This window comes from Cebidichthys violaceus, unplaced genomic scaffold (assembly GCF_023349555.1).
Source record: "Cebidichthys violaceus isolate CVI_PGR_0920_01 unplaced genomic scaffold, fCebVio1.0.p SCAF_19, whole genome shotgun sequence".
Taxonomy (NCBI): domain Eukaryota; kingdom Metazoa; phylum Chordata; class Actinopteri; order Perciformes; family Stichaeidae; genus Cebidichthys; species Cebidichthys violaceus.
The window spans coordinates 1,920,065-2,032,564 of NW_027176361.1; the positions used below are offsets into that span (position 1 = coordinate 1,920,065).

Genomic DNA, 112,500 nt, shown 5'->3' on the forward strand with positions numbered 1-112,500 from the left:
ATGAAGTGAATGAAGTGATAGATGAAGTGCTTTTTACGTTTGATACTTCAACACGTTGGTTCCTCGGTGACGTCGTTGATGCAGCATCTTAACACTGTGATGTTTAAAGACGTCTTCCTGCGGTGGGTCGTTCATTACATCTCTTCATAAAATGACATCAAAGTTGCTCAAACAACAAAGAAGTTTACATCATTTTCCTGCATTTCAGAAACTATTACTAATATATTAGCATCACATGGCAGTAAATCATGAATAAATCATGAGTAAATCAATAAATCAAAAGCTCCATTAGTGTCATACGACATCACTAGAATAAACACACCAGAAACACTAGAATTAAAGAGACTTTATCATCGTGTGTGTGTGTGTGTGTGTGTGTGTGTGTGTGTGTGTGTGTGTGTGTGTGTGTGTGTGTGTTATTTGAGTGCTTTTCACTCGTCAAGGTAATCCTCCGATTATCGCATAGCAACGAGTTGCTGAGGGGGATTTTTGGTCCACGGCCGTGACCTCGATCGTGTGTGTGTGTGTGTGTGTGTGTGTGTGTGTGTGTGTGTGTGTGTCAGACAGAACGGGACATTTATTAATGAATTAATGTTGCATCTCTTTACATAACGTGATATAATTTAGGTTGTTGAGTCAACCGAATTGTTTCGCAATATCCTGACAGGTGTCTCTATTATTTTGTCCACCGCAGTCATACTAAATAACATAAATAACCTCAATAAAAAACACTAAACACAAGTATTGAACCAGTGCAACTGGCTCTGATTGAGCTCAAATGATGAAACAATGAGGATGTACTTCTACTTTCTTGTATTTTAACAGTAGTATTATGTATAAACATAGTATTTATTGTTGCAGCCGATGTGAAAACCCTTCATGAAGTAGATAAAGGACATGTCCCACTTTAATGTGACATAAAGTCTTTGTCCATCTGTTTCTCTCTCAGAGGAGCTTTCTGGGTTTCACCTCCTTCTCCATCGGAGATGTGCTCAGGTCCAAAGAGCCTCACGTCTCCCTGAGTCTCAGGTAAACACTCACTCTGTTGTTATAAACAATAATAATAATAATAATAATAATAAACACCTCCTTCACGAACAGCTCGGTTATAGTAGCGTCACTGTCCACGTCTTTACCTTTCAAAAGACGCTTTAACTCCTCAAAGAGCCTCCTGTAATCTCACCTCAAGGCTTCTTTCTGTCAGCGAGATGAGTGTCTCTTCACTGAGGTGTCAGAGACGTCACCCGATTGGCCGTTGCTTGGATACCTGTAGTCAGATGAGGAAGTGAGAGGGGTAGCGTGTGTGTGTGTGTGTGTGTGTGTGTGTGTGTGTGTGTGTGTGTGTGTGTGTGTGTGTGTGTGTGTGTGTGTGTGGCTCCGCCTCCGCCGACTTCCTGTTTTAATATCGCAACACGTTCAGAGAGCGTGAGTCGTCAGGTGTGTGTGCAGCAGGTAGGTGTGTCTGCTGACTAACCCTCTACCTGCCACAGGTGGGCTGAGTCACACAGCTCTGTGCTGCAGGTGGCTGAGGAGAGCTAGCCTCCTCTCTGGCTTCTTCATGGCTCGTTCGTTAGCTTTGATGACAGCAAAGGACCGGGTTAGCTGAGGACATGTCTTCAGTGAGTTAGATTAGTCTTCAGCTTGATCATTTAGTGATCTCGTGTGAAGGTGGTTTGTCTTGTTGATGCTCTTATTTCTAGTTAACTGGGTCAGTTAACTTGTTTATAGTTAGCTTTGTTATGATAGTCATTTTATTTGTGTTTTTTTCTTTCTAGTCATCTTGTTATTTAGGAAGTTTTGTCTTGCTAGTCATCTTGTTTCTAGTTAGTTTGCTCTTGCTAGTTATTTTGTTTCTAGTTAGTTTTCTCCTACTAGTCATCTTGTTTCTAGTTAGTTTTCTCTGACTAGTTATTTTGTTACTAGTTAGCTTTGTCTTGCTAGTTGTCTTGTTGCTCGTTAGCTTTGTCTTCCTAGTCATCTTGTTTCTAGTTAGTTTTCTCTGACTAGTTATTTTGTTACTAGTTAGCTTTGTCTTGCTAGTTATCTTGTTGCTAGTTAGCTTTGTCTTGCTAGTTGTCTTGTTGCTCGTTAGCTTTGTCTTCCTAGTCATCTTGTTTCTAGTTAGTTTTCTCTGACTAGTTATTTTGTTACTAGTTAGCTTTGTCTTGCTAGTTATCGTGTTGCTAGTTAGCTTTGTCTTGCTAGTTATCTTGTTGCTCGTTAGCTTTGTCGTCCTAGTAATCTTGTTTCTAGTTAGTTTTCTCTGACTAGTTATCTTGTTACTAGTTAGTTTTGTCTTCCTAGTCATCTTGTGTCTAGTTAGTTTTCTCTGACTAGTTATCTTGTTACTAGTTAGTTTTGTCGTCCTAGTAATCTTGTTTCTAGTTAGTTTTCTCTGACTAGTTATCTTGTTACTAGTTAGTTTTGTCTTCCTAGTCATCTTGTGTCTAGTTAGTTTTCTCTGACTAGTTATCTTGTTACTAGTTAGTTTTGTCTTCCTAGTCATCTTGTTTCTAGTTAGTTTTCTCTGACTAGTTATCTTGTTGCTCGTTAGCTTTGTCTTCCTAGTAATCTTGTTTGTAGTTAGTTTTCTCTGACTAGTTATCTTGTTACTAGTTAGTTTTGTCTTACTAGTCATCTTGTTTCTAGTTAGTTTCTCTTGCTAGTTATTTTGTTGCTAGTTAGCTGTTAGCCAGTTAGGTTTCTCTAATCATTATTTCTTATTGAATAGACTTGTCAGCTTAAAATACTAGTCATGACGCTTTTTATTCATAAAGAGGATGTTTTTAATAATCCTAATGTCCTATAAACATAGTTTCACTTGGTGAATCATGTATTACTTGGTGGTATGTTGATTGTCTCTCTCATGCTTTGTGTAAAAGTATGTTCGCTCTGATAAAATATGAAACTGAGCATGTAATATTAATATATAAAGTCATTAATATTCAATAATTGTCCTGCTGAAGGTAAACATCTTCTTCCTCCTCCTCTTTAAATCAGGACGATGGACGGCGTGAACGAGGTCGGGGAGGTGAAGGTGTCCCGTCTGCAGATGGAGGGAGAAACTCCTCCTGATCACAAGGTTTTTACTCCGGTGGTTCTTGTACATAGATGTTGGTAGAGGTGTCAGCTTTATTTCTGTTGATCTTTGCTCCACGTCTCTCTCTCCAGTGTCCGGCCCTGTGTGACAGTCTTCACGGCTCATTCCACGACAAAGAAAACAGTCCGATGATGAGAGCGGGTGAGAAACAACGACTCGTAACAATTTAGGAACTGTTTTGTTTCTAGCTAGCTTTGTCTTGCTAGTTATTTTGATGCTAGTTATTCTGTTGCTAGTTAGTTTTGTTGCTAGTTATTTGGTTTCCTGTTAGCTTTGTCTTGCTAGTTGTTTTGTTTTTTGTTAGCTTTAACATGCTAGTTATTTTGATGCTAGTTAGCTTTGATATGCTAGTTATTCTGTTGCTAGTTGTTTTGTTTTTTGTTAGCTTTAACATGCTAGTTATTTTGGTGCTAGTTATTCTGTTGCTAGTTGTTTTGTTGCTAGTTATTTGGTTGCCTGTTAGCTTCGTCTTGCTAGTTGTTTTGTTTTTGTTAGCTTTGACATGCTAGTTATTTTGATGCTAGTTTATTTTGTTTTGCTCGTTATTTTGATGCTAGTTAGCTATGATATGCTAGTTATTCTGTTGCTAGTTAGTTTTGTCTTGCTAGTTATTGTGTTGCTAGTTATTTGGTAACGTTTTATGTGTTTTTGACATAGTATGTGTGTGTGTATACATATATATATATATATATATATATATATATATATATATATATATATATATATATATATATATATATATATATATATATATACACTTATATTTGTGTATGTGTGTGTGTGTGTGTGTGTGTGTGTGTGTGCGCAGTGTTGTGTGCTCAGGTGTGTAAGGTGTACCGGTTTCAGACAGAGGATCAAAGATGGCTGCTGGTCCGGGAGCAGATGTCAGAGACGCCGCTCTCTTTCTCTTTACCCAAACAGCTACTGAGCGCGCTCATACAGAGCCACACCAGCAGGTGAGTGTTTGTATTCTCTCAGTGTTCAATTTATAGATCGGCTTTAATCATTCAGAGACAACGTAATTCTTTAAGTATTATGGAGCAGAAGTGGGACGTGAGGAATCTTAAAATCTTTTACGGATCAATTCATTTGATTAATCTCAAAACAAGCCCGAGTTTATTTCCCTCCTTCAGGGTCCAGGAAGTGAAGGAGCTCGGTGACCTTTCCCCCCACTGGGACGGACTCCGCCACGACGTCGTCCACCACTGTGACCACCTGATTGGCTGTTATCGGGAAGTGCTCGCCGAGCTCGACAAACTCTCAGGTGTCCAATCAATTAAACCATCCGTTTAGAGGAATAGTTTGACATCATCAGTGGAGATGATCTCGTATTCACTTTTGTTGCTGCGAGTTAGACGATGAAGATCGACACCATTGTTTGTACGATAAATATGAAGCTGGAGCCAGCAGCCGCCTAGCTTAGCTTAGCATAAAGACTGAAAGCAGAAGCAAACAGCTAGCCTGGCTCTCTTCTAAGGAAACTACATCTGCTCCTCTAACGCTCACAGTGGTGGAAAGTAACTAAGTACATTTACTCAAGTAGAGTGCCTTTTATATGTGAAAATGATTTCATTGTTTTCTTCCTCTTTAAACAGCCTCGTCGTGTTTCAAGTCGAGCAGCAGTAAATCAGACAAACATCTTCAGTTTGTTCCAACAAACCTGCACTCACAGAGGATGGAGGTCACCGGTCCAGACAGCACAGGTCCATATTATTATTATTATTATTATTATTATTATTATTAATTGTCCAGACAGCACAGGTCCAGTCAGAGCTCATTATCCCCCCCCCCCCCTCCAGGTGTGTGGTACGAGGTCATCACAGTCGGGGCTCCAGCTGATCACCACCAGGCCTTCAAACACGGAGGACTGAAGAAGCTGCTCAGTAAACACACAAACCACACAGACAGGTGTGTGTGTGTGTGTGTGTGTGTGTGTGTGTGTGTGTGTGTGTGTGTGTGTGTGTGTGTGTGTGTGTGTGTATCCGTTTCTTTTCACTTTTTCCCATAATGCAACAGGCTTTAAAACTGAAAAAGCATCTTATGATATGAAAACACTGGATTAATTGAATACTGAATCGTGTGCGTTAGGTGGAGTAGGTAGGTGGTGTCGTCGAGTCTCACAGAGAGCAGAGGACGTTGATCATCAGGAATTTTAGCAGCAGCGACGAAAGAGTCTAGAGGAAACGGTACAAGTACCTAGTATTTGTACTGGAGTACAGTACCAGTAGCTTTGTTTGGTCTTTCTGTCTCCAGGTCCGTCTCTTACTCCCGGGACGAGAGCTCCAGAGCGAGGGAGCTGCTGGCCAGCGTGGCCCAGCTGCAGCCTCTGGTCTTCGGGCTCGCTGAGCAGCTGCTGTCCGTCTCTCTGGAGCTGAGCGCCGCGCGGCTGCAGCTGGTCCTGGACGGCCTGACTCGACAGGTGAGGAGGGACGGGGGACGGGGGGGACGGGGGGGGGCATTTAATTAACCCTCCGAACCCCAAAAGCAGAAGCTGGGAGAACCGTCGTTCCCGTCAGATTTGGGTTCAGAGGGTTAATAATCAGAGTCTCCTTCTCACTCAGACGGAGCAGTTTGTTCACGCGCTCAAAGACGAGCTGGTGAAGAGCGCCCTGCTGACGATCCACGGCGGCGGCGGAGGCGGCGGCGGCCACGTCCACAGCAACGGGCTGCTCTGTGACGACACGCCGACCAATCAGGAGGGGCGGCGGGACACGGAGTACGACGAGGAGGAATGGGCAAGTGTGTGTGTGTGTGTGTGTGTGTGTGTGTGTGTGTGTGTGTGAGAGAGATCTTCACTCGTTTGTGACGGTGTTGTGCTTGTTTTTATATCTGTGTGTGTGTGTGTGTGTGTGTGTGTGTGTGTGTGTGTGTGTGTGTAGGACAGGGCGTGGGCCAACGTCGCCATGAGCCTCAACTGCATTGTCGCCATGGTGGACCGGCTGCAGGGCCGGGAGGACCGCCCCCTGGAGGTGACGTCATCAGAGCAGCAGGAAGCCACGGGGGACACAAACTCCCAGAACACCGGTGGGACGCTTTGTTTCTGCAACAGCAGCTTTTGCTTTATTTATTAAATCAACGCTGAGAAATGTAAACGATGATCTTGTCTCTCTCCTCCAGCCTCCTCCTCCTCCTCCTCCTCCTCCTCCTCCTCCTCCTCCTCCTCCTCTGCGTCCTCCTGGCAGGAGCAGCTGCTCCCCCTGGTGGTCACTCTGAGGGACTGCGTGCGTGAGGCGGTGGGGAAGGCCCGATCCGCCATGACCTTCGTGGTCCTGCAGGGGGCGGTGGCCACGACCGTCGCCCAGGGACCGGCACACGTTGTCCAACGACGCCACGCCGTCTTCAGCCAGGCGGTGAGAGAATCACCTCTTCTGTATAGTAAAACAATGAATTCATCTTTTTTATTCTATTCCTGTTTTTAGATATACTCCGTTTTTTATCCTCGACTTGCTTGGAAGTTTTCTTTTAAGGTTTTCCAGCAGCAAGTTGTGGATAGTACCTGATACAAGAATGTGAAATGTAAAACGACTACAAGGAGACACAAAATGACTTCAAAGACTCACAAAGCAACTACAGAAAGACCAAAACAACTACAAAGAAACATAGAACAACTACAAAGAGACTACAAAGAGACACTAAGAGACTACAAAGAGACAATAAGCAGCTGCAAAGAGACACTAAGAAACTACAAAGAGACACTAAGAAACTACAAAGAGACACTAAGCAGCTGCAAAGAGACACTAAGAAACTACAAAGAGACACTAAGAAACTACAAAGAGACTCTAAGAAACTACAAAGAGACACTAAGAAACTACAAAGAGACACTAAGAAACTACAAAGAGACACTAAGCAGCTGCAAAGAGACACTAAGAAACTACAAAGAGACTCTAAGAAACTACAAAGAGACACCAAGAGACTACAAAGAGACACTAAGCAGCTGCAAAGAGGCACTAAGAGTCTACAAAGAGACACAAAGCAACTACAAAGAGACACTAAGAAACTACAAAAAGACACAAAGCAACTACTGCATCTGGCTCCTCTGGAGGAGAGGTGGTGGAACCTTGTTGTCTCGTCTCTGTCCAGAGGACCGTTGTCTCCTAATGATGCTGATGACACATTCCAGAGACAGAACTCACTGTGTTTGTGTGGCGTTCAACATGTCACGGCAGTTTTCAGGATGAACTGAGAATCACGCCTACATTCTCCAGCAGAAAACCAAACAGAGTCACCATGCAGAGGAGGTCTAGCATCTGGACCGGATTCTGTCTGTCTTGTCTTAACATATCTCACCTTAACTTGTCTCATCTTGTCTCATCAGCTCTCAGCCGTGGTGTGTGGGTTCATGTTGAAGCTCTACGGAGGTCTGGAGGATCACGACTTCCTGCTGCAGCTTCACTCTGTCGGACTCCTGGTCCAGTTTGAAAGCCTGCTCAGCACCTACGGTACTCACACACACACACACACACACACACACACACACACACACTGACCTGATGCACGTGCTGCATGCCTTCTAACACGGTGTGTGTGTGTGTGTGTGTGTGTGTGTGTGTGTGTGCGTCAGGTGACGAGGTGGGGATGCTGGAGGACATGGAGGTGGGTGTGGCCGACCTGAGCAGAGTCGCGTTCACCGTCACCGAGGCTAAAAGTGACGACCTGCTGCCGACGCTCAGCGGAGCATGGTGGGGTAACACACACACACACACACACACACACACACACACACACACAATGCACCCTCAGCTCAGTGTGTGTTCGCCTCCTATCAGGGGCGGTTTGGTCGTCGAGGTCCCGTTGCCCTCGGAGACCTTCGGGTCGCTGCCGCAGGAAGTGAGAGACGGACGTTTGATACGAGTTCATCCTGTTCTCTTTAACATCGGAATCAACCAGCAGCAGAGTCTGGCTGAGAGGTAAACACACACTTACACACACACACACACACACACACACACACACATATACATACAAGATGTTTAGCTTTCAGTTTAAAGAGCAACAGATGTTCGTTTGTTTCCTGTAATCTGCAGAAATCTTGTGAAACCAGTGAGAGTTTTCAGAGTGAAATCTGTTTTTCCTTAAACTTTGAGACGAGTTGTGGTTCAATAAACATGTTTGTTTGTTTGTTTGTTTACTTGTTTGTTTGTTTACTTGTTTGTTTGTTTGTTTGTTTGTTTGCTTGTCTCAGGTTCGGGGACAGCTCCCTGCAGGAGCGAGTGAACCAGCAGAGCTGTGAGCGTCTCAGAGCGTACTGTAACGCTCTGCCTCAGACCGGTGCGCCTCTCTTTCCTCTTCACGCGTTTTCACTGTTGATCGTGATCGTCTTTGAGACCACGATCGGGTCTGAACCAGGGTGTCTTGTCTCTCTCAGCTGGTACCCGGTCTCTGTCGGACCTGTTGTCCTCTCTGGATCACAGTGTGGAAACCAAGAAGAGGAAGAACGTGGGGGTTCTGTGGATCGCTGCTACGGTAAGACGCTCGACAGTCTGTGAGGTCAAGTCTGGACGGTTTACTTTTTAACAAGACCGAGACTAACACCAAGACTAAGAACAAGACCGAGACTAAGAACAAGACTAAGAACAAGACCGAGACTAAGAACAAGACCGAGACTAACACCAAGACTAAGAACAAGACCGAGACTAAGAACAAGACTAAGAACAAGACCGAGACTAAGAACAAGATTAAGAACAAGACCGAGACTAAGAACAAGACCGAGACTAACACCAAGACTAAGAACAAGACCGAGACTAAGAACAAGACTAAGAACAAGACCGAGACTAAGAACAAGATTAAGAACAAGACCGAGACTAAGAACAAGACCGAGACTAACACCAAGACTAAGAACAAGACCGAGACTAAGAACAAGACTAAGAACAAGACCGAGACTAAGAACAAGACCGAGACTAACACCAAGACTAAGAACAAGACCGAGACTAAGAACAAGACCGAGACTAAGAACAAGACCGAGACTAACACCAAGACTAAGAACAAGACCAAGACTAAGAACAAGACCGAGACTAACACCAAGACTAAGAACAAGACCGAGACTAAGAACAAGACCGAGATAAACCGAGACTAAGAACAAGACCGAGACTAAGAACAAAACCGAGACTAACACAGAGACTAAGAACAAGACCGAGACTAACACCAAGACTAAGAACAAGACCGAGACTAAGAACAAGACCGAAATAAACCGAGACTAAGAACAAGACCGAGACTAAGAACAAGACCAAGACTAAGAACAAGACCGAGACTAACACCAAGACTAAGAACAAGACCGAGACTAAGAACAAGACCGAGACTAACACCAAGACTAAGAACAAAACCGAGACTAAGAACAAGACCGAGACTAACACCGAGACTAACAACAAGACCGAGACTAACACCGAGACTAAGAACAAGACCGAGACTAACACCAAGACCGAGATAAACCGAGACTAAGAACAAAACCGAGACTAAGAACAAAACCGAGACTAACACAGAGACTAAGAACAAGACCGAGACTAACACCAAGACTAAGAACAAGACCGAGATTAACACCAAGACTAAGAACAAGACAGAGACTAAGAACAAGACCAAGACTAAGAACAAGACCAAGACCAAGAACAAGACCGAGACTAAGAACAAGACCGAGACAAACACCAAGACTAAGAACAAAACTGAGACTAAGAACAAGACCGAGACTAACACCGAGACTAAGAACAAGACCGAGATAAACCGAGACTAAGAACAAGACCGAGACTAAGAACAAGACTCAGACCGAGACTAAGAACAAGACTAAGACCGAGACTAAGAACAAGACTAAGACCGAGACTGAGAACAAGACTAAGAACAAGACCGAGACTAAGACCAAGGCTGAGACTAAGACCAAGACTAAGAACAAGACCGAGACTAAGACCAAGACTGAGACTAAGAACGAGACAAAGAATAAGAACGAGACCGAGACTAAGAACACCACTGAGGTCAAGACTTAAGAATGAGACTAAGACTATTAAAACCAAGATGAAGACTAAAACTAAGTCAAGATTGAAACTAATACCAGATAAAGAATAAAACCAAGACTAAAAACCAGGAATAAGACAAGATTAAGACCAAGAAAAGACAAGGTTTTGACTCTTGACTAAGACCAAAACCAAGACTAAGATTAAGACAAGATTAGGACTAAAACAAGACCAGGACCAAAGACCTTATTGTTCCCCAGAGGGAACATTGAGGTGACGTAGCGGCACAAGGAGAGAAATAAATAAGTTATCTACAACAAGAAGAAGAATAGAAGTAAAGAAGAAGAAATAGAGGTGGAGACCAAAAACAGAGCAAAAAGATGAGAGAATACTGGACTCACCTTCATCAGGAGGCTCAAACACAACCTTAAATGTATTGACAGTGTGTGTGTGTGTGTGTGTGTGTGTGTGTGTGTGTGTGTGTGTGTGTGCGTGCGTGTGGAGGTGTGTCGTGAGGTGAACGGCGTGCGCCTGACGAGCTGCAAGAGTGCGAAGGACCGCACGGCGATGTCGGTGACGCTGGAGCAGTGTGTGTTACTGAGGGAGCGACACTCACTCGGCCGGCAGCACTTCAGCGCCGCTCTGGACTGCATGAGGAGGTCCGTCTGCACCACGCAAACATCCACGTCTCCTTTCCTCCGACGTCTCCTTTCCTCTGACGTCTCCTTTACTTCCACCTTCGGTTGTCCTCTTTTGTCCCCTCTTTATTTTACGTGTTTCTTTCTTTCTTTCGGGATCTTTATCATCCGTTGTTCTTTATTTTCTTCTCTTCGTCTCCCTTCATCTCACACACACACACACACACACACACACACACACACACACACACACACACTCACACACACACACACACACACACACACGCTCCTCCAGGTCTCGTCTGTCCTGGGGGCAGATGCTCGGCTGTTACGCCCAGTCAGGAGTCACTGTCTGTGGGTTGGACCCGGGGGGGGAGCGGCCCCCCGGCCTCCAGGGCTCGTGGCTCCCGCCCTGTTTTGCGCCCGAAGCCCCCAGACGTCACCTGTACCCGGTGGCCTTCCTCCTGGTGTCCTCTCACCTCCTGGTGCTCTGGCTCATCCTCAGCCTGGTTCTACTGCTGGCCAAATACCAGTAGAGCAGCACGGACCGGCCTCTGCTGGAGGATCTGGCTCTTTACTGACGGAGGTCCTGTGTGTGTGTGTGTGTGTGTGTGTGTGTGTGTGTGTGTGTGTGTGTGTGTGTGTGTGTGTGTGTGTGTGTGCAGGGACGGGTGCAGGATGGAGAACGTGCAGAAGAACATTGGCAGCAGGAAGTTCGCCTTCAGCGGCGTTCAGCTGCTCACTTTCCCCAAACTGTACCGACCTCCAGACGGCAGCTTCGGATGAACTCACTCTGTGTACAGATTAGTGTTTTTATCATGTAAAGTTGTTCATGTTGTCATGACTGATGTTCACCGTTTCTCATATACATGAATACTTGATTTATTTCTGACAAACATCAAATGAATTAAACCAAATGAAGTGATGTCTGATTAATCCACTCATGGTCTCAGCTCTCATTTCATGTACATCAAGTACTGCACTTCAGTAGAGAGTACCTCTCACAGGGAAATGTGTACTTTCTACTCCACCACATTGATGTGACACTTAAAGTTATACTACTAATCTACCCAGTAGTACACAAAGTATCACACATTGGCTCCACATTGATGAACTACAACATTAAAATGCTCATACATGCATTTATTAGTGATAAAAAACTATAATATTCCATAACATAACACTGCATAATGAGTACTTTTACTTTTGATACTTTTAAGTACATTTAGCTCATAATACTTTTACTAAAGTAACATTTTTAATCCAAGACTTTTGCCTGTAATGGAGTATTTTTGGACTGTGGTACTTGTATTGAGTACTTGTGGTTCTCGTAGGTTTCTGACGTTTGGGCTGCAGTTTTTCTTCCGGGCCGCCAGGTGGTGCTGCTCGGCCTTACAGCGCACGCAGAGATACGTCAAGTCGGACGCATTCATAGCGGAAATACAATGCTCTTCAAAATAAAAGAGAACCGCTTTTATTTGTGGAGTTAAACTCATCGGCGTGTCTGAAATACGAAAGCTTTTATTACGCAAGCGATTGTTTTATTAAATGGTGAGTAATAATAGCTTACATTTAGCAATACAAGCTCTTCACGACAAATAAGTTTGCTTTTATTTTTTTAATCAAACAACCGGAAGTCCCGCATCGCATTAGCGCTAGCTTAGCACTTGTCCGCTCAGGCCCAGTCAAAACAATGCAGCTTAGCTGGCCTGCTGCGTTTAGCTGCTTCTACGTGAATAACCGTTAACGTCAGAGTGCAGAACATTCACCGCCGGGCGTTTTACTTCGGTAACGTGCAGTCGCGTCGTTTTAACGGTGGATTTTTGTCCGAAGCTCTCTTCCTTTCTCCCGTGGGTGTTTTTCTGTTGTTGTTGTTGTTGTTGTTGTGTTCTCGGTGACGGTTGATAATGGAGACGGCTAACGGACGAGTGAAGCTAGGTAGCTGCTGAAAACACGGAAAAAAGGTCAAAAAAATAATATATATATATATATATATATATATATATATATATATATATATATATATTTATTTACTATACAAGAGGAGGGAGAGGGCGGTACAGGAGTGGGCGTCGAAGTTAAAGATGGTGGAGTAGGGGTCTGTGCGGTGTGCACGCTACCGACCGACGGTTGGTTCATCTCTACACCGACCGACGGTTGGTTGACGGTTGGTTCCTCTTACCACCGATGTTTGGTTGAGCGTTGGTTCCTCTCTCCACTGACGGTTGGGTGACGGTGGGTTCCTCTTACCACCGACGGTTGGTTGATGGTTGGGTCCTCTCTCCACCGACGGTTGGTTGACGGTTGGTTCCTCTTACCACCGACGGTTGGTTGACGGTTGGTTCTTCTTACCACCGACGGTTGGTTGACGGTGGGTTCCTCTCTCCACCGACGGTTGGTTGACGGTTGGTTCCTCTCTCCACCGACGGTTGGTTGACGGTTGGTTCCTCTCTCCACCGACGGTTGGTTGACGGTGGGTTCCTCTCTCCACCGACAGTTGGGTGACGGTGGGTTCCTCTTACCACCGACGGTTGGTTGATGGTTGGGTCCTCTCTCCACCGACGGTTGGTTGACGGTTGGTTCCTCTTACCACCGACGGTTGGTTGACGGTTGGTTCTTCTTACCACCGACGGTTGGTTGACGGTGGGTTCCTCTCTCCACCGACGGTTGGTTGACGGTTGGTTCCTCTCTCCACCGACGGTTGGTTGACGGTTGGTTCCTCTCTCCACCGACGGTTGGTTGACGGTGGGTTCCTCTCTCCACCGACGGTTGGTTGACGGTGGGTTCCTCTCTCCACCGACGGTTGGTTGACGGTTGGTTCCTCTCTCCACCGACGGTTGGTTGACGGTGGGTTCCTCTCTCCACCGACGGTTGGTTGACGGTTGGTTCCTCTCTCCACCGACGGTTGGTTGACGGTTGGTTCCTCTCTCCACCGACGGTTGGTTGACGGGTGGTTCCTCTCTCCACTGACGGTTGGTTGACGGTTGGTTCCTCTCTCCACCGACGGTTGGTTCCTCTCTCCACCGACGGTTGGTTGACGGGTGGTTCCTCTAACCACCGACGGTTGGTTGACGGTTGGTTCCTCTAACCACCGATGGTTGGTTGACGGTTGGTTCCTCTTACCACCGACGGTTGGTTGACGGTGGGTTCCTCTCTCCACAGACGGTTGGTTGACGGTTGGTTCCTCTCTCCACCGACGGTTGGATCACCATGGCACCGGGCTCTCTGGTGGCGGCCTGCCGCAGCCTGGCCCTCTCCACGTGGCTGCTGTCCTTCTGCTTCGTCCACCTGCTGTGCCTGGACTTCACCGTGGCCGAGCGGGAGGAGTGGTACACGGCCTTCGTGAACATCACCTACGTGGACCCGGCCACGTCGGAGCTCCGCACCGAGAAGACGGAGTGCGGCCGCTACGGCGAGCACTCTCCGAAGCGCGACGCCAAGGACCTGGTGGTGGTTCTACCCAACGACCGGCAGGCCTGCGACCCCAACGCCCGGTTCGCGGTGCCGACGCAGGCCGGTGCCTGGGTGGCGCTGGTTGCGCCGGGCAACTGCACCTACAGGGATAAGATCCGCCACGCTGCAGCACACAACGCCTCGGCGGTGGTCATCTTCAACGTGGGGGCCGCTAACGTGAACGACACCCTCACGATGCCTCATCCAGGTACAGTAACACTCTAACGTCATACGAGTCTGGTTTTATAAGACCCAGACCAGACCAGGCTCAGAACAGGACAAAGAATAAGACGAGACCGAGACTAAGAACGAGACTTAGGCCAAGAACAAGTACAAGTAGAAGACAAGACAAGGAAAGACAAAATAATGAAACTTAAAACAAGATTAAGACTAAAACCAAGACTAAGATAAGATTAAGACCAAGACCCAGACCAGACTAATAACGAGACTAAGAACGCCACTGAGACTAAAACCAAGATTAAGACAAGATTGATACTACTGCCAAGACCAAAACCACGACTAAGATTAAGACAAGATTAGGACTTAAACAAGACTGAGACTAAAAACAAGACCAGATCTTTTAGTTGTTATACACTTTTCTAATTGATGTTGTGTGAATATGGTGACAGTAGTGGAGCTATGCAGATGAAAATAAATAACAAATGAATAATAATTACCTGAATGATTTCACTCTAATACACAACAATACGATGTGTGTTTGTGTGAGCCCCGCTATGTTATCACTGTATCAGGAGACAACCTACGGTTCTTTAAAGTTCTTCAGTTCTTCATGTTTTTAAAGCTGCATTCTCTCTAGTGACCACCAGGGGGCGACTCCTCTGGTTGTATAGAAGTCTAGTCTAAAATGACTCTACTTCTCTCTTGATTTATTCCCTCAGTAAACATTGTAAACATGAGTTTATGGTCTCAATCTCTAGTTTACAGTCTTCTTCAATACAGCATGATGTTCATTTAGTACATTATGCTCCATTTAGAGTCAAACAGACCATGAATATACGCAACTTTTAATAGATTTAACATGTTTTCTTGATGTTTACAGTTTTTAGATTATGTGATTTAATCAAGAGTAATGATCATAGCTGCAGCTCTGGCTGAGAAACCACTTGATAAATGAAGTGTTGAGTGTTGGTGTGTTCTGTTGTATCAGACGGAGATCTTCCGGTCTGATCGGTGGTTTTTATTCACCGTGTCGGTGAAGAAACAGACTCTCAGCTGTTTCTTCCTCAGCTGAAAAGCCTCCTTCAGACCCCCGAGACCCAGAACCTCCACACAGAGGGTTTGCTTTCACTCTACTTTCTCTGGAGCGTTTTTGGTTTTGAGTGTCGGGGTCATTTTCTGACGGGAGCTGGAGCTCATGTTCCAGATACGTTTGGGAATCTTTCTTTGGACCCATTACATGAAGTTCTGTGTTGGGCTCTAAATCTGACTCTGATACGATTATCAGCTCTTTAAATGCTGGTTGTGATACTGATGATTGTTTTCATTATCAATTAATCTGCTGGTTGCTTCCTCAAATAATTGTCTATAAAAGTCAGAAAGTAGTGAAAAGTGTGCGTTATAGTTTTAGTAATTAATCTGCTGGTTGTTTACTTCGTTAATTGTCTATGAAAAGTCAGAAAGTAGTGAAAGAATTACATTCTATTGTTTTAGGAATTCATCTTTCTCAATAAATTGTCAATGAAATCTAGTTAAAAGTGAAAAATGTCCGTTAAGTTTATTGTTAATTAATCCGCTTGTTGATTTCTCGATTCATTTTCTATAAAAATCAAAACAAGTTTAACATTTTTTTTTATTTTTTCATCAGACGATTGATCAAGAACCCAAAGATATTCATTTACTTTCATAAAAGGCAACAAAAAAACAGCAAATCTTGACTTTAAAAAGCTGAAATCAGCAAATATTTTGAGGTTTTGCTTTAAAATGAACTGAAACTGTTTAAAATGTCAGAACGGCTGAAAACCCAAATATATTCAGTTTACTACCAAACATGAAACGACAGCTGAGTTTATTAATATAAGAACCGAGTTTTCGTTGTTTCACGGTAATGTTTGACTAGGTTCGGGTTACAGGTTTGACAGAATACCACCTGAGTGTGGATAGAAGTACTACTGTGTGGGACAGAGACACATTGATCAGGGCAGTATTTTTAGACACAGACTCATTGATTTAGTTGCTTTGTGTGTTTGTTGAGGTTGGTTTGAGTTCACTGTCGGCCTCGGGGGGGAATTCACCACAACACGTGGCTGAACACACAAAAACACAAAGACACATCCAGTACATCAAGTACAAACACGTGACAGATACTCACAGTATGTTTTATATCAGTATGAGTATTTAGAGTGTGTAACCGATGACTGACGCCGAAAATGTGTCAAAAACATTTTAAACCGACTAAATACACCATGAAGTATTTATGCTACTTTAGAAATCACATCCAGTAATTGTCCTTTGTAACGTGTCCTTTGTAACGTGTCCTTTGTAACGTTTCCTTTGTAATGTTTCCATTGTAGCCTTTCCTTAGTAACCTTTCCTTTGTAACCTTTCCGTTGTAACCTTTCCTTTGTAACGTGTCCTTTGTAACGTGTCCTTTGTAACGTGTCCTTTGTAACGTGTCCTTTGTAACCTTTCCTTTGTAACCTTTCCTTTGTAACATGTCCTTTGTAACGTGTGCTTTGTAACCTTTCCTTTGTAGCGTTTCCTTTGTAGCGTTTCCTTAATAACAAGCAGCAGCTGTTTGAGGTCGAGTTACGGGTTTTTTGAGGGAAAGAATTACAAAATCATAAAGTGAAATCAAAGAGTCCTGCTCTGTAATATAAAGACCACGTTTGGATAAAGAGAGTTGGCTTTGATAACTAGCTGACCTTTGACCTCTGATCGTGGAGGGTGCAAGGGTCGTTTCTCCAAAAAAGAGACCAAAACAAACTTCTTCTGCTTTCACCTTCCTCCCCAGAAACTGTCCGTTCATCAGTTTCAGGAGAAATAAACCCTGAGGTTCCTCAGGATCTTGACGGCCGTCACCCCGGTCACTACGTGATGTGGATATGATACTTCTGTAGTAACCTCGTAGTAATGCTGCCGTCTCTTTATGTAATCCTGGTGTTTGAACGTCATGGATGTACACTCAGAAGCATGTCAGGGTTTACGGGTTATTTTTAGATTAGCTGGGTCTTGTGGGCGGAAGAGGAGCTGGTAGTCTTTGTCATCGGTGGGGGGGGGGGGGGGGGTGAATGAATGAACAAGATACAGAAGCTGAATACAATGGTGATAGAAGCATATATAGATCATTTCATATATCAATAATGTACCATATTCTCTGGTAACTCAATACATTGTCCGTATGAAATAACCACATGGGTTTTGTAGAGTCTTGTGTGATTTAAATACTTGACAGATGTAGAGTATTTGTTGACGTACAGCATGTCTTCCCCCCCCCCCCCCCCCCCCTCAGGTACAGGTGAGGTGGTCGCCATCATGATCCCGGAGCTAAAGGGCCGTGAGGTGGCGACCCTTCTGGAGCACAACGTGACGGTCCACATGACCATCACCATCGGGACCAGGAACCTGCAGAAGTACGTGAGCCGGACGTCGGTGGTGTTCGTCTCCATCTCCTTCATCGTGCTCATGATCATCTCTCTGGCCTGGCTCGTCTTCTACTACATCCAGAGGTTCAGATACGCCAACGCTCGGGACCGCAACCAGGTAAACGACAACACCTCATTTTGTCATTGACGAAAACGAGTAAATGGATTATTTGAAGTGACCTCATCTTGTGAGGAAGGGTCCTGAAAGACGTTGAAATCAGAGTAAATCATGTGAAATAACACGGTGTTGTGGTGATATGATCGTATTTACAGCATTCAAAGCCAGGTGACCTCACTGAGTCCCTGAGGGTTCAGGGTTGAAGGTCTTAGGGGGGCGTTGTGATCGAGGTCAGATAAACACAGTGAAGTAGGTCAACACGTTGACCGTTCACCTCTTCTCTGGAGCGTGAAGTAGACGCTGCTTCTTTCTCTTTACTTCATTTATTTGAAACTAGGATATCTTATAGTAACAGAACTCATACAGTACTTTCACTTGTGATACTTGAGTGCATTTAGCTGATAATACTCCTACTTTTACTTGAATAATATTTACAATTCAGGTTCCTCAGGTACAAAACTCATATAAAGCCGTTTACAAAGCTGAGAAATCAATGTTCACATTCTGTCGTTCCACAAAAAGTGGTTAACGTTTTCATTAAAGGATGAAAGTATGGAGACAAAACCCAAAATCTGAAACACTGAATGTTCTCAAACCAGCTGATTGGAAGCAGCTGCTTCAAAAAACAATAATAACGTAGAACAAATTGTGAAATTCAGTTCACAAGTCATAATTCATCACAGCTGCTTCCACAGAGTTGTTATAACATGTTGACATGATTTTGTAATCTGGAGGAAGATGAAGAGAAGAAACTCAAACAGGAAGTGGTTTTTATTTTGGATCATTTCAAAACTATTTATCTGAAGTTTGAGGAAGAAGTTTAACTTCTTAATCTGATCTCTCTCTCTCTGTCTCTCTGTTTCTCTCTCTCTCTGTCTCTGTCTCTCTGTCTCTCTGTTTCTCTCTCTGTCTCTCTCTCTCTGTCTCTCTGTCTCTGTCTCTCTGTTTCTCTCTCTCTCTGTCTCTCTGTTTCTCTCTCTCTCTGTCTCTCTCTTTCTCTCTGTCTCTGTTTCTCTGTCTCTCTCTCTCTGTCTCTCTGTTTCTCTCTCTCTCTGTCTCTCTGTTTCTCTCTCTCTGTCTCTCTGTTTCTCTCTCTCTCTGTCTCTGTCTCTCTGTTTCTCTCTCTCTCTGTCTCTCTCTCTCTCTGTCTCTGTCTCTCTCTCTCTTTCTCTCTCTCTCTGTCTCTCTCTCTCTGTCTCTCTCTCTGTCTTTCTCTCTGTCTCTCTGTTTCTCTCTCTCTCTGTCTCTCTCTTTCTCTCTGTCTCTGTCTCTGTTTCTCTGTCTCTCTGTCTCTCTGTTTCTCTCTCTCTCTGTCTCTCTCTTTCTCTCTGTTTCTCTGTCTCTCTGTCTCTCTGTTTCTCTCTCTCTCTTTCTCTCTGTCTCTCTCTCTCTGTCTTTCTCTCTGTGTCTCTGTCTCTCTCTCTCTGTTTCTCTCTCTCTCTCTGTCTCTCTCTCTCTGTCTCTCTGTTTCTCTCTCTCCCCCCCCCCCAGCGTCGTCTTGGTGATGCAGCTAAGAAGGCCATCAGTAAGCTTCAGGTTCGTACCATCAGGAAAGGCGACCAGGAGACGGAGGTCGACTTCGACAACTGCGCCGTCTGCATCGAGGGCTACAAACCCAACGACGTGGTCCGCATCCTGCCCTGCAGGTAAGACCACACCGGGTCCTGAGACAGGGTTGATAGGAAGCTGCGTCAGTCCTCTGTTGATCCCTGAAGGCTCCTCAGGCGGACAGGAGTGTGAGCTCACTGACGGTTGCAACACTTCTTCAGTAGAAGCTTTGGAGAGATATAGTTTAGAGTTCAGCTGAGGAGAGAAATGTCTCAGGGGTGAGACGACAATGACTCGTCGTTGTTGTTGTTGTTGTCGTCTGCAGACACTTGTTCCATAAGAGCTGTGTGGACCCGTGGCTGCTGGACCACCGCACATGTCCCATGTGTAAGATGAACATCCTCAAAGCCCTCGGCATCGCTGTGAGTCCTCCGCTACTTTACCTCCTGTTGAGTTCAATGTTTGCTGACGGTACATGTCGGTGCAGCTTCAGAGTTCTGACTAGAAGCCAGTTTAATTAACTCAAAGCCACAGTTAATCATTCATTTTGACCGTGTCTCTGACTCCTCCCCCTCCAGCTGAACGCAGACTGCCTGGACGACCTGCCGCTGGACTACGACCTGGCCCTGGGCGGCGTGGGGGGGGTGGGGGCGGGCGGAGTCGGGGCCCTGGCCCTGGAGGCCGTGGTGTCCGGGGCCTCCAGCGACGGCACGCTGAGCGAGGGGGGCGGAGCCTCCGTGGTGCTGGACCCCGGGGTGAGGAGGGTGGGGCTCCCTCAGGACTACCAGGATCCAGACACCCTGAGAGACAGCCCACTGACAGCCACCACAGACACACACACAGGTAACACACACACACACACACACACACACACACACACACACGGCTACTATAAGTGTTATTCTGACACCCAGGGGTGATTCTGAGGCAGTTAGAGTCACGTTAAACTTTTCTTTCATGTGATGTGTTTTTCCTGCTGAAAGTGATTTTCTTTTTCTCTCCTTCCCTCCTCCCTCCTTCCCTCCTCTCTCCTTCCCTCCTCCCTCCCTCCTTCTCTCCTCTATCCTTCCCTCCTCCAGGTGAACTACAGCCGATGGTGAGCAGCGCCTCGGTGGCGTCCTTGGTCATCACCGTTGAAACGGGTCTCTCAGACGAGGAGGGGTCCGTGGATCAGTGTCAACTGGGGGACAAGTCCTGAGAGGAGCCCACCAGAACCAGACCAGAACCCCCACCTAAACCGGGCCAATACAGTCTCCAATCAGGTTCACATTTTTTACAGACTTGAGTGGACCTGAAGCTCCGGAGAACGACCCAACTGAAGCCAGATCCAGGACCTGGTTCTGGTTTGTTTTTTGTTTCTCTTTGGACCTGTGTGGTACAGAACTTAGCTGAACCAAACCGACTTGTCTGGATCCCATCGGGGGGACTCGAGACCAGCCAAATGCAGGGTCTAGACTCTGGTGGGTTTGCACATTACAGTTACTTTAAGGTGTGTTGGTTTTGGCTTCTCTGTAGTCCACTGGACTCTTGGCGAGGTTGGAACCAGGATCCGGCCTGGTGTGGTGACCCTGGTCTTAACCAGTTAAACTGGGATGTAACTTAGTCCACCTGTCTGGTTCTAGAACCAGACTCCCCCATCGGTCACTGAACCACAGTGACAGAAACCTGAACTCCAAACATGGTGGACATTTTGATGGTCTGATGGATTCAAACCGAGTCTCCAGAAGAACATTGATCTCTGGAGACCACGAGGATCATCTCAAACTCTCCGGGTCGAAACGGAGGAAGTCGGCTGCCAAAGCAGGATTTTAAAGATCTCCCTGCGTATTACTTCCTGTTCTTCAGGACCTTCAGGCTCTCGGACCTTTTGTGGAATATTGTGTTCGGGGCCCAACAACTAGAACGAGACCTGATGGTGACTCACTTCCTGTCCTGGTCTGGATTCTCTGGAGATTTTACCCTCCGGTTGAAGTGACCTGCCAACATGCCCGGTGCCGTTTCTGGACGTGTGCGATGACCGACTTTTCATTTCTGGAAAGGAACTCTTTTATTTCATTTTATTTTGAAAGGACACGCCAGCTGCTCTGCTTCGGTTTGTGTCTTCTTCTTCTTCTAGTGTTTCTCTTAAACCGGTGTTTCACAGCTCCAGTGTGACTGCAGTATTCAATAGCAACTACAGTGTTTTACTTCCTAGTCAGTATAACTCAAAGCTCCTTTATCCCTACAGTACAGTAGTACTATATATATATATATATATATATATATATATATATATATATATATATATATATATATATATATATATATATATATAGTAGTACTCGCAGTATTTGGTTTGGATGCTTTCTGTCTTCAGTCGTGGATCCAAACTGGTGACGCAAAGAAATGTTTGGATTGGTTTTATAATGTATGAGGTTGATGAAATGTGTTTTAATACCGAAAAATAATTGTGAGCCTTCTGAGACGATGGTGAGGAGAGAAGAGCGTTCAGCTGCGCCGCCATGTGGTCTCTGCTCACGCCATCGAGAGGTTTCTACTTACGTCCTACATCTCTTAATCATGTTCGCGCTGTACAAAACAATCGCTTACCACACCGAGCTCCCAGAGGTAGAGACGACGTCCAATAAAGTTAGTTCAATCGCGATTATGTCCTCAACGGCGTTGACAAAGAGAGACAGAGACAGCGTCACTTAGAAAGTAAGAAGCTGCTCTGTTCTAACAAGCGTTTAACAGGAGTTTTAGTCAAGACTACAGTTTGAGCCTCAACGTGTACAAAAAAGACTTCGTAATAAAACGAGCTCGGTACGGTTCTTAGCGGACCGTTTGACAGCAGCTATGTTGGGAAATCGTAACGTGAAACTGCTCAAGAGACAGCCGACCACCATTCTGGACGTACCAGAAATCCTTCTGAACGTCTGACGGACCAGATTGACAGATCGTGCGCCGTAATCGGTCGTCGTAATCCGACATCATAAATCGTAATCGGGAGCCTTAATCCGTCATAATCGGGTGTTGTAATTCAGCATCATAGTCAGACGGCATAATCTGTTATAGTTATCGAGCGTCAGAATTGGGTGTCGGAATCGGACTTCGTAATTTGGCGCCGTAATGCAGCGTAGTTGGGCATTTTCATCAGGCTTCGGAAATGTGCGTAATGTGGGGATCTAGCAGAACGTGTTGGTGGTGACCGGTTTGGTTTTGATCCCTTCGTGTCTGCCTGAAGGTAACAGGACGGACAGACGTTCATCGGTCTTCCACGGTGTCCGTCTGTCCCAAGTCGTAACGTTCGGCGATCGTTAAATCGCGACGTGGGATTGGTCTTCGGTGTCGTTGAGTTTTCCTGTCTGTCTGCCTGACCACCACGGCCTCATGCTGCCATTTTTAAACACACCTTTAACCCCGACAATCAAGGATCGACTCTCCGACTCGCTAGTCCGGCATCTTCTCTCCGAAGATGTGTCGTTCAAACCCGCCTCCACGATAAGAGTCGGCCGCCGTTACCATTCCCAGAGTTTCACAATTCAAACGCCGCCACGACAAGCTGTGAAAGCAGAGTGGTAGACTTCCACCCCTGCTTCAGTGCTCGTAGTTCACTGTGGATGCCGAGCATGTAAATATTAAATGTATATTCACCGTGTTCTCCGTCTGCCAAAAACGGGTGTTCAGACGCCAAGAGAGATAAAGATTGTCGTCTATTTTGATACCAGAGGAGACGTTTTTATTTTTGTAACGAAGGCGCCCAGCAGCAGAGACTGACTCGCCGTGATTGAGTATCCGGGCAGATTTGAGTGTTGATCAAAGTTGTGCGTTTGTACATAAAAACACTACGCAAAAGCACCTCGATGGAGTGATTCTAAACTATTGTAAGTTTAAATGTTGGAGAATGTGTTCAAAACTCAAATGTAAGAAAAAGGAACTAAAGAAAAACCAACGCGACACAATGGGATCTGTGGTTCAACCATTCAACTGTATTTATGAATAATAACTACCTGGAGATGTAATCAAGTCTTTCGTGATGTTTCGTAGAATTCAAATGGAACCAAATGAGCCAGGACGACTTTTTAAATTTCTTCTTCCTACTTTGCCGTCTTTGTCGATTTACCAAGTATACAACCAACACTAGTTGATGAGGAACACCGGTTAAACGGTGGAGAACCAGTCGGCTGTACCATATAGAGATGATGGATGTGTTCTTGTCTTGGCAATTTAACAATAATTAATGTCACTTCCTTTGTGCTGTAAGCTTTATTTTAACCGAGAATTTTCACATTTGCACTGTTTCATTTTCTTGTTTTTTTCTTAATGTGACTGAATCTGCTGCCACCGTGGTGAAAATGAATTGGATTGGATTCGTTTCTCTCGTTCTTCTAGTCTGACTAGACTGAGGCTGCTGTGGCATGTCGGTCCCCCCCCCCCATGGTTATTCTTTTCAAAGTAACACATACGTAATACTTTGATTTCTGTCTCTTTAATCGTGGTAAATAAGCGGGACCCTCATGTCGCTGCCAGTAATGACGTCTGATTGGTTGCTCCTGTTCCCGCCTCTCCTCGCAGCCCATTGGCTGTTTCCCCTGGATGCCGTGTTTTGATTGGTTGCTCGGCCTCTTCTTTTTTTTGTTGATGCACTTTAATTCTGTTTCTCTGGAAGGTTCTGGAAAAGTCTCCTTGCTCTCCACTGTCCACTGCTTGTTCTAATAACTGCTTTATTTTTATTTTTTTCTTGTCGTCTTTCACTACTTTTAAAGTCTTATTTTCACTCGTCTTCCCTCACGGTTTTAGAAAAGTGTGGGATTGTTTCGTGAGAAATGTTGTGAATTTATTGAGAAAGGATCTGGAAAATGTTTCCTGGTTAAACTGCTAATGTGTTTGTGGACCAACTGCCATATATTTTGCCATGAATTGTAATTTGTGTCGTATCCTGAGTCATGTAATCCCATCAGGGATTATACATTTTAATCTTCTAAATTGTTAAAAACGTAACCTGAATAATGTTTTTATTTTTTAAATTGACACAAAACCTGCTTTTAGGTGGATTTGAATCCATTTCAACAATTCTAAACGTGTTCAGAAAAAAAAGAACGAGACAAAAAGTTTCAGATCCCTCCAGAGAGACGGCGATAGTCGATCCGATGCGTCTACGTGTGTTTCTCCGATATTTCTTGTTTTTTCAGAGCGTCCGTTTGTGTGGTTGTCCTGTTGCACGCAAACACAAAAATACCGACGTACACACGTGTAAATACGAGGCGGCCATGTTTGTTTCTGTGTTTCAGTTGTTGCACGTGTTCTGATTCAGGACAGAATTTAAATAAAAATTTCAATTCAAAGTTTTTTTGTTTTTATTCCAGTCTGGTGTTTTGTTTGTCATCTTTAAAACCTTTTTTTACATATGGGGGTAAGATTCTTTTATAATGAAAATGTTATTACAGTTGAACAGTTTGAATTCTACATTCTATATAAACCTCTGGGTTTTGTGTGTATTTTGTTGGTGACAATACTTTAAAATGAAGGAAGAAAAAACAAGTACCAGTAGTGTGGGCGCCAATTTATTACTTGTAGAAGGAGTCAGTTTTATGTATTTTAAAAAGCCTATAAACCCAGTTTATACACACACAAAAGACATAACTCAAACTTATTTTTTCAAAGTTTCTGAAGGTGGTTTATCATGTTTATTCTAGACCACAGATGAAACATCATTTCATGGTGAAACTTAGTGAAGAAAATACCATTAATGATAAATTGAGGACGCAAAACAAACATTCATCTAATGGTGTAACTTCTACATACATAACCAGTACATCCAAAAACATTTCAACACATAAAGACTACATTTTTTATTGTTTCTATCATTTTGTACCAGAACAAACATCTAGCTAACATCTGTATTTATTACTAACGTTAGCATGTTACAAACTGGTAGCCCACGCAGTACAGTCCGCTTTGCTAACAGTAACGTTAGCATGTTTCACTCCGTGTTAACGGCCACACAATGAAAATGTCTCTCAATCATTCTCCTAAAAAACGTTTGTAAATCAAATGACATGCTTTCTTTATCCTATCTTTCAGAAAGTAAACTCAATTTTCACTGTCTGAGAATTTGTTGTTCCTTTTTTAAGCAGTTTAAGCAGCGCTTCTGTTCGCCGACGCTGCTTTTGTGAGGAAAATAAGTTGAACCGCTAACAAGCTCAGTAAGTCTTTTAGTCTAATGCCATAAAACCTCTCAAGAAACTGAAATAGCCATTAATCTTCAGATAGCTAGCTAGCACTTGCTATTAGCTTAAGCATTAGTCAGTTGCTAGCTTCTAAATGTAGCGCAGCCAGAAGGTCTAGCTTAATACTTGTGACTCAGCGTCTCATGTTTTTGACTAAGTAATCATTTTAACTTCTTTAAGTACTTATGTTTTGTCATTCATAGTACTTAATGTATAGCTTTTTTTAAATGATCTTTTCCGGGGGCAGGTTTTTGGGCTACCAGCATATATCCTTCTGGAGCTCAATTTTTGATTTGTTCGGTGCAGAAACAGGAAGTCAAATCAAATGTACTTTGGGGTTCTTGTCTTGTGGTTCTTTCCATTTTCTTGGAGTTTATTTTTAAAATCTGAGAAAGAGAGAAAACATTTAAAGAGTTAGAACCTGCAGTATTTGATCACAATTAAATATTGCGATTTAAACTTGTAGTTGGTCAGAAAGTTAATATTTATTTTTGTAATCCCTAAAACAAAATGTCTCTGCATTGAGTATTTTTACATTTCCCTGATGATACTGTTGTACTATTTTCACTGTGTGGTACATTTGCATAAATAAATGCTACAGTACTAAACAACAAAGCTGTAGGTGTTTAAAATAACATTTTACCTGCAGACTTCACTGTGTGAAAGAGTTGGAGCTGGAAAAAAGAAAAAAGCAGGACAGTTTCAGGAACACTTTTATTGTAAAATTAAAATAATGCTGGTGCTTTCTGAGTGTTATAATGAAAGATATCTGAATATTTTACCTCCTGGTTTCTCTTCTGGCTTCAGCAAACTTGTGTCTCAACAGGAAGGAGGCCACAGCGTCAGCAACCTAAACAAACAGATCATTTATTCATGAGGTTCCGCATTTTTATGTATGAGCATTTGTGTGTTTGCTATTTCAATGGAACAGTTTAGTGTGTCCATAATGAATGTAAGTCAATGGAAAGGCCTAAAGTGTCACAACACATACATTATCATGCATTGTTGTTCATTACTTTCATTTTGCAGTTGGTAAAGGTGGAGATAGTTTTAATTAATTTATTCACTGCTGAGTAGCTCAAACTATAAAAAGATATCATTTATTTATTGATTATATTTTGTTTTAATAATAATAAATGAATGTAGTGGAGTAAAAAGTACATTTCCCTCTGAATTGTAGTGAAGTAGAATTGTAAAAAAGCATGAAATAAAAGATACTCGTGTACAAATACCTCAGAATTGTATTCAAGTACAGTACTTGAGTACTTCGTCACATTCCGCCACTGAACCTGAACAGTTTTCTTACTTTTTCTGGTCTGTTTTCTTGCACTGCGTGTCCAGAGGGGGGCAGCACCTGCATCATGAATCTACCTGCAGACAAACAGCGAGGCAGGTAAACACAAACACACACACACACACACACACACTGTGAGCAGTCTGTCTCACACACATCTCTCTAATGCTATTTTATCACACACACACACACACACACACACTCCTGGGCTGTCACTTCCAGCATGGTTGTTGACTGACAGAAGCAGCTGTCTCTGAAGAGGATCTGCCGCCTCAAGGTGTGTGTGTGTGTGTGTGTGTGTGTGTGTGTGTGTGTGTGTGTGTGTCTGTGTGTGTGTGTGTGTGTGTCCTTAGAGACGTCTCTGCAGCAGTGAAGACGCCCTTCACCTTTTCCCTCACAGTTTGTGTAGAAACACAGCGTGAACAGAATGTCAAGAATTCCCAAATATCACAGTGTTTCTCCACACGTCGCATTTTGTCTCCACAAGACTACATTTCCCATCAGCCCCTCTAACGTCTGCATCGTTCTGCCTCCTCTTTTAAGAAGATCAAAATATTGGAGCTGATAGTTTTTCTATCTTCTGTTGCCAGACAGTTTTTGTTTTGTACTGATGAACAGTAGAGGAAGAAGTATTCAGATCCTTTACTTCAGTAAAAGTACTAATACCACATTGTGAAAATACTCCACTGCAAGTAAAAGTTCTGTATTCAAAACTGTACTTAAGTATGATCCAGGTTCTATTAGATCCAAGAACAAATGCAGGAACTAAAATGTGGGATGAATTAGCCCACTGATCTATTAAAACGTCATTTCTTTGCTTAACAACTTATTTTTAATAAAAGCTGAGTAACCCTCTCACCTTGCATTTGTCCGATACTCAGATCTCTATCCAGCCGGTCGATTCCTGGAAACAGAAGCAACTATTATTCATATTTAAAAAAATCATTTTAGAGGTAATATTTTCAGCTAATGTACACAACGGTAGTACGTTTTGCCCTTAAAAGGACTCACAGAGGTTTTGAAATACCCACCGGCCAACAGCAGGAGTTTGGGCAGGTTGCAATCCAGGAAGAGGTGGGAGGTTCCTCTGAACCAGCCGTCCCAATACTTTTCTGACTTGGACAGATCTATACGCCACATGTACACACTCTTACACACAGATACACAGTGCGGTCGATTAATAATCACAACAATACAGCCGATAGCAAGAAAACATGAAAACATTGACGTGCATCTGAGAACTTGAATTTGATTAAATCAATTTGTACCGTCTGCCTGTTTTAGGGTTGAGTTGTTAAAAGTTGCCGGATAAATGCAAGTCAATGGAATCACATGAAGTATTATACATGTTGATGTGCAAGTGTGTTTCGGTTTATGAGAACTTTAATAGTTGCGGTTAGGTTTAGATGTTTTGGGGATTAATGGAAGTCAACGGAAGTATTGTTTGAAACGTTTTTGTTGGTGTGTGTTTTATTGAGAACGTTCGGAGCTGTTTGAATGAATGTAAGTCAATGGTTGCCAGTATAAATGGCATGTTTGTGTATGAGCATTTGTGTGTTTACTATTTTAATGGTGCAGTTGAATGTGAGTCAATGGCAAGGCCTAAACTGTCACAACACATATATTATCCTGCTTTGGTTATGAATAGAATACATCCTTTAAAGCATAAAACACATTATAACACACAGATTGACGTCAAGGGTTAATAATTGTGTAAGCTGATTACTTGGTAATAAATGCAAGTCAATCAATTACACCCAGAGGCATTAGTAGCACAACACAGTCATTTTTGAGTCATTTTCGGGATTTCCTACTTTGGATACCTTTATTCAGGTTTATCATTTTACAACTAAAAAAAATCAGACAGCAAAATGAAACGAATGAACAAAAACAAAGTAATGAACCCAAATAATGTGAACAAATGTCAGTATCTTGTAGCCCTCCGTTAGCATCCATTAGTACATACACTCGACGAGCAATGAATGTGACAAGGGTTTTATTTTGCAGAGTTTTGCACTATGGTGATTGTTAAAATTAGCTTGTTTTAAATGGGTTTTTACAGCCTTGATAACCAAGGCGATAGCACAAAGTAGTTGCCATGTGTTATACATCGTATTTTAATGCCTCAAAGTGTCCTTACTCTCTGAGCGGTTGTTTTCCTACCTGGCCTTTGCTAACGCTCACCTCTGTGGGGGCGTTTTCTTTGTTGCAACTGTGATCGCAGGACTCTTCGTCCTTGACGACCGCGTCGGTCACCGTGGTGGTCACCACCGGGGCGGTCACCACCGGGGCGGTCACCACCGTGTTGGTCACCACGTCAGTCACCACGTCAGTCACTACGTTGGTCACCGGGCCGGTCACCACCGCGTTGGTCACCACCGCGTTGGTCACCACGTCAGTCACCGGGCCGGTCACCGGTTCAGTCACCGGGCCGGCCTTCTCCAGCGAGTCTGCCTCCTCCACCTCACATCTTAACAAACAGGAAGTGACAGAAGAGAGAGGTCATTATCAAAATGTCAGTATCATGTCTGGTTCTGTCTGAATGAGTCGACAATAGCATGATTATTTAGAATTCATCAAATTAAACTGATGGAAATGTACACTATGCTCGTTTTTATTTTCTTCCCGATCACGTAAAATATGGTTTTCAACACAGTTTGAAAAAAGCATTATTTATAATCAACATGATCATGCATAACCCAATCAATATGGAGGTTCCACCTCTAAACTGGCCAATCAGCCTACCTTTTAACTTGACCAACCATCGAGACTCTGGCAGATTCCAGGTTCGTGATTTGCCCGCTCTTGACGCTGACAGGAGGAAAATAGAGCCGTTAGTGTTGTTTTTTGGCAGCTACCAATCAGTATCAGGAGAATCACGGATTGCAATCAGCTTGGTGACCCGGCCAGTATTTCATTGGGTATATTGGGTCTTAAATGCTCACCTCCACTCTATAGCGTGGTCCATGGACTTGAAGGACTTGGGTCTTTCCTTCAGGAAGTTCTGTATGCTGTGTAGAGCCTCCGTCGCACTGCCTACAGCCGGAAAAGACGACCCGGTGACGCAAGATATTTGTGAACATAAATATAAAAAGCGAACTCTTACCTTCTACGACGTCGATCGCCACCAGGCCCACAATGGTCGGTAGCAGCATGTTGCTGACTGTATGCACGGCGATCGCCCCGCCGACGCCGTGGCCAATCAGGACGATGGGGGGAGGAGTCTCACCGTAGCAGGCTCCGATCACATTGGCTACATCGCTGAGGAGGGGGTGGAGCAAACAGTGGTGGTAGCAGATGGTAGCGGTTCTGGTCACACTTTCATTTGCAGGGTTTTGTTGTTAATTTGAGGTAAAAGGATTAGTGGTGTTGTGTTTGTGAGTCGTGTGCTGTTACCTGGACATGGTATGAGTTGAGAAGTCGTCTGAATGACAGACCAAGGTGTCACCTTAATAGAGATTTTAGTTTTTTAATCCTCATTATAATGCAATTTAAACTGCTCTACACTAAAACGCAACACTGAATCACTGAAATCAGACAATGTTAAAGCAAGGGGACCAACCGTAGAGGCAGAGAAGCTTGAACTAATTGCTAATTTAAAGTAAAATATTGAGATAATAGATTTAATTTGTGGCGCAAACAGTGGTGGTTCTAGACCATTTCAAATGGGGGGGCCAGGCTGGTGCCAAATGTGATTTTAGGCACCAATTATTTTGATAGATTTGAAAAGACTAGCGATATACATATAACAATACAACACAAGAATATCTTGATTTTAAATTGTAATGAATGATTACTATTTCCATACTTTGGGGATGAATGTAAATAAAACATGTTAGAGCCGCCATTGGATGCAACGTCCAACTAATCCAAATCGGAACCAGTGACACCCGCACAATCTGTCATTTATATCTTGTTAACTCAAGATATAACCAAGCCTTATTTATTCATATTGCCTCACCGTGACCCCGGAGGTCCATGGCAAGAACCCTGCAGGTCACTCGGCTGGTGATCGCCGTCTGCAACGCAGAGAAACAACCAAAACACACCGCTGATATTCAGGATGTCCTTCAATCGGCCAGCTGACTGTACCAGATACTCACGGTGAAGACGGCCCACGACAGAGACGAGTGTCCTCCTCCGTGCAGCAGAACCAGCAGCGGTCCGTCACTTCCGGCTCTATAGATCCTGTAGACGTCCATGTTGTCGGCCGGCCCCACGCTCACATCCTCCATCTGGTCAAAGTACTCCCGCCACGACACCGGAGAGTAGTCCAGTTTATCGCAGACCTCGCTGTTCGACATGTAGACGCACAGGAACACACAAAATGTAGACTTTTGGCAAGAATATACTGGTATACCAGGAGATGATGCAGACATTTATCTTTGTCGAAGAACCAGTTTATTGGAGAGCTTGTCAGTAAACTGGCAAAAAAAAGAAAATATCAAATAAGAATATGACGCTGACACCTTTTCTTATCATAATTGTGGCTTTCATGATGTTGGAAGACAAGCTGGCTATTTAGCTTAGCTAGCTAAATGCTACTTTGGCTAGTCTGAACGAGTATTGTCAGCTAGGCTAGCTAGCTAACCCTAAACTCTGAGTGGCTATTCTTTTTTTCAGTTCGTAGCAGAGCATGATGCTAGCAGAGCACAATTTCTTCCCCTTCCTATTGTTTGTATTAAACATCAATCTAGCATGTCTTAGCTAGCTTCTTTAGTGCTTTTAACTTCTAATATTTCAGAATAGTGCCACTGTTTTTATATAAACTAGCAACTAGCAGCTTGACAGGTCTGTAGATGATGTAGCACTTTTCCTTCTAGAACCATTTGTAGGACATTAGTATAAGGTTACACTCCTAGCCGTCTTCCAGCTTGGCAGACATGTTGGACAAAGAATTAGCACAAATTGCTATATCTTCGAATGTCTCTTTAATCAAAGTGCTAAGCTAACTGTGTGTCCTGTTTGGAAGAAGTTCATTTGTTGTTGTTGAGAGAAAATTGCCAGGATTTGAAAAGTTTTAAGTACACTAAAGAAGTCACAAAGTTGGACAAATTTTGCGCCAAAACTTTTCTAAATCTCGTGCCTCAAAGCTTGATTGGCTTTCTACTAATATATGTTATTAGTTTAGTAGATGGAGAACAACGGTTCAACCAGACTGACAACTCAAAGAGACCAAGATCCTCTGAGCAACAGTTGAATAAGAAGAAGAAAATAAAGGAAATTTAGATTTAAACAGCACCAGCTTCCTGTTTCAGTGTCGAGTGTTTCACAATAAAAGCACACAAGAACAAGCTGGTAACTAATCACAGTTTAAACCTGAGACTAACTCAATATTTACAGTTCAAAAATCAAACTCATTCAACTTCCACTTCAAGTATGAATCTTTTCAAACTATTTCACATGTAAATAAATCCTCTGGTTGTCTGAATTATACTGTTTTTATCTGTTAAAATAGGAATAATTGAGGGATTGAAGAAGAACAAATATAACTTTTTAATGGTATATTGCTCATAGTAATTAAACCTGAATGGTGTTAATCTACATTTCTAAACTAAAACTGTGTTCACAATTTTATTTAAGCTTTATTCTACTTATAAATTGAGTCTCTTCCACCTGCGAGGGCAGCTACTCAGAATCAATTCCCATTTAAAAATGTTTTAATTGAGTTTCTTAGAGGTGACTTACTGCTCAGTATTGAAGCTCTCCTCCATGCTGCGTCTCAGCAGAATAAACGCCTGGTTATCTTCAACGTGGTGTATTTATGTGTGTGTGTGTGTGTGTGTGTGTGTGTGTGTGTGTGTGTGTGTGTGTGTGTGTGTGTGTGTGTGTGTGTGAGAGGTAATTAAGCAGGTTTTTCCCTTAATAAGCGTTTTCCTGTCCGTCGTGTTGCACGTCCATCGGCCGAATAAGAAAAGTGACTGATGGTGTGAGATCAAGCAAACAGCTATAAGACAAATACTGAGTCAGCTGTTGTTGACAGGTCACTGTCGCAGCGTCCTATTGGCTGAGACCGCTGAAGTGTGTGTGACAAACAAGTATTCAAAAGTGTGTCAAACCTATTGAGGCTCCAGTTACTCAGCGAACGCACATTTTATATCATCAATTTAAAGCTCTCTTGATAATTATATCCAGAAAATAGAGTTTCTCTACATTTTCTTGTTTTCTAGGCCGAACAAATGTAAACGTTTTTCTATGTTTTATTACTAATTCATCAAAAATTCAGATGTGTTTGATTGGTTGTAGATGCTAAATGGTTTTGTAAATAAAAGCCAAAACTTTCTTCTGAACTTAAGATCTTTTTCTCAAGTTTTTACACAAAACAGAAAAGCTGACTCGTGTTTATTTCATTTAATAATTCCAGTTTTTGTGCGTTTAATGAGAGAATTGAAGCTGTTGTAAATAGTCTCTTTAACAGCCGCCCACACAAACAGCCCTCAGGTGGCAGTGACAGACAGCTTTAGTATCCAGGTAACCAGCAGCGTGCTGTTGTACAACTCAGTATACGTGTACATTAATACAATCACAAAGTTGATTTAAAATAGTCTCATAATAGTCATATTTCATGAAGTCTGTCCAAAACAATAAAACTTAGCTGAAGTTCTCTGAATAACAATAGAATCTCATTGTCGCTTCATTGCAATTTAAGTCTTTGATTGTTATTTTCCACCTCAACACAGTTTATTTTATTATTTTGATTTAGTCTTTAAGCAAACATAAAGATATGAGACAAAATAAGATACAACTTTATTTATTCAGAGGGAAGTTGTTGTGCAGCGGTTGCAATAATAAGTGGGAAAGAGTGAAAATATATAAAATATGCAAAATATGCACGTGCCAAAAGTAAACAGAGTTTATACAAATTAACAGGTAGACGATATAGGATGCATATCCAAACAAATATTAGGAGGAGATGCAAGACGACGGTAGACAGGAAGAGGAAATAGGGGGAGGTCTTTAATAAAAGGGGGAGACAACGATGAAGAGGAGGAAGGATGAAAAGGGTTTGAGGACTCAGAAGAAGAAACGGAAGAGAGAGGAATAGAACGACCGAAAAAACAGAAGAAGAGGAGGAGGAAAAAGGAGGAGAGAAAACATGATGATGATGATCTCCTCCTCCTCCTCTCCCTCCTCCTTTTATTTATTCATAAATGCCTCCTCTGTTAAAGCAGCGAGGTGAGAGAGGGAGCGTAGTCGGCAGGAGGTCGTCGGACACGATGGGATTTAGGATTTGGTTCTCCCTGAATAGGTATGTAGAGAGTTTAAATAACTATAATGTTACTTATTAAAATAACTATAATGTTACTGTTTAAAACAACTAATATCATTGTTTAAAATACCTATGATAATACTGTTTAAAATAACTATAATATTACTGTTTAAAATACCTATGATATTACTGATTAAGCTAACTATAATATTACTGATTAAAACTAATTTGTAGAATTATATATTGAAAATATTGCCCTTTTTACTTCATCTATCTGTCGGTACTATTTGCTGGTTCAGATATTTGAATAATAACGTATTATATGCTTTCATGATATGATTCAGTGCTCTATATTTCCAGTAGTATGAATGTGAATGTTTCGGTCACAGCAGGAAGATCTGATCCTCAGAGAATTCGTCGGTGTGTCAGAAAAAATAATACATTTTTTACTGAGAGGATATTTAGCAGCCAGGAAAATATATTTAAAGGTTTAACATTTTCTTTTCTTTCATGATTTCAAACATAATAACATAAGATGGCTTCAGAATAGAATATCTTTACTTTCGGTACCATGAGAGAGGGATGAATACCAAATGCATCATTTTCTACTGGTTTGATGATTGGTAAATGGTTTGGGAATTATATTTGACTTGTTTTTATCTGTTTCTCCATCTGTCCAATCAGGTGCTGACCTTCGATTGCTAAATTCTTCTTACAATATTCTGACATAAAAAAACATGGAAATGTTCCCAAATATTTCAGAAGGCCCAATTCCAGAGGAGGAGGAGCTTGCAAATGCCCTCGGCAATTCAGAGCCCGATGCCAACTGGGGGGCGGAGCCTAACTTCAATATCAACCTCACTCTGACTTTGCCAAGAAACCCCCGCCCAACCGCAGAGACCTCGAAGCTGCACGGAGGGAACAAAAAGAATGATGGGAATAAAGGAGGCGGGGCAAAGGGAGCAGTTGCCACAGAAACAGGCAAGTCAGCAAGCACCCTGACAACCCCTGTGACGTCACCAACAACCGAGGCGTCGGTGAACAGCAGAAGCGAGCAAAGGCTGAAATCCCCAAACCCCAAATGTACTTCTACACTCGGCCCCAAGACACATGGCAACATGGCGGCGAGTCCAAAACCCCACAGGGGGGAAGAAACAACCATCGCTGGCGGCCCCAGAATGACCGAAAGGGTCAAACCGCAAGTACAGAGAACGGACCCTGCAAGCGCCTCAAACCCCAAACCAAATATTGCACCGACAACTGGACTGACAACAAAGACTACAAACAAAATAACAGTTGGCCCAAAAATGCAAACACACGGAAAAGAAATTAGCCTCGAGACACAGTCGGCAAAAACTCTACACCTTCCCCTAAGCCTGAACATCCATAACCCAAAAGGTGATTCAAACGTTATCAGTCCAAAACTTGCCAATCGAACCCCAACAATGTCAACCAAAACCCCAAAACAAGACCCAGGAGGCACCGGACATGACTCAAGAGCTCCCAGTTCTGAGACATCGCCTATAGGACCAAAATCGCCAAATCAGAGGACTGAAATGGCATTGCTCAGCGCCAAGACTCCTCAAACAAGTTCTCTAAGCCCCAAACCATCCACACAGAGGAAAGCTTCAGGGACCAGAAACCGTAATGCATCAGGGTCCAAGGAGAATCTTGATAGTAAAGATTCAAGTGCTGGTTCTGGATCAAAAACCCGTTCCAAATCCAGTTCAAATTCCAAAGCCGTGGACAGCTTGGATTCTAAAAGAGGCTCCGATTTCAAAGCCAGTCCCAACTCTAAAACAGCAATGGGATCCAAAGATAGTCTGGATTCTATTAGCGGTTCTGCTTCCAAAACCAGTTGGGGATCAAAGGACAGCTTAGACTCCAAAACTGGATCCAATTCCAAAGCCAGTCCCAATTTGAAGTCCGGTTTGGGTTCCGGAGATAGCCTTGATTCTAAAACCGCAACTGAAATCAAACCAAGTAAAACTAGTCCAGATTTTAAGACAGTTGTGGGTTCTAAATCTGGCATGGGGTCAAAAGACAACCTGGATCCTAAAACTCAGAGTCCATCAGACTCTAAATACAGTTTCAATCTTAAAACTAGTCCAAGTTTTAAACCACCTTCTGAGTTGAATCTCAACAGGAATTCAGGTGTCCTTTCCAGTTCAACTTCTAAACCTTCTCTGCTGGCCTCTGGCTCTAAAATGGACCTTGTTGGATGTGTCTCCCCATCATCCCCTAGATCTGGTCTATCAGGGTCCAAAGACAACCTCAAGGCTGCAAGCTCCAGTGCTAAACTCAGCACAGATCCTAAAGCTAAAGGGTCAGATTCTTCTAAGCCTGGACCAGTTCGGTCAAGCTCAAAGTCAACTCTGGCAGATTTGTCTTCCTCCTTGACGCTCTCTCCTCGACCAAGTCCAGCAAGTAGGAGTCCTGGGTCAGGTGCTGGCAAAACTCTTGGTTCTAGTCCAGCTGGACCACACAGAGAAGTCGCGAGGAGTCCTGGTTCAGCTCCAGGTAATTACATGCAATACATTTTCCTCAAGAAATAAGAAACGTTAGAATATATTTTTTTAAAAGTCTGTTTTGTGTCTTTGCTTGCAGGTTCTGGTGTGATCTCAGGCCTGCTGACTCCTCGGGCCACCTCTAGCCCCAAAACCAAAACCACTGTTGCAGTGACAATGACAAGCAGATCCACACCAGAGCCTGCAGCAGTTGCATCTGTTGCTGTGGAAACAAACACCAGCAGGACACCTCATAATACCAGTCTCACTCAGGATCTCAACTGTGACTCTACCACCAAGATATCGGCGAAAAGAGCTGTTGCAGGTGAGGAAGAACATTTGAAACCGCCGGAGTCCAAAGTGACGGTGGTTTCCCAGGGGGCCGTGCGCGGGGCAGATGTGACTGACGACACAAGGTGGTTGCCAGGAAACAAGAGGATACCACGCGCCCCGCAGAGCAAACCAAGTCACCCGGGAGACGCAAATGCCACCACCGCTGGTGCGGAGAGCAAGGAGGAAGAGAAGAAGAAGCAGGAGAGGGGTAAAAAGACAGATGGCGGAGGGACTCCTCTACTCCGTCCGAGCTCCAAGACGATGAGGGAGACGGCGACCATGACCGACCCCAGTGAGAGGCTTCCTTGTCAGGGAGGGGAGCGGAGAGAGGTGGGCGTCCAAGTGGAGTCGGAGATGGTCGAACGCTCGGCTTCCACCGGCTGCAGCCTGCACGGGGGAGCTCCCTCTTCCTCCCTGATTGGCACCCCAGTCTGTCGATCAGCTACTGCGCCAACGGACCCCGCCGGGCAGCCGCCCTTCCAGCACGTCTGCAAGATCGACATTGAGCTGTGCCGGCAATCGCCGCTTCCCTCCGTTGGCGCCGCTGACCGCGCTAGTTCCCTGCCCGCACGTCTACGTACGCGCAGCTTCCAGCCGAGCCGAGCCCTCACGCCGGAGCCACGACCCGGACAAAACCGAGACGAGAGTGCAGACAGCATCTGGGAGGACGAGGAGGAAGTAGCGAGGGAGCAAAACAACGAGGAAGAGGAAGGGGAAAAGACGGCGAGGCCGCAGGAGGTGGCGTGGGACAAACAGGGGAGGACGTGGGAGGTGTACGGCGCCGCGGTGGACATGGAGTCGCTCGGCACGGCGATCCAATCCCACCTGGAATCAAAGATTCGGGAGCAGAAGAAGCACATCCGGACTCTGAGGAAGTCCATCTGCTCCGCCGGCAGTCTCAGAGAGCACAGGATGATGATGAAGAAGAGGAAGAAGAAGAGGAGGGGAGGGATTCTGGGATGTTGCAGGAAGTCGCCCGCTGTGGCGGACTGAGTCCAGATAAAACCAGACTTTAAAAACACAAATGTTCACATTTAACAGCACTTACCTCTTCACATTATATCTGCCTGTGTGTATTTATACAACGTTGATTACTTCAAAGAGAGTAGCAATAAAACCCTTTTGTGCACAAAAAACATTACGCTCTATGTAGCAAAAATAACATTCATACAACTTTCGTGGTTTCTTATCTTTTGATTTATTTATATTTATTTATTTTTTAATGATCAAATGTGGAAGACAACACCATTTTTCATGTGACAACAGCAGGGGTTGCAATTAATAACCTAAAACGTCTTGTTTTTGACGTGGAGCCGAGCGGACAGCCGCTCTCGCTGGTGGTAAATATTTCATCCACTTCCCTTCTTTTAACGGAACGCCACACAAAACCACTCAAGCACCCGGGAAGCCTGAGTGTGTGTGTGTGTGTGTGTGTGTGTGTGTGTGTGTGTGTGTGTGTGTGTGTGAGAGAGAAAGTGTTGAATTGTTTGACGGGAAGCACTTCCTCTATTCCCCATTCTTTTCCTTTTTTCCATCTTTTTATTTCTTGTAATTTCCTTTCCAGTCTTTTCCCTTCCCTTCCTATTCTTGTGCTTTCCCGTTTATTCCTCTTCATTTCCTGTCTTTCCCTTCCTTTTTTCCATTTCTAGTCCTTTCATTTCCTTTCTTGTAATTTCCTGTCATTTCATGTCTTTACCCCTCTCTTTCTTTTCCTTTCCTATCTTTTCATTTTCAGTATTTTCCTTTAATTTCCTGCCTTGTACTTTCCTGTTTTGTTTTGCTTTTCCTTTCCTTTCCTTTCCTTTCCTTTCTCTTCCTTTCCAGACTTTTCCTTTCCTGTTTTGTTTTTTCCTTTTCTTTTTGTTTCATGTCTTTCTTGTTCCCTTTCCTCTTGCTCCTTTCCTTTCCTGTCTTTCTTTGCCTTATTCCTTTTCCTTTCTTTCCTTTCCTTCCTTCCCTCTCGGGTCACTTCACACTTCAGTCAATAGACATTTATTAATGCAGGAGCAGGATTCTGCTGACAAGGCGACACAAACACACCGTTTTCCTACTTTATTAATGTACTATTTTTGTTTTCTTGCATGCTCACGAGAAACACCAACCTAAACCAGACATCATATTTTACATACTTGTTTCTTTGTCTGCTCTGTCGTCATATTTGAGGCCCTGCTGGGAGTTCATGTCCTCAAACCAGCACAGCAAATTAACTTTTAGTGAGCTCCTCTGTTTCCTATGTCCTCGATTCACACACATGTCCTCCCCTCGTCTAACTTTCTCTCCGTTATCACTGCAGTGGAGTCATGTTGTTGATGGTTCTCTGAATTATTCAGAAACATTAAAGTCACGCTCATGTTAACAACAAGAGTCTCTCCGCCATGTTTTATTCAGTCTGTGCCGCAGAGACACTGAGCTCACACAGACCTCAGTATGATGCTTTATATACACACAAAATCCTAAATATATGAGCAACGGTCTGCTAAACACAAATAATACACCTCACCGTAGAATGCTGGAATTGACCAATCAGAATCGAGTATTCAAAAAGACGTCTAAAGCTTTAAAATTACATATATAGTACTTATATTCAAAAAACATTTTGAATATAAGTACAAAGTATGTACAAGTGTAGGATAAAAGTGAAAATACTTAAAGCTACTATGAGCTTTCATTTTGTGTTGATTCTGGCGGTCCCTGTGGACAAAAGTGGTAGTTGTTTCCGTAAATTCTCTATTTTCTGTATTTTTTATGATATTGTAAGTAGAATTTTAATCTCAACGTAACATTACAATTCTGTTACCGAAGTTATTTAAAAACTATATTCTAAATTATGTTATTTAAATATATATATATTTTTTTTAAGAAAGGTTTGGTAACCCTTTTGAAGATGCTAAATGTTGCTAAATGATGTGCTACGCTAAAAATTACGTCCTGTTTGTCTAAAAATACATAAAATGGCCTGAGATAGACTATTACACATTTTTAAACATGTGTTATTTAAATACAGTGCTGGAAAAAAAGATACAATATTTAGCTTAATGAAAAGTTTAATGTGAATGGCACCAGTTCAGCGGAATGGTTCATTTTCTCTCTGAACTGTAGTGAAGTAGCATAAAAAGTTGTATAAAAAGAAAGTACACAAGTAAAGTACAAATACCTCAAAATTGTACTCAAGTACGGAGCTTGAGTATATGTACTTAGTAACATTCCACCACTGGACTTCACTAGTTTGCTTTACTTTAAATATAACAAAATGGAGGAGAAAGCTAGAGAGAGGTCTCCATTCCTTCTCCTTGATCTGGCTTCGCGCCAAAAAACAGACACACCCTCTCCACCGACCAGTGACGTCGGCACTGTGCTCGGATTCTGATTGGACGGCTGCGGCTCAGTTTCAGTGCCCTCGAGCCGAGCCCCCCCCCCCACCCTCGAGCTCAACAGCCACAGCGCGAGGGAGACTTGACTGCTGTCAGCTGCTGGAGCTGAAGGACACCTGTTGCCACGGAAACGGGACCGGCGGGAAAAGAAGAAAAAAAAAAATACCACCAATAAAAGAAAACAGAAGAAGGTGAGTTTCTGTAACCGCCATTTTGACTTTGTTGTCCCTTTAAAACAACAATGTTTTAAAACTGATGATGGCTTAAAAGTTAGTTTAAACTGACCTAAGTAGTGTTTTTCCTTTGGTGTATTTATTATTTTATTTGTATAATACTCCTACAGTAGTCTACTCTTGGTACTTTTGCTATATATATATATATATATATATATATATATATATATATATATATATAAATATTTAGATATGTATGTTTATTATATATTTTTTAAGAAAAAATAATTAAAAAAAGGATTTTTTTTTCTGCAGTTTGTCTCAATGCCGTAGAATGAACTTGTGGTTTCAGCTCCATTTAATGTTACTTTTAATACCAAATACATATGATTCATCAGCATGAACACCATTTAAAAATATTCTCCATAAAGTGCTGATAAATACACACAAAATAAAGAGAGCAGATCATTCATTGTTGTATGCGGTATGTGGGTCAGTGTGTAACCCTGTCATCTACTCATGTGTGTTGTGTTTTGTCAACAACAAGAGGTCACATGTGCGTTGGTGTGTACTACCTGTTGGTGTGTACTACCTGTTGGTGTGTACTACCTGTTCTGACCATGAAGGTCACTTCACGCTGACGACACCCAGTTAAACCTCTCTGACGTGTGTTTCCTGGCTTTAAGTACACATTCATCAGCAGTACACGTTGTATTAGTATTGATTACCAGCACGGCTTTATTTACGTGGCTGAAGGTAAAGACTGCGTCACAGAGAAATGGAGTAAAGGTAACGGTAGTGGAAAATAACATCACTCGAGTACTGCTCTCAAGTACAATTTTGAGTTAGCTGTACTTTACTTGAGTATTTCCATTTCCTGCTACTTTGTAAATATATTGCTTTTTACTCCACTACATATACTTAAGTTACTCTCACATATTCAGATTAATACATTAATTCATTATGAAGCATAATTAATATAAATTTAACACAATATTATTCATTTTATAAGATGTTGTTAAAATCAACTCCACCTTTACCAGCTGCAACATTAAAGAAATTATACTTTTGTACTTTAAAAAGTATTTTTTACTCAGTAGCGTTGCTACTTTTAATTTAGTAAAGGATCAGAGTACTTCTTGCACCACTGTCAGAGCTTTATTAAAGCATATTGTGCTTTTATTTTTTTCCCCCTTAGTGGTACCCGTCCTTCAAAATAAAAGCTCCAGAAACCAAATAACCTGCAGAGAAAATGCTCCTTCGTCCTCAGATAAATACACTTTATAAAGTAATACTTTAAGACAAGTCCGTCATATTTAAAGACAGACTTTAACGCGTTGTTGAACTTCTGCAACACCGGCTGAAGGGAAACCTTAAACCTGCAGCAGTCCAACATATCGTGGAACCTATTTATACTCAGAAACCTGAACCCTGGACCTTTAACTGCACAATGAATACTCGTATGTCTGTCTGATACGTACTTTGACTTTAAATGTACTGCTGCTTTTTCTCTGTTTTATGTCTTTGGGTTCAGGACACAGCAGGTCCTTGTTGATGTGACGTCGTGTTTGTGTTTCAGACCCGCTGCCCGTCCAGGTGGTTCCTTCACAGTCATGTCATCTCCAGTTCTGCTCAGTCTGCTGCGATGCGGTCGCTCCACCGCCAGACGAACCTTCCTCACCGTACGAGAAACCTCCACAGCTTCTGGACAGGTCAGCTCAAGTACTCAAGTACTCAAGTACTTTAGTACAACGTTGACATACTTCCACTTCTACTGTCAGAGTGAAGTATTGCAACCGTGTTTATTTGACATAATAGTTTACATAAAACCGTTTGTTTGTTTTTGTCTTTATGGAGACTTTAAAAGTATATCTTATGATATCCTATATGAGGTACGCAACTTATAGTTGCATAAAAAACATATATGATGCAGTATATACTACTAATCTACCCAGTAGTACACAAAGTATGAACAACATTTAAATGACCTCATAAAGACAGAATGATGAAAACAACGTTCTATAAAAACATTCTGCATAATGAGTATTTTTTTTTGTGTTGATAATACTTATAGTATCAGTACTTTTACTTGTAATGGAGCTTTTGTAGACTGTGGTACTTCTACTTTTACTGAAGTATTACTTCTCGCCTTATGAACCATCAAAATAACCAAGTATATATCGTGTCTATGTTACGTAGTGTAAGGCAACTGTCTCTCAATTACCACAATTTAATATTCAGAACATTGAAAACATTAAGCTGACTTTGATGTCATTGACAGTTAACCGTCTCATTGGTCGCCCTGCAGGTGGGCGGGGCTTTGTTCGGGGGGGCGGGCGTGCGGCGGCTCAGCGGGTCGACTCGCTTCGACAGCGACGGCGGCGGCCGGCCGGTCACCTGGGACTCATTCGGTATCTGGGACAACAGGATAGAAGAACCGGTTCTGCTGCCCTCCAGCATCAGATATGGAAAACCCATTCCACAGGTGACTGATGGATGGGTGAATGATGGATGTGTGGATGAATGTGTGAGCAGATCAATAAATGGAGACAACGATGGATTAAAGGGTGAATAGATGAGTAAATGGATACAAGAATATACATTACATTATGGATTAAATGATGAATGGATGAATGAATATTTGGCTATATGGTTGAATAAATGAATGAATGAATAATAAATAGATGGATGAATGAGTGGATGGATGGATAAATGGATGGATGGTTACATGATGGATGAATAAATGGATAAATGGATGGATGAATGGATGGATAAATGGATGAATGAATGGATAAATGAATGGATAAATGAATGGATGGATAAATGGATGGATGAATGAATGGATAAATGAATGGATGGATAAATGGATACATGAATGGATGGATAAATGGATGAATGAATGGATAAATGGATAAATGGATGGATGAATGGATGGATAAATGGATGGATAAATGAATGGATGGATAAATGGATGGATGAATGGATGATAAATGGATAAATGAGTGGATGGATAATGGATGGATGAATGGATGGATAAATGAATGGATGGATAAATGGATACATGAATGGATGGATGAATGAATGGATAAATGGATGGATGAATGGATGAATGATAGATAAATGAATGGATGGATAAATGGATAAATGAATGGATGGATAAATGGATGGATGGATAAATGGATAAATGAATGGATGGATAAATGGATGGATAAATGGATGGATGGATAAATGGATGGATGGATGAACAGATGAATGGATGGATTGATGACATGAATGAATACGTGTATGAATAGCTGAACGGCGGCTGACCCGGTGAACCCTCTCAGGTCGGTCTGTCCCGGGTCGGCAGTGCTTCTGTTTTGGGTCTCAGGAAGCAGAACGAGGATCGTCTCCGTGTCGCCCGTATCCACGACAACCTGCTGTACTTTGCCGTGTTCGACGGTCACGGCGGTCCGCACGCCGCCGACTACTGCTACACCTTCATGGAGAAGTTCATCAGGTTAGACATCTGCATGATAATATTAATAACAGGACATTTAAACTGTTACACTTTAAAACATGAGAGTGTTTCTGAACAGAGACGCTCTGGAGGACGAGGACGACCTGGAGAAGGTTCTAAAGAAAGCCTTTTTAGACGTTGACAAGGCTCTACTCACACACCTCAGATACTTCAACAACGGTGAGACACACACACACACACAAGTACACTATAGTAATACATTTCATGAGTACATGCTGTATTTACTTCTTGACAAGACGCTGGACAGCAACAACAAATGTAGATATTACACAATTTCAACAAGAACATTTCAGAACATTACACCAGAAAGTCTTAAAATGTTGTATTCAGTTTTCTCTGTCCAACCCACTAAAAAGGTTTCTACAAACAATAAGAAACATTAACGCTGTGGAATGATTAGTCAGGTTAAGGCTACTCAACTACGTGGATGAGGTCAGAAGAGCTCATGTGTTAAAGTAAAAGTGTAACAACGTAGTGACGTAGCAAGTTATCGTAACAATGTAACGTTACAACAGCGCAAGAATATATTGCAAAAATGTAACGTAACAACGTAAAACAACAACACAATACGACAACTTAATGCAACAAAGTAACGCAGCAATGTAACACAACAACGTAACGCAGCAACGTAACGCAACAACGTAATACAACAACAAAGTGCAACAACAGAATGTAACAATGTACAATTTAACGGAACAACGCAACGCAACAACGTAACACAACAATGTACAATTTAACGGAACATTGTAACGCAACAAAGTAACACATTTATTTTCCATTAATCCAGGGACAGTACACATTAATTAACATTTCAGTTTCAGATCATATTAATAGTGAAACCACTTTATTAAACATGACAATATTCTAATGTTATGTATCCATCATAATACTGTACCAACATACAAATATAAACAAATGAAAAAGTACTGAGTATTTCATCTTCCTCCTCAGCCTCCTTCCTGACAGCCGGCACCACGGCGACGGTTGCTCTGCTACGTGACGGTGTGGAGCTGGTGGTCGGCAGCGCCGGAGACAGCCGAGCGTTGTTGTGCAGGAAGGGAGGAGCCAACAAGCTCACCAAAGACCACACACCTGACCGCAAGGAGGAGAGACACAGGTACACACTGAGACTGGTACTGTGACTACTACTACCAGTTCTATGACTACTACTGCTACTAGTACTACTACTAGTACTACAGTGCTTTAACAATATGTGTGCAGACCCAATATATTATAAGATCATCTAATGTTTGTAGCGTCGCTGTCCTGTAAGAACCATGTATCTCCAAGAGGCTTATTTAGAGTTTATTATTATTTTATTATTAATATTTAATAATAGTAATAATAATTATTATTATTAATATGACATTTGAATATGATTATGTAATTATTATTTTCAGTATTATGTAATAATAATTAATATTATTATTTAATAATTATTATTATTATTAAAAATAATTAAGAATATTATTAATATTATGACAATTATAATAATTATATATATAGCCCCTTTCATAAATTAAAATGCAGCTCAAAGTGTTTCACAAGAGAAATAAATCAATGACACGGCGTTATTAAAAACAACAATGTAAAATAATAGAATCAAAAAAATTATCCCACAAAATAGGATAAAACTAGTATTAAACTTTTTTTTTAAAAAGTAGAGAATATAAAATTAAAATATAATGAATAGAAAAATAAAGTCAGATGTACTGGAGGAGAATCAGGAAGTAGCAGTAGATGGCTGAAGTAAAGTACAGGTATACTGGAGTGAATGTACTTTGTGTGTTCAGGATCCAGAGGTTCGGCGGCTTCGTGACGTGGAACAGCGTCGGTGAGGCCAACGTTAACGGACGGCTCGCCATGTCGCGCAGCATCGGAGACTTCCACCTCAAAGCCAGCGGCGTCATCGCAGAGCCGGACACCCGGCGACTCACCGTGAGTCCCCCCAAAAACACACATTCAGCGTTTACACATTCACCAAGGGGTTAAAGATCACGCGTGAGATCCCGGTCTCTGCAGGTCCAGCACGCCAGCGACTCCTTCCTGGCTCTGACCACCGACGGCATCAACTTCCTGCTGAGCGACCAGGAGATCTGTGATGTCATCAGCCAGTGCCAAGACCCCACAGAGGCCGCTGACGTCATCGCTCAGAAGGTACCTACGCTTCAAACTATGACGACCCTAGTTTCCTTTAGCATCACTTTTTCGTCGGCTTGTTACTCCTAGTTTCATGCTTAGTGTCTTTTCAAAATAAACTTCACAGGAAATGTACAGAGTGTGCTCGTTAGATGCATAGTATCTTTTCAAAATAAACCTCCGTGTTCACAGAAAACTGCAGTTTCCACTCGTTATATGCATAGTGTCTTTTCAAAATAAACTTCAGTGGAAATGTACGGAGTTCGCTCCTAACATGTAAAGAGTCTTTTCAAAATAAACCTCCGTGTTCACAGAAAACTGCAGTTTTCGCTCGTTATATGCAAAGAGTCTTTTCAAAATAAACTTCAGTGGAAATGTACGGAGTTCGCTCCTAACATGTAAAGAGTCTTTTCAAAATAAACCTCTGTGTTCACAGGAAACTACAGTTTCCAAAGGTAACATGCATATTGTCTTTTCAAAATAAACTTTCAACTTAGGTTAACTTTTTTGACGTTGTCATAGTAATAATAATCTCCGGTTCTTTTAAGTTCTCCTGTTCTTCACGTGTTAAAGCTGCATTCTCTCTAGTGTCCACCAGGGGGCGACTCCTCTGGTTGTATAGAAGTCTAGTCTAAAATGACTCTACTTCTCTCTTGATTTATTCCCTCAGTAAACATTGTAAACATGAGTTTATGGTCTCAATCTCTAGTTTACAGTCTTCTTCAATACAGCATGATGTTCATTTAGTACATTATGGAACATTTAGAGTCAAACAGACCATAAAGCAGGGGACGCTTCTTTTTTTTTTGAAGGCGCTGCAGTACGGCTCGGAGGACAACGCCACCATCATCGTGGTCCCGTTGGGAGCCTGGGGGAAACACCAGAGCTCCACCGCCGTCTACAGCATGAGCAGAACCTTCAGCTCAAGTGGGAGATGGGCGTAGACAACACACACACACACACACACACAAACTAAACGTCACGATTACGCCATTTTTATATCCTCAAAATGATCCAAACTATCTGTGAAACTCACGCTTTAGCGCTTCAGTGTTGACTTCAGTGTTGACTTCAGTGTTGACTTCAGTGTTGTAGTATGTTGTACTTACTGAGAGGTTTGTCTGTTTGTTTATCTGAGTTCTTGAAACGTTCAACATTTTTTCAGATTTTGAAGATTTGCTGAGAACTTCCAAAGTTTTTGACTGTTTGGTCAGAAAATAAGTTTAGTTTTGAGCTTTTTAGCTCAGAAGAGTTCAAAAGAAATACAGATTATGTTTCTGAAATTACTTTTTGAAGTTGGTGAGCTCAATCAAAACACACAAATTCAATTCCATGTCAGAAAGAACCAAAAGAATCTGACAGGAAATAAAAGCCAAAGTAAAAGCTGCCAATAACTGTTAACTGTTCCGTAATGTTGTATCAACTGTTCACAGAGCTTTGCTGTAAAAGAGCTTGAAGCCAAATGTCTCTTTGTAAAATAATGAAAGAAAAATGTTTCTAATTTGCAAAAATATCTTTTTATTTTTGCTTTTTTCTTGTTAACATCTGCATGTTTTTCTCCTCAGGCCTCCAAAAGTCTCTCAAATTAAAAACATAACAAATAGATATAAATAAAATAATATCACCGTGTCGGGGAAGAGAGGTCACATTCAGAGGATGTATTTTAAGAGATTAAACACGTACATTTACGAGAAATAAACTAGAATCTTCTCTGATTTTATGAAGTCATACTTTTGCAATAAAGAAAGTGACACATTTGGTTGATCCAGACATTTAAGGTGACAAAAACAAAACTGTTTTTGAGAGTTTTTGGAGTATTTTCTTGAATGTTAGCCCCTCCCCCGACTCCCTCATTATTACTTTTGACCTACGATGACTTTAGATGTTTCACTTTAGCCTTTGAGAGGCCTGAGGAGGAAACACTTCTAGATCTAAAGGAGAAGAACGATCAAACGTTCTCTGACCCCTGACCTCCTGTGGGACGAATAAAGTCTGATAAACTCAACTTCTGTGTTTCTGCTGTCGACTCTTTTTAAAGGGCCGGCGCTGGAAAGTAACTAAGTACACTCAGTCAACTACTTTTACTGAAATAGCTTTTTAAAGGTACAATTCAGGACTTTTACTGTAACAGAGTATTTTTACAGTGTAGTATTAGTAAAGTATATCTGACTGTACAGCAGGTACTTCATCTGTGATGATATTAATCTAAATTTGTTTTAAAAATCAGCTGATTTCCTTCTCAGATGTCCAGCTGGAATCTATGTGACGAGACGTTCAGGTGTCAATAACACACACACACACACACACACACACACACACACACACACACACACACACACACTCACACACACACACACACACACACACACACACACTCGCACACACACACACTCACACACACTAGAACTTGACCCATAAAACCGTGTGACCATCTGCGTGTGTGTTGACCTTCATGGAATGTGTGATGTCAACCTCAATGTATGTCAATGTGTGTGTGTGTGTGTGTGTGTGTGTGTGTGTGTGTGTGTGTGTGTGTGTGTGTGAGTGTGTGTGTGTGTGTGTGTGTGTGTGTGTGTGTGTGTGTGTGAGTGTCTGTGTGAGTGTGTGTGTGTGTGTGTGTGTGTGTGTGTGTGAGTGTGTGTGTGTGTGTGTGTGTGTGTGTGTGTGTGTGAGTGTCTGTGTGAGTGTGTGTGTGTGTGTGTGTGTGTGTGTGTGTGTGTGTGTGGCTATCGTTATAAAATTACCTATAAAAAGCTCAGAAATGAATACATTATTTTTATTCCTGGTGTTTATTTTATTTTTATTTATTGATTTTATTGAATAAAAGATGTGAGTACTTCTTCCTCCACTGGAAATATTTATTGGTATTCTGATGATTAAATTCAATAATTTAACACGTAATATACAGAGAATGATCTCCCTCTACTGGTGACTCATAGCAACTACAACAACACTGTTTAAAACTGACAGAATAATATATTATTTTAAGAAGCTATTATTTTATTATTTTATTATTTATTCCAGTTGTTCTCCAAAATTTTTCATTAATTTATAAATTTTTTCCACATTGTACTTTGTTATCAAAACATGTTGTTTTCTTTGTGCTTAAGCTTGAAAAGTGAAAAATAAAGAAAATTATTATTATTTATAATATTTACTTTAACCTTTAACCTTTTTTAAACATGCAACTTAAAGTGATTCAATAAGAAAATTTAATATGTAATATTTACAATATTACATATATTATATATATATAAATATATATATATGCACATATGCCTTGAGGTGGGCTACAGTGATGTCAAGTACTGTACTTAAGTACAATTTTAAGGTACTTGTACTTTACTTGAGTATTTAAATTCTCTCCTACTTTGTACCTGTACTCCACTATATCCCAGAGGTAACTAATGTACTTTTTACTCCACTACATTTATTTGAAACTAATAGTTGCATAAAAAAACATTTGCTGATATGATATAATGCAGTAATATACTACTAATACTACTAATCTATTGTGTAGTATAACAAATATATACAATTGAATCCACGCTGACAAACACCAATAAAATGATGTTACGTGTAGAATAATATACTATAATAATATAAAACTGTGTGAGTACTTTAATTTGATACTTTAAGTACATTCTGCTGATAGTACTTGTACTTAAATAAACTGCCTGATTACTTCTTACACAACAGATATACAGATATATACTTGTTTTAAAAAAGAAATATTCTATAACAATTTTAACTTGAAATAACAGTAACTTCCGGTTACTTCCGGTGGATATCACCGCCCATCCGGTACGCACCGCGAGCACAAATCGAGCGCCCTCTGAGAAACAAACAGCTCGAAAACACTTCCGGGTGTCTGAGGCTCTTCCTCGCTTTAACTTGTTCACTTTTTAAACGGAGTCTGGTTTATTTCGTCTCTTTTAAGAAAGAATTGTTAACAGAGAAGAGAAAGCGACGGTTTGAAGACGGAAGACGTTTGTTTTTAACGCCGTGAAGGTAAAAAAAACCCGTTTATTAGCCGGTTTCACCTCATTAAAGGTAGTTAAACACCGTTTATTTACCTTCAACGAGCTGAAACTGGTTATGAGTTCATTAATCAACACTTGTTTACGTGTAGAAGTAGTTTAAGCAGCAGAGTTTACAGGTTGTTAAGGGAACTCAAAGTCTTTAGTTGCGTCAACTTAAAAACATCAACAAGCTCAACTTACCTCTTTATTAGGTTCAGACAACCTAACATGATGAGCTGTACGGAGTAACGAACTGTACAGAGTAACGAGAGTAACGAACTGTACAGAGTAACGAACTGTAGAGAGTACCGAAGTACATTTACCCAGGTACTGTACTTTTACTTCACTACATCTCAGAGGTACATATTGTACTTTTAACTGTTGTACATCTCAGAGGTACATATTGTACTTTATACTCTACTACATCTCAGAGGTACTCATTGTACTTTGTACTGTACTACATCTCAGAGGTACTTATTGTACTTTGTACTCTACTACATCTCAGAGGTACATATTGTACTTTATACTCTACTATTAGTTAAAGAGACTTTAATGTTGAGTTTACTCACTTTGTAGTGAGCAGAAGTTAAACGTATCTTCCTGTAGATAAGCAGAAGTACAGCAGACATCAGCACATTTTAATATTCAAAGTAGTTTTCCTCATATTATATATCGTGTACACAGATCAAACTGTTACAGTCAGATGTAAAATAGTTTGTTGTCTGTATATTGTACGTTCAGAGATCAAAGCTCAGCCTTTTCTTTGATCTGTCATCCATCAATAAACTTTAGAGGAGTGTGTACTTTGCACTGACTGTAAATGAAGATGAAGTAGTATTTATTACGTCTGACAGGAAAGAGGTAAAGTAGTAAGCATTAACTCTTGATTTCGGACAGAAAATACTTCTTCAGTCACAGACTGTGTTCAAAAAAGATGTCTTCCTCTTTTGGACTTTTATTTTGGCGGTCCATGCTGCATTAACAGGCAGTGTTTGGCCACCATACTGAGATAGATGAGCTGAGCGTCTGCTGTGCTTTAATACAAGTTAAATAAAGTTTAATGAAGCAGACTTCCTGTAATGTGATATCAGAGTTGTGTACTTCTACCTTGTCGCCACTAGGTGTCACTGTCTGATATTACTTTATCTTCAGCTCAGCTCTAGACCAACATGTAATAAATATAAATACATGTTTAAAAGGTTAAATAAAGGCAGTAATAATGAACATTGTTCTAAATGAAACCACCGATATAACAACACACATCTAAACATATATGTACAAAAAGTTTATAACAGGACAATTTATTCTTCTGTTATTGTCTGCAGGAAGAAGTGGAAAAGGAGAAGTGGGAGGAGTCACATGATGGAGGAGGCGGAGCCGAGAGGAGGCGTCACAGAGGAGGAGACTCCTCGGAGGGTGAGACGGGGTTTAAAACCTCCCTGTTCACCTAAACCAAAACCTCTGACTTGTTTTAGGGAAAGTAGTTAGTGATTTTAATATATATTTAATCAGCAAAATACAAGTAAATAAACTAGACAACAAATATATAGATGAGTCGTTATGGTTCAATAAATAAATATACATAAATAAGCCTATGTAATAAATAAATTAGGTAATAAATATAAAAATAAATATATAGAGGCTTTTATTTTGTAATGCCACAGGGGAATATTGTACTTTTTACGAAACTTTATTTGTCGGACAGCTTTAGTTACTTTACAAATTAAAGTTTTACATTAAAAACCAATATATTAATAATCAAGGTCCTATGTTCATCTGCCAGACATGTCTAGTTGTTTTCTTTTAGAGTTAATATAAATTTTTTGTACCAGAACTTCTTCTTCTTCTCTTCCATTAATCATCTCAGGACCCCTCACATTTATCCGGTGACCCTTTTAAGGGGCCCGGCCCCCTAGGTTGGGAACCAAACTTCACTCTATAAGGTGGTTTACAAACTAGCTCCACTTATTGCTACTACAACGTAAAATATAACCACACATAATGTGATACTTTGAGTAGATTTTGGGTGTAACACTTGTGTACTACAGTAACATGTTAAATACATAACGTGTGTATAAATATACGTGTACTCACACGGTTGCAGTCGTTAACATTACAAACTCATAATTGGTGTTATCATTGTGGTACACAAATATAAAACAGACGTGTGTTGGATGTATTTCTTCTTTACAGATTTATTCCTCACACATTTGCACGTTATGGCGCCAGCCGGATAAAAGAAAAGGGATCAGCTTCCACAATGTTATCAGACCGCTGTGGCGGCAACAAAAGCCAACCGGCGTGATAAATGGTGACAGTGAAGGGGTTCGTGTGACGGCCATTGTTGTGCTTAATGGTGATGGAGTGATGGCGGTTAGTGGGAGTGGTGAGCAGGTGACTCACCTGCGTGCAGAGCAGCAATGAAGAGAAGATTTATCTTCATCAATTTGGATTATTTTTTTAAGCAAAGAGATATCATGTAACTTTTTTATTCTGGTTGGTGCCGGAGTGAATCTTGTGGTTTTAGGTCATCACCATCTTGGTTTTTGTCTGTCACCATCTTGGTTTTTGTCTGTCACCATCTTGGTTTTTGTCCATCACCATCTTGGTCTTTGTCCACATTTTTTTTTAAGTGAATTGTCCCTTTAAGAGCTCATAGAACAAACCAGAAACCTACCTGTCACACAGCAGCTTCTCTAACCTTTGGATAGAGCTGTGTGTGTGTGTGTGTGTGTGTGTGTGTGTGTGTGTGTGTGTGTGTGTGTGTGTGTGTGTGTGTGTGTGTGTGTGTGAGAGAGAGACTTGCTTCACGTCACTACATGCCTTGCTGTCTCTTCAATGCGACACAACAACTTTGAGCCAAATTCCTCCGACCCTGTGAGCCCTCCACAGGTGTGTGTGTGTGTGTGTGTGTGTGTGTTTGTGTGTTTTCTAAAAAAAACCTGCACATTTGTCTGAACATCACTTCATGGGAAAAAAAATGAAAACACAGAGGACGACTTCCAGTGTTGACATTTGTTTTTGTAATCTCGGTTAATCGCAGTTGACAACCGTATAGTGTGTGTGTGTGTGTGTGTGTGTGTGTGTGTGTGTGTGTGTGTGTGTGTGTGTGTGTGTGTGTGTGTGCGCGTGTGTCAGGTGACCATTTCCTGACTCTGGAGTGTTCCACTGACCTCTGACCTCCTCTGCCGGCTGCCAATCACGGCAGGGAGCCATCATCTCCGCGGCAACCTCACAGCCCTTTGATCTGGGTTCTGATTGGCCTCCCGATAAGCTCCGCGTTCCCACGGTGATCCTTCCGATGTGTCGTCACGGCGCTTTGATTTCCTGACCTCTGACCTCTCTACTGTCGGTCTACTGTTCTAACTGAGGCTGCTTTCAAACACAGTATGAAATTGTGCGACTTGTTTTCCTTGTTTGGGTGCGCGTTTGGCTCGTCTGTTGAGGGCAGCAGCAGGCGGGGGAGGAAGAGCGGGATTTGAACCTGCAACCTCGCCGTGAAAAGCAGCTTCTCCAGCCTTTAATTCAACCTGGAGACAATGAGTCAAAGTGAAGTTCACTGGTCCTCAAGTTTGGGCTTCATCCCAAACAGAGCGGTGAATTTATTTTTAGGTTAAATGTGTTAATCTGAATTAAGAGGCTGAAGAAGGAACAACCTGCACCTCAGGTCTTTCTTTATGGTATCTTTTGACTTTATTGCAAAGTCTCGTTCATCGTCTTCCTGACTGTTCTTTACTTCAGACTCCATTAAACATTTCTATGCTCGTAAAAGTCCAATTAATACATAACTAAGAGACACAAAATACTATCAAAAAGAACTATTTCTACATCCTTGTTATCCGTTTATTACAATTAAAGTAGAACCTGTTTATTTTGGGTTACGGCTGTAAATAATCAGCTGACGTGTGCTTTACTAGATCTCTGGATGATGTCATGATTTTAAACCCTCCAATGACCTCCTACACCTTTTTGTATTACATTTTTCATACAGGAAGCGAACAATAACTGCAACCACACCGACGGCGATGTTACTTCCTGTCCAGCTGAGGCTCCAGGCCTTCCGGCGACGTCGCAGAAACCGGGACTCGTGGTGGTTCAAGGCAACACCAAGAACCCGGCCAGCGAGAAGCTGGAGATGGTCCGCAAGTGGAGCATCACCACCTACAAGGTGAGAGGGATCCAGACTATGAGGTGATCAATAACTGATCGGATCCATCGACTACAACGCTCTCTCTCTCTCTCTCTCTCTCTCTCTCTCTGTCTCTCTCTCTCTGCCCCCCCCCCCCCCCCCTCTCTGCAGTGCACCCGACAGGCTCTGTCTGAGAAGCTGGGTCGGGGGTCCCGTACGGTGGACCTGGACCTGGAGCGTCGCCTCGAGCTGCTCAAAGACGACCGGCGGCGCTACGAAGGCGTGACCAAGCTGGCCCAGATGCTGGCCAATCAGCTCGCTCAGTTCTCCGTTACCCAGAAGACCCTGGGGGACGCCTTCGCCGAGCTCAGCCTCAAGACGCCGACGCTGCATGTGAGTCTGATTACTATCAACAGAAGTTAGCTTGTAGCATCTTAGCACAGCTTCAGACACCGGGCCGCCATGGCTGAACTCTCTTCCTGTCAGGTGGAGTTCAGCGTGAACGCAGACGCTCAGAAGTTTCTGTCGAAGAGCAGCGAGACTCTGACGGCGTCCGTCAACTCCTTCACGTCCGACATGAACACTCTGGTCAACAAAACCATGGAGGACACCATGCTCAACGCCAAGAAGTACGAGGCCGCCAGGTGGGTGAAAAACACACTTCCTGTTTCCTATCAGCTGGTCGGAATCGGTCAGTCACGCCTGATCCAATGAAGAAGTAAACCGCACCGCGATACTAGCACAAGGAAGGTTGGGGGTTTCAGAGGCAGCAAGGCATTCTGGGAAATGTAGGAAATTGTCTTGAACTTTACCTGTAGATCTTTGGCTCCCAACCACCAGTATAGAGACACTAAACAACTGCCAAGAAACCAGTATAACCTGGATGATTAGCTGACTTTGCACATGTAAAACCTGGATCTAAACATCTCTTAACTTCTCTCAGGATCGAGTACGACGCGTACCGAGTGGACCTGGAAGAGCTGAACCTGGGACCCCGGGACGCCATCACTCTGCCCAAACTGGAGCTGGCCCAGAAAGACTTCCAGAGCCAGAAGGACGGGTACCAAAGGATCAGAGAGGACCTGTCCGTCAAAGTCAAGCTGCTGGAGGAGAACAAGGTGAGAGGAGCCGAGGAAGGAAGGGAGGGTCGGCATCTCATCCTGCATGAGTTGTGATTTTGTGTCTTTATCTTAGTGGACAGAGATGTGTTTGGGTGGTTAAAACCCAGTTGCATCCCTGTTTCCCTCCTGGGGTTGATGCTTAATCTTTGACGTTGGCTTTCCGTCTGCAGGTGAAAGTCCTTCACAAGCATCTGTGGCTGCTCCACAGCTCCGTGGCCGCTCACAGTTTATCGTGTCACAGCTTCCTGCAGCAAAACATCCGGCGGGTGGCCGACCACCAGAACAACCCCGCCGTGGACGCCCCCTCCTGGCTGGAGGAGAGTTGACACGACCACATAACCGGATGTTTTTGGGATTAACGGACTAGAAATGCTCCAATGGAAGTGACTATTTGGGATAGATCGGTAGTTTATTTATAGCAGAGCTAGTGGGTTTGGGGTGGATTTCTAACCTCTGGAACACAGAGTGGGTTGGAGGGTTTAGAGGGAAGTTAGTTATCTTGGATGCTTAGAAAAGGTGGAATTCCAACACTCTCTAGGTCTTATTTTGAACTCTTGAAATGATATCTAGGACAATAATGATCTCTCTTTGTCTTTACTCTACAATCACAGACGTATGGTTCTTGTGACCTGTTTAACAGAGACATATACAGCCCTCCTGGATTTCTTGCCTCTGTCTCAGAGTGTTTGGGAGTAAATCCATAATCCTCTGAGAGGCACTAAGCCTTTCTTTGAACTTTGTAAAAATCCTCAGCCGCTGCAGTCAGAAACTCAGAGCGACTAGAAGAGCCTCAACACCACTGCTGGAAAACAGTTTCTCTTTTCCTTCAGCGGCAACAATCCACCACTCCTGTAACCTCCTGTAGAAGGTTCTGCTTCTGATCTGGGTCCTTAACTACAACCAAATACCTGGACTCTTATTGACTCTTTTGTCTCTTCTCCTTCTTCTTTTAATAATCTCCTAATTCTTTAAGCCAGCGCTGTCGTCTCTTTTAGCGGTTAAAATGACAAACCAGATGTATTTAATTAAAAGTTAATGCCAGAAGTTATGAAGTAAACTTGCCTATTCTCTATTTAATGTGTCGTCTGCATCTTAGTATTCGTGCTGTCGTGTCTCAAAGCCGACAAAAAGTTTTAGTGACTCTAAACCTTTGAGTGTTGGAAGCTGAACCCAAATTAAATTTGATGAACAGATTTGAATCTGGATTCAGATTTGATGAAACGTTGTCCAACCTCAACTCCTCGTTGAGGAAAGATTTGGACATTTGATTGATGGTCGTCTGTCAACTTACCTGCCATAGATTTAGTTTCATCAGCACTTCTCTGGTTGGTTGCTGGTCTTACCTCCTCTGGTTTACATGGAAAGAAACTCAACAACCTCTTAAGACCAATAAGTTGTGGCGAGCCCAAATAATGTGTCAGTATGCTGATGATGTTGCCTTGTTCATTGGTTAGGAAAGGTGGGTTGTAGCCAATCTTTCAGGCGATGTTTCATCCGTAACCAAACTTTTAGTGTTTATGTGAAGATTTGGATGGTTGATTGATGGTCGTCTGTCAACTTAACTAACCAGACACAAATTTAGTTTTAGTCTTGTTGATTACTGGTCATTTCCTTCTCAAGATGCTCAACAACGTGTAGAGAACAATAAGTTGTGAAGAACCAAAATAATGTTGCCTTATGCTGATGATGTTGTCTTGTTAATGACGGGGGTTGTTGTAGTTCATATTCATATTTAAGGCAACGTTTCATCAGAAGACAAAGTTTTAATGTTTCTTTACTAGTTGTCACATGAACCTTGATGGTTGATTGATGGTCGTCTGTCAACTTAACTTAGCAGCCACAGATTTAGTTCCAGCAGGATTTGTTTTGTTGGTTGATGCTCAACAACAACAACGTATAAAGATCAATAATTTGCGACTAGCCAAGATGACGTTGCAGTTTGTCGACGATGTTGCCTTGTTCGTTGGTGAAGAAAGGTTGGTTGTAGCCAACGTTTTAACCGTAGCTAAAGTTTTAGTGTTCATTTCTTGTCTGTCCGATCTAACGATATGAGATCTTTTTAAGTTTAAACCTCAACCACAACTTCCGAAACATTTTTGATCCTCTCAACTAAAATAGCGTCCAACACACACAGCGGTTGATACTCCTCCATGTACACGCCGGTTACATTTTAGTTTACGTTTTAAGTATTTAATCAGACAGCTTCACAATAAGAAACCAAATAAGTGGACAGTTTTGTGCGTTCATTTTCTAGAAATTTTCATCCACTATTTCCTTGTTTATTTGTAAAGAACGACATCGTTCATCAGCGGAATTATTAGCCAACGTTCAAGTTTAAAACATATGTTTTAAACTTGAACGGTGGCTAATAATTCCTGCTGCATTTGTCACACTATGCAGTTGTGTGGAATGTTAGATATTTATATTCAGTTTACTTTAAAAGACTGAATACACGTGCTGCCTTTTGTATGTTGTTTATTTTTTCTAACGTTTCAGGCTCTGCTGTTCATCCTGATGATTATTTGGTGGACAAAATAACAGAAACACCGTCGACTTGTGGTGAATTTTAAGGTGGTGTTGACTTAAAACGTTGCTGTTATTTTGTCCACCTGCTGAGTTTCTTTGCACTCTATCCGAAGCATCGTCTGCCTTAAATGTTTCCTGTGATACTGAATAATAATTTGACTCATTTCACACTGTTTAGTTGACATGTGTGAACGTGTTTGTTTTTTTGTGTCATCGTACCTCAGATCCGACGACAACAACTATGCAACGACTGTTGGTGCCGTTTGTGCAATAATGTCTCCAAAACCTCGCCTTAAAAAATCTGACCTGACCTGAATTGAATATCGTCCTAAAGGGGAATTCCACTGTTGTGATTCAGTGCCGTGGTTCTTTCCTCCAACAGACTGATCTCATGCTCGTAACAAACATTTCAACACCGCTGACCCCGACGAGTAGTTATCGTCTAACAGACCAAAGAAATAAAGGGTTAAAGGGCCATTTTCTTTTTTCTTTTCAGTATAAATGACCAAAACAAAAGGACCAAAATGTACTTAAACTGTTTTAATCTTGTTGGAAATGTTTGTATGTAACTGCAGAATAAATGTAATGAAAGTAAAACTATGTCTGTATTTTCTTCGTCTAAACAAAACCAACTTACGAGAATTCAATCTTCAATATTTCGGGTGCTTCCCACAAACACACAGTTTGGTTTTTACCTTCTTCTCTGCAGTAGTTTTCACTTTCTTTGGCAGTAAATCTTTTTATATTTTAATGTCACAGTGAAGCGTTTTACAGGAAAAAGGATCAGAAAGGTGAAGCTTTGTTTCTTGTGTTTTTAATTTCCTTATAATATAGTAATATTATTATATTTTCGTAATAAATTACGAAAATGCAGGATAAAATTCACTTATATGGAGAATAGAGTTTAAAATAATTCATGAATGAAGACTGAGTATTAACTTAGGTCTAAGGAAATTAACAATAATAACTATATATATATATATATATATATATATATATATATATATATATATATATACATATATATATATATATATATGTATATATATATATATATATATATATAGAGCGCCTTTACAGTTTACAAAGTGCTTCGACAGACAAAGCAGCAAAATAAAAACAGAAATAATAACAGAAAGCTCAGTGAGACAGTCGATACGATACAAATAAACTGAGAAATAAATAAAATAATTTTGTTAAATCAACAAATAAAAATAAAACAGAAAAGCGATGACATCACATTAAAGCCAGTCTGTAAAAATGTGTTTTAAGAAGTGATTTAAAAGAAATTTAAATTGCACGAGTAATAATCAATGTATCAATACACTAATGTAGAAAATAATCAGTTTTTATTTAACTAAGATTTTAAATGCAATACTTTTACTTGTAAGGTAGTATTTTCTAGTAGTTTTAGTGTGGTATTAGTAGTTTTTACTGAAGAAAAGAATCAGAAATCGTCTCTTCTCTGACGAACTAAATAAAATATATTTTCTTATTAATAATAAACAACATCAAGACAAACATGTAAACACACATGTAGTATCAATTAATATTTCTCCAGCTGTAAATGAAATACTCTCTAAACACAGTTCTCATTAGTATTCAGAGTGAACGTGTTGCTTCCTTTTAAACGGACTGATTTCAGAATAAGAGTCTTTTTCTGTTTGTTGCTGTGTTGCTCTGATTGCTCTAAAGAGAGGCAATTATTCACCAGGCAACACACACACACACCAACCTGGTTCCACTGTGTGTGTGTGTGTGTGTGTGTGTGTGTGTGTGTGTGTGTGTGTGTGTGTGTTTTCCCAAACATTAGAACAAAAGAATGGATTTAGTCACAACAGATTCTCTACTTCCTTCACTGGTTCATCTTTGGACCCAAATGTGGTGAAGTGTTGATTAACTTCTAGCTTCTTATTACAGGAGACAACCAGGAAGTATATCAGAGGTTATGTATTAAGTGATGAACACGTTAATGAATCACTATTTATAAACCATTAATACTATATTTGTTATTCTGACGTGGGCCGTTCATAAGAAGTACCTTTACTTTTGATATAAGTGTATTTCAGCCAATACTCTGAGACTTCTTACTTGTAACAGAGTATTTCTACACTGTAGTATTGCTACTTTTACTCAAGTAAAAGGCCCGAGTACACACCAGGATACTATCACTTTTTTTTACTTTTTTAACTGCTTAAAATTAAAATGTTGTGGAGTATTTTGTACTAGTTTTTTAAGTACTGTTTTGTGTCTTGATTGATATTTTAAGTTTTTTAGCCATGCTAGCTATCGGCAGTCGGTCCAACATTTAGTTTCAGATTAAAATATCTACAACTATTCTACAACTATTCATTGTTCATGAATTGTAATATTTTAATTTGAACAACATTTGTATTTATAACTAAATACCTGCAAAACGAATGGGTGACCGTGGATAAGTGGAGAGCTGGGCCGCCTTTCAATCAGAGGGTCGGTGGTTCGATCCCCAGCTCCTGCTCTACTAGTCTCATGTCAATGTGTCCTTGAGCAAGACACTTAACCCCAAAATGTCTCCTGTAGCTGTGTCTACGGTGTGTAGACAGATACTGAATTGTAAGTCGCTTTGGATAAAAGCGTCTGCTAAATGACTGTAATGTAATGTACTTTGTGTTTAGAGCTAGTTAGCATGTGAACGTGGTAGAAATGTTGGGCAGACGTTCGTATGATAATACTTAAGTGCTTTTTAACTTGGCTTTGAATGAGGGCTGTTTACTTGCAGTGGAGTGTTTTTACAGTGTTGTATTAGTACTTTTACAGCAGTAAAGGATCTGGATACTTCTTCCCTGCTGACATGCTAAACATTAGCATGTTAGCATGTAGACATTAGCATTTAGCTCAAGGCGCAGGGCTGCTAGCTTAGCGGTTTGGTGTCAGTTGGTGTTTTTTTTATTGATAATCAATCATTTATTTGTTTATTGATGATATTTGAGTTTTTTTATGGAGGAGGAAAACTGGTGTGTGTGTGTGTGTGTGTGTGTGTGAGAGGAGGGAAGACTGACTGGTTATTCTGTCAAGGGCGGGGCTGTTAGAGCTTATCTGTTCCACACACACACACACACACACACACACACACACACACACACACACACACACACTACACCGTGTGTGTAGTTAATTTGACATTAAATACTTCATGTGTGTTTGTATGTGTGTGTGTGTGTGTGTGTGTGTGTGTGTGTGTGTGTGTGTGTGCGTGGGTGGGTGTGTGTGTGTGTGCGTGTGTGTGTGTCTGTCTGTCTGTCTGTGTGTGTGTGTGTGTGTGCGTGCGTGCGTGCGTGCGTGCGTGCGTGTGTGTGTGCGTGTGTGTGTGTGTGTGTGCGTGTGTGAGCTCTGGAAGTCGTAAAAGAGAGAAAGCCTTCACTTCCACCTGAGTGATCACGCATGCGTAGACCGCCTTGGTTCGCTCTCCTCCCTCAAACGCGCACTCCACTCGCACGCGCTCACAGCCGGTGTCAGTAGTGTGCTTCAGTCGGCTGCGTAGCGCGCGCTGCTTGTGGATGCCCAGCCGGCGTCACACGGACTCAGTAAATCTTTGTTTTCTGGTTAAATTGGAGGTTTTTTAACGGAGGTTTCGGTTGATGAGAGTCCGCATCTCCGGAGCCGCTCACTCCGGTAAGTTCACACCTGAACTACACGCTGCACTCTTCTGCACTCTTTCCTTTCTCAGCCCTGTTGATTTGGGGGTGACAGTCACTTCACGTTAGCGCTGATCGGAATTAACGCTGCACGCTCTCGAGCCGCATAACACGGTGACGCTCCACGTCCACCAGACTACACTCACAGTTACACGTTTTAACGGAATAGTCCCACAAACAGCCTCTGTATGGGTCTGTTAGTGGGTTATATTGTGTTAAACAATCGGTAGAATAATTCGGCTGTTTATGTGACACTTAAAACTGACTTTAATGTGTTAAATCGTCTGTAATATAAAGATATATACAGTTTATTTATATGTATATATGATGTTTATTTAATGTCTCTTTGGTTCATGACACTTAAAGATCATTTTATCTCTTGTGTTAATATTTATAGAATATACATATATTTATATTATATTTATAATACTATAATATTTACTCTCCTGAGGTATTCCTGCAGTGTGATTGTGATATTTTATGATATATTCCTAGTTTATGGTGACCTGCAGTTGATCTTTGCTGCTCAGGATTAAGTTTATCTAAGATATCCAAATATTAATATTCAGTGTGTCTGTGATGAGTTTCTACTGACTGGTAACACTTCTGTTGTGCTTTTCTAGTGCTGATATTTCTGTTTATGATACTTTTATACTTTTTAAATCTTTAATCTTTGTATCTCACGAGTGAAAGTTGTGGTGAGTTTCTGCTGTTTTGTATTTAGGGTGTTTTTCTACATATTTAGCAGCTTTTCAGGCCTCAGGTGTTAGAAACTCACCTGACATGTCGACAGTCAATACAAACAACCAACAGCAGAAACTCACCTGCACGAAGGTGTGTTGCTCAAGAGCACTTCAGAACAGCTGCTGAGGGTTTTAAACCTGCAACCTCTCTAGTCTACAACGTGTCCTCTCTACTTCTGCCACTTCTGTGTCTGTTACCTGCAGCAGTCTGCTGTGTTAACGAGTCAGTCATTTTCTTAGTTGTTAACCTTTTAAAGGAAGTGCAGTTATTCTTAATACGTCTCTTTTTGAGACTGTGTGTGTGTGTGTGTGGTTCTCCCCCCCCCCCCCCCCCCCCCGGGCCTCCCAGCCTCGGTGCTCCCTCAGCGGGTTGAGCGGACCCCCCTGACCCCCCTGGAGCTCCGATGAAGGGGCTTCGGCGGGATGACATTTTAGATACAGGACTCTAGTTCGGGGACCGCCTCCTCTTGTGTTTTTTTTTTTTTTTTGACTGTTCTGTCGCCATGGTAACCCCAGAAGAGACGAGCGATGCTCGTGAAGACGGAGTGAACTTAATGCAGTCGCTTTCTGTGAGGAACAAAAGGAGCCGTCGGAGATTTAAGAAAACCCTCCAACACAACTGATGTGCTTTTCATGCTAATGTTGTTAAAAAAACAACATCAATGTGGGGGGTCCTCACTTCACCCCCGAATCACCATCACAACACACACACACACACACACACACACACACACACACACACACACGTGTTTACTATTGTTTGTCTGGTAAATAAAACGGAGGCCGTCTTCTCCTCCTGGGATGTTTTATTTGGGTTTCCAGGGTAAAAGAGACTCTGTTGTAGTCTGTGATTCTGGATCAACTTTGAAGTAGTTTCTGGAAATCGTTTGAGAGGTTTCACGGACATTTCTTGTTAGTTTCTGAGTAGATCCTTGGACAGTTTATTCGTTATTAATCAGTAAGTTTTAGGTAGATTGTTGGATGGTTTCTTTGATATTTGTTGGGTATTACTTGGTAGATTCTTGGATGTTTTTTGATTTTCTTTCTGGGTAATTTCTTGGATTGTTTCCGAGATACTCATTGGGTAGATAGTTGGATGGTTTCTTTGATATTTGTTGGTCTGATCTGCGTGGATTAGGCGGTGTGAACATGTTAGCACTCAGTAAGTCAGAGGATGTCGACTCTCGTTTCTGGGGATAACTTGATAGAATTTGAAAAATTAACATTTTTTGAGTTGTTTCAGGATAATGAAACCAAAACAGAGAGAAAGTTAAACTTCACTTTGTGATCAATAAGACATAACTTTGAAAATACCAAGGCGCACTTTGTATAAATGGAAAAAGCTTTTAATTAAACGGGCTTAACGCCAACATGTTTGAACTCTCCGTGTTCTTCAGGTCACGTTATAACATCTGACAGATATCTGAGGTTGGTGTCTGCTGCCAGGCCTTCAGAGTAGACAGGATAGTTAACACAGGTGCAGTCAAGAACATGGGTGTGTTCATAATTCGGTTAATTCTAACAATGCATCGGTGTCTTTAAGGCTATCAAGTCCATCTTAAATAATCAATGACATCGGATATTCACAAACGTTCACGTAGAAAACTAATTACAGAGAAAAATACCCACATTGATAAAGATTAATACATTTTACAGATTACATGTGAACACATCACAATAACGATATCATTTATTATTTTGTTAGAATTAACTTAATTATGAGCACACCCATGTTCTTGACTGAACCTGTTTTAATTATCCTGAAGTACTCTGAAGGCCTGGCAGCAGACACAAACCTCAGATATCTGTCAGATGTTATAACATGACCTGAAGAACACGTGAAACCCGTTTAATTAAAAGCTTTTTCATTTATGCAAAGTGCCCCGTGGTCATTTTAAAGTCTTATTCATCACAAAGTTAAGTACAAGTTTAATTTTCTCTCTGTTTTGGTCTCATTCACAGCTCAAACATTTTCATTTTTCTAATGCTAACACGTTTACACCAGAAACAAGAGTCTACAGCCACAAGCTGTGTGAGGATGTGCTAACAGAGTGCTAACATCAACATGCTAACATGCTCACACTGACAAGAATCTATGCAGAACATACCGATAAATATCCAAGAAGCCATCCAAAACTAACCAATGAATATCCAGAAAACCATCCAAAAATCTATCCAGAAATAACCAATAATACTCAAGCAAACCATCCAATAATCCAGCAAACCATCCAATAATCCAGCAAACCATCCAATAATCCAGCAAACTATCCAATAATCCAGCAAACTATCCAATAATCCAGCAAACTATCCAATAATCCAGCAAACTATTTAATAATCCAGCAAACTATCCAATAATCCGGCAAACTATCCAATAATCCAGCAAACTATCCATTAATCCAGCAACTATCCATAAATAACCAAAGAATATCCATGAAATTTGAAGTTTGTGTTTGAAAGCCACCTCGCTTTAGTTCTGGTCTCTGTTGAGAGTCGCGGTATCGATCGGGGAGGATGTACGGATCGGATGGGGAATCGGTGCAAAGATTCGTCTACTTGCCGATAGCCGATCCAGCGTTTTCGGAGGTATCGAGATGGGATCAGGGGGGATTTCAGATACTGCTGTCTGTATCTTTAAAAACTCAAATATTAGTTGTGTGGATATCTGAAGCTCGTATGTATATTCTGCTGTAATCCCCAAACGGAGACGTCACTGCTGGAGAAACGGTGTGGGAGCTAATCTGTCAGACTGCTGAGCAACAAGCAGCCAGACTGTAAACCTGAAATCACCAGAGAGAGAATATTTAAAGCCTGATGTGACTCACGAGTCGCTGTCTGGAGCGCTGTTCCTCTCCGATGGTCTCATTTATCCGACAGCGTCACCGTGATGCTGTCGGGGTGTTAAAAGATGTTATGATAATATTAATGATAATATGTTTTCTCTCTGACTGATGAAATGGAACTGATGCTTTTCTATTTGCTGTTTTTAAACACGTTCCTACTGAACACGAGTAACCCATTGATTTGAATCACTAAAAACTGGTTCATTGTCTGAAGAGACACAGAAAGATGTAAAAACATTAAAATAATTGGAAAGAAACAGGAAATGTGGAACCAGGAGCTCAAAGGGAATTAAACATATTTTGGACATAATTGTTCGTAATAGAGTTGAATCATTCCCCGAAATTCAGAACAGATTCCTGCTGACAAATCATCAATTCATCAGATCTTTACACCTAACTTTGATTTGGAACCAGAAACCTTTTGAGGACTTTCTTCTTAAATAAAAAGAAAAGACACAAATATCACATTAATGATGCTGTGTCTTTCTCACCATTCACTTTTATATTTACTATTTTTAAAACCTCTTTTTTTTTTTGTGCGCTATAAGTCTGTTCCATGAAGTAATATATATTTTACTGCAATACAACATTTCATTTTAAATCCTAATCACATGGACTTTCTTTTATTTAAAACATTTGAATACTTTCAGGTAATAATTGAGTTTTTAAGTCGACCAATCTCTAGTTTTATTGAGTCTTTAATTTAATAAACGGGGAGTTTGTTGGTTCTTTTGAAGTATTTGTAAATGTATACGTACTTTTATTTATATATGTATATGTGTGTGTGTGTGTGTGTGTGTGTGTGTGTGTGTGTGTGTGTATATATATATATATATATATATATATGTGTGTATATGTGTGTGTGTGTGTGTGTGTGTGTGTGTGTATATATGTATGTATATATGTGTGTGTGTATGTATATATATATATATATATATATATATATATATATATATATATATATATATATATATATATATATATATATGGACATATAACCTCAACAATTGTTCTCAGACTGGAATCTATCTGACCTCACATGTGAGTGTCTCGTCTGTCCTCTTTCCTTCAGAGAACCATCACATATTCTGTCCCGACTCACCATCTTGGGTTCAAAGCTTTCACATTAGCTTCACATTAAAATGCCAGAGACAGTTTTGTGTCACTGTTGAATCTTCAGAGAGGAAACGACAGCTGGAAAGAGGCTTTAAGATAACTGACAGCTGCTGAAGGAGTCTTTTTTTTTTTTTTTTAGTCCGAGGTTACTTTTAAATGACAGAATGGTCACGATGTCCACGTCCACTCCCTGGAGTGTTTGGACAGCAGCAGCTCTTTGTTCTTGTTTCACTGAGTTGTAGGTGGTTCACCTGTGTGTCCGAGACACACCTGACGACCGCTGAGTCATCTGGAAAGTTCTGCGTGGTGCAGTTTTGTGAGCTGGAGTTGGGCTTGAACGAGTCCACTAAGTCAGGTCTAATGTAAAAGATCAGGCTGCTGTTCTTCTTCATTTTTCACAGCTGTACCGATCTTAAATATATACATAGATATATAGATATGTGTATATATTTTTACGTTTGAAGCATCTATTGAGGTTTTTCTATAAACTTCAAATGTCTGTCGTCATATTTTATGACGTCGTTACCCTAAAAATGTAAATAATAGATTTTTTTGTGTGATTATAGTAATGGTGCTGTTAGATTGCTGCTGGACCGCCACGTTAATCCAGACTCCCGTTGAGTTTTTCGACCGCAGTACAAATGTTTTTAAAAGGATAAACACCTACAACTATGGATTGAAGCAGAATATTTCGTTGGATAAAAACATGTTGTGGATTTTGGAAATTATTTTTTAAATAATGCTAATATAAATGGAGCCCGATCTTTATTTGCAACAGTGCAGAAATGTCAGCTGTGAACGCAATGAGAAGAAAAGCAAAGCAAAGCTGTGCACCGCTGGAAAAATACCAAAACCATCAATGTGTTGGTTTGTAAGTGATCGTGTACATTATAAAATACAACACAAAGATAAACCGGCTACTCTATTATTCATCAGCTTCTCTAAAGAGACGTTCATCCTCTGGTTTCATTTAAAGTCAATAAAACTATCGACCTGTATATAAAGTACTTCACGAGTAGTAATATATACTTGTGTCTCAGGAGACATTTTACTGGATTATTTGTACTTCAACTATAATACTCTGAGTACATTTTGCTTTTAGGAGTTTTACGACCTCTTACAATCAGCTGCAGGCGATCTGTGTTTCATTCATCATCTCTCCTGTAATAACTGGTGGGATGAGTCATCTTTAGTCCTGAGGTCACGTTGTTTGTTCAGTGAAAGGTGTGTGTGTGTGTGTGTGTGTGTGTGTGTGTGTGTGTGTGTGTGTGTGTGTGTGTGTGTGTGTGTGTGTGTGTGTGTGTGTGTGTGTGTGTGTGTGTGAGACAAGAGAAGAGGTCAAATGAATTTGTACTGTAAATATTTGTCAGTGTATTATTTCTCAAACAGGTTTGCAGTGACTTGTGTGTGTTTTATATAATGTACACACTTTCACTGGCGGCCATGTTGGCTTCCCAGGTCAGTTCCATTGACCGTTGCCATCGCAACCGGTGACGCCCAGTCGAGGTTGCGTCACCGCCGTGAATAAATGACTTGATGAAATGACTGAAACAAACTTTTATTTTTTTGGTTTATTTAAAAGTAAACAATCAACTTCAAATCATCTTCAAGATGTTACAGTGATATCAGTACTTTACATGTATTAGTACTTTTTCTGTAATAGTATTTTCACATTGTAGTATTGGTACTTTTACTGTGACAGAATATTTTTAGAGTTGTATCAGTGCTGTTACTGTAAAATTATTTTCAAAGTGTAGTATTTGTACTGTCACTGCAGTAAATTATCTAAATACTTCTTCCTTCTCTGCTCCTGTTTGAACTTCTCATTAGAACAATTACTTCCTTCAGTTGACTCTGAGAGCAGGTGAACCACAACAATCCTGTTCAGCCAGTTTATTTAACAATACTGCTCCTTTATAATAGACACAGTTTGTAGAGTTGTAGTCCTAGAGGAGTCATCCTAGAGGAATCACCCTATCTCCTTAGAGGATTCGCACCTGAGGAATCGCCATATCGCCCTAGAGGAATCGCCCTAGAGGAATCGCCCTATCACCCTAGAGGAATCACCCTAGAGGAATTGCCATATCGCCCTAGAGGAATTGCCCTAGAGGAATCGCCCTAGAGGAATCGCCCTAGAGGAATTGCCCTAGAGGAATTGCCCGAGAGGAATCGCCCGAGAGGAATCGCCCCGGAGGAATCGCTCCAGAGGAATCGCCCTATCACCCTAGAGGAATCGCCCTAGAGGAATCGCCCTATTACCGTAGAGGAATCGCCCTATCGCCCTGAAGGAATCGCCCTGGAGGAATAGCCCTCACCCTAGAGAATTCGCCATCGCCCCGGAGGAATAGCTTCGGAGGACTCCTAGAGGAATCACCCGAGAGGAATCACCCGAGAGGAATCATTACAGAGGAATCCTTCTAGGAATCATCCGAGGACAAACCGGAGGAGGACATTGTCTCTGCTCTAGATTCCTCCAGCGACCTGAATACTGAGACCAAAGAGGAAATGGACGTTTGGAGCCTCATAACTGGGTCGGCTCAGAAAAGCTAAACCAACAAAGAGAACGCCGTTCGCTTCAGCGGCTCAGTTCACTGGTTTTGCTGTCACAGCAGATTTCCCAGCATGCATCTGAAACTGAGACACCCGAAGGTGTCAGCTGAGAGGCGTGAACATCTTGGAGCTGATGTGAAAACTCTCATACAAAACAGTTCAACAAAAATACACAGTGATGTAGAAGTACTCTGATCCTTTAGTCAAGTAAAAGTACCAATATCAACCTGTAAAAATACCCCATTACAAGTAAAAGTCCTGCATTTAAAATTCTACTTCAGTAAATAACTATTAACAGCAAACAAAGTATATACAGTAAAAGTACTTGAAGAAAATCAACCCCTGTGACTGATGTACCAGTAGTACTGGTAGTACAGTAGTTGTAGTAATACAAGTAGCACTAGTGGTGATAGTCATAATAGTAGAAGTTGTAGCAATAATAGTTGCCACAGAAGTACTAATGCCAGTGGTACTAATAGTACTACTACACATAATAGTTTTTTCTAGTACCTATTATAGCAGAAATAGCCGTAGTATGACTAGAACAATAGTAGCAGCTGTGGGATACTACAAATACGTTTGGTAGTAGTTAGTAATAGCTTTTGTAGTAACGTATAATAGTAGTAATAGTACTAGCAGTAATAGCCAACATATGGAAACAGTCAAATTATTTTTAAATTATTGCTGTCATAGTAGTAGTTACTAGAAGTTAGTAGTAGTAGCCACAGTAGTGAAATAGTAAAATCATTAAAAAGTTTAGAAATAAATATAGTAGCAACTTCACAAAATACTACTTGTAATAGTAGTTCTAGTTTTTATAATGGCAGTAATAGGTACTAGAACAGCAGTAGTACTACTAGCAGTAGGTTTGGTAGTAGTAGTAGTAGCCACAGCTGTGAAATAGTAAAAATATGAGAAAATAATATTGCTTTATTAGTAGCAGTACTAGTAGCAGCTGCAGGAGTACTAATAATGTCAGTCATAAGAGTAGTATTATAACTTGTTATATCAGCAGTAGTAGTTCTAGTAGAAGCAGTAGTATAGCATAAGCAGCATTGGTAACACTACTAGCTTTGTTAGTAGTAGATAATATAGTCGTACTAGTTGCAGCAATAGTAGTAGTAGTAGTAGTAGTTAAAGCCACAGTAAAGGTGTTAAGAAGAAGAATTGCATCTGTTGTTGTAGTAGTCGTAGTAGTAGTAGTAGTAGTCGTAGTAGTATGAGTCACACTAGTACAAATAGTTTCAATAGTAAAAGTTGTAGTGCTAATAAAGCCAGTGGTAGAAGTAGTACTAATAGTAATGCTAATAGTACTACAATACTAATGGCAACAAAGTTGTCGACCTCACGACCTCGTCAACCAATCGGGTCGGTTTATTTTTACATTCCGAGTTGCGTGATTGGACGATGTCAATGATGTCACCGTCACTTGAGTGCCAGGGAGACCTTTTGTTAATGAGAGATTGAAGATGGAGCGATGAGAGGAAAACAGATGAAACACAAACTGACCCCGATTCTGTCGTCTGCCAAGTAAACAAACTGCCATTGTTTGTAACCACGGTAGCGAATGGCAGCTCCACACACACACACACACACACACACACACACACACACACACACACACACACACACACACACACACACACTGCGTTCTCTTGCATTCTCTCCACAAGGGAACGAATGACGCACCGAACTCCATTGCAAATTCTGTTGATTATGTGTTTTCTTTGCATCAAACCAATAAAATGATTAAAATATTATTTTGAGGTATAAACAATTCAGCTCAACAAAGTCACAGATTGGTGACGACAATGAGAGCAAGAAGTAGGTAATTAAAATTTAACACAAATGGAGATATAGTAATCTTTGAATATTTTGGTATATTAATCATTTTGTTAATTCGCAAAGAGGATTTCATTAAATGAAAACGCTACCTTTTTCTTGTCCAAACATCTAAAGATATCAGTTTTAATATCAAACAAGACGAAGACAAACAACAAAAATCACAGCTGAAACTTGTTGAATTTTTGCCATTTTTCACGCAAAAATGGCAAAAATGACGAGTCTATTATCAAATTTGTTGCTAATTGAATTTCAGTTGATTGACTAAACATTTAAACTGTTGATGAATGCAGCTTTATTCTTGTATTCTGCACCTGCCCAAACGAATGCGTTATACATGTGATTATACAACCTTTAAAAAGATGACAATACTTTACAGTAAACAACTCAAAGTATTTCAATCAAACTAACACAAATGAAATGCAATGAAAGTGAGATTTTGTTTTTAAAAACAGTCAAGAACAAGAAGCAAGAATTCACAATAAGTGCTGAGTCATGTCCGACTAATCACTTTCATTGTGCCCATGAGCAAGGCAGCAGAATCACAACATCTTTAAATGGAGTTTGGTGGATTGTGCAACATTCTTTTCCCCCAAACAAATAAATGGATCAGCAGCAATCTCACACACACACACACACACACACACACACACACACACACACACACACACACACACACACACAGTCATCTTTAATTCATCAGCAGGAAGTGTACCTCTTTGTCGACATGTATCCAGAGCTTCACACGGGGGGACTCTGGATTGTGTGTGTGTGTGTGTGTGTGTGTGTGTGTGTGTGTGTGTGTGTGTGTGTGTTGAATAATTTAGCAGTGCAGGAATTTAGTGCGATGTGAGCCATAAAAGGACTTCCTGGTGTTTCCCTGTACAGTGGAGTGAACGAAGCAGAAGAGCAGTTATGAGTAGAAACATCAACATGTTCTTATTGTTGTGAATATTAACGTAGAATCAGTCCGACGAACAGAAATGTTCAAAGTTCTTCTCTCTCTCTCTCGTCTTCTGACCTTTGACCTCTCGATGTTCCTAAAGCGATGACCCACCTTCACCATCGTCGCCATGGTCGCCCATCACCGAGGTGACCTACCTGCCTGCCAGAAACCCCGCCCCGCCCCCCCCCGCCCTGCCCTCTTTGCTCCCGTCCAATCGACCGCGGTGATGCACGTGATGGGCGGCGTCTCCCCGGCCAATGAGAGGCAGGCTTTCTACCTCCAGGTGGAGGGCGTGGCCTTCGCCGAGCCGCCGTCTCCTGCTCGTCCTCCGTCGGGATCTTCTGATGTTGAAGTTAACCGGAGGACACTGGGTCCTCCTCCTCCACCTCCTCCTCCTCCTCCTCCCCCTCCACCACCACCTCCTCCTCCTCCTCCTCCTCCTCCTCCTCCTCCTCCTCCTCCTCTTCCAGGGCTAGCAAACCCTGTAGGAGGCCTGAAGAAGAAGAGGAGGGTCCGGAGTTTCTTTTGGAAAACGATACCAGAGGATCAGGTGAGGTCACAGCTCGTCATAGTAGAGCGTTATATTGACATATATTTTATATATATATATATATATATATGTATATGTGTATATATATATATATATATAAAACAGATACAATTTCACTTTCATATCTTTCAGTGGTTTTAATTTTTTACAAGCTGGGGTGTATTTTTTTTGTTTAAATAATGAAAACGTTACATAAATCATTATATGTGTGTGTGTGTGTGTGTGTGTGTGTGTGTGTATGTGTGTGTGTGTGTGTGTGTGTGTGTGTGTGTCGCAGGTGAAGGGGCGGGCCAACCTGTGGACTCAGGGCCGTGTGCAGCAGCAGTACCAGATCGACGTCCAGACAATCGAGGAGCTGTTTGGTCAATCAAACGCCAAGGCCACGCCCACAAGGGGAGGGACCACCAGGAGCTCGTTCAGAGAGGCCAAAGAGGAGGTGTGTGTGTGTGTGTGTGTGTGTGTGTGTGTGTGTGTGTGTGTGTGTGGACCGTTTCCACCTGGGCTCTGACCTCAAACTGACACTGTTCACCTCTACCTCTCTGTCTCTCAGGTCTCCATTCTGGACTCTAAACGAGGGATGAACGTCGGGATTTTCCTCAAACAGTTCAAGAGGTGAATCTCCTTTGTGACCACAAACACACACACACACACACACACACACACACACACACACACACACACACACACACACACCTGTGCTGAGATTTCAAAATGTGTGTACAAGTACACACTGCAAAAATATATATGTCCTGCATTCAAAAGCATTGTAGGAGCTTTCTTTAACTACTCTAGATACAGGCATTTAGTTGACCCGGTAACAGCTGACAGAGAAGGTGTTGAAGTGTGTGTGTGTGTGTGTGTGTGTGTGTGTGTGTGTGTGTGTGTGTGTGTGTGTGTGTGTGTGTGTGTGTCTGTGATGGCGTGATGTGTCTCCTCGCCCTCATCGCAGGGTGTTGTGGGTAAACACATGTGGTGATGCCGGCATGTTATGAAACGATGCAGACGCAGAAGTTCATTAACATGCAACTGTTGTTTCCAGGTCACATTAGAGGACAACTGTGGATGATTACACCCCCCCCCCCCCTCTGACCCCTCGGGGGTAACGATATTACATATAATATGATTTAATATTTAATGTAGCCATAATAGTAGAAATATGTATTTACAAAAGAAGTACAAAGAGAAGCAAAACGACCACAAAAAGACAAACAAACGCCACAAAGACACAAAACAACCACAAACAACACAGCTTGTTGTTGTATAATTTGTCCACGGTGACATCACAACGCTACGAGGAATTGAGCGTTTGTGTCGTTGTAACGTCCGCTATCAAAATACTTTTAACTTTATTAATAAAAATTAAAAAAGACAAAAAACTACATGGCTGCCACAACAACATGGACATCAGATTATTACAACACTGTCAAACATTGACGCCGTATTTCATTTTTAAAATGCATTCCTTTGATTTCTTTTACGCGTTTAGAGTCAGATGTTTGTTTTAGTGTCACGAGGGAGACACAACATGTCCTGAAGGTGTTGATGTTGTATCGACACGCTGAGACATAGAGGCATGAGGGACGCACCTGTTTCATAAACCACCTGTACATATAACAATATGTAACATCTATGTAACATATATGTAACAATATGTAATATCTATGTAACTATGTAACAATATGTAACATCTATATAACATCTATATAACATCTATGTAACATCTATGTAACATCTATGTAACAATATGTAACATCTATGTAACATCTATGTAACAATATGTAACATCTATATAACATCTATGTAACATCTATGTAACATCTATGTAACAATATGTAACATCTATGTAACATTAGCTTTATTCTCACAAATAAAGATTCACTTTAAAACTCAAGTTGTCCGTCTGTAGAGGACTTAAATTAGTCCTTAAGTCTATAAAATGAAAGTCCATCACAAGTCCCAGAGCTAAATGTCTTTAAATATTTTATTTTGTTAAACCAGAAGTCCAAAACACAAATATCATTTTACAAAGATATAAAACAGAAGAAATCACACATTTAAGAAACATTTGTGATTGATAAATGACTAATAGTTATCTGTAGGTTGACTTATTATTGACTCATTATTATTATTATTATTATTATTATTATTATTATTGATAGTAAAATGTTTGATCCTCCTTCAGGGCCAATCAGACAATAGTAGACAATATTCACCACGGCAACAGTGAGTCGTTTGGGGCGGAGCCTCTGAGAGAGCTGCTGAAGATGCTACCGGAGAAAGAGGAGGTAACACACACACACACACACACACACACACACACACACATACACACACACACACACACACACACACACACGTACGTGCATCATCATGTTGGTGTCTTCTTCTTCATGTGTTTCCTCTCCTGAAGGTGGAGAAGCTGAAGACGTACCGTGGAGACGTCTCTAAGCTCTCATTGGCCGATTCCTTCGTGTACCTGCTGGTTCAGCTCCCCAGGTGAGAGGACGAGCTCCAACACACTCTCCTGAGCTGTGTCGCATCTATCCATACATACATTTTATTATGCAACTTTACATTCATTTCTTCACTAAACATAGTTTTACTGTGGGTGTGTGGGGGGGAATATTTTTTATATTTTACATGTTTTTAATTAAATTTAAAAACAAACAATTTTATTTAATTTTTTTTACTGTATTTTTCTATTTTTTATTTCTTTATTCTTTTATATGTTTGATGTGAGGTGAGGGGTCTTTCACATTATTTTTATTTAAATTCTTTCTTATTTATTTAAAAAAATATACTACATTATTTGTATTTAATTACAAAAAACACTTATTAGGCAGATAATTGTTCTTTAATTTTTGTATTTTATAGTTTATATGGGTATTTCACATTTTTCTTTTTTTTGACTTTTAAAAAAAATATTTTTTGAACGCACACACTGATACCCACATTTAAGGTGTGATTGTATTTCTAATTGTTTTTATGTGGCTCTCTGGAGGAGACAACAAGAAACCTAACGAGTCTCCAAATAAAGACTAAAAACTCTCAATCAGACAAACGGAGCTTAAAGCTCTCAGAGCTTCTGGTCTCAGCAGATGGTGCAAAGCCTGATGGGACGTGAAGCAGTGGGGCTGATGGGAGTTTTTATTTTTAATTTGGAGAAACATTAGTGACAAACGGTAGCGTCCAACGGAGAGAAACGAATAATCAGCAATAAAACGTCCCGTTGTCTCCTTCCTCGACTCCTCCTCATGAGTCCTAACTGACTTACACTTAGATAAGATGTTATTCATTTATATATAAGATGTTGCTCATTTATATATAAGATGTTGTTCATTTATATATAAGATGTTGTTCATTTATAGATAAGATGTTGCTCATTTATATATAAGATGTTCATTTATATATAAGATGTTACTCATTTATAGATAAGATGTTACTCATTTATAAATAAAATGTTACTCATTTATAGATAAGATGTTATTCATTTATATATAAGATGTTGCTCATTCATATATAAGATGTTATTCATTTCTATATAAGATGTTACTCATTTATATATAAGATGTTGTTCATTTATAGATAAGATGTTATTCATTTATATATAAGATGTTACTCATTTATATATAAGATGTTGCTCATTCATATATAAGATGTTGTTCATTTATAGACAAGATGTTGTTCATTTATATATAAGATGTTATTCATTTATATATAAGATGTTGTTCATTTATATATAAGATGTTGTTCATTTATATATAAGATGTTACTCATTTATATATAAGATGTTACTCATTTATATGTAAGATGTTGCTCATTCATATATAAGATGTTCATTTATATATAAGATGTTACTCATTTATATATAAGATGTTACTCATTTATATGTAAGATGTTGCTCATTCATATATAAGATGTTCATTTATATATAAGATGTTACTCATTTATATATAAGATGTTACTCATTTATATGTAAGATGTTGCTCATTCATATATAAGATGTTGTTCATTTATATATAAGATGTTACTCATTTATATATAAGATGTTACTCATTTATATGTAAGATGTTGCTCATTCATATATAAGATGTTGTTCATTTATAGATAAGATGTTGCTCATTGATGTCCGTCTCTCTTCAGTTACTCGCTCCGCATTGAGTCCATGCTGCTGAAGGAGGAGTTTCCTGCAGCTTGTGAGGTCATAAAACGAGACGTTAGCGTCCTCCGCTCAGCCACCAAAGGTAACTATAGTATAGAATAACACCAGATTCTTTCTTTAGGTTTCAGAGTTTCTCCAGCATCATAAAACCTGGAGTTAATCACACAGACTCTCTCTCACACACACATACACACACACACACACACACACACACACACACACAATACAGCCTAACACGTGTATATTTTTAGCAGTTTGTGTGTGAACTTGTTAACTGCCTGAATTGTTCAATAATCCTCCATATGCTGTCAGTGACACACACACACACACACACACACACACACACACACACACACACACACACACACACACACACTCACACCCCCACACACACACACACACACACACACACACACACTCACACTCACACTCACACCCACACCCACACACACACTCACACTCACACCCACACCCACACACACACACACACACACACACACACACACACACACACTCTCTCTCTCACACACACAATCACACACACACACACACACACACACAATCTCACACACACACACACACACACACACACACACACACACACACACACACACACACACACTCGCTCTCTCTCTCTCTCTCTCTCTCTCTCTCTCTCTCTCTCTCTCTCTCTCTCTCTCTCTCTCTCTCTCTCTCTCTCTCTCTCTCACACACACACACAATCTCACTCACACACACACACACACACACACACACACACACACACTCTCTCTCTCTCTCTCTCTCTCTCTCTCTCTCTCTCTCTCTCTCTCACACACACACAATCTCACACACACACACACACACACACACACACACACACACACACACACTCTCTCTCTCACACACACAATCTCACACTCTCACACACCCACATACACACACACACTCGGGTGCAAACTGGGATTTCAGGATGATGAGGTGATTTTTTTAATATGTGTGAAGATGTTTCTTCCTCGCTGCTTCTTTCTGTTCTGTAATCTTTTTTTCCCCATGTGATGCTTTTGAAAGCAGAAACTGTTTGTTTGTTTGTTTGTTTACTGATGCAAATAAGGACTTCTTTGTCCTCCAGAGTTAATGTGTTGTGAGGAGCTTCATGCTGTTCTCCACTTGGTGCTGCAGGCTGGAAACCTCCTCAACGCTGTGAGTGAAAAAACTACAATGATGAAAGATTATAGCTGGAAAACAGATGGAGAGAGACGGTTGTTTATAGTCCTTATGTGTCTCTGTAGTCATTCTGCGTATCATTGAGGTTGTTCTGTATCGTTCGTAGTATAGTATATTTGTAGTTGCCTAGCATCTCTTTGTAGTCGTCTTGTGTTTCTTTGTTGTTCTTTGTGGTTGTTTCCTGCCTCTTGCATCATTCGTATTCATCTTTGCAGTCGCTTTGTGTCTCCTTGTAGTTGTTTTGTGTGTCTTTGTGGTTGTTTCCATCTTTGTGTTGTTGTTTTGTGTCTTTTTGTAGTAATTTTGCATCGTTTTCTGGTTACTTAACATTTCTCTACAGTCTTATTGTGACTCTTTGTAGTTGTTTTCTGTCTCTTTATTAACTAACTGTGTGTGTGTGTGTGTGTGTGTGTGTGTGTGTGTGTGTGTGTGTGTGTTCAGGGAGGTTATGCAGGAAACGCAGTGGGTTTCAAGCTGTCGTCCCTTCTGTCTCTGGCCGACACCAAGGCCAACAAACCTGGCATGAACCTGCTGCACTTTGTCGCTCTGGTCAGTAACCTGTGTGTGTGTGTGTGTGTGTGTGTGTGTGTGTGTGTGTGACATTTTGAGGTCTGGTTAACGGTGTTCAGGTTCAGGTTTAGAGGCGATGAGGAAGAAGTCCTGTCATGTTGTACTTCTCCTTCTCTTCTCCTTCAGGAAGCACAGAAGAAAGACACCAAGCTGCTGGAGTTCCCACTGAAGTTGAATCACGTCCAGCCCGCCTCCAGGTCAGACGGACTACATTTCCCATCAGCCCCCATCAGCTTCATGTCTCTTCCACCGCTTCCCAGAGGAAAGATTCAGTACGTGAATTATGTTTTTGTTTTTTCGTAGGGTCTCCTTGGAGACGCTGGACGCTGAACTTCAGTGGCAGACGTCTCGCACGCGCTCAGTAGAGGAGAGCGTCCAGAGAGACACGGAGCTGCTGCAGCAGCTGGACGGCTTCCTGCAGGTACAACACACACATACTGTGGTCAGTTAGTACTTTACGTGTACTACTACTCTGCCCGTGTGCTCATGTGTGTTTGTTTGCGTCTCAGTCGGCCACCTCGTCTCTGTGCTCGCTGCGCGACGCTCGACAGCAGCTGAAGAAGGAAGGCAGCGAGCTGATCGACTTCTTCTGTGAAGACAGAGAGACCTTCAGGCTGGACGACTGCTTCAGCATCTTCAACAGCTTCTGCTCCAGGTTCACCGCCGCGGTCAAGGTACGCACTGATACACAACAACTACATAAACATCAACAACAACTACATAAACAACTACAACATAAACAACTACAACATAAACAACTACAACATAAACAACATAAACAACAACTACATAAACATAAACAACTACAACATAAACAACATAAACAACAACTACATAAACATAAACAACTACAACATAAACAACATAAACAACAACTACATAAACATAAACATCTACAACATAAACATAAACAACTACAACATAAACAACTACATAAACAACTACAACAACATAAACAACAACAACATAAACAACAACTACATAAACAACTACAACATAAACAACTACAACATAAACAACAACTACATAAACAACTACAACATAAACAACAACTACATAAGCATAAACAACTACAACATAAACAACTACAACATAAACAACTACAACATAAACAACAACTACATAAGCATAAACAACTACAACATAAACAACTACAACATAAACAACTACAACATAAACAACAACTACATAAACATAAACAACAACTACATAAACATAAACAACTACAACATAAACAACTACAACATAAACAACTACAACATAAACAACAACTACATAAACATAAACAACTGCATAAACAACAACAAGTACAACATAAACAACTACAAAAACATAAACAACAACTTTAACATAAACTGAAAAGTAACTAAAGCTGTCAGATAAACGTAGTGGTGTAGAAGTAGAAAGTGGAATAAAAGGAGAATACTCCAGTAAAGTACTTTGTATTTAAGTACAGTAAATGTGTCAGTATCATATTATAGAACACTTTTCATAGACAGTGGACCTCTGCTGCCACCTGCTGCTCAGACAGAGAGATAGAAGTTAAGAAATATAAATAAACATAAAATCTTGTCCCTCTGAAGGAGAACATGGAGCGGGAGGCCAAGGAGGAGGCCCGGCGGCGGCGGCTACAGGAGCTGGAGGAGCAGAAGAGGCACTCGTGGGCCGGCAGCGAGGAGGTAAGAGGTCACGCTCACAGAAGGCAAACTTTAAAAACACACAAACAGCTCTACGAGTGACGAACGTGTGCTTCTGCTTTAGGTGGACGGAGCGGTCGGGTTGCGCTGCCGCAGCGAGGCGGACATGTCGGCCGCCGTGTCGCCGCACGACGACGCCCGGCTGCTGGTGGAGCTCCTGTCCCCGAAGTTCGGCCCGCGCTCGCTCTTCAACAACTCCCACAATCCTCTGCGACGCTCGGGGAGCTCCCGGCGCTCCAGGAACTCGTCGTCGGATGTCGCCGCTGACCGCGAACTGAGCACGCTGCTGGGGTTGGCGACCCCCGACCACAAAGAGGCGCGGACAGCTTTTCTATCGACCTCTCCCGAACGCAGAAGTCCGGGACACTCCGCTAAGACTCGACCGCAAAGTCCGAGGGTCTCGACATGCAGCTTCCCCCAAAACCAGCAGCCTCAAGCGGACCAGATGGCACCGCGACTAGACCGTACAACCGCCACTTACCTCAGCAACGATGCTAAAAACGCCATCGATCCGGCGCACACAGTCAAAACTACCTCTGATCTCAACCAGCAATCGGACCATAACAACAACGGCAAAGATCGACTCGCCGTTGGGCCGCTTTCGGACCCTAAATATGGTTTAAAGTCGGAACTCGGCAGAGTGAACAAAGCTGATCAGGATTTTAGTGGAAACATATCGATGGTTGTAGAGAGATGCACACTGGTGCCTGAGCTGAAAGTGTTCGGCGAGGTCGCCGGCCGTCACGAAGGGCCTCACGCCGCTCCGCATTGTCGCCAAGACGAAGAGGAGCGACCGGCCAAGAAGGTGCGGGATGACTCCCAGATTGGGAATGTGGAAAAGAAAGAGGAAGAGGAGGGAGGAGAGGAAAAGGTGGTCGTGTGGTGCGTGACGGGCGTGTGCGAGGCCGCCGGTGAGCTCGCCCACGCCGCCGACGCCCGAGCTGAGCGGGACCAGCGTAGGAGCGACAATCGGGGAGGGAGCCAGCAAGCTTCCTCTGCCCCAGCCAATCGCTCGCCTTCAGAACCTCAGCCGCCTAATGACAAGCCAGTGCCTGAACCCATCAGCAGCCAACCGGTGCCTGTCCCCCGCCGCGACGATCCGTCGCATCCCGCCTCTTCCCCCATGTGGCACCCGGCAGAGCCTGTGGCGGCCAATGGGGCGTCCGCTGTCAGCGCAAGGGAAGCTAAAGGAACTGCCAATCAAAGGGGAGCAGCAGAGGGCTCCACCAATGAGAAGAGGGATGCGGGGATCGTCCCAACAGGTGACGGGAGCAGAAACAAAACTGCTTCCTGTCGCACAGAAGCAGCTTCTGCCACTAAAGGAAAGGCAGAATCGGCAAATTCGTCCAAATTGTCCACCAAGAACCTCCCTACCTCTAAAACGCGACTCGCAGGGACGAAACCCACCTCCGCCGCATCCGCCGCCAAAATAAACAAGCCTCTCCGCACCCTCACGAACACCGAGAACCAGAGCATGAGGCGCGTCCTGCCCATCTCCCGGACCAGCAGAGGCGCTCCGACTCTGGGCAAACACCCCGAGAAGCCTCCCGGCCACCAGCGGGGCTCCTCCAGCGCCGCAGCAACCGCCGGTCCGGCCGCCCGCAACCTCAACGGCACTTCCCTCCGACGAGGAGAGAAGTCGGCGACCGCTCCGTCGTCCCGCCGCTCCAGCGTCCACAAGACGCCGGACCCCAAGGACTCGAAGGACCAGAAGGTTCCGGGTACTCGAGAGCTGAAACAGGAGGCGCAAAGGAGGCCGTCCATCCGAAAGCCGTTGGCGAAACCCAAACCCCCGCCGGAGGAGAAGATGTGTCGCTCCACGCTGCGGTCGCTCTCTCAAGGGAGTGGAGGAGGAGGAAGCGTCAGTGCTCCTGTTACTCCTTCGCACAAAGCCGGTACCCCTTCGTCATCGCCGCTTCCTGGTTTCGCCCGAAGCACTGCCTCTTCTTCCTTCAGACGAACCCTAACACCACTCACTCCTCCTCCTCCTCCTCCTCATTCGCCCCACTCTGGCTCAGTGTCCTCCCTTAAATCCTCCCCCAAGACCTCCACCTCCTCATCCTCGGCCGCTCCTTCCGGCACCATCTCGCCTTTCACCCGAACCGGCTCGCTGAGAGTCTCCTCCACCTCCACGTCATCCGACCTCCTCAAACCGTCCTCCTCCTCCTCCTCCTCCGCGCTGAGGTCTCAGAGCATCAGGGCACCTCCTCGGCCGCCGCTCCACGACCCGCCGGTTCCCCCTAGAGGCCACCGGCGGAACGACAGCGGCACCTTCTCCGACAAGTCCTCTCACTCCAGGGACTCGGGCAAGTCCACCAGGCCGAGCTGGAGATAACGGGAGGAATCTGAGGCTGCATTCCAACACAAAGACTAAGTGACTCCTTCCTTCTGCAGTGGAGGTAAAGGATGCATTCCAATATGAAGAATAGACTCCTGTTTATAAAGGAAAGAAGCACAAACACTGTCGAGATTAATTTGTCTCCTACGCATTCAAACCCATGCTGGTGGTAGAAGGATGCATTCCATTTTGAAGCGCTACATTGTGTCCACTTAGAGAGTTGTATGAGCTACTTCTGACCACCAGACTCCTTTGACAAAACCAGTAACTTAAGTTTAGTTTCCGGCCTACCGCTGCATCGGTCGGTTAGCCGGTCGGGTGGAAGAGAGCACAGATAACTGCTTCAGTCCCGCTCTGCAGAAACAGCTGTCTGACAGCATGAAGAGGTGACTTCTGGGAGTCCAAAAGTTTAAGATAAAGTCTCACTTTTGTAGCCGCAAAGCTTCATTCTCAAAACTTCACCAAGAACAGTAAAGCTCTGACTCCACTGAGACCCCAAACTACATCACTATTTATATACTTTTATATTTTACTAAGAGCTGAAAGCTCTCATGCATCGAGTCCCAGTGAATAGTTTTTGCATTCTGAAAGAAGTAAAGCATCAAAACATGAAGGAGGTTTTCAAGGAAAGATGGAAGAAGGAACTAAATGTCTGCAGCCATAAATGTGTAACGAGATTAACTTTAACTTTCACCAAGCGGAGGAGTCTCTGTCCACAATATGAAGGACATCAATGTATTTAAATACACAGTCAGTGGATACATCGAGACGTTTAAAGACGAGGAGATATTCAAACAGTCTGCAGTGCCAAGTTTGTTCATAAGAGGATGTTTGTACGTTTGTGTTTCTCTATTTATGTACGTATGATGTCAATATTTGATATATGTATAAATATATACTGTCTACTAAATAATAAAATATTATTCCTCCAACTCGCTTTGTTCACCGGAGCTCTTTCTTTTTATTTCACCGGAGATAATCGTTTAAACTGTCGGAAGACTTTTTATGTTCCTGAAGTTATTTAATATCAAATATATTAAGTACAATACAACTATATTTGTGTGTATTTTGTATGGCTGTAGACTCTTGTTTTCATATATATTACAGCTCATAGATTTAAACATTTAAACATGTTTGAAGGCAGAACAACATATTTTAATTTATTTATTTTTTATTTATTGTTATTATTATTTATTTTTTTTAAAAGGTGACAAATTATGCAGCCGAAGGTAAAACAGGAAGTATCCAGACGTCAACACAAGACTATATATACTAGAAGTGTAAGTAAATGGTCATTATAGTAAATGTTGATAAGTTCAATAACTGGATAAATCATAATTATAATAAAACTACTGTGAGGAAAAGATAAAAGTAAATTATTTTTATATATTATATATATGTGTGTGTATATATATACACACACATATATATATAATATATAAAAATAATTTACTTTTATCTTTATATATATATATATATATATATATCCTGTCTCATGTTATTAAAGAGTTAAACAATTAAATATATAAATGAATAATAAAAAACGGTGTAAAAATATTCTTTAAAAAGAAACTAAAATATTTTTAAAAAAAAGAAAGGGGCGCGCGCTTCGCCAAGTCGTGTGACGTCATCAAAGCGCGCCAAACAAAGCTCCATGTGCGGAGATGAGAAGTTCAGCCTCCTTTAGAGTGTTGTTAAGAAACACGTTCAATGAAACACACAGAGCTGAAGAGAAGAAGCGTTATGCGATGAAACACGGAAGCTACTTTTAAAAACAGAGACGAGGAAGAAATAAGAGAAGAAGAAATAAGAGGAGAAGAAAGAAGAGGAGAAGAAATAAGAGAAGAAGAAAGAAGAGGAGAAGAAGAAGAAGAAGAATCGGTGTTTAAAATTTAAAGTCCTCAGGAGCAGAACATGTTTCTAAAGGTGAGTTTAACATTTAAATGTAATGTTTAATTCTGTTATCTGTAGTTCAGAAATACAGCAACACTTTCACACACACACGTATATGTGTGTGTGTGTGTGTGTGTGTGTGTGTGTGTGTGTGTGTGTGTGTGTGTGTGTGTGTGTGTGTGTGTGTGTGTGTTTGGTGCAGAAAGAGTACTATGATAATAACGAGGCTTTAAATGTGAAGTAAGAATGATGTTAATCACAAAAACAACTTTAAGTAAAGTTTCTTTTACACATTTATCAACTACTGATGGGTCTACTGTCACTTTAAACATCCAGCATGACTGTGTTGTTGTTGTTGTTGTTGTTATACATAGATGAGGCTCGCACAATCAGTAATCTCTTTTAAATTGCTTCTTAAAACACTTTTTTACAGACTGGCTTTTATGTGATTTTATTTTAATTTCATTGATTTAATTTTTTAATTTTTATTATATTTATTTATTTATTTTTATTTTATTTTTAATTTTTTATTATTTTTATTTATTTTTTTAATTTTAATTTTTTATTTATTTTTTATTTTTATTTTATTTATTTATTAGTTTATTATTGCTTTGTTTTTGCTGCTTTGTCTATCAAAGCACTTTATAAACTGTTTCTATATAAATAAAGTTATTATTATTATTATTATTATTGTGTTAACGTTCATCTCTTTGTTTTTTCAAGGATGCGTCTTCGTGATTTCTCCGTGTGACGAACAAAAGATGGAGCGTCAAGAAAGGAGAGAGGAGGAGGAAACAGGAAGCACTCTGTCAACGAGGAGAGAGGAGGAGGAGGAGGAGACAGAGGTGATGAAGGCAGGCGCCAAAGACAAAGTGACTGGTGGACACACTCCGATATCCGTTTCCTCCTCCATCACCTCCTTTCCTTTCCTCTCCTCCTCGCTGTGCCGAGGAGGAGGAGGAGGAGGAGGCGAGGACGGAGAGGAAGACGAGGTCAGGGTCGCCATCGTGACCATCGAGGACGAGTCGTGTCCGTCGGAGCCTTTCAGCACCGACTCCCACCTGGAGATGACCAATCAGATCACACCAACCTACGGCGAAGGAGACGAAAAGGAGGAAGGAGAGAGGGAAGGAGATGAAGAGAAAGAGGATGATGAGGAGGAGGAAGAGGCAAACAGTGATGAAAGAGAGGAGGAAGAGGAGGACAACGCCGAGGTGACGTCACCATCGCTTCACCTGCTGAGCCAGGTAAGAACAACCTGAGGTACTTGTACTTCGTTTGAGTATTTTTACTTCTATCAGAGGTACATATTGTACTTTGTAATGTACTACATCTCAGAGGTACACATACTTTTTAGTTGGTTGGTCGTTTGATTACTTGGTTAAGTTGTTTGGTTACTTGGTTTGTTGGTTAATTGGTTAGTTAATTTCTTACGTAGTTGGTTGCTTGGTTACTTATTTATGTATCTATCACCGGGAGAAAATTAAAATGTAGCATCAGTACAGGAACAAACCACACAGTAGAAAGAATACTACTAGAACAACAGTCGAACAACAGTCAAATAACAGTCGAACAACAGTCAAGCAACAGTAACAGTCAAACAACAGTCAAATAACAACAGTTACAGCAGTTAGCTCGTATGTCCAGCTGTTTGAATGAGACTTAAGATGAATGTGAAGCTCCACGTCCAGCAACAGTCAGGAACACCCTGAACACTGAAGGAGAGCTGAGCTGTCTGGAAGCAGCCAGCAGGGGGCGACGTCTCTCATTTTATCAATGAACACACACACACACACACACACACACACACACACACACACACACACACACACACACACACAACCTGTGTGATGCATTGTGGGATCTGTGTGTTTGTGGCGTTCAGGTACCAGCCGATGACATCAGTGTGTGTGTGTGTGTGTGTGTGTGTGTGTGTGTGGGAGGTTGTGTGTGTGTGTGTGTGTGTGGGAGGTTTTGTGTGTGTGTGTGTGTGTGTGTGTGTGTGTGTGTGTGTGTGTGTGTGTGTGTGTGTGTGTGTGTGTGTGTGTCCTCTTGCTCTTAATCATTCATAAATACTGCATTATAGAGGCAGTTTAATATTTAATAATTAGCTATTTATGATTTTTATTTACAGTTAATGTCCAACTAAAAGGAAGAAAACATAAAGAAAATATTTAAGTGCATTACTGAAGTATTTCATTATTAATAAGTACCACACACACACACACACACACACACACACACACACACACACACACACACACTCTAGGTGTGTGTTCAGGAATGTGCAGCAGTGAACATTCCTCAGATTCCTCCATCGGGATCATGGGATATGAAGTCTCCTCCCATGGGAACTGTTAGCTTATGATGCACACACACACACACACACACACACACACACACACACACACACACACAGAGAGAGAGCCATACTGGTACAGAACCAGGCGACATCCTCCAGTTCTTCAGTTCTTCACGTGTTAAAGCTGCATTCTCTCTAGTGTCCACCAGGGGGCGACTCCTCTGGTTGTATAGAAGTCTAGTCTAAAATGACTCTACTTCTCTCTTGATTTATTCCCTCAGTAAACATTGTAAACATGAGTTTATGGTCTCAATCTCTAGTTTACAGTCTTCTTCAATACAGCATGATGTTCATTTAGTACATTATGCTCCATTTAGAGTCAAACAGACCATAAAGCAGGGGATGCTTTAGGGGGCGGGGCTACACGGTGATTGACAGTGTCACACCTCAATAATAACAATAGGAAAACACTTCTTGTGTGTGTGTGTGTGTGTGTGTGTGTGTGTGTGTGTGTGTGTGTCAGACAGATTGTAGAAACTAGGGCACTAATCCTGTGAGACCTGCTCTGTAATCTAAAGAGTACTTTTCTTCTAGATTACTACACACAGATTATAAACACACACACACACACGATGGACCTGAGTGTCTTCACGGTTCACGTTCTTGGTTCCCAGAGGATGAACCCTGATGTCTTCAGTGACTCTTTTTTTGACGTTTTTTATTTTTATTTTAAACCTGTAAATCATATCTTCATGGTCCCCAGCGGTGGAAAGTTACTAAGTACTCAAGTACTATGCTTTATTTACAATTTTGAGGTACAGTTTTTTTTACTTCAGTACATTTGTGAAACAGCTTTAGTTACTTTGTATTTCTGATTATTAATACAAACTATGAGTTTTTATTATAGAATAAACTCCCTAGCAGTATATAAAGTCATTCAAATGAGCTGCAACATTAATACATATAATCCAATAATATATATATATATTTCTGTAATGAGCCATTCTGCTTGATGAGTACTTTTACTTTTGCTACTTTAAGTACAATATAATACTTTTGAACTTAAAGCTACTGCATGACATTTTCATAGTGTTGTTTTTGGCAGCGCCTGTGGACAGAGGTGGTACTGCACCCTTTATAAAACCCTCTCATTGGTTGGACTGTTCATCTAGCGCCGTTATCTTCTTTAATGACGACGAAACGTGTGAAGACGTCACGTTTGGACTTCCTCCTTTTTTCTCAGCTTTTATTCTGACATCTCAAAGAGAAGACGAATCGAGAAAATAACCGGCGGACAATTAATTATGAAAAATAATGGTTATTTGAGGCCTTAAGGTCCTTAATTGGGATTCATTCACACGTCAACCTAGGTTGTTTTTTTTAAACCGTTTTCTTATTTTCACGAGTACTTTCAGATCCACTCCTTCTGTTCTTACCTTTCACAATAAAAGCCCCGGACATGCGCACAGCTGTTCGCCAGAGGGAACTTTTCCCTTTTACGACACAACCGTCACATCTCTGTCCTGACGAGACGCTTTGATGTGAAACATTGTGTCGTGTTGTCGGCGTCTCTCGTGGCGTGAGTGAAGCGTGTGAAGGCCGTCCGTCCGTCCGTAGATTCATCGTGTGCACGAGGTCACATTCCAGCTCCGGGCAGCTTTCCAGACAGTCAGGTCGTCCACGCCGATACCGCCGAGTCAGCGCACCGCACACACACACACACACACACACACACACACACACACACACACAGAGTCCTGGAGCTGCGGCAGCATTCCTGGAGTCTTGTGCTCGTCAGCAGGACGGGGGGTTTGAACCTGCGACCTTCCGGTTACACTTTTTTTTTTTTTTTTGCGGCCTTTTGACTCGTCTACGTCCGGTTTTATGTCCGCCGCGTTTCCACCAAAGTGAGCCGACGGGTTTAAGAACCGAGTCGGTACTTCAGAGGAAACGTTTCCCCTTTTTTTTTTTTTAGAACGACATTTTACTCACGACGCAGACCTTAACGTCAGCTGTTAGATGGTGATGTCACTGCCTCGCTGCCACGTCCTGCTGTGAGCTCAAACACAGCCTCAGTTGGTCTGTTGGTAGACGTCAGAGTTAAGGTGGTGTTCTCCTTCAGGACAAGTGAGTCTCTGTTCACGCCTCAGAGACGAGGAGACGCTTTACTTCTGCTCCATGAGTGACTTATTGAGATCTCAGGCCTTCGTGTTGGGGATAGATAAAGGAAACGACACGCGTCATAATCCCTCCATATCTGCCCCGGAGGTTTCCTGATGGTGTGTGTGTGTGTGTGTGTGTGTGTGTGTGTGTGTGTGTGTGTGTGTGTGTGAGAGAGAGCACCTGTTCCTCATTGTGTTTTACAGTTTGTAAGGCGACACTTGAAGAATGCCACTAAAACCTTTTTGTTGTTTTCTCCCCCCCCCCCCCCCCCCTTCCCCCGCTTTGTTTTTCTTCTTCATGAGTTCTCGTCCTCATCCTCACATCCCGCTTCTTTTTTCTTCACACACGCATACATATATACGTGTGTATATGTATATATGTGTGTATATATATGTATGTTTATGGGACATCGGCGGCTTCATCGAGCCGTTAAAGTGGCGTCTCGTCTGTCGTTATGTATATGTAATATAATAATAAAAAATAAAGCGTTCACTTTAAACAGATTGTGTAAAAAACATTAAATTCTGAGCTCTTCAACGCAACTATGAAGACATGAATGATTCATGTGAGACCAACAGTCATGTGACAACAAATCAGAGAAACTGAGTGAACTTCAGGAAGTGAACACAGAGAGGAGAGGAGAGGAGAGGAGAGGAGAGGAGAGAGGAGGAGAGAGGAGGAGAGGAGAGGAGTGAATATCTCAATATATATATATATATATATTTATATATGGAGTTCATCCCATCACTCAATCACTGATGCATTTATGTCTTCATGAAGTTTTGTCTTCATCCAGACGTCGTCATTTATTCTTTTGCACTTTGTTGCATTTTTCTTTGATTGAGTCGAGAGGAAAAACTCCTTTGTGATATTTTTAAAACTCTGTTTGTACTTTTACATAACCGTGTAAAAGAGTCTCTTGTTGTTCTTGAAGCTGCTTCCTTCCTCTTCCTCCTCTTCCTCTCTTTCTAACTGTTGATCCTCTGACTCCTCCCCTGAGGACGCCTGCAGCGACCCATTCAAATATACATGAGCGCTAAGTCTCTAACATCCCTGCAACACTACCTGCATTCATTATTGATGGACACACACACACACACACACACACACACACACACACACACACACACACACACACGCTTCATAAAGGCACCTGTTGTTTGCTGCATTGCACCTCTGTAATGTTTCCCACTGGAAACACAGCAGCTTCTGTTTGGATCCTGTTTCAGTGTTGAACGTCTTCACAGGTCCAGATACTGAGGTGTGTTCTTGTAGTATTACACAGTGTTTTACGTGTTTTTAAATAGTCTGAATATGCAGAGTAGCTGCAGCGTCGTTCTGGTTTATATTTATGAGACGATGAAATGTGATTTCTGGAGTCGTGGAAGAAGTTTTCTGGTCTTCTAGTGAAGTAAAAGTCATAAGAAGACTTGAATTGAACATGAAGATAGTACAAGAAGTACTTTGATCTTTGTAGTAAAGCTGCAAATACAACATACATCAGGCAGTAGTGAAAGAAGTACTCCAAGTAGAAAAAAAAGTACTCCATTCTTATTAAAAGTCCTGAATTTAATATACTCAAGTACAAGTATTATCAGCACTACAACAGCAGTACTCATTATGCAGAATGTCTCCTTTTAAAAGTGTTATTATAGAATATATTTTTATTATTAATTAAATTTACATGTTTTAGTTTGTCAATGTGGAGCCAATTTACTGTATTACTATATTATATTTATTACAGAGCCGGTTGAAAAACTGATGTTTCTTTTGAATGAGTTGACGCTTCGCTAAGCCCCGCCCCTAGAACGGCCACTGTCCAATCACACGTTAGCAACCGTAACTACGCTAGGAGGTCTAAAATATATCTTCAAAGTTTAGAGGAGACCGTCGTGGTTTTTTTACTTTCACGAAGCTAAAAAACAACAAAAGAGACGTCGGAGATGGATTTAAACCATGAATCCATCCAAGATCAAGAAAAAAAACACTTTGTTTGCTCCGAGGTAAGAAGCTAATAACGTTAGCTAGCGTATCGCGTTAGCAAACAAAGAGTTTAGAGTATTAGTTAGCATTAATTTATGATATCTAGTGTATGAATCAAGGCCACAGCAGGATACATTAGATTTATATTAGATGATAAAAACTAACGTTAAACATTAACTTAGCTTAAAAAAAATGACTGTTTGCTCCGAGGTAAGAAGCTAATAATGTTAGCTAGCTGAACGCTTTAGCAATCAAAGAGTTAACATTAGTTAGCATTAATTTATGATGTCTAGCGTATGAATCAAGGCCACAGCAGGATAATGTATATGTATGTTACATATAAAAGCTAACGTTAAACATGAACTTAGCTTTAAAAACACGACTGTTTGCTCTGAGTTAAGAAGCTAATAACGTTAGCTAGTGTAATGCGTTAGCAAACAAAGAGTTTAGAGTATTAGTTTGCATTAATTTATGATATCTGGTGTATGAATTAAGGCCACAGCGGGATAATTTAGATTTATATTATGTAATAAAAGCTAACGTTAAACATTAACCTAGCTTAAAAAACATTATATTGCTATTGTTTGTTCTTCAGGTGAGCGTTTCCCTCCATTTTATCCACAATCCTCCTTTTATAATCCAGGTTTTATTGTGAATGTAGCTTTAAAATATATATTGTAGTCCTTTCTGTCTACTCGGTCTCTCGGTCATAGAGAGACTAACGAACACTTGAGTGGTGAGTTTCTACTGAACTCTACTAGAGGAAACATCATCCGCTGAAAATCAATCCTTCACACATTCCTCTGATATTCTCGCTTTCTCTTTATTGATTCTTCACACACTTGTAGGCTAATCCAGCTAGCTCATGCTACACACACACACACACACACACACACACACACACACACACACACACACACACACACACACACACACACACACACAGACTACAAACAGAGGCCATTGCCTTTGAAGTGGTTTCCTCTGTTTCCAGTCTGACAGTAGTTAGCTCCAAGTACAAAACACACACACACACACACACACACACACACACACACACACACACACACACACACACACACACAGAGTGGAGTGTGGGAACCAGTCAGCTGTTTTAATGCAGAACACACACTCCAGTCTCAGGTTTTACAAGGACCGTCAGTGGGGGGGGGACTCAGTGAGGCTGCATACCACAGAAGAAGAAGAGAGAGTTTGAGGAGACAAAACAAAAACACTTCTGTTCTTGTTAGTATTTTTATAAATACTACCTTATCTTAAATACAACTTGAGTAGCTAAATACATTAAGTCAAATACTTTAATTACAGTTTTGAGGAACAGTTTGTGTTTAGTTACTTTGTATTTTGTGATTATTAATATAAACTATGATGTTTTATTATAGATTAAACTACCCAGCAGTATCAGTAAAGTGATGAACACATTAATAGATTAATAAATATAATATATATATTCTAAAATGAGCTTGATGAGTCCTTTTACTTTTGGTACTTTTAAGTACAATATGTTAATACTTTAAACCTAGAAGACATTTTTTATTGTGTGTTGGTTCTGGCGACCCCTGTGGACTAAACCGGTTCTGCACCTGAGCACCAGGGTCCCTTTAAAAAACCTCATTTTACTGCAGCAGGGCTTTACTGATAGAGGCGTCATAATAACTAGTTAACAGTTAAAGTAACATTTTTAATTCTGCAGTATTTGTACAGTGGTGTGGTACTTTTACCTGAGTGAAAGATCAGAGTGCTTCAATTGAACAGTACAGTTCAGCACACCTGCAGAGCAGCAGCCTCACTCCGTTTCCTCCCTAAGTTTATTTAATCTCTTGCAAATGTTCGTTGTTTGATCTAAAAATAAAAAGCATCTGTTTCATTTTTATTCAGCACATTTCAACTGAACTGTGAGGAAAAAACAAAGACGGGAACCATGTAAATTGGAAGCAGAAAAGAGGGAAAGATCAGATTTACGACGATACGGAGGAGAGAGGAATTAGTAACAGACGTAAAGGAGAGAAGGAGGGAGGGAGGAAGAGAAGGGAGGAGAGGTTTGAAGTAAGGGAATACGTGGTGATTAAAGGAGTCTGAGTCTTTATGGGACTGATCCAACTGATATGAGACTTACAGATTAACGGGTCTAGAGGTCTTCTGGGCCCTGAGGGGTCGGCTGATTGATGGTGGGGGGGGAGGAGCCTGAGGGGTCGGCTGATTGATGGGGGGGGGGGGGGGGGGGGGGGTTTATAACACACGGTCTACATTCTGTACGTCTGGAACAACAGATCACAAACACCTGTCGCTCTGATACCATATCATATATACATATATACACAATATACACATCATATATACATATATATACAATATACACATCATATATACATATATACACAATATACACATCATATATATACAGTATACACATCAGCACAGGAGTCAAGACATCTGATTGGCTGCTGCTCCGGATTCTACACCTGTTTCTATTTTAATGGACACTCAAGTTTACATCACTGCTTCCTTCCTCCTCCTTCATGTGTTGGAGTAAGTTTAGTGTGTGAGGAAGGAGAGAGGAGGAGGAGGGGGGAGGAGAAGGAGGAGGAAGGAGAAAACAACAAGAGGAAACTAATAGGTGAGCGAGGGGAAGAGGAAGATGAGGAGGAGGAGGTGAGGGAGGAGGAGGACGAGGAGGAGGGAGGAGGAGGAAGGAGAAAACAACAAGAGGAGGTTAGCCTAATAGGTGAGGTAGGAGAAAGGAGGAGGAAGGAAGGAGGAGGAAAGAAAGAGGAAGAGGAGGGAAGAAGAGGAGGAGGGAGGATGAAGAAGAAGAAGAGGAGGAAGAAGAAGGGGAAGAAGAAGAGGGGGAGAGAAGAAGAAGAGGGGGGGAGAGGGGAGAGAAGAAGAGAGGGGGGGAGAGGAAAAAGGAGGATGTAAGAAAACAAGAGGAGGCTGAACAGGTGAGAGGAGGAGGTGTTGTGTGTTTTGTCTTCAGGCTCTGGGTGAAGGTTTGACCTCCTAGATTACCTCCTCACTGTGTGTGTGTGTGTGTGTGTGTGTGTGTGTGTGTGTGTGTGTGTGTGTGTGTGTGTGTGTGTGTGTGTGTGACCTTTGAGGTCAATCAGCTGTGAGAAAGCGGTGACCTGCAACAACCCCCTGCTGGGCACGTTTCAATGAAGCTTCTGCTCCACCACTTTACATTTAAATCAAACTAGCACATTTTGGTTCAGACGCTCATGTTCCCCTGAGGATGAGTCGTTATAACTTTGGAGACCTTTTTTGGTGACCTGCACACCTAGCCTCAGCTGCTCTGTTAGCATGCTAACTAAGCGGATGTTAGCATGCTAACACGCTAAATGTACATGAACACAGTGAACACTTCAGTTAACGTGTTAGCATTGTCTTTGCGAGCTTATTAGCATGTAGCATTTAGCCGGAGGCGGTAAAAACAATCTTGTAGCTGAAGTGTCTATTTGGGTAAAAACAACAGACCATAAAGCAGGGGATGATTTAGGGGCGGGGCTACACGGTGATTGACAGGTCTCTACCAGAGACGTATACGGCGTCTCTACGTCACTCCTCCTCAGTCCAGATGTGGTCACTTCCTGTTCACTGGTTGCTAAAAATCCAAGACGGCGACGGCCTCTCTCTGTCTCTCTCTGTCTCTCTCTGTCTCTCTCTCTCTCTCTCTGTATGTCTCTCTGTCTCTCTCGCTGTCTCTCTCTCTCTGTATGTCTCTCTCTCTCTCTGTATGTCTCTCTCTCTGTATGTCTCTCTCTCTCTCTATCTCTGTATGTCTCTCTCTCTCTCCGTCTCTCTCTCTGTCTGTCTCTGTCTGTCTCTGTCTCTCTCTGTCTGTCTCTCTGTCTCTCTCTCTCTCTCTCTCTGTCTCTCTCTCCGTCTCTCTTTCTGTCTCTCTCTCTGTCTCTCTATCTCTTTCTCTCTCTCTCTCTCTCTCTCTCTCCGTCTCTCTTTCTCTCTGTCTCTCTCTGTCCGTCTCTCTCTCTCTTTTTCTCTCTGTCTCTATCTCTTTCTCGCTCTCTCTCTCCGTCTCTCTTTCTCTCTGTCTCTCTCTGTCTGTCTCTCTCTCTCTCTCCGTCTCTCTCTCTGTCTGTCTCTCTCTCTCTCTCTGTCTCTCTCTGTGTGTCTCTCTCTCTCTGCCCCCCCCTCCCTCCCTCCCTCCCTCCCATAGAGAGGCATGTCCCTACGTGTTCTCGTGGAGGTCGCTCTACTCTCTGAACAGAGTTAGAGAGAGAGAGAGAGAGAGAGAGAGAGAGAGAGAGAGAGAGAGAGAGAGAGAGTCAGTCCTCTTCAGCGGATCCTGAAGCAGCAGCAGCACGAGCTCCACACGGACTCGTTCCGTTCCTAAACTGATCGCTTTCTACTAATCGATTGACCGGATGGATCGTTGACGCTCTGCTGTTGGATTAAATCTCTCCTCCTTTACATATTTTTGTAGTTGTTGTACACATATATATATATATATATATATATATATATATATATTGTATATATTGCTCGGTCTCGAGGGCAGCCATGGGTTTCTACGGCACCTTGAAGCTCATCTTCTACAAAGTGAGTATCGATCATCCGTCACTGACGTCACCTCTGTGCTGTTTTTTTTTGTCATTTCATTTTATTTGTCATGTCGTTGAAAGCTGCGGCGCGCGGCGTTTCAGGCGTTTGTCAGGCTCGCGCAGCGCCGGGATGACGAGGCGTTTCTCCGTGACAGCGGAATGCCTCGGCGGCGCGTGCGCGCCTCTGTGTGCGCGTGTGGACCACTGCGGAACCGAGAGAGAGAGAGAGAGAGAGAGAGAGAGAGAGAGAGAGAGAGAGAGAGAATCCCTGTTAAAATGTGGTTAGTTACAGATGAATTAATGAGATAATATCTATAAATTAGTATTTAATGCTAATTAGACCTTAAAGCTGCTTAAAAACTGTATTTTGGGGTAAATATGGTGTAAAAAATAGCAGAAATCTCTAAAAATGATTAAAAATCAGACTAAAGTTTATTGTCTAATGCTTGTTCTTCCTCACAGCTACAAACCACAAGATGAAAACCTTATGAATCTAAATGTCTTGCTCCTTCACACCGTGAACACACAAGTAAACCACACAATACTACACCGAGGCTGCTGTAAACTCATATTTTGAGGTCAAAAATAGTGTAAAAATCAATGAAAATCTATTTAAATGCACTAAAAGTTTAGTGTTCAATGCTAATTTATCTCTACAGATTCAACCGCGAGATTAAAAGCTTAGAAATCGTAATGTTTTGCTTCCTTACCCCATTAAGTCACAAGTAAAAGAGGAATATTACACGTTACGGCTGCTGGAAACTGCATTTTGGGGTAAATATGGAGTATAAGACACCGAAAATCTATGAAAATGATTTAAAATCAGACAGAACTTGTCTGATTAATGCGTGTTCAACAAGACTTAGACCTTAATAAATGGCATGCTTCACTTCCCTTCACCGTGTAAATACAGGTTATAGAGGCATGTTCTCACAGCTCAGCCTCTTCTCATCATCTTAACCTCATTATGTTAATGTTGTAGCTTCTAAATGTACCTTTTATACACAGTAACACTACTGTGAGGACAACGTCGGTACACACAAACAAGTATTAGAGTGTATTATTATGGAGATGTTCACATAAAAACAGTTTTTAACTGTAAACACATTTATTATTTATTTATTCATTTCACCCTCAAGTGAAGTTTTGTCTTTTTTTAGGCTTAACGAAATCCACACAGACGCAACATCTGTTATGAATAAAAAACAACATGAAAAGCAGATTATGAGTTTAGGGTTAATAGCTAAAAACCCCCCAAAAAACAACTTTTATTTTGAAAAGCCAGCACAGATTATGCAGCCAGTTGTGATGCCGAGAGGAAGGAGGGACGCACACATGCTGTCCTGTGTGTGTGTGTGTGTGTGTGTGTGTGTGTGTGTGTGTGCCCGTTAGCGCGTGCTGCTCTATTTTAAACCGTTGCTGCACCGGCGACATTCCTGTGATTTTCTGCATTCCTGCGTTCATTCACTGAGAGAGGAGCAGATAGAAGGCCGATTCAGACCTCCTGGCCGGCTGCGTTCAGGCTCCTCTGCGAGCGTCGGCGCTTCCGGCGTCGAGCGTCTCTTCGTTGCCGTGGAGAACGAGTTTCACGCGAAACACTTGTTGGCTCGGGAGCTCCTCCCGTGTTTCCTCAACGCTGATGATTTATCGCCAATCGGCGTTTCACATGCAAGTTCATAACCGTTAAAATATGCAGAGTGAGATGCTTTTTTTTCATCTTCATAGCTTCATATCACGAGATTGAAACATTCTAAATGTCTGTACGTCTTGAGAACACGAGTTACAGACGGATATTTCACTGTTCAGCTGCTGTAAACCTCAGATTTGGGTCAAATATGGTGAATAAAACTGGAAAAAATCTATTAAAGTGATTTAAAATCAGTCTAAACTTCAGTATCAGGTCTTTGTTTGTCTATATAGCTTCAAACGACACAAATAAAACAATTGAATCTCAATCTCTTTGTCTTTCCACCGTTAGATGAAGAGGAAGTTGGATCACGGACCAGATGGCCGTCCGTTCCCTTCAGGGAAGAAGCACTGCAAAGGAAAAGGATACCTCAGGTAACACGATGTTTAAACACAACCAACCAACCAGAACAACTTTAAACCTTTAAACCACAACACCTACCTTTTAAATCACAGGCTCACTTCTTTTCTCCGTTTGGATTTTACTTTGAGATGCTAACTGCTGCACATGCTAACCTCCCCCCCTCAGTCCCGCCAGTCTGGTTCAGTCCACCACGCCGACCACGTTCGGTGACCTCCGGCTGGCCAATGGACACTCTGCTCAGCGGCGGCGCGTCACCTCCGGCCCGCCTCCCTCCGGCCTGCAGGACTGGCTTCATACCTTCCAGGTCAGTGCTATTTCACGATCTTTTATTAATCCTAGCTAAGTATTTCACGATCTTTTCTTAAACTTAACTAAGTATTTCACGATCTTTCCCTAAACTTAACTAAGTATTTCACGATCTTTTCTTAAACCTAACTTAAGTATTTCACGATCTTTTGTTAAACCTAACTAAGTATTTCACAATCTTTTCTTAAACCTAACTTAAGTATTTCACGATCTTTTCTTAAACCTAACTAAGTATTTCACGATCTTTTCTTAAACTTAACTAAGTATTTCACGATCTTTTCTTAAACCTAACTTAAGTATTTCACGATCTTTTCTTAAACCTAACTAAGTATTTCACGATCTTTTCTTAAACCTAGCTAAGTATTTCCCAATCTTTTATCAAACCTAGCTAAGTATTTCCCAATCTTTTATTAAACCTAACTAAGTATTTCCCGATCTTTTCTTAAACCTAGCTAAATATTTCCCGATCTTTTCTTAAACCTAGCTAAGTATTTCCCAAGTTTTTATTAAACCTAGCTAAGTATTTCTCGATCTTTTATTAAACCTAGCTAAGTATTTCACGATCTTTTCTCACATATGTGACCTTTTTGTCCGATCTTTAGCTCTTAAACTCGCAGACAGTTTTCTCTGACTTTGTACATTGATATCTCAGCAGTGGCTGAATGGATTTTTACCATTCAAACTGTATTTTAAACGTCCATCTCCGTTCATTCTTTTTGCAATTTTCAACTGCGAGGGCCGCCCTCATCAATCTCTCACAATGTACGTTTAAATATCAAGAGACACAGGGATGACCCGGCCTGTTTATCTATAGCATCCAAACAGGATTACGCTAGAGGAGTAGCATTGTAGCTAATTTAATTAGCTAGATTAGCTAGTCTATGAACTTCTGACGGTAAATCTGTCGTTGTCGTCGTAGAATAACTTCATGACGTAGCAGTAGCCTAACGGGAGCGAGGGCTTTGATGAAATGTAAGTCACGGTACATGTTTTAAACTAATCCTCCCACATTATACAGCTCGTCTCATAACGGATACGTGTTAAACCTGATGGAACAAACTACACCCAGAGAGCATTAAACTCGGTAACAGTGTGTATGTGAATATCTTCCGCTCGCTGGACGTGAACACGGAGCGTTAGAGGAGTGCTGCCTCCCAGCTCGTCTTATGTAACACTGATAATACTAAATAAAAACAGACTGTACCAACTCTTTCGTAGCTCGGGGGAAGAAGTTAGAACGAGTTCAGAGATGCCGAAACTCTTTGAAACACATGAAAAAACATTCTTCTTGTTGTCAGAGTCGAACAGACAATCATGCTCTTCCTCCTCTTCCTCCTCGTCCTCCTCGTCCTGCAGGCCTGGAGCGGTCCAGAGAGGCTGCTGGTTCTGGACGAGCTCATCGACAGGTGTGAGACCAGCCAGGTGAAGCACATGATGCAGGTGATCGAGCCTCAGTTCCAGAGGGACTTCATCTCCCTGCTGCCCAAAGAGGTACGACACGAATACCACAGCCGTATAACTTTATTTATACTGCACCTTTAACCTAACCTTTAACCTTGGTATCATCTGAACTAGTCTTTCATATAACCTGTGTTACCTTATCATCTGAACTAGTCTTTCATATAACCTGTGTTACCTTGGTATCATCTGAACTAGTCTTTCATATAACCTGTGTGTGTGTTACCTTGTTATCTGAACTAGTCTTTCATATAACCTGTGTGTTACCTTGTTATCATCTGAACTAGTCTTTCATATAACCTGTGTGTGTGTTACCTTGTTATCTGAACTAGTCTTTCATATAACCTGTGTGTTACCTTGTTATCTGAACTAGTCTTTCATATAACCTGTGTGTTACCTTGGTATCATCTGAACTAGTCTTTCATATAACCTGTGTGTTACCTTGTTATCTGAACTAGTCTTTCATATAACCTGTGTGTTACCTTGTTATCTGAACTAGTCTTTCATATAACCTGTGTGTTACCTTGTTATCTGAACTAGTCTTTCATATAACCTGTGTGTTACCTTGGTATCATCTGAACTAGTCTTTCATATAACCTGTGTGTTACCTTGTTATCTGAACTAGTCTTTCATATAACCTGTGTGTTACCTTGTTATCTGAACTAGTCTTTCATATAACCTGTGTGTTACCTTGTTATCTGAACTAGTCTTTCATATAACCTGTGTGTTACCTTGTTATCAGCTGAACTAGTCTTTCATATAACCTGTGTGTTACCTTGTTATCAGCTGAACTAGTCTTTCATATAACCTGTGTGTTACCTTGTTATCATCTGAACTAGTCTTTAATATAACCTGTGTGTTACCTTGTTATCAGCTGAACTAGTCTTTCATATAACCTGTGTGTTACCTTGTTATCTGAACTAGTCTTTCATATAACCTGTGTGTTACCTTGTTATCTGAACTAGTCTTTCATATAACCTGTGTGTTACCTTGTTAGCTGAACTAGTCTTTCATATAACCTGTGTGTTACCTTGTTATCTGAACTAGTCTTTCATATAACCTGTGTGTTACCTTGTTATCTGAACTAGTCTTTCATATAACCTGTGTGTTACCTTGTTATCTGAACTAGTCTTTCATATAACCTGTGTGTTACCTTGTTATCTGAACTAGTCTTTCATATAACCTGTGTGTTACCTTGTTATCAGCTGAACTAGTCTTTCATATAACCTGTGTGTTACCTTGTTATCAGCTGAACTAGTCTTTCATATAACCTGTGTGTTACCTTGTTATCAGCTGAACTAGTCTTTCATATAACCTGTGTGTTACCTTGTTATCAGCTGAACTAGTCTTTCATATAACCTGTGTGTTACCTTGTTATCAGCTGAACTAGTCTTTCATATAACCTGTGTGTTACCTTGTTATCAGCTGGCCCTGTACGTGCTCACCTTCCTGGCTCCCAGAGACCTGCTGCAGGCCGCTCAGACCTGCAGGTACTGGAGGATCCTGGCTGAGGACAACCTGCTGTGGAGGGAGAAGTGCCGCGAGGAAGGTAAACAAAACACACTGAGCACAGTACAAATACACAGTCCACCAGGTACTGGCTGTACTTCTGTGTATTCTCCTCCTTTTCTGTTACCTTGTGGCTTTTTAGGTTTATGTTCCTGCAAAGGGTGAACAGATGAACTAATACATATCACCATGAAACACACAGACATTTCTCACTTTATGTCTGTGTGTGTGTGTTTGGAGACATGCGTCTTGGTAACGTGGCTCATTAGTTGAAGCTGTTGTATTTCCTGTTGTGACCTGGCAGACAGAGAACAGGGACTCTGATGTGTTGTTGTTGTTGTTTTTTCCACCTGAGGGTAAACAATAAACAACGGGATGCAAACAGAAGGAGCTTACTGGATGTACAGCTCCTTCTGACCTGAGTGTAACATGCAAATACAGCTACACACAGCCAGTCAGTCACTCCTTCATTCAGCGCAATGCAGTGGCTCTGTGTGTGTGTGTGTGTGTGTGTGTGTGTGTGTGTGTGTGTGTGTGTGTGTGTATGTGTGTGTGTGTGTGTGTGTGTGTGTGTGTGTGTGTGTGTGTGTGCGCCTCTCTCTCTCTCTCTCTCTCTCTCTCTCTCTCTCTCTCTCTCTCTCCCTCTCTCCCTCCTCGGGCGTTCTGCCAGTCAGCCGAGATTCACTGCCAGCACTCGGCAGCCATACCAATGAGCCTACCTAGCGTTAGCGCCACGCCACAGCCATACTAATGAAGCGGGCTTCTTAAAATAATCCTGATTTGTATTTGCGCTGCCGCTCCGCCGTCACACCGGTGGGACCGCCGCTGGCATGAGCCGGCACTCTGTGAGAATATGAATGCAAGTAAACCTGCATTAGCAGAGTGCCAGCTACATACCGATGAAAGATAGCTCGCACTAAGTAGCAGTTTGTAACAGTTATCCATTGTCATCTATTACAAGTCAAAAGAGTATATATATTATATACTTATAGACCTTTTTAAGGACATAAACATTCTGAATGGGTCCCCTTGTGTTTCCTGTTGCAATGTTTGTTAATGCAGTAGCCATAGAAACACAAAAGGAAATCAAGTCAACGTTGAAGCATGGTGGGATTAACCAGCTAACTAGCTAACTAGCAAGTACAATTTTAACAAGTTAATGCTTCATCCACACACTCTTTCACAGCGTAGTAAAGCACATTGTTGTCACCAAATGAGTGAACACTTTGTTCGGCACATTTTCTGTAACCAGTGTAGCATTAAAGCATGGTGGCATTAGCAAGCTAACTAGCCTGATGCTAAATAAGTAAAATTTAACAATTTAATGCTTCATCCACACACTCTTGTCACGGCGCAGGAAAGCACGTTGCTATCGCCAGATAATTGACGACTTCTTTCAGGTAATTTTCTGTAACCGGTGTAGCATGAAAACATGGTGGCATTAGCAAGCTAACTAGCTAGCTAGCCAGATGCTAAATAAGTAAAATGTAACAACTTAATGCTTCATCCACACACTCTTGTCAAAGTGTAGGAAGTAGAAAACCACATTGCTGTCAAATTGTCAATGACACGTTGCTATCGCCAGATAATTGACAACTTTTTTAAAGCTCATTTTCTGTAGCTAGTGTAGCATTAACAAGCTAGCCAAAAGGCTGATTAATGGAGAACAGCGGGCTGGTGGTCAGTGGCGGAGCCGGGTCTGGGTCTAACGGTCCCTACTTCTCACTCCCTGCCGCTCTGGAGAAGGATACGCTAGCCAGCTAACTAGCGGACAGCCGGCTAGTTAGCTAGCTTGCTAATTCCACCATGCTTAAATGCTACAGCGGTTACAGAAAATGAGCCAAAACAGCCTAGCTAGCCTAGACTAGCTACCTGGCTAACTAGCTGCGTCCGCTCTCTTCCGATGATGCGTCAGGGAACTTGATTAGCTTTATCTTTATTAGCCTGGTTGTTTTGGATAGAAGGGTTGATTGCGGTACTCAACGTTTTGAAATATCTGAATACACCCTGAGAAAAAAAACAGAACAAAGTCACATTTGAGACAGTGAATTTTCGCCATTTATACTTACCGTCCGTCCTCCTCTCCCCAGGTGTGTCGGAGTACGCGTCGTGTCGTCGCAGGAAGTGTGCGCGGCCGGGCGTGGCGGCCAGTCCGTGGAAATCGGCCTACATTCGACAGCACCGCATAGAGAACAACTGGAGGAAGGGGGACACGGGAGAACCCATGGTACACCGTCGCCCCGGTTCAGCTCAACACGCCGAGCGTTTGATAGTCAAACACCAACCCAGTGTCATTAAATCTTTTTTTTTTTTCTCTCACTTTCTCTCTTTGCAGGTGCTGAAAGGTCACGACGATCACGTGATCACCTGTCTGCAGTTCAGCGGCGACCTCATCGTCAGCGGCTCCGACGACAACACGCTCAAAGTCTGGTCCGCCGTCACCGGAAAGGTAGGACACAGTGTGTCGGCAGAGACGAGATGTATTGATTATGGAAACCAGGATTTTCTGCTGTTTCAGCCAGAAAACGTCCGTGTGTGTGTGTGTGTGTGTGTGTGTGTGTGTGTGTGTGTGTGTGTGTGTGTGTGTGTGTGCGCGCGCAGTATTGCTTCACTGGTCAGTGTAGATGACCAACATTGTAGCTGCTCCATCAACACTCAACATAACGTCATCTAGGCGTAAATACGACAGCAAATTTTGTTGTTTATACACAAAACAAGTTATTTTTAAATGGTTATTACCGATGAAAGGTTTTCACAAACTACAATAATTCCTCCATGCTTTTATTTTGTATTTTGTCACAGTAGTAGTCAACACAACCAGTGTCAGTGCTTCTGTTTTGTATCGTTTCCAGGTTGTGAAACAATGATTCTGGTCCAACCTGTCAAACAAGAGTTCGTACACAACGCTTTGTACATTGTTGGTTGATGAGTCAAACGGTAATTAATCCAGTTCAACACTGTTCACACGTTGGAACGAGACCAAAGAGTCGGGAGCCTGAAAGTGAAGCAGCTGAATGGAATCCAATCTGAATCTTTACACCTTTACACCTGACTTTCTGTTAAATTATAATACATTTAATGTGCTTTTATTTTGAAAATCAAGCAATGGACAACATTCTAACATTTTAAAGACAAAAATAATGAATTGTTTAATCCCAAGTATGAGCTGTGCGTCATGACGTAGAATACAATGGAGCAGAGTGGAGGCTTTTTAATGTAGGTCAACAGCATATTAGAATATGAACTGTAAAGCTTATGGATGGAACTGAAAGCAGTAGATTAGTTTTGCGGCGGACCAGTTGTGTGAGTCAGGGTGTGTCGTAGAGACGTTATTTTAAAAACACACTCCATACACTGACAGCCTGAGGCTCTGTTTGGATCTGTGTGTTAAAGGTGAAGAAGCTCTCTCTCTCTCTCTCTCTCTCTCTCTCTCTCTCTCTCTCTCTCTCTCTCTCTCTCTCTCTCTCTCTCTCTCTCTCTCTCTAAGCGTATATGTGTTTACTCTCCTCCGTACGTTTGCAGTAGAGTTATATAAAGTACTTCTCAGTGGTACAGTCGATGGAGTAGCAGCCCGGGAGCAAAGGAAATGTACTGATGTGGACGTACTGAAAACAAAACATCAGTTCAAGTGTTTTCATACAGCGGCTGATTGAACACTGAATATCAGAGACATTGGTGATAAGAGTTCAAATGATATGAAAAGACAAAACCCACCCAGCTGATGTACCACCAGACTACCTGTTGAGACATTGACAAAAATCGGGTAGTTAGTTAGTTTGTGTTGTTGTTGTGTGAGTTTGGTGAACTGACCCTTTAACACACCGAAGTCACACAACAACACAAACTAACTAGCTAATGTAGGTTCAGGTCGACCAGCTGTGTTCTGTGAGGTAACATGATGATGTACTTTTACACGCTTTTACTGAAGGGATGCAGTAGTGGAGTGTTTTCACACTGTGGTATTTGTACTTTTACTGTAGTAAAAGGATCTGAATACTTGTGTATGTCCGGTTTCGGTTGAACATTCTCTAACCGGACACACCTGCTCTCTCCTTTGTCGAGACCTGCCCTTTAGTGTGTGTGTGTGTGTGTGTGTGTGTGTGTGTGTGTGTGTGTGTGTGTGTAGAAAGAAAAACACACACATCTGTACATCTGTAGCCTGGAGGGATGACGAGACGTGTTTCCTCTCGTCCGCTCTTGAGTTTATCAGCTGTATTATCAGGACGTGATGATAGTATTAGTAGTAAAAGTAGTAATAGTAACAGTACTAACAGTAGTAATAGTAACAATACTAACAGTAGTAATAGTAACAGTAGTAATAGTAACAGTAGTAATAGTAACAGTAGTAACAGTATTAGTAGTAACAGTAGTAATAGTAACAGTAGTAATAGTAACAGTATTAGTAGTAACAGTAGTAACAGTAGTAATAGTAACCGTATTAGTAGTAACAGTACTAACAGTAGTAATAGTAACAGTAGTAATAGTAACAGTACTAACAGTAGTAATAGTAACAGTAGTAATAGTAACAGTACTAACAGTAGTAATAGTAACAGTAGTAACAGTAGTAATAGTAACAGTAGCAACAGTACTAGCAGTAGTAATAGTAACAGTAGTAACAGTAGTAATAGTAACAGTAGTAACAGTAGTAATAGTAACAGTAGCAACAGTACTAGCAGTAGTAATAGTAACAGTAGTAACAGTAGTAATAGTAACAGTAGCAACAGTACTAGCAGGGAGTTTCAGGGAGTACTGCGGTATCCCCCCCCCTCCCTCCTCCTCCTTCTGTCTGCGCAACAGTTGCCATGGCAAAAAAAAAGACGGTTTTCTCTGTTGCGCAGCAACCAGCACGACAACACCTTCAAGGTGAAACTGAATTCTGTCTCTTCAAGTGTGTGTTGAATATTCAGACACACACACACACACACACACACACATTCAGAGGACATACACACACACACACACACACACACACACACACACACACACTTATATACACACATTCAGAGGACATACACACCAAGAACACACTTAATGTGATTGATGATATAATGGGTATTTTATGTGAAATTGCTAATTAGGAATTTATACAGAAATCTGTGATAAATGAGTGAATTTATTACTTTTACATGTTTTTCTCATACTGTTTAAATTGTATTTATTTATTTTATAATTAATTCTTTAAAAAAAAAATCTAATTTAATTAAAAAACAACAATATAAATGAAATATTATCATTCACTGTTTTAAAATTTTTATCATAACTTAAGATTTAATTTATTTATTCATTGTATTTATACGTAAACACCAGCGAGTGAGTGTGTTGATGGTTCAAATCCTACGTTTCCCATGATGCACCTGTCTTTCTTTAGACCCTCGGTTCTCTTGAACGTCTTTCTAACTCCGGGTCAGATTTTAACACAGATTTTGTGAGCCCAATGTGAGACAACCTCGATGACATCACTGTGACATCACCACCGCCACACAGATGACATCACGGTGACCCTGGTTAATCTCTCTCTCTCTCTCTCTCTCTCTCTCTCTCTCTCTCTCTCTCTCTCTCTCTATTTCTCTGTCTCTCTCTCTGTCTCTCTCTCTCTCTCTCTGTGTGTCTCTCTCTCTGTGTCTCTCTCTGTCTCTCTCTCTCTCTCAGTGCCTGCGGACGCTGACGGGTCACACCGGCGGCGTGTGGTGCAGTCAGATGTCCGACGCCACGGTGATCAGCGGCTCCACCGACCGGACGCTGCGCGTGTGGGACGCTGAGAGAGGAGAGTGTGTTCACACACTGTACGGACACACCTCCACCGTACGCTGCATGGGTCTACACGGGAACAGGTAACGCGCACACACACACACACACACACACACACACACAGCCTTCACTCTCATGCCAATAAGACGACCTCTAGCTCCCCTGATTGGCTGACGCAGCAGTAATCTCCCCCCCTCTCTCTCTCAGGGTGGTATCGGGCTCTCGGGACACGACGCTGCGCGTGTGGGACGTGTCGACGGGCCGCTGTGAGCACGTGCTGACGGGACACGTGGCCGCGGTGCGCTGCGTCCAGTACGACGGGCGCCGCGTGGTGTCGGGGGGCTACGACTACATGGTGAAGGTGTGGGACCCCGAGACGGAGGCCTGTCTGCACACGCTGCAGGGACACACCAACCGAGTGTACTCACTGCAGGTACACACACACACACACACACACACACACACACACACACACACACTGCAGGGACACACACACACACACACACACACACACACACACACACACACACTGCAGGGACACACACACACACACACACACACACACACACACACACACACACTGCAGGGACACACACACACACACTGCAGGGACACACACACACACACACACACACACACACACTGCAGGGACACACACACACACACACACACACACACACACACACACACACACACACTGCAGGGACACACACACACACACACACACACACTGCAGGTACACACACACACACACACACACACACACACACACACACACTGCAGGGACACACACACACACACACACACACACACACACTGCAGGGACACACACACACACACACACACACACACACACACACACACACACACACACTGCAGGGACACACACACACACACACACACACACACACTGCAGGTACACACACACACACACACACACACACACACACACACACACTGCAGGGACACACACACACACACACACACACTGCAGGGACACACACACACACACACACACACACACACACACAATGTTTAAAAGTATAAATGGATCCTAAATAAATGGATCCTCAAATACTCAGATTACAATGAAACCGGATCAGGTGGGATTACATTCTACGAGTACTGCGATAGAAGAAGTTCAGTGTATTTATACGCTGAGATATCGGTTACTTAAATATGAAGTTCAGATGTCAGTACAAGAATAGACGGTAGTATAAATACGAGTACACGACACGGATACTGTGATGAGGCTCGTCTCTTATTCACCTCTTTATATTTCATAACCTCTAAAGAATACACAATATAAAGTATTAGAATACACTCTAAATATACAAACTACTACATGTAATGTTCATTTATTCCTTGTTTTCTTTTTTATATTCTATGTATACATAGTTGTTTCACACGTAGTATTACTATCGTATAAACACATATCCCATAACGCACACACACACACACACACACACTGTCTTATTCATTCATTCATAAATATATCTCTTGTCTGCAGTTTGACGGTGTGTTTGTGGTGAGCGGCTCGTTGGACACTTCTATCAGAGTCTGGGACGCAGAGACGGGTACACACTTTATTTACTTTATTCAAATATGTACTTTACACACACAAAATACACACAATTATTATTATTATTATATTATACTATTAATGTTATATTATTGTTATAATTATTATAATCATTGTAATTATTATTGCTATATTATTATTATTGAATTATTATTATTATTATAATAATATTATTTTATTATTGTATTATTATTATTATTATTGTTATATTATTATTATTATATATTATTATATTATTGATATATCATTATTATTATATAATTATTATTGTATTATTATTGTTAATAATTATTATTACAAATGATTATTAAAAGTAATAAGTAATGTACAGTGTAAAAGAGGAGTGATGAAATAAAGTTTAAATTACAACAACAGTTCAAAGTCCTTGAAGTTAAACTTTTAGTTTGAATCAAACTTGTCGTCAGAATCATGTATCAGATTAGATCACATCAGTAATCAGCACCTTGTTGTTGTTGTTGTTGTTGAACCTCTCTACCTGTCCTGTCCAGGTGGGTGTGTCCACACGCTGACGGGTCACCAGTCACTGACCAGCGGCATGGAGCTGCGTGACAACATCCTGGTGTCCGGGAACGCCGACTCCACGGTCCGAGTGTGGGACGTCCGGACGGGACAGTGTCTCCACACGCTGCAAGGTGAGGACCGAGACAACAAGAGAACAAGAGAACAAGAGAACAAAGAGAACAATGAGAACAATGAGAGCTGCATTTAGTTGTCGACTCGGCGCTAAAACACTCTGCAGTCCTCCGGGAGAAAGAGAAGAAACGTGACGGGAAGACGAGAGAGAAGAAGACCTGAGAACAAAACCTGAAGACGTGAAGAAACAAAGAACGATGTTCATAAACTTACTGTGTATATTTTCTGTTTATAGATGAATATAAATATAAATCATATAATGTGTATTTATATATATATATTTTGTCTCCTTCAGGTCCCAACAAGCACCAGTCTGCCGTGACGTGTCTCCAGTTCTGCAGAGGTCTGGTTCTGTCCAGCTCCGACGACGGGACGGTCAAACTGTGGGACCTGAAGACCGGAGCCTGGCTGAGGGACGTGGTGGCCCTGCAGAGCCGGGGATCAGGTCCGCACCCCCGACCATCACCCTTTGTTATTGTTAAATCTCCTCATCTACACTTTCATTTATTTTCTTTCTCTTTTCATTTTGTCTTCCTTGTTTTGTTTTTTTAAACCAATCGCGCGTCTCTCTGTCGTCCTCAGGCGGCGTCGTCTGGCGAATCAGAGCGTCCGACACGCGGCTGGTTTGTGCCGCCGGCAGCCGGAACGGAACGGAGGAGACCAAGCTGCTCGTCCTCGACTTCGACCTCGAGGACGAGAACGAGGAGACGGAGTGAAGACGAAGAAGTTTATTCTGTTGAACCAAAGTTGTGGCTGGATTCAGTTTCTCCAACAGACAGGTATGAATGTCAACAACAACAACAACAGCAGCAGCAGCAGGAACCTGGACGATAGCGACATGAGAACGTTGAGCGGATGAAGAACGTCTCTGACGGGTGAACCTATTGACCGGAGGAACCACGGTTTCCTCTTCTGCCGTTTGAACTGAACCGACATGTTGAGCGACGGAGACGCTGCTTCTAGCCCACTCGTTCCCTTCGTTTTGTTGTTTTCCACCGCAGTTGCCGGTGAAGTTGCCCGTCTCCGTCTCAGGAGAACGCTGGCCGTCGGTTCTCTGGTGGAACCGTGAAAGAGGTCGAACTGTAAACCGGAGCGATGGAACCACGAGAGGAACTAAACTGAGCTACAGGTTTACTGCACGTTGAACCTCGAGTCACTCCTGAAGCTCCTCTGAACACTAAGTCAACATTCACTCGTTAAGCTCAACATTCACTCATTAAGTCAACATTCACTCATTAGTCCTCATTCATTCTCTGCAGACCCGTAGTCAACGGTTTCACTATTTATTCCACTTTTAATGAACCAACTTCACTGTTGAACCTGCTTTATATCGTTATTCACTCATTAAATCTGTTTCTGTTTCACTTTAACTGTAAAAAAATCAATATTCAGAAAGAAGCAAAGAAAGGACTTTATTAAATTAAATCACTTCTGAAATACCAGTTAATTCATTGCATTAATAAAAAACATCTGGATTCATGGGAAATATTTCACGATATAAAAAATACAAAATTTTAATTAATTTGTCATTTCTCTTTTTTTTCTTCTATTTTAACTCTAAAGCTCCCAAAAGTTTAGTTAAATTAATATTCAGAAAGACTAAAGAAGAAAAGACATTTCATCTTCTGCAGTTTATTTATTAGATTAAATCTTCTGAATAACTTTAATCTAAATGAACATGTTTTTGTCACTTCTGTGCTTCTACAGAAACAAACTGACAAACTTTTAATTCATTTGTTCTAAATTCATCAGACGTTTATTAAAACACTGAGGTTTAACTTTAATCTTAAACCTGATTTTTTATTATTATTTCAGTGATTTTTGTTACAATTTCACTTTGAATGAATTAAATACTTAATACTAAATACTTTGTTTGAATCTAAAATACCACTGAGTTTATAGCATTAATATTACCCGTTAAAAACAAAATGTGTTATTTTGTCCTTTCTGAGCTTCTGTAGTCTTTGATTCTAAAAACATAAATCTAAGAGTTTCCTCTCATGAAACATTAGAAAATATACATCAAATATTTAAAAACACATCTCCCCTCAACAGATATTAATCCCATGTGTGTGTGTGTATGTATATATATATATATATATATATATGTATATATATATATATATATATATATATATATATATATATATATACATATATATGTACATAAGCTGCCGTTGCTAGGCAACAGCTCCAGCCAATAAGCGAGAGGTTTGGGGCAATGTGTCGCCCCGGCAACAGGCGGTTGTTTGAGGTCCGACGACGTCGTTGTAAAATACTGTAAATATGAAAGAAGATGTAAATATTCAGCTTTTTATAAGAATCAGAAAATATTGTTCAGAGATGAATGAATGAATAAAGACGAGTTTTATAAGAAACAATGAGTGACGTGTTTATTCTCTTTATATATGAAGTACTTTATTTAATAAGTTGGTTTTATTTTTTACTGAAACAACAAAGAATATCCTTTAATATTTAACATTTATTAAAGTTTTAGTTTCTTTGGTTGTATGTTTCTTCGGTGGTGGAAAGTACATTTACTCCAGTAATGTACGTACTAAAGTACACATTTGAAGTACTTGTACTTAACTTGAGTATTTCCATTGCATACAACTTTATACTTCTACTTCAATACAATTCATTAGAGTAGCACAGCAGCAGTTCTGTGAGTATGAAAACAATTTAAATGTAATTATTCACTTTATATTTATTTAATATTTTGAGAAAAAACAATAAATAAAGATTATTATTTATTTTGTTATCAAACTAATGAATGTGTTGAAGTAAAAGTGATTAATTGTAATAATTACATATATGTTTTATTTTAATAGTTTAATTGTTAATTGTCTTCATTTTGAGTGATAAATTATTCATTAATTTTTAATAATGTTTTGTTTCTTATTGAGCTGCATTATTTTACAGGTGTGTAATTTCCTAAATATTTTATTTAATCAGTAATTTGGTTCCACTGGTGGAAATTAAATAAGTACATTTAGTACTGTACTTAAGTACAATTTTGAAGTACTTGTTCTTTGAGTATTTCTATGTTATGCTACATTATACTTCTACTCCACTACATGAGGTAAATATTGTTAATTTTTACTTTAATACATGTATTTGATAACAATTATCAGATTCTGATTAAATAAACAAATCTACTAATAAATGATGTATTATTACAGATTAAACTACCAGAAGTATATAAAGTATGAATAAAACATACATTCACATTAAAGTGATGAACACGTGAATGCATCGATGATTATAATACAATAGCATAATATGTATTATTCTGCATTCGTACTTTTACAGTTGGTACTTTTAAAGTTGCAGTTTGGTGTATTTTGGCGCCATCTAGTGGTGAAGTTACAGATTACAACCAACAGAAACTTCTACGAACTACTGTGGTTTGACCGTTCTGGGCTTCCGTAGGAACATGGTGGACTCCATGAAGACGACCCACTTTACGTAAATATAATGATAATAATTATAAACTTTATCTATTTATGCTGCACTTTTCAAAACAAAGGTTACAAAATGTTTTACAAGAAAGACAAACGATAAAAATGCTTTTTTTTTAAATAGTTGTAAGATTATTAGAAACATTATTATTATTATTAGAAACACACTTATATTAATATGATATTATATATTAATATTATATTATATTACATTTCTGCCAATAGATCCTCTAAAGTCTCCACACTTTACCTTTAAATACATTTTTGATCTCATCATTAAAGTGATTAAATACCATAATTATGTAGAAATGTAAACGTCCGTTCTTTGCGTCTTTAATCTTTGTGAATATTGATTTTCCTGCTAAACTGCCGTTAACTTATGAGCAAAAGTGAAACAAAAATCACAGAATAAAGTGAGTTAATATTAAAAATGTATATAAAATGCAGACATGTACAATTAGATTTTTGAGTATTTTTACGCTGTTGTATTGAAGTAATATATTATAAAGAAAGTATAAACATTTAATAGTACACTAGTACACTTATTAAACATAATGACATTAAAGGTCTTTTAATGAGATCAGTTTAAAATAAACTAAACATACAAATCAACACGAAGAAGAAAGTTTCTA

The 112,500-nt window shown here is 41.4% G+C and overlaps 8 protein-coding genes across 11 annotated transcripts in view; 7 read left to right on the top strand and 1 right to left on the bottom strand.

Annotated features, from left to right (window-relative positions):
* The window catches only part of LOC137874476 (type II inositol 3,4-bisphosphate 4-phosphatase-like), a 17,371-nt gene extending 5,758 nt beyond the window's left edge, over positions 1-11,613 (top strand). The window contains exons 9-26 of one of the 3 annotated variants that reach the window (XM_068713163.1): positions 950-1,029; positions 3,001-3,082; positions 3,172-3,241; positions 3,909-4,056; positions 4,234-4,364; positions 4,696-4,803; positions 4,900-5,008; positions 5,354-5,519; positions 5,662-5,835; positions 5,980-6,124; positions 6,218-6,450; positions 7,416-7,539; positions 7,662-7,779; positions 7,867-8,007; positions 8,283-8,368; positions 8,466-8,563; positions 10,540-10,694; positions 11,339-11,613. In XM_068713163.1, the coding sequence (XP_068569264.1) occupies positions 950-1,029; positions 3,001-3,082; positions 3,172-3,241; positions 3,909-4,056; positions 4,234-4,364; positions 4,696-4,803; positions 4,900-5,008; positions 5,354-5,519; positions 5,662-5,835; positions 5,980-6,124; positions 6,218-6,450; positions 7,416-7,539; positions 7,662-7,779; positions 7,867-8,007; positions 8,283-8,368; positions 8,466-8,563; positions 10,540-10,694; positions 11,339-11,459 (2,289 nt within the window). In that variant the 3' untranslated portion in view covers positions 11,460-11,613. Of the gene's footprint in view, positions 1-949; positions 1,030-3,000; positions 3,083-3,171; positions 3,242-3,908; positions 4,057-4,233; positions 4,365-4,695; positions 4,804-4,899; positions 5,009-5,353; positions 5,520-5,661; positions 5,836-5,979; positions 6,125-6,217; positions 6,451-7,415; positions 7,540-7,661; positions 7,780-7,866; positions 8,008-8,282; positions 8,369-8,465; positions 8,564-10,539; positions 10,695-10,968 lie in introns of all 3 variants that reach the window. The other 2 variants (XM_068713162.1, XM_068713164.1) reach the window with 2 other exon arrangements.
* A 744-nt stretch (positions 11,614-12,357) lies between these two features.
* Positions 12,358-21,619, top strand: rnf150b (ring finger protein 150b). Its single transcript, XM_068713165.1, has 7 exons — positions 12,358-12,523; positions 13,836-14,334; positions 17,596-17,846; positions 19,338-19,492; positions 19,720-19,816; positions 19,973-20,237; positions 20,474-21,619. The coding sequence occupies exons 2-7, from the start codon at positions 13,884-13,886 to the stop codon at positions 20,590-20,592; spliced, it is 1,338 nt and encodes a 445-aa protein (XP_068569266.1). The 5' UTR covers positions 12,358-12,523; positions 13,836-13,883; the 3' UTR covers positions 20,593-21,619.
* A 3,442-nt stretch (positions 21,620-25,061) lies between these two features.
* On the bottom strand, positions 25,062-32,676 carry LOC137874868 (protein phosphatase methylesterase 1-like). The gene is made up of 15 exons (XM_068713833.1): positions 32,586-32,676; positions 31,001-31,190; positions 30,859-30,916; positions 30,294-30,345; positions 30,004-30,158; positions 29,843-29,933; positions 29,643-29,708; positions 29,301-29,367; positions 29,082-29,132; positions 27,929-28,046; positions 27,757-27,801; positions 26,910-26,974; positions 26,386-26,453; positions 26,247-26,277; positions 25,062-25,989 (listed from the first exon to the last, which is right to left on the bottom strand). The coding sequence occupies exons 1-14, from the start codon at positions 32,609-32,611 to the stop codon at positions 26,256-26,258; spliced, it is 1,074 nt and encodes a 357-aa protein (XP_068569934.1). The 5' UTR covers positions 32,612-32,676; the 3' UTR covers positions 25,062-25,989; positions 26,247-26,255.
* A 2,168-nt stretch (positions 32,677-34,844) lies between these two features.
* gprin3a (GPRIN family member 3a) lies at positions 34,845-37,940 on the top strand. Its single transcript, XM_068713779.1, has 3 exons — positions 34,845-36,627; positions 36,715-37,481; positions 37,542-37,940. The coding sequence occupies exons 1-3, from the start codon at positions 34,845-34,847 to the stop codon at positions 37,938-37,940; spliced, it is 2,949 nt and encodes a 982-aa protein (XP_068569880.1).
* A 2,465-nt stretch (positions 37,941-40,405) lies between these two features.
* ppm1ka (protein phosphatase, Mg2+/Mn2+ dependent 1Ka) lies at positions 40,406-48,155 on the top strand. Its single transcript, XM_068713834.1, has 9 exons — positions 40,406-40,509; positions 42,071-42,203; positions 42,800-42,976; positions 43,818-43,990; positions 44,070-44,170; positions 44,963-45,128; positions 45,805-45,949; positions 46,034-46,168; positions 46,963-48,155. Exons 2-9 carry the CDS (start codon positions 42,105-42,107, stop codon positions 47,092-47,094), a joined length of 1,128 nt encoding a protein of 375 aa, XP_068569935.1. The 5' UTR covers positions 40,406-40,509; positions 42,071-42,104; the 3' UTR covers positions 47,095-48,155.
* A 1,841-nt stretch (positions 48,156-49,996) lies between these two features.
* Positions 49,997-58,545, top strand: LOC137874478 (arfaptin-1-like). Its single transcript, XM_068713167.1, has 7 exons — positions 49,997-50,161; positions 51,498-51,588; positions 54,164-54,340; positions 54,473-54,694; positions 54,788-54,945; positions 55,245-55,419; positions 55,593-58,545. Exons 2-7 carry the CDS (start codon positions 51,532-51,534, stop codon positions 55,746-55,748), a joined length of 945 nt encoding a protein of 314 aa, XP_068569268.1. The 5' UTR covers positions 49,997-50,161; positions 51,498-51,531; the 3' UTR covers positions 55,749-58,545.
* A 2,916-nt stretch (positions 58,546-61,461) lies between these two features.
* LOC137874479 (FH2 domain-containing protein 1-like) lies at positions 61,462-83,099 on the top strand. The gene is made up of 14 exons (XM_068713168.1): positions 61,462-61,599; positions 71,760-72,209; positions 72,487-72,645; positions 72,760-72,821; positions 74,392-74,494; positions 74,620-74,705; positions 76,353-76,453; positions 77,483-77,553; positions 78,019-78,126; positions 78,274-78,344; positions 78,451-78,568; positions 78,657-78,821; positions 79,731-79,826; positions 79,909-83,099. The coding sequence occupies exons 2-14, from the start codon at positions 71,787-71,789 to the stop codon at positions 82,177-82,179; spliced, it is 3,834 nt and encodes a 1,277-aa protein (XP_068569269.1). The 5' UTR covers positions 61,462-61,599; positions 71,760-71,786; the 3' UTR covers positions 82,180-83,099.
* A 794-nt stretch (positions 83,100-83,893) lies between these two features.
* LOC137874480 (F-box/WD repeat-containing protein 7-like) lies at positions 83,894-110,556 on the top strand. 2 transcript variants are annotated; one of them, XM_068713169.1, is made up of 14 exons: positions 83,894-84,108; positions 84,799-85,322; positions 97,079-97,161; positions 97,316-97,454; positions 98,813-98,947; positions 100,340-100,463; positions 102,514-102,650; positions 102,759-102,872; positions 106,073-106,254; positions 106,379-106,604; positions 107,682-107,748; positions 108,263-108,406; positions 108,703-108,852; positions 108,990-110,556. In XM_068713169.1, exons 2-14 carry the CDS (start codon positions 84,837-84,839, stop codon positions 109,121-109,123), a joined length of 2,121 nt encoding a protein of 706 aa, XP_068569270.1. In that variant the 5' UTR covers positions 83,894-84,108; positions 84,799-84,836; the 3' UTR covers positions 109,124-110,556. The 2 variants fall into 2 exon arrangements, with proteins under 2 accessions (XP_068569270.1, XP_068569271.1); XM_068713170.1 differs by lacking the exons at positions 83,894-84,108; positions 84,799-85,322 and adding an exon at positions 94,829-95,098.
* The last annotated feature ends 1,944 nt before the right edge of the window (positions 110,557-112,500 follow it).

What these genes read in the sequence shown, in the direction of transcription:
- rnf150b (XM_068713165.1), top strand. Translation starts at nt 13,884, where the DNA reads ATGGCACCGGGCTCTCTGGTGGCGGCCTGCCGCAGCCTGGCCCTCTCC. An exon ending in ACGCTCGGGACCGCAACCAG is followed by an intron (nt 17,847 to 19,337) that starts GTAAACGACAAC and finishes CCCCCCCCCCAG; the next exon opens with CGTCGTCTTGGTGATGCAGC. An exon ending in TCAAAGCCCTCGGCATCGCT is followed by an intron (nt 19,817 to 19,972) that starts GTGAGTCCTCCG and finishes CTCCCCCTCCAG; the next exon opens with CTGAACGCAGACTGCCTGGA.
- LOC137874479 (XM_068713168.1), top strand. Translation starts at nt 71,787, where the DNA reads ATGGTCGCCCATCACCGAGGTGACCTACCTGCCTGCCAGAAACCCCGC. An exon ending in AAACGATACCAGAGGATCAG is followed by an intron (nt 72,210 to 72,486) that starts GTGAGGTCACAG and finishes TGTGTGTCGCAG; the next exon opens with GTGAAGGGGCGGGCCAACCT. An exon ending in GGTTCACCGCCGCGGTCAAG is followed by an intron (nt 78,822 to 79,730) that starts GTACGCACTGAT and finishes GTCCCTCTGAAG; the next exon opens with GAGAACATGGAGCGGGAGGC.
- gprin3a (XM_068713779.1), top strand. Translation starts at nt 34,845, where the DNA reads ATGGAAATGTTCCCAAATATTTCAGAAGGCCCAATTCCAGAGGAGGAG. An exon ending in GAGTCCTGGTTCAGCTCCAG is followed by an intron (nt 36,628 to 36,714) that starts GTAATTACATGC and finishes CTTTGCTTGCAG; the next exon opens with GTTCTGGTGTGATCTCAGGC. An exon ending in GGCAATCGCCGCTTCCCTCC is followed by an intron (nt 37,482 to 37,541) that starts GTTGGCGCCGCT and finishes CGCAGCTTCCAG; the next exon opens with CCGAGCCGAGCCCTCACGCC.
- LOC137874480 (XM_068713169.1), top strand. Translation starts at nt 84,837, where the DNA reads ATGGAGCGTCAAGAAAGGAGAGAGGAGGAGGAAACAGGAAGCACTCTG. An exon ending in ACCGAGTGTACTCACTGCAG is followed by an intron (nt 106,605 to 107,681) that starts GTACACACACAC and finishes TCTTGTCTGCAG; the next exon opens with TTTGACGGTGTGTTTGTGGT. An exon ending in CCTGCAGAGCCGGGGATCAG is followed by an intron (nt 108,853 to 108,989) that starts GTCCGCACCCCC and finishes TGTCGTCCTCAG; the next exon opens with GCGGCGTCGTCTGGCGAATC.
- LOC137874478 (XM_068713167.1), top strand. Translation starts at nt 51,532, where the DNA reads ATGATGGAGGAGGCGGAGCCGAGAGGAGGCGTCACAGAGGAGGAGACT. An exon ending in AGGAGGAGACTCCTCGGAGG is followed by an intron (nt 51,589 to 54,163) that starts GTGAGACGGGGT and finishes TTTTTCATACAG; the next exon opens with GAAGCGAACAATAACTGCAA. An exon ending in AGCTGCTGGAGGAGAACAAG is followed by an intron (nt 55,420 to 55,592) that starts GTGAGAGGAGCC and finishes TTCCGTCTGCAG; the next exon opens with GTGAAAGTCCTTCACAAGCA.
- ppm1ka (XM_068713834.1), top strand. Translation starts at nt 42,105, where the DNA reads ATGTCATCTCCAGTTCTGCTCAGTCTGCTGCGATGCGGTCGCTCCACC. An exon ending in TTCATGGAGAAGTTCATCAG is followed by an intron (nt 43,991 to 44,069) that starts GTTAGACATCTG and finishes GTTTCTGAACAG; the next exon opens with AGACGCTCTGGAGGACGAGG. An exon ending in CGCAAGGAGGAGAGACACAG is followed by an intron (nt 45,129 to 45,804) that starts GTACACACTGAG and finishes TTGTGTGTTCAG; the next exon opens with GATCCAGAGGTTCGGCGGCT.
- LOC137874868 (XM_068713833.1), bottom strand. Translation starts at nt 32,611, where the DNA reads ATGGAGGAGAGCTTCAATACTGAGCA. An exon ending in CATGGACCTCCGGGGTCACG is followed by an intron (nt 30,346 to 30,858) that starts GTGAGGCAATAT and finishes ATCTCTATTAAG; the next exon opens with GTGACACCTTGGTCTGTCAT. An exon ending in TCAACTCATACCATGTCCAG is followed by an intron (nt 30,159 to 30,293) that starts GTAACAGCACAC and finishes CCCCCTCCTCAG; the next exon opens with CGATGTAGCCAATGTGATCG.